This window comes from Phodopus roborovskii, unplaced genomic scaffold, assembly GCF_943737965.1.
Source record: "Phodopus roborovskii unplaced genomic scaffold, PHOROB, whole genome shotgun sequence".
Taxonomy (NCBI): Eukaryota; Metazoa; Chordata; class Mammalia; order Rodentia; family Cricetidae; genus Phodopus; species Phodopus roborovskii.
In genome coordinates, this window is record NW_026126409.1 from 37,646,954 (window position 1) to 37,791,132 (window position 144,179).

General features: G+C 39.6%; 5 protein-coding genes across 6 annotated transcripts; all 5 read right to left on the minus strand.

Annotated features, from left to right (window-relative positions):
* Positions 1-12,615: 12,615 nt before the first annotated feature.
* Positions 12,616-31,497, minus strand: F11 (coagulation factor XI). The gene is made up of 15 exons (XM_051182347.1): positions 31,428-31,497; positions 30,437-30,492; positions 23,796-23,958; positions 22,338-22,444; positions 21,517-21,676; positions 19,761-19,870; positions 19,275-19,434; positions 18,749-18,858; positions 18,497-18,656; positions 18,304-18,419; positions 16,480-16,648; positions 15,360-15,535; positions 14,176-14,271; positions 13,640-13,779; positions 12,616-13,005 (listed from the first exon to the last, which is right to left on the minus strand). The coding sequence occupies exons 2-15, from the start codon at positions 30,489-30,491 to the stop codon at positions 12,844-12,846; spliced, it is 1,884 nt and encodes a 627-aa protein (XP_051038304.1). The 5' UTR covers position 30,492; positions 31,428-31,497; the 3' UTR covers positions 12,616-12,843.
* A 4,908-nt stretch (positions 31,498-36,405) lies between these two features.
* On the minus strand, positions 36,406-60,671 carry Klkb1 (kallikrein B1). Its single transcript, XM_051182348.1, has 14 exons — positions 60,614-60,671; positions 55,143-55,305; positions 53,236-53,342; positions 49,661-49,820; positions 49,159-49,268; positions 43,887-44,046; positions 43,103-43,212; positions 42,439-42,601; positions 42,238-42,350; positions 41,912-42,080; positions 40,360-40,535; positions 39,213-39,308; positions 37,193-37,332; positions 36,406-36,635 (listed from the first exon to the last, which is right to left on the minus strand). Exons 1-14 carry the CDS (start codon positions 60,669-60,671, stop codon positions 36,444-36,446), a joined length of 1,917 nt encoding a protein of 638 aa, XP_051038305.1. The 3' UTR covers positions 36,406-36,443.
* Positions 60,672-70,607: 9,936 nt separating this feature from the next.
* On the minus strand, positions 70,608-94,700 carry LOC127220460 (cytochrome P450 4V2). Its single transcript, XM_051182318.1, has 11 exons — positions 94,316-94,700; positions 89,096-89,208; positions 83,743-83,828; positions 82,898-83,088; positions 82,473-82,542; positions 80,637-80,763; positions 78,594-78,779; positions 75,243-75,345; positions 74,297-74,431; positions 74,030-74,209; positions 70,608-71,944 (listed from the first exon to the last, which is right to left on the minus strand). Exons 1-11 carry the CDS (start codon positions 94,530-94,532, stop codon positions 71,775-71,777), a joined length of 1,578 nt encoding a protein of 525 aa, XP_051038275.1. The 5' UTR covers positions 94,533-94,700; the 3' UTR covers positions 70,608-71,774.
* A 6,759-nt stretch (positions 94,701-101,459) lies between these two features.
* On the minus strand, positions 101,460-120,359 carry Fam149a (family with sequence similarity 149 member A). Of its 2 annotated transcripts, none has more exons than XM_051182321.1 (14): positions 119,947-120,359; positions 117,194-117,301; positions 116,780-116,918; positions 115,492-115,634; positions 113,978-114,103; positions 112,634-112,804; positions 111,289-111,479; positions 110,601-110,755; positions 108,367-108,479; positions 107,878-108,081; positions 105,946-106,063; positions 104,481-104,609; positions 104,318-104,396; positions 101,460-101,710 (listed from the first exon to the last, which is right to left on the minus strand). In XM_051182321.1, the coding sequence occupies exons 4-14, from the start codon at positions 115,575-115,577 to the stop codon at positions 101,652-101,654; spliced, it is 1,431 nt and encodes a 476-aa protein (XP_051038278.1). In that variant the 5' UTR covers positions 115,578-115,634; positions 116,780-116,918; positions 117,194-117,301; positions 119,947-120,359; the 3' UTR covers positions 101,460-101,651. The 2 variants fall into 2 exon arrangements, with proteins under 2 accessions (XP_051038278.1, XP_051038277.1); XM_051182320.1 differs by having other exon boundaries at positions 101,461-101,693.
* Positions 120,360-139,626: 19,267 nt separating this feature from the next.
* LOC127220462 (protein FAM149A-like) lies at positions 139,627-140,226 on the minus strand. The gene has a single exon (XM_051182322.1). It carries the CDS (start codon positions 140,212-140,214, stop codon positions 139,642-139,644), a length of 573 nt encoding a protein of 190 aa, XP_051038279.1. The 5' UTR covers positions 140,215-140,226; the 3' UTR covers positions 139,627-139,641.
* Positions 140,227-144,179: the final 3,953 nt, after the last annotated feature.

The window sequence follows — 144,179 nt, forward strand, 5'->3', positions numbered from 1 at the left end:
TACCGCACTGAAATTATAATAAAGGTTTAGTAAAATATGTTTTTTTAAACATCCTAATATAGTCATTTGGGGAATGTTTTTCATGTAAGTCATACTGGTCTTAAATTCACTGTGTAGCCAAGGCTGGTCTTGGATTCCTGATCCTCCTGCTTCCCACTTCCAAGTACTGGGAATTATGGATGTGTGTAAATTACCGGACATACTACAACTCTGACAAGTATGGTAACCTTACCAGTAGGGTAATCCTGAATACTCATAAAATAAAACCACATTGAAGAAAGTAAATGGGGGGGGCAGAGGGAAAGGAGATAGAAAGAAAAGAAGTTGGAGGGGGAAGGAGGGAAGAAAGAAAGGATGGAAGAAAGGGAAGACAGAGAAAGGCTTCTGTCCATAAGGAAACAATGAAGAAAGCATCTGTGTCTGAAGTTTGAGAGTTGAGGCTGCTTTATTTGTCCTTCTATTTCTAAAGGTACAAAGGTACAAAAGGCAGGCCACGAGAAATGCTGTGGTCACAAATATGAATTTATCAATCATGAGGGCATGCATGGACACCTCTGAACACTCTGGTTCTTATTATTAAAAAGTAGAGTCCTTTTCCTCATATAGAAGTGGCTCCTTGAGAAGCCCTAGTCCCTACTTCATAGGACCTGTCAGATCTACATGACCCCAACTGGATGGCATTCCCCTACATATGGTATTGGGGTGGGGGGTTGGGAGGGGAGGGTGTTTAGAGTGCATGGGAGAGGGCAGAGAGGGCAAAAGGGAAGGAAGGAAGGAGGGAGGGCTGGAGGGGAGGGAGGGAGGGAGAGGGAACTGGGATCGACATGTAAAATAATAAATTTAAAAAAAAAACAAACAAACGCTTTGACTCCAAAATTTAAGTTGAAGAACAAGTTACTGGGGAAAAGTATTTCTATTTTTGTTTCCACAGAAAATGAAAAGATGTGGATTCCTTCCAGACTAATGTGGTTTGATCACGCCAGACCGCCTGAAACAGAGTACAAGCTGACCCTACATTCAAAACAGCTGGACAAAACAGCCCTACAGACTACAGCCAGGATATCTGAATCTTCTTCGAATCCCCCAATACAGCGCCCCTTACCAGCAGGAAGTAGTTTGGAAAGAACGACGCCCAAATTCCCAAATATTGTGTATAAATGTTTGTTTTCATTTAATTGGACTTCGTTATATAAAATTAAATAAAAATAAATAAATAATAAATAAATAAATATTTTATGATATAAGGCATAAATTTACATCAGAAGTATTCTGTTGTGACATGCTATCTAGTTGTTTATCAAATGTTACTTCCCAGTCCTCTGGCTTTATGGTATCTAATTTACCATGTATTAAATGTCTGTAATTAGATATTTCCTGGATTTTAGTTTTCATAACCATCTGTTTGTCCAATTTTGAGTAGTATACAGTTGCTTTTGTGATTGTAACTTCATAATAAATGAAGGTAAGGTTCAAGTTGTTTTCTTCCCTGTTTGTTATTCAGGGTATTTAACAACACATTTGTTTTTTCAAGTAAAAAATATGTTTTGCTGTCCCAGTGAGTTTTCTTTGAGAATTAGAGGGACTACAAAGAATGTAAGAATTAACTGGAGAGAATTGATGTATTTGTCATATTTTTTTTATTGAGGAACATGTATTCTTTCCATTAACGTTTATCATAGCACTGCTACATAAGTGTGTTCTGAGTATACATTAAAAAAAAAAAAAGAAGAAGAAGTGGCTCCTTCTCAGCTGTATTTTTCAGTTCTATTTCTTTCATCCAACTTCTCTCCACAGGTTCCAAATCCTCATCCTGCCTTCCAGTTCTTCAGGGCCTTGGCCATGTTAGTTATTTTTGTCATTGCTATGATAATTGCCTGTCAGATGCAACTTAAGGAAGGGTTTGTTGTGGCTGTGCTTTGAGGGGATACAGTCCATCATCACTGAGAAGTCATGGTGACAGGAGTGTGAGATGACAGGTCACATTGTATTAGCAGTCACAAAGCAAGGACAGAGGAATGCAGGTTGAGGTTCAGCGAAAGAGAGACCTTGTATCAATACATATTATAGAGAGTGATTGAGCAAGACATCTGATGCCAACATTTGGCTTTTACATGCATGTTCACATGCACACATGCATTCTGCATAGATATGTACATGAACACACATATGCATGCACATACACCACACACATATGCACAGGCAATAATAATAAATTAAACATAAAACTTGTAATAATTCACATGCAGATTTGAAACAATAGGAAATCTTATTCTTAATTATTCAGGATGGAAAATGGCATAGCAACTATAGAAAATGGTTTGGCAGTTTCTTTTCTTTTTTCTTTCATTTTTTTTTTTTACAAAGCTAAATATGATTATACTATGCAATCCAGCTATTGCAGTACAAGGGAATTATCCAACTGACTTGAGAACTCAATTATATAGCTTCAATGTGGATGTGTAATGCTGTTTTACAAAACGAAGAAAAAGAAAAAGAAAGAAAGAAAAGGGAAGGAAAAAATCACTAGAAACTTGGGTTTGTAATTCAGTAGATGAATGGGTAAATAAACTGGATTATGTAATATGAGAGTACTATTCAATGGCAAACATGACCTATTAAGCCACATAAAGACAAATGCAACTATTGTTAACTGAAAGAAGACATTCTGTGAAAGCTGACCTCAAACTCACAGGGCTCCAAGTGTCTCTGCTTCATGAGTGTGGGATTAAAGGTGTGCACCACCATGCCCTGATAAAATTCACTTTAATATGTAACAGAGACCCAGGGGCTGGGATTGACAACAGTTGACAGGATTTGACTAACATACGCTGGAGTCAGACTCATCTTCTGTAACTATATAAATAAATATGTTTAAAACAGGCCTGCATATTTAATGGATGTCTCAGATATTTGCATGGAGGATATTTAATTTATGAGAAGAATTTAGTTTTCTACTGTATTCTCTGCCTCTCCCTTACCCCTTCAAAGCCCACTAGCAACACCCTTTAATTATTGGAGCATTAAACCCTCATCCCTCACACATCCAGAAGTGGGTTTTGTTGGGCAGTGATCACTAATGTTTTTTCCTATCAACCTTTCAGCTGCTGTTTGTGGGTATCAGAAATACTGCTAATTGTTGGGAATCAGGGCACGTGATCTCTTGTCTTCAGTGAGGTCAGTTTTAGCAGGGCTCTCGAAAGTAAACCTCTTTCTTTTGATTAAAGGCACACCCCATGCAGAAGTGTAGCTCAAGAGATGCAATTCCACCCAGTTTTAAAAAAAAAAAAAGCAGGAAATATTGCAGGAAAAAGATACGGTGGTGATCCGAATGAAAATGTCCCTCACAGACTCAGAGGGAGTCACTATTAGTAGGTGTGGCCTTATTGGAGGAAGTGTGTTACTGTGGAGACAGGTTTTGGGGTTTCAGAAGCTCAAGCCAAACCTAGTGGGTGAAAAGTCTTTTCCTGATGCCTACAAAGTCAGACACATGACTCAGTAAGCATGGGAGTCAGACAGTATGAGATTTATTTTCTAGTCTACCTCTTATGCATTTCTCAAACTCATTATTTTTACTTAACTCAATCTTCTTATTTAAAGAATAAAAATAAGCATAGTTTCTTCCCATGGGATATAAAATGGGTTCACTAAGATTCAAAGTCATTGATAGAAAACTATAGTATAATCTTTTATAATTTATAATGAGGATACTATCATTCTGACAGTTCAACCAGAGCCATCCCCATTAAATAAAAACACTCACTGGCATCCTTTATAGGCTAAAATACCTTCAACAAAATATTGATGAAATGGATCCAATGATATATAGGAATGTTAGATGCCATGGCCAAGTGGGTTTTATTGTAATAATGCAGAGTTTTTTCAACATCCCAAAATCAATCAGTGTAACACATAGCTTTAGAATAAAGGATAAACACCATGATTGTCTTAATAACTGCAACAAAAGCGATCAACAAAATCCAATACCTTTTCATAATAAATATACTTAACCTGCAATAAGTTGAAACCTTTCCCAGTGATAAAAAAACATCTATGAAAGACATGGCTAACATCACTCTTAATGGAGCAAATCTACATGTTTTCCCCTTCAGATCAAGAGCAAACAAAAGATGCTAACTATAGCTGCTTTACTCAGTTTATGTTGGGTGTCACTGCTGGAGCAATTGTGAAAGGATTTCTACAAAGCATCCAGCTTGTACAGGAAGATTTCAAACTGTCTCCAGACAGAGATAACATGGGTATGTGCTATACTTTAATGAAATGTTCCTGACAGGCTTGTGCACATTTTGAATACATCTTCCCTAGATGAGGACAGTATTTTAAGAGGCTATAGAAAACTCAGGAGGTGGAGCTTTTTAGGAAAAGCAGGTTATCAGAAGCAAGCTTTTGAGTGTTGTTTCTGGCCCCCAGTTACTGGTATGCCATAATGTGAACAGGGTTTACCATATACCCCTGCCAGCAAGAATTAGGCTGCTTCACTTGCCATGAAGGACTACATAATAGAGTAAACCTCTCTAAAACTGAGTCAAATAAACCTTTACTCCCATAAATAGTTCCTTCCAAGTGTTGTGGTCACAGAAACATAGATGTAACTAACCCAGAAATGGGCACCTTAAAAATAAGGTTGTCTCCGTGATTAAACTTGGCTGGATGGTTATCAAGTCTTTAAGCTGGTTTTCAGGAAATGTAGAAGACTTCTTGAGCTCATGGGTCACAGAAGCCCTAGAGAATCCAACACTCAAGAGGTGAAGGCCAAAAGGTCCAGGAGTTCAGGGTCCTCTGCAGCTACACAGCAAATTTGAAGCCAGCCAGCCTGGACTTTGAGATATTATCTCAAAGAAGGATGAAGAGGGGGGTGGGGTTGGAAGAAAGAAAAGAGGGAGGAAAAGAAAAGCCAGTCACCCTAGCATATATGAGCAGAACTTAATGGTTGATTCTGATGGGGGGGCTAATACTAATAGAGTACTAATAGAAGTGTGGACAGCACACATCATGAATTTTCAGATGGAAATAAAGATTTTATGGGGAACTGGACTGGAAGCTTTTGGCGTTAATTCTAGGGAGAAACTGTACATTTTGTCTAGGTCCTAGAATTCAGAGTGAAGGTGAATTTACCAGTGGTTTAGCCAGCTTGGGGGAGGAGGCTTCAAAGCAGCTAAGCATTCACATGGTGGCATGCTGGCTGCTGGCTGCTTCTGCCAGGTGACTGTGTGGATGAGGACAAAGAGCAGAGCTGAACGAAATGCATGAAAAATAAGCAATTTCTCAAGAAAAAGTCTTGTGTGCTCATTTGAAAGTGTGGGCAAATAAATCAAAATTGGGAAAGATAGTATTATCATTTTATAAAATCTCTGTGCTCTCCATTGATACAGTAGGAAAGGTGTCTTAGGGCATTTTTATCGGTGAGACTCCGTCCATCATAGGTGCCAGTACATTAAGTAAAAATTATCTTTAAAGACTTTCCTTAGAAAAGAAAGAACCCTAGAAAAGAAAGATTGCCCTGATTGGGACAATAGAAGTTACTGAGTGAAGAGTTTTCCCAGTTTCAGTTGTCAAAAGACTCAGAAGCCAAAGCAGCCATGGACCAACAAGAAGAGACAGAAATTTCTCATGCAAGTTATTGAATCACAAACATTGTTAGTCTTGTTTTACACTTGTCTGTGGACAATTGCAAGTGAATGTGAAACCTATTTGAGAGCCTCAGCTCAACTTTGTACTTCAATACCAAGACTGTCATCCAGATGTAAGGCTCCTAAAGATGACCTAAAGAGACACTTGTGGCCCTCCTTTGGTGATCAGAGAACTGCAACAACGAACTCTAAGAAATTGGAATTTCCCTAGAATCTGATGCTGATAGAAAGAAAACTCTGAGGCTCTGGGGCTAGCCAGAGCAGGAACTTATGTCCACGTAAGGATCACAACTTGCAGTATACTTTGCAGAAGGCTAGTACTATAACCATGTGATGGGTGATCTTCATCAAGGTTACTAAGTTATGCATATCCCTGACTCTCTACTTAAAACTTACCCTCATTTTAACACCAACTTCCATGAGGTCATCATTCATGATGGAGTGAAACTTTTTGATGATATTGTGGTGTTGGACTCACTCACACCCCTGGGAATAGCCCCTCACCTACATTCTGCGTGTAAGCCAAAATGAATTCATATTTGCCTACTTGAGACTTTGGTGAAGTCTTTACTCTGTATGTTGTCTTTGATTCTGGGATGAGTACATGCTTCTTCAGAGTTCCCTAGTAAAAGTCAATGCCACATGTGGTCACATGCAGATATCAAAGTTGGAAGCAAAGGCCTCGATGACAATCCAATGGGAAGAATGAACTATATTACTAGGGACGGGTCACTCAAATGTGTAGTTGGTGTAGCATGTCTATTCATACCTGGCTTTTCTTGACCTCTGAGAGATACATCTCTGGACAAGGTTTGTGCTTGCTGTATGTTTGCCATGTTGCTCTCTCTGGAAGGAATGATGCTTTATTTGAAAGGAGACTATGTCCCCCAAATTTAGAGACATCAAAGCCAAATAATGTATGCAGCATTATATTATATTCCTACTCTTATTTTCCCACAATTTACACCAGCTGTCCACTCATCTGTACTCACTAACATGTAAAGGAGATACTGTATGGAAAGGGAAGTGGGTGTGTTAGACAGGGGATTTGAGCTGACTTTTGTTTGATACTACAGGTAATTGTGGGCTTTTATCCCTCTAGAACTGTGAGCCCAGATAAACTCTTCCTTCTATAAGTTGCTTTTGGTGAAGTGTTCTTTCACAACAACAACAAAAAAATCAACTAATATATAATATATAACAAATAAATGAAACTGTACTGGGGTTCAGTTAGCAACATTAACAAGCAGCCAAACTGTGGTGCTAAAATGGGAGGTGACCATTAGAGATAGGGGTATCTGTGTGAGAACATAAGCTACCTGAAAAGGGCTGTAAGATCCATGACTAAGACCCAAGGCCCCCACTGTGTCTGCAGATCTTCCTGACAGAACAAGATGCTAGCTCTCAGCACACTTCTTATTCCAGGCATGCAACAGGACACGTAAGAACCAAGGGCTGTGAACAGGGGAAAAGGTGACTGTCTTCAGGGATCGTTATTCTTTGCCAGGACGATGTTCTGTTAACAAGAGAAAAACAAAAGAGTCTTTTACACCTGCAGGGCTCATCACACCAGAGAAAAGCTCTCACTTCTCTCAGGGGCTTAGGATCCTCACAGAAATCCTGTTTTAACCACAACAAACAGTGAATCCCAGTATGAGGAGACAAAGGAGCAAGGGGTTTCAGACAGGAGAGTAAAGCCAGCCGGATCCCACTGACAACTGCTGGGCTCACATCTGGACAGATGAGCCACTGTCTCCAGCAAGGGAAGCTCTGCATCTCTGTCTGAAGGGGTGGGATAGAAAGACCTCTGTCTATGCGGAGATCACCCACTTTCCTCTCTGCTTGCTTGGCAGGCCCTTCTGAGCGCGCTTGCCCCAGGCAGGCAGGGCATGGTGACATCCTTTACTAAACGGGCCTGGGAGCCAGACACAGATGTTCTCAGTATCATGTCAGGGGACTCCACACAGCTTGCTCTCCCACACTCAGAACAAGATCTAAGGAAAATGCTGAGTTATAGCTTTGTTATAGGGTGCCCCAGCTGAGGCTGGCAACCTGAGTGAGGGCTCCCTGCTGAAGACAGCAGCGCAAATGAGACTGAGCGGGGAGTGAGTCTCCAACTGTTTTTCGACTTTTAACCAGCTGGAGTCTGGACTGAGAGTTTCTCCGTTCACAGAGCCACTATGCCCTCTGGTGGGCATAAGCTCTGAATAGTCATTCTGCCCTTCCTTGGGAATCCCTGACCCCAGACATTCTTGTTTGGAGGTTCCCTCTTTACAGCACCTGAACCAGGTGATTCATTTAGAAACACTGCCCACGTGACAGAGCTTTCACTACCTCGGGCATGTAGCACGAATTCTAATAGGTCTTAATAATAAAAACCTGGAGTCAGATATTTGGGACTGAATTTGGAAAGGACAGAGAAGTCAAGGGGCCAGCCATAAGAGAGACCTCTCTACTGAATTCTCAGACCAAAGGGGCAACTCTGTCCCTAAGAATCCTCAGACTGAATGCAATTTGCTCCTGTCTCCTCCTGTCTGACATTCCTCTCTCTGCCCTGCCATATCATTCCTGTCTCTACCTCCCTAGTGCTGAGATTAAAGGCTTGTGACTCCCAAGTACCAGGATTAAAGATGTGAGCCACTGCCTGGCTGTTTCTCTTTTAGACTCAATCTTGTGTAGCCCAGGACCTTGAACTCACAGAGATCGGTCTGCCTCTGCCCCCCCCCCCAGGTGCTGGGATTAAAGGTGTGCATCATCTCTGCCCTGGCATCTATGACTAACTAGTGTGGCTACCTCCACAATCTGATCTTTAGGCAAGCTTTATTTGTTAGATCACAAACAAAATATTACCACACAGGCATTCTCTCTTTTATGTGAGATGAACAACTTCATTTCAATGGGGGGCGGGGGAGTCATAGCTGCAGGTGGCTTTTCTGTGCCATTGTCACAAAATACCCAATTCTCCAATGTCACAGAAACTGGTTCTTGTGTGCTTCATGGTTGGTTTGTGACTAAATCAGGCTGGGCAAGGAGGAGCCAAGGAAACATGGCTGGAAGGAAACCTTTACAGAGAGAGAGAAAGAGAGAGAGAGAGAGAGGGAGGGAGAGAGATCTGACCCATGGAATGTTGGAGTGACTGAATCTGTAAACTTCCAATGAATATGATTATGCTGTGTGTATGGCTCTCTGTGTATATGTGTGAATGCATCTGTGTATTGCTGTACGTGTGTATGTGCTCTGTGTGTATGTGCTCTGTGGGTCTGTGTGTATTTGTGTATATATATTGTATGTGGTGTGTGTTGTGCTGTGTGTGCATTTATGCATGTGTGTATTAGTGTGTGTAGATGTATGTATGCATGTGCACCTTTGTATGTATGTCTGTTCCATGTATATGTGTTTTGGGGTTTGCTAGTCAGATTTGTGTTATTGTGCAAATTGCAAGAGACAGACCACTTAATTAGAAAAGAGCTTTATTTAGCCCTCAGTTTGGGATGTTCAAAGGCCGAGTGCCAACTTGATGGGGATGATGGATGGTGGCATATCATGGTTGGAGTGTGTGGTGGGGGCTAAGAGCAAACCCTCTAGCGAAGTGGAGAGATACTAGAGATTGGGATTCCATAATAGTTGTGAGTGGCAAGTATCTATAGACTTCCCACTGTACCTGGCTTCTCAAAAGACCCCAGGGCCACCTCATCAGTCACACTGCAGGCCAAACCTGTAACAGTCGCCCTTTGCAGGCTACTCAGCTAAAGTCACACTGAATGTAGCTCCTTCTTCTGAAATCCTTAGCCTGTTTCCAAGAAGTATGACATAATTTGAGCAGTACTTTAAGTGATTAGGGGGGTAGTAGATTCTGCAGATTGGATATGGAGGATGCTGACGCGAAGAGAGATTTAAGAAGGCAGCTGGAAAACTGTTACAGGACCTCGACAGAAGCAAGATGACAAAGACAACGTGGACAGGGTGATGGAGGAGCATCCTCTGCTGTCCTAGGGGCAGCCTGGTACACACTGACTGCTGTGGGCACTGGTCCTGGCTACTTAGTAAGGGGAACTGGAAGCCAGATCTGGAGATTCAGGGAAGTCCTATGGGGAGGAGGAACTGCTTGATAAGAACTAGAGATTTAAAATTAATATTTGAAAAGTTGGCTATCTTGGAATTGCAGTTTGATTTCTGTCCTCCTGCTCTGATTCTGAGGGCAACAGAGAAGTATAAAGGTGCCATCTAGTGGACAAATAACAAACTTAAGCTATTTTCAAACTGAGCAGTCCATGTCACCTTGAAGATGAAGTGTCCCTCCCCTCTTCCCCACCCTTCAAAAAAGGCTCTCTAATTGAAAGGCTGTTCCTTGGATGGTGGCTTCATGGTGGGATATTCTGGGAATTTTAGGAGGTGGGGACCACCTGGAGGAAGTAGGTTATATCTTCCTGCCCTGTCATCTGGTTCGGGTCCACCAGGCCTCAGTGTTGGGGCCAAGTAACCGTAGATTGGACTCAAGCCTTGGGCCAAAATAAATTTTCCTTTCCTGAAGTTGTTGATGTTGAACAAGATGTCTCAGGGACCAGAAAAGAAGCAATGCATAATTTCAAACAACAACATTCTACAGGTCATGGCATAAAAATACTGCACTACAACCCAAGTTCTGTAACAGAGGGAAGAAGCTCATCACTGGCAATGAGGGATGGCTCCAGGAGAGAAGGTGAAGTGAGAAAGTACTGGGTACCGCAGTATCTTGGTGTGGAGAAGGAAATCTCCTCATTGTATATTTTATAGCCCTGAGTATTTTTATGTATGAATCATGGGTGGGTACTAAATATTCAGCATTAAGGGATTGCACATACTAAAAATTTTAAATGTACACTTTTCTTAAATACTTCTCAGAGAAGACTGAAGTACCTCTTTAGTGATTGCCACCTGACATTTTTCTATGTGAAATGTAATAAACAGTTAATGAAGGACACTGGCATTTGTTTGTTGATTGTGAAGTTGGGACAATGTTAGATCTGCTTTACTCTACAGGCATTTTGGGGTCTGTTACTTTGATCTGCCAGGCTTATTGCCTTTGCTTTGTCTTTCTCAGAACAATGTCCTATTTATCCCACTCTCTTCGTTTATGCTCTTTACCCCACTCCCTTAGCTTATGCTAACCATTCTGCCTTCATCATCTCTTAGGACCCTTAGTATCCTACTTATTTCAGTTTGAAAGTATAGATTTTGCACAACTATTTCTATTGGGTCATACTAAATAGAGTATGAACTCCATGAAGTGAGAGATAATTTATTGATTGATGCCTAAATTGCCAAAGCTCACTCCCAAAGGCACTATCACACAATTGTGCTGAATGGATGTTTTTCATTTTGGATAGCTTGTATAGTTATTAACACACTGATTGAAATACTACATTATTCCTCCATGTCAGAGTAAAAACCAGGTATTTAGAAACAGGGAACTGTTTGAGGATGCTGAAGACCATGTTTGCTCCTAAATTACCTTTCTCTGTACTGTGGATCTTTTCAACACTCTTTTCTATTGAGTACATTCATTACTTAGTTCTTTGTAGAGGCAAACTGATTGGCAAATCTTAGGGGTGCTTGGCTTGCCTACCTTATCTCCATCAATCTGTTCTTTACCTAAAACACTGCAGATGAGAGCAAGGCTATGCAAGGATACTTTCCTAGGTAAGTCCATCAAGATGCATTTTCCAAGTACCACTTCTTGGTTTAAAAAAAAAAAAACACCTCCTAAACACAGCCCTGTGGAAATTATGGAGTCTGCATTCATACCTTCAATTGTGCTTGTCCAAACCAATTTGAGAAAATACATAGAGAAAATTGAAAAGGCCACTGGAGGGCTTAGTCGGTAAAAACACTTGAATTTGGTGCCCAGCATCCACGGGAAACCTAGATGGCTGGCTTGTCACATGGCTTAGTAGGTACAGACCTAACACCCATCTCTGGATCTCAGGTGGTGGAAAGGGAGAAGTGGCTTCTGAAGATTGTCAATTAACCTCTGCATACACTTTATAATGTGTGTGTGCATGCACATGTGCATAAACACATGCAAGCGCGCGCGCGTGTGTGTGTGTGTGTGTGTGTGTGTGTGCGCACACACACACACACACACACACACACACACACAAAGAGGGGGTGGGGGAAAATTTAAACTGGGCCTGATGGCATGAGTTCCCACTCTCAGCTTTGGGAGATGGAAACAGAAAGGACTCTGGACTTACTGGATAGCTAGCTTAGCCTAATTAGGAAGCTCTAAGACAGGGTGAATGGCTCATGAAGAACAACACAAACGCTGATGTTTATCTTGCCCCCTCCACACGCCTGCATACACATGAACACAGAGACATACACACACATCTGACAGACAAGGATTCTGATTTTTCCCTTCAAAACCCATCACTGAACTCTGCCAGTCTTCTTGTATTCCTATAGGCAGAGAAGAACAGGCCCCTAAAGATGGACACTGTGTATTCTTGTCTGCATTTCTTCTGGTTTTGCTGTTCCATTTCACAACTCTTTATATGGTTTCCTTGGAGTTTCTGCCTGATCCGCTGGTGCCTGTTAGGATTCAACTGTGAACTGCCTCTAGCTGGTGGTGCTATCTGGGAGGAAGTGGGAACTTTGGGGAGTGGGGTATCACTGAAAGAAGTAGGTGACTGGCTATATGTCTTTGAAGGACCAGTCTTGTCTCCAATGCTTTGTTTGCATTTGCTTTCTGGCTGCCATGAGGCAAGCAACTCCTCCCCACCACATATGCCATATTGTTCTGCCTCAGCTAAGCTAACACAATGGTGCAAGTCAACTAGGTCATAAGCTGAAACCTCTGGAAGAGTGGGTAAGGAAAGTCTTTCCTCCCATGAACTGCTTCAGTTATTTGTCCCAGAGACCGAAAGGCAAACAGCACCACTACTTGATACTTTCTTGGTATATCTGTTATATTTTTATCCTTTAAAAAAAAATCCTCTTGCTTCATTGAGTAGAAGCTGGATGTTGAAAGCGATCTATGATTCTCACAGATCAGGAGTTAGGAAAATATGTTTTCTTTCTGTATCCTCTTACATCCTTCAAGCCCCTTCAGTTTGTTAGAGGAGGATGTAGCATCCCATTGTCTTCACCGGTGGCACCAAGCCCCCTCTTGTGGACTAATCTTCCAGGGCCACCAAATGATACCTATTGAATTCTTTCATACTGTTTGAGTTTTCTCCAAAATCCAGTCCACAAACTTGGCCACATTGGTATAGACACCTGGCCTTTCCTTTTGACCACAGCCTTCACCCCAGCTCGTGATGCCCACCAAGTGCCAGACACCATTGTGTTTACAGGACAGTGGCCCACCAGAGTCACCCTGAGAAAGGGGGAGGAAAGGAGACATGCATGGATCATTCAGATACTTCCTTGTATTAAATAAGTATTATTCACAGCTACTTTACCTAAAATTCTGGCCCTTTCACAAGCATCTAAACATCCAATTGCTTACCTTCCTCCAGCTTTTCTATCTTAGGTTTTAGTTTACATAAAACCCACCACATATGTGTCCTGCTTGTGATACTGGCTAATCTGAGTCATCAGGCTCACACAACCTGAGAAGAGGGGCCTCCAGCTGAGGGACTGCCATCATCAGATTGATATGTGGGCATGCCCCTGGGACATTTTCCTGATTGCTAATTGATAAACAAATTTTTACAAATGAAAAGTCCCTGATCATGAGCCTAGGATAAACCAGTAAGCATTATTCCTCTACTGCCTCTGCTATAGCTCCCAACTCAAGGTTCCAGTCTCAGATTCCTTGACTTCCCTCTGTGGTGGGCTGTAGCCTGATAGCACAATTAACCCTTTCCTTCCCTGGGCTATGTTTGGCTGGTGTTTCACCACAGCGACAGGAAGCAAACTAGGACAGTGCTCGATGATGGAACTGTTTTTAAATATTCTTGAAGCACTCACTCCAATCTGACAGAGCTGATGGGCTGTGACACTCTTACCTTGCATGCATCCTTGCCCCCCTCTTTATATCCTGCACAGATCATCTTGTTGGTTATTTTATGATCTCTGTATCCTGTCTGGCATTCTGTATTTGACACCAATGGTATCTTGGCTTTCTGGAGAGTACTTTGTATTTCGCCTGAAAAAGGTCATTTTAGTGGTTTAGCGTGTACAATTATATTTAAAAGTCAAAATTTTACATGAAAATATAGAAGGAAAAGTTACTAAGCTTAATTAACTTGTATAATTTCAGAGTATGAAGAAGACATCATTTCCACTAGTGTGTATATATTTTTATTAATGTTATAAAGTTTAAAATTAATTATGACACTAAGTAGAATTTCTTTTCAGGCAAAATAATTAGAAACTCAGCTCGAACTTTTACATAGAGTGTTAGGTCTCATACTAAAAGTCTTCAGTTAAAATAGTTTTTGGAGAGGGTTAATCATATTTAATATTTTTAGTCAGATATATTGGTTAAGTTATATTGCTTTTCAATTTTAGGATAGAGCAGAGATACTGACTCCTTTGTTACCTCGTGACCTGGTGTATCCCCATCCAGTCACCCAGCACTCTGTGTACACTACGTTCCTATCTCCTTTAGATGGTAGGCATATCGGCCGCTGAGAATCTAATTGTGAAATCATACTTTAGTCATCAGTTTGAATCTGAAGTGTTCCCCAAAGGCCCATATTTGGCAGACTTCACTCCAGTCTGTGACACTACTTGGAGATGGTAGAAGGTGGGTCCTCTGGAAGGACATTAGGTCACAGAGGGTGTGCCCTTCATATTAGGACTCCAGCCCTTCTTTTCTCTCTATCTTCTTTCCAGCATCCATGATGTAAATAGTTGACTCCTCTGCACATTCCTCACCAAGGACTCCAGCAGAGGCCCCCAACCCCAGGTGGGAGCCCAGATTAACTTTCTTCCTGACAAGGTAGTTACATCAGGTAATTTGTTACTGATGAAAAGCTGGTTAACACAGAAAGAAGCCAAACCAATCACTTCCCCAGAAAGGATTATTATTTCACTTGACTTTATTTGTGCTTTCTCTGTCTATGATATTCATGTTATCCTTTTCTCATATATTTTCATGTCTTGTGCTCAGTGTTGTATATAAAACATCCCAAGTGGGGGCTAGAGAGATGGCATGATGGTTAAGAGCACTGATTGCCATTCCAGAGGACTTGGGTTCAATGGCCAGCACCCACATACCTGTCTGTAACTCAAGTTCCAGAGGACCTGACACCCTCACCTAGACACATGCAACGAAAACACCAATGCACATATAAATAAATAAATAAATAAATAAATAAATAAATAAATAAATGCTTCCAAAGTGGAAGGGACAAGAGAAGGATAAGACATACTTCACACAAACTTTCATTTTAAAGAAGTCTAATATTCTGTATTTGCTTAATCCTACTGTCAAGACTTTTGTCCCTGAAGCAGAATGCCAATCTACATTATTTTTATTATTTCTGTATTTTATAAAATGATGTCTTTCTATATGCCTGAAGCACGAAGACAAGTATCTTCACCTGCGCTTTCAGAGTATGATCCAGTATTCTAAGGCAAGACCACAAGCTTCAACAGAGTGAGGCAATCTTTTCAGACCTTTCCTTGTCTTGGTGTAGCATGGGCCTGGCAGATGACACTGTGGTTCCTCTAAGGTTGAAAGTTTTATCTAGGTCACTTTCCATCTAAAATTCTATATACCTGTGTAATTCATGGCTGATTCCAGTTTCAACAGGGCAATATCATACCCATTTTCTGCCATCTTATATTGATCATGAATTATTATTTCTTGAACTCTAAAGAAAGCAGTATCTTCGTTTACTTCTGATTGGTTTACAATGTCACCATAGACACGCAGGTTTTTATACATCTCTACCCTAAGAAATAAACAACAGAGTGAAAAACAAAATCGGTCACTAGGAAATTCCCAGATATTTGTGTTTTGTGATTATTTGTACTCTGTAATCAATACCCCTTTAAGTGAAAAAAAAGTGATTTTATTCTAAAAATTTTATTTTTAGAATATTTCCCCTACAAAGAAAGCACTGGATAATATTTATATTGAACACATTAATGGTCTCTCTATTCTCTTGCACACCCACAAGGCCAGGAAGAGCTGGATTTTATTCTCAACTTTGTCACTGACAGGAAAAAAAAAATCACATGCACTTTCTGCATTTCCTCATGTGAGATCTAAAGCAGACTACTGACCTGAAGTGTAGCATTAGGTTATGAGTACATGCATGCATGGTGCAAAAACAAACAAACAAACAAACAAATAAATAAATAAAGAGAAAAGAAAAAGGGAAGAAAACCAAATAAACTTGTAAACTCTGTCTGAAAACAACTGAGAAGAGATTGAAAGTAGCAAAGAGGGATTTTCTCAGCCACATTTCCTTGGGAAACACACTTGCCCTGTTAAAACATCTACGTTTGGTGATACTGAAAATAATGAAAGTAAGGGATCCAGTTTTGTGTGTGCTGAACTCTTTGTGTTTGGAGGCAGAGAAAGAGAGAACATGACTCAAAGAGCAGGAAATTGTGAGCTTCATTCTGGCCCTCTTCACAGGAAAGGAAAGGAAAGAAAGCCTTTGGAAATCATTTGCATGGAATGAAAATGGTCTGTGCCAGCACCTGTTCTAATGCTGCCTGATGACGAGTGACTGACTCTTCCGTGTAGTTGGCTCTCTTCACAGAGAGAGAATTCATTTCGTAAACAGGATCATCTATATTTCCAAAGTGTGTGTCTGCTACGATGAGAGTCCCAGATTTTATCTCCATGTGATGATGATGACCCAAGGAGAATAGCGATAGTACTAACCCAGAGAAGCAATGGGCAGCTGTCAATATCCACTGGTTTCCAATGATGGAGCCTCCACACAGGTGTCCCTGGGCAGGTGAGGTAATATGCAGGCTCACCTGCCACGGCCACTCACCATGAACAGATGCAGTTCCTCCAACAACCCTAGGCTTGATTTTGGTTGTACACACTACAACAGAAGGGGTGTGGTGAGTGGTTGCCTAGGGATCAATGGCCATGGATTCTTCTGTTACTTGAGAACTCTCTAGGCAACCTTTCATCCTATAAGCAGGAAAGTAATCTTTACAAGGTTAGTGAATGGGCAACAACTAGGACACACCATCAGCAACTTAATGAAGACCTTGAGTAGAAGTTGCATCTTGATGTCTGGTCCATTAGTTTATGCAGAATTCAGAAAACACACAGTGCTCTACACTGCATTTGGGATAAGGAAATACTTCTTTTAGTGGCATTGCTAGGTGTCTTTAGAAAGTCAAATTACATTGGAGACCAACGGCAGTATATCTATGACAAACACCTCCATTGGATGTGCCCTCTCCATGTAGTCTAATACCGTACAGTGCAAACCGTTTCTCTAATTTACACATCAGAAGGCAGACTGAAAGGACATACAGTTTTATTGTCCTCCATATTTTCTCCTCTAGCTATCAACCTGATATATTCTCTCACCACCACAGGCCAGAGTCCATAAATTCAAAAGAGAAGAACACAATGAGGGCAGAAAGGATGGGAAAAGGAATCTTCAATTTCTCAAGGTGTCAATTCTCAATCTCAGTTTTTTAAAGCATGCCCATACCACTTAAAAGTATTTTCTGATTGTCCTCTCTACCACTAAGAAATAGAATGAAGACTATATTTGCTTTGGATGTTCCTTTTTATTAGGTAAATTTATAACAAGGAAAACGGAGAATGTATGAGCTACAACTTAATTCACTTTCTAAAGAGGTGTGTGCCACCCAGAGATTGTCATCAAGCCTCTGAATTCTAGGAAGACTTGTTTTCTGTTTAGGGCATCAGAAATGCTGAGACAGAACATCTGAATGTGCTATATAAATCAGCTTTTCAGAAGTTGAGGACTAAGTTACCTTCTAGCATAGCAAATGATCTGACACAAAAGAATTTGTATTTCTAAAACTGTCACAAGAAGTGATTAATTAGTCACAATTAGTGATTAATTAAATCTCAGATCACATTTTACAGGGCATCATAACATGGGAATGACACAATATATAGAATCATTGTTTATGTTTCACTGAAAAAAACTAGTGGTAAGAAAAATGAATTATTTAATTAGTGCACTGGTTGATAGTTTAATCACTGAGAAAACAAAACAAAAGCAATTTGGTGGGGATGGGGATCTTGAAAACAAAAATCAGCCATCTAGGTCTATCTCTCCAGGAAATGCTTCCTGAAATGGCTAAATAAATATTCTATATATCTGTTTATCTATAAAAAGGTAGATAGATCAATGGATAATAAGTATAGATTAAGACATATTCAATTTATGTAGAATTTAATGAAGAATTGGTTCATATGCTTAAACTCTAGGAAACTTGGGCAAACAAATAAAGGAAAACTTCCGAACTTGTTAACTTTCAAATTATCTCTCTTTTGTGTCTATTTTAGTTGTTGGTTTTGATACAGGATCTTGCTATTTAATCTAACTTGCCCTCAAACTTCTGATTCTTCTGCCTCAGCCTCCAGAGTTCAGGGATTATAGGCTTGTGCCACTGTTTCCACCCGTTAGTGGTTGTTGTTTGCTTGCTTTTTGTCAATACATTCAGTTGAATATTTTCCGTAGGTTGCATCTTTTCAAATACTCACCATTATCCATTTTGCACAGCCTCAATGTATATCCAGAGATGCCTCCTCTTCCATGAAGTATCCTAGTTGGAGATCCATTTGAAGAAAGTTTTAAGTAACATCTGCCCCTATGGTTGAAAACAAAACAGTTTAAGCATAATGCAATCTACAGAGAGGTGCTCCAAACACTTCCACCTGACTCTTGTCTTACTTCCCTTTATTGCAAGAGCCTGGCGATGGGGAATAAGTAAAAAATTGGCAGCGGACAGCATTGGTGCACATTTTTTGGCAGGTTTCGTGGTCTTTTACTTCAACAATGTCCAGTTCTTCTCCCAAGAAATCAGTGTCATTGTGAAAGGAGGGATGGCAGAATACTAGACAACCAAGTACATGGCAGGTTTGAAACGTGTAGCCTTCACACTCACCCATCTCCTCAGGATTGTCAGGATTGTCCTTCACTGTTTACCTGGGGTGCTATGCCTGCAGTGCTGGAGACTGAAGCCAGAAACGGCGTTGCTCTTTGTAATTCGTGAGCTTGGGAATCCACTTTTAGAGGTTTTTAGGAGGCAAAGATGTCTACGGGACAAATGGGGGATGTACAAATAAATCATGTATTAAGACAGAAAGAACACTGCTACCATGTACATAGAAAGTTAGCTCACATTGGCAGTTAATAGCAACCCTGTCCCTACTACCTCTCTTGAAACATCAAGTCACATCCCATAAACTGTATGTCTCTTTTCAAAGCATCTTGGAACTTGCCCTATTGTCAGCATTTCCAGAGCATCCCCTTGATGTTGTTTCTTTCAACAGGCCTTGCCTGTCTCAAAGAGTCTGGAATTTGCTTGCTACTTAGGTATCTCCTATCTTAATTATGCAGCACATTTTTATCGGCTGTTTTTTTTTTTTTTTTTTTTTTTTTTTTGTTTTTTGTTTTTTGTTTTTTGTTTTTTGTTTTGGAGAACAAATCACTCTTAATGGCAACTTCTTACCTTTGAGATTCTTTTGGCCAGTCTTGGGAAAAGAATGTGAAAAACAAACAATTGGGGTGATGAGTACAAATGCGGCGACAGACAAAGGCATCTGGAGCCAACATGCTGTCAATGTTAGTGTCTGCAAGCACCGTATTAGGGAAAATGTCCCTAATGCAAGCTGCACAACAGAAGAAACTGTTAGGAAGTCAGGGCACCAGCAACATCATAGACATCCCAGACAATGTTTGTTCATTATATTAAAATAGAAAGTTCATCCAAAGATCTTTATTTTTTATTTATAAAACAATTTAACTGATTATTATTTGAAATTTAAGAAGTTCTTTCCAGAACATAATGACCCATTTCACATGAAGACAATGGAAGGTCACAAGTTCTGCTTCATTAGTGGGCATCAACTGTTTTCAAAGTTTGACCTGTTGCTCACATCCTCAGCTTTCTAAAGACTTAATGGTGCAAATACCTCATTGAGAAAACAATAGTTACCCAAGTTAGAGAGTCCACAGGACTTCAGTGAAAATCCAGATACCACATTACCGACCTTTGTTATTCTGCTTGGTGTCCCCATTTGGGTATACTTCAAAAGACAAGTGTTACTGAATAAAACAAAAATGGAAAATATTATTCTTTCCGAGTATACAAAAGCACAAAAGGATAAGAAATTACCATCTGCAGGGAGGAAATAGCTGTAATAATAAAGGAATTACTCTGAGGAGTGTTCACCTGCAGGGCTAGTTGGCAGGTTGAGTGCTGGCAGCAGCTGCTCTACCCACATGGTGGCCCTGACTCAGGAACAATGTTATCTCGTCAGTGAATAGACAACCAGAGAGACCTGATGTGGTGTGAGGGTGAAGTGTGTAAATGGGTCATTTCTCCAGTTCTTTGTAACTTTAGCCCTCTAAGTATGCCTTTTTATAAATCCGAGGAACATTTTCCTGGCTGGTGGTTCACATTCTAAGATTCTTAGATTTCTAAGACATAAAAATTGTCCTCTGAGGGGAAGTAAAGAGAACCATAGAAGGCTATTTTCCATTTTTTATTACTGGTTTTTAAATACACCTTTAATGCCTTGCTTCCTATCCATTTCTTTTTCAAAATTGTGGAGAACAGAATATGAATAGTAATGTTAAAATCCAACTATAAAAATGTAGTTTATTGTGCAAATCTGGATTGTATCAAAGATTCCTAAATCTAAAAATGAATCTTGGGAGCTGGAGAGATAGCTCTTCTGGCCTCTCCAGTTGCCTGAAACATATGTGCATCTATGCACACAGCACTCCCCCCAGACCCCCACACACAATAATTTAAAAAGAACAAATCATACAATTTTCTAATAAAAATTTAAAGCTCAAATGCAGATCTAGTCATTAGTAAACAGTTCACTTTTATATTATTATGCAATAGATTTCTTCCTAGAAGGTTTCAAAATCCCATAAGAAACTATAAAATTTTGTGCATGGGCTTCAATTACTGCATCCTAGGAAAGGAATAGAACTGTAAAGTTAGCTAGATACATATGTGGATTTTGTTTTCGATTCTTTAGGTCAGGACTACTACGATATTTGTTAGACTGGGAAGAACACTGACAGCCAAACCAGTTGCAGCTCTCTTAAAATTACAGTGTAAATCTATAGTGCTTTTGAAGTGAGTTCAGATATAGCAGAAGAATATGGGTGCTTTTTAGCAGTGTCATTGAAATACAGAATCTGTGAGGCTGCACTATATGTGTTGTACGTGGTGTGTGTGTGTGTGGTATGTGAGTATGCAAATGTAAACAGGAAGTCCAAGGAGGACTTTAATGAGAGACAGAATCTTTTATTAAACCTTGAGCTGACCAGTGAGCCCCCCCCCCAAATCCTCTTATCTCTGTCCCCTTACCCTGTCCCTAGGCCCCAAGCACATGTGACTTTTATATGGGCACTGGGATCCAAACTCAGGTTCTCATGCTTGCAAAGCCAGTGCGTTTACACATTGAACCCCCTTCCAGCCCTGAATAAAATCTTAAAACGATTGCCAATTAGACACTTGATGAACTTTTTATGACAAAGCAGTGATTGCTGTTATGCAAATGTCTTTGGTGGGGTTAAGAAAATGTAGGCTTCAAGCTTCAAGTTGATGAAAATAACTAAGGGAACTGTGTGTCTCCTCTCTTCCCCGCATCCTGTCTCCTCTCTTCCCCCGCATCCATCCCCCCCTCCCCCTGCCCTCTTGTACCCTGGAGCTCCTGCCCCAGCTCACTCACCGATGCTCCACACTGTGAAAACGCCCTGTTGCATATGTGAAAAATTGGCAATGAGCATCATTCGTGCATCTCCCTTGGCATTCCCGAGCATTCTTCACAACAGAACTGTTATAATTCATGCCCTTCATGTCTAGGTCCACATACACACCTTTGCTGCACGCTGGAAATAAAAGCAGAAAATTCAAGCACCGCCAGAATCCAGGGGCAGCTACTGCAGTGTTGCCTCAGCAACTGGTCCTCTTGACTTAGGCTTTTCATTTCTCTCCTGCTTTCCCATGAAGTTCTGTCTCACTGCAGGTAAGTTTTGTTTCACTCTACATAATTCCCACTTCCATTGAAAGGTATTTTGGCGAGGCCAATGTCCTTCTTATACCAGAACAACATTAAACTTGTAAATTTGTATTTTGTCTTTCTGACCTAGTGCCTAAACTGCATTGACTAATTGATTCACTAATTAATTTATTGAAAAACACTCATTCACTATTAAGCCACGTGCCATTTCAGTCTTGAGTTATTTACCTTTGGTTTGAATTAGTATCTATAATAAGGGCTTTTATTTACAATTTTAGACTGGGGAGGGAGAAGTAAACGAGAACTGAGTGGCTGACATGCCTCCATGAGATTTAATGGATGGCAGAGAGCTTATGGGGAGGAGAAAGAGACAGCCTCATGCTCTACTCCATGTGAGAAGATCGTTCCTTAGTCAGGAAGCTTAATTCTAGACAGCAGTGTTTTATTTTATGGCACAAAACTGTATCTGAAACAATTGCATGTATCAATTATAATGGCTAGTGTTTATTACATTCGATAAGAAATCTTACCACTTAATTGTTGAGGGCATTGCTTGAAGGAATATCCAGAAACTGCACCTGTCATATTCACCATTGGCAGCGATTCTGTGACACTGTCCTTCAGTATGCAAGCAAACCTGTTGTTTTGAAAAATAAAATAACATTACTCAGTGGGAATTCATGTTTTCATGATCCTAAGGTCAAAGAGAAGGAAGCAAACCCCTGGGTCTCATGCCAAAGCAAATGTTTACTTAACAAGATTCTGACCTTGATTTTTATTTCAACATCCCTACATTTAAAAGAACACATATGACCCTCCTCTCCAACAGGACAGGAACAGGAATGGGTGGACTCTGAACTGTTTCAAAAATTTGTTAAAAATCTACCAGTTCTGTGTTGTCAATGTGCTATTTGGTTTTTAGAGACAGAATTTATCTGTGTAGCTCTATAGACCAGGCTGGCCTTGAACTCACAGAGATCCACCTGCCTCTGCCTCCCAAGTGCTGGGGGCTGGAGAGATGGATCAGCCATTAAAGGCTAGGCTCACAACCAAAAATATAAGATTCATTTTTTTAAATGTTGTTCAAACCAGATTGTTCTTCTATTTACATTTGGTCCAACAAAAAGCTAAAGCTTTATTCCTGGCTTTGTTCATAATAATAGGCTTGCCAATCTGCTCTAGAATTCAGAAGAATGATTTGTGTTTATAGCACTATGTAAATATCTGTGAATCCTGCAACAACAAATAGATAGTGGCAAAATTTAATTTGTTCATAAAACTTTATATATTAAATTTCAAGTTAAGCTTAAAGACAGAAATGGATGGAATGCCTAATATTTAAAAAACAAATGAGTAGAGAGACAAAGCCATAGGAAACCTGTGAAATTCAATGAAAACTTAATTAGGTGCTATAAATAATATTTGAAGTATGTAATAGTGGGGGGTAACTTTGTTAAGCTTCTTACACTTTGTTGTGCAATGCATGTTGATGTATTTAGAGGTACACGGCTATATTTTAAAGACATTTTCAGTATTTAGCTGTGAATACATATAGATAGGCAAAGCAAATATGATAGGGTATTAGAGAGAGCAGGAGATTGTTGTAATATTTTCACTGTATTTTTATAAACATTTTTTCTAATTGAATGGTTAGAGGTTCTAGATGATATCATTAACAAATAGCAGCAAAAAAACAAATATAAGACAAAATGTAAAAGAGAGAGAATGTGACCTTAACATTGAGATCTCAAGAGGTAGAGGCATTACAGTTGGTTTTTTGTTTGTTTGTTTGTTTTTGTTTTGTCTTTCTAATGTACCTAGGCATCCTTTATGTGATATTTAGTATTTCAATGGAAAGAAAATTCATTTTTCCAGCTAGTAACATCACATTTCATAAAATGACAAAGGGGATTTGTGAGGAGGTAATTGGCATTTGTAAGTAACTCCCTCTGATATTAATTCCTCTTCAGAGAAACATAAACAGTTACCATTTGGTAGGATCATCTGAAGATGACTCAGCCATGAATGTGAACAGCAAGCACCGTGGGTGGTGGGTACAGACCAGTTGGCAGTACTCCGCACTGGGCGTGAAAACTGTACTTATGTCACCTCCTTGAAAGCAGGTGTCTCTGAAGAGCTTAGTGATGCACTCTGTGATGAAGCCAGTGGGTACACATTAGTGTGGATTTTGGTAGGCACCTACCCCATTAGATGATCTGATAAAGTCAACGCTAGCACACCTACTTCCTGTAAAATGTGCCCGAACTTGGGTATCAGATCAATACATGCTCTTAGGTTAGCCTCTTTAGTGAACAGCCCCAGATGGAAATAAAGCCACAAACCACATATTGGCCTCAGTTACATCACATCTGTGAGTGATAGTCTTAGGAAGGCTATGGAAGAAATTCTGTTTTTTTTCAGCTGTTGGCTGGCAAAACATGATCTTCAGGAAACCACTCCATGTTAGCAAGGGCTTGCCATGTTTTCCTTAATTCATTGCTTCAACACTGAAGCATAGTAAAAGCCAAGACTGATGATGGCCTCTCATATAATGTCATGTTAACTAACATTAAAAATGGACTCATTTACCAGCAAGAAGTATAGAGTCCAGGAAAAAATCTTGAATAATATTTAGTTAAAACCTCAGAAAAGTTTTACTTATAAAAAGCCAAAGTGCATGAAATATAAAAGTTCTTTGTTGCTGGAAAAAATAATAATCCATATGGTATGTGACCTATTGAACTATTCCCTAGTGACTGAATAGAAGGTTATAGTTCTTCATGAAGTCATATGTCCTCATGGAGATATACTTCTAATACATTTTTCTTTATAACATTAAAAATAATTATCAAACTCTTGTGGAAATATTTCAGAAAGAATAAATTCTAACTCAAATATGTACTGTTGTAACAACCATCAGTAAATGTCTTGAGAGGACATGTCAAAGCTGCCATGTGAGCCTCATAAGGCTTAGGTAGTCAACCAGCTCACAAAACCTCACCTGGTTTTTCACTGACCCCTATGTAGATGTGGTAATTACCTATATTATTAATGCAAGCACCTAACTAGATTGATAATTGTAGTATGATGTATCTATCACCATGACAGCCAGTCATATCATTATGACTCATCATCAGTTTGTTGGTAATTTCTGTTCAGTTTTAGGCTCACCACTAAATCTTTTCACATAGCATGTTACTCAAAACCACAAGTAAATCTTATTGAATATTTTCCATTCTGATCATACTTCAATGTAATTAATTTCCTCCACAATCGTATGTATTTTAAGTTCATGCATCTAGAAACAGCATTCATAGCATAAACTCCACAGCACTTATATAGCTGCTGAAGGAATCCATGAAGGGAAGAAATAGCCACTATTTTAATCAATTACTTTATAATATTGATTTCCATAATCTCAGTATATTCCTATATTAGTACTGGTGAACATTGGCTGCTATTTGTACATTGAAGGATTTGAATGAAAGAGCTTGGGATAAGGCCTCAAATGTGGTCCCTACCTCCCGAATCCTAAGATTATAAGCATGTGCCACCATTTCTAAAGGTACATTGAATCAATACTTAGACTCCTTGCTGATCTGCCTAAATTAATCAGTGTCTTCATTACTTTGAATCTTTCTATGTGCATAATAATATTTTATGGGAACAATGAGTTAATCTCCATCTTTCTCTGACTTTTAGCTCCTTTTACATTCATTTCTGTGGCAAGTAGAATCACTCATATAATGTTGAAGAGAAGTGGTAATAGACATTCTCTCAAAACATTTATTGGCATAAATTCCTTGCACTTAGTGGTAGATTTCACAGGACATTTCATACATATGTATAATGTATTTTGACTATGTTCATTGTCCATTTGTTCCCATTTTTATCCTTCCTTCTATTCTCTTTCGTTTCCCTAGACTCCAAGACCCAGAGAGTCTCACTTCAACTTTTATGGCATAAACACATAATTTTATGTATTTATATAAAGTCTAAAATCCTCAAGTTTGAAAAAAATGTGACATCCAGTCTGACATATTTCACTTAATATGATGATCTCAGTTGTACACACTTTCTTACAAATGGTATGATTTCATTATTCATTGTGGCCAAATTTAAAAAAAAAAAATAGAACACAAAGTTGGGTGAGTATGGAATGGGGGATGGATATGTGAGGAGTTTGGGGTGAATGTGAGCAAAACATACTATATGGAATCCTCAAAGAATTAATAAAAACGAAATAAACTTTCTGAGCTAAAAGCAGAACATCCCTCTGCCAGTGTTTGGATGTTCAGCATTTTCCATACACATTCATCTACTGAGGGACACCTAGGCATACTTTGTAGTTGGAAGTTTTTCTCTGCCCTGGCCAGTTCCACTGGACTGAAGCCACTTATGAGATACTCACTCAGAGGCTAATACTAAATTATTATTGTTTGGTCAATGGCTCAGACATATTACTGGCTAGTTCTCTCTTATAAATTAACCAATTTTCTATTGATCTGTGAATTGCCACAAGGCTGTTTACTAGTAATGATCCAGGATGTTACTTCTTTGGCAGATACACAGCATCTCCTGATTCCATCTTCTCTCTCCTGCCTAGCTATATTCTGCCATGGGATAGGCCAAAACAGCTTTATTCATCAACCAATAAAAGCAACACATATTTGCAGCATACACAAGGACATCCCATATCAGTACTCCCTAATGTGGTTGTTGTGAATAATACCGTTGGTGATGAGGCTGTGAGAAAAATAGAAATATATAATGAGACTTCACAGAAAACTAAAAGTCGATTATACATGAAGGACTCTAAGTCAACATACTAAAGATAATTGCATTATCTCTTTTTGTTGTTTGTTGTTGTAAGGATGTCTTGCCTTACCCTCAATTCCTTAGATCTTAATATTTTAGTCACCATTATGTATGAGATTTCTCGAAAATTTTGGTTTGAACGTTTCTATTTTTTTTTGTTTGTTTGTTTTAAGCTACCATGTAGTCATTGGAAAAGTTCTCTTCCAAGTTTGCTAAACTATTTTGTTATGAGTAAAGTTTAATTAAAAATAAAAATATCAAATATTAGATAAATATTTATGAAATAAAATTTTGCTGTATGTATTGATGTCTTAAAGTATTTTAGTTTTGTTTTCCTGTAGAAAAATATATATGACAAAATTTGCTACCTTAGCATTTTTCAAGTATATAGTGCCGTGGAGTTAAGTATATTTACATTATGTACAATTACTACCATTCTAGAAGTCCTTCAGCTTTTCCAGCTGAAATGCTGTATTCATTAAATGACCATTAGCACTAACTGCTGGTCACATCTCTTCTGTCTCCTGTTTCTCTGAAACTGGCTTCCCTGGGGACCTTATATAAGCAGAATCACACATATGCTCACTTGTAAATAACTTATTTCATTTAGTATAACGCAGTGAATATTCAGCCACATCATAGTATGTGCTAGAATTTCCTTCCTTTAATGCTGAATAATATTCCATTGTATGTGCATACTGTAATACTATATTTTGCTTAATCAATTATTGATGAATACTCAGGTTGTGGTATGGAATAGATGAGTGTGCTTCAAATGCCCACATGCTTTTTACCCTGCACCTGCCATTCCTAAGAGTGTTATACACACATGAAAACAAATCTCTGTTGGAGTCCCTGCTTCCACGTCTTTGGTGTCTACCCACAAATGTAGTTTATCTATTGATATTTTTTTTATTAATGTAACTTCTCATTCTTTGAATTAACCAAACTTTGCCACATTATGTAATGTCCTTCAGTTTTCTTTCTTTACAAATAAAGATTTTAAAAACTTTTTATTGTGGTTGTATGTGTGTCACAGGTGTGTGTGTGTGCCCACAGACACCAGGAGAGGGTGTTAGATTCTTGGAAGCTAGAGTCATAGGAGGTTGCAAACCACCTAGCATGGGTGCTATGGATTGAACAGGGGTCCTATGTGAGATCAGTAGATGCTCTTATCTGCTGAGCAGTTTCTCCAGCCTCCTGTTTATTTTTCTCTAATGTATGAGTTGGATTGTTTGGTACAGCAAATTTTGAAATGATTTTTGAGATAGAGTCTTGCTATATAGCCCCACCTAGGGGACTCACAACCCTCGAGTTTTCAGTTCTTTGATTTCAAGCATGTTGTGCTTACAATGGATAGCATTTTGTCAATTTGTATATATTCATAAACAAAAATTCTTGTAAATCTCAGAATGTCCCTGTGAACTTGGTATCGCTGACACTTTGTAATAGGATGCAGAGCATTTACACACTTTCTATAACCTATGTTTCCATCTGTTTAATTCATTTCTGCTAGTTTCTTTTCATTTCTTCTAGCTCTGGTGAATTGGTTTTCTTCTACCTTCTTGAGTTGTATTGTCATTGTTTTTACCCTTTCTCTAGTCTAATATATATGCATATATTTTTATAGGTCATCTCAGCCCCAATTTGATCACATCCCAAAGTTTCATGTACCATATATTAATTATGTCAGATTTAATTAAAAATGTTATTGTAATCTCTTTTATGAATAAAATTTCAGAATATGCATACTTAGCTCAACATGTGAGATTTTTTTATTTACAATTTTGTTATTTTTTAGCATAGTACTTTTATAACTGAATAACATGCTCTGTATAATTTTTATCCTTAAAATTTTATGAAGACTTGTGGGAAGCTGAGAAATTCTTGAATGAATGTGTAAAGTGCAGGTGAAATCCTTAGTGAATGTGTATTGTTTGACTTGGCTACCATCATACAGTCATGCCAAGGACTCCAATGCTTCATACTCATGGTAGTACCAAAGCCTTTCCCCAGGGTGAGGCTCAGGTGGATGACAAAACCTTCTTCTGGTGAGAGTGCCAAAGTTGGTGGTATTGTAACAAAAATAAGCCCAGCTTCCTCCTCATGTGTGACTGTAGTCTGAGACTTCTTGATTACCTCCTACCCAGACTAGCTAACACTTCCCTTGTGCAGTATGTAATGAAAGTACTGAGGTTCCAAGTGGTTGTGTTGTAGTTGAGGTTGTACCATCAGAGTGAACACACCCACCTGATCCCAGATTGGTTGTGTGTCTGTGTGTCTGTCTTTCATGCCCTAGTCACCCCAGTCAGGTTTTCAGGACCAAGCCATGCAGGACCAGACAAAGTAGTGTTTACAGGGGTCAGTATTTATTAGTGTTTTCTACATGCATAAATGACATGTATATATCAACATAGTTGTTTAATTTAGTGTTTAAGATGTCAAGAAAGGTGGGGTTGTGGAAGCACATGCCTTTAATCCAAGCACTTGGGAGGCAGAGCAGGTAGCTCTCTGAATTCAAGGCCAGCCTGGTCTACAGAGTGAGTTCCAGGACAACAAGGGCTACCCAGAGAAACCATGTCTGGAAAGACAAAACAAAACAACAACAAAAACCCAAATATTTCAAGATATTACTGACAATTTACCAAGGAAATAACAGTGTAATTTCAAACAATGAAAATGAAGGAATATCCTAAATAGAAATCTTATCACAAAGAAAATAAAATTATAAGCTGTATAGTTTAATATATTGCATAGTTTATTTTAAATTCCTACCTATATTTGCCACTTTTCACAAGTGCAATACCGAAAAGAATTTACTATGGTTAAAGGCCAGTGACAGTCTCAGAGATTCAATGTAACGTAAATAATTGTAAAAGAGTTTTTTAAAACTTCATTTTAAATAAAGAATAAGCATAGAGTACTTATACTAAGTTGTTATGATCAATATTAACTGGGTCACTTACAATTGTACTAGTTAATTCTACTAAACATTAAGTAATTAATAAAAAATTCAATAGTTAAATTAACCAAATGTGTAAGCTGTTCACTAATATTTTGGTAACATTTTCAGCCCAGAATTGGTGTGTGTGTTTGTGTGTGTGTGTTTCCCATAACGGATTGAAAATGTTATGGGAAACATATCAGTGAGATGCCTTGTCTTCAGCTTTCTGAGATTGCTCTTAGGGACCATTGCAATGTGTTATGTAGGTAGATATAGATAGTCTATAGATAGATATAACTATCACACAGATGATATTGGTGTAGTCTCTTTGTAATCCTGTATTTAAATATCTTTCTTTCTTTGAACCCCTTAAGTGGGAGCCTTGACTGAAAAATAATGATTTTTTTTTTTTTTTTGCTTCCTTTCCTGGACTTAGCAGCAGGGTCTTATTTCACAATATGTGGGGACTCCCCTGTAATTTCTTTTCATGGAGATAGGCTGTCTCCTCATGCTACAGGCCAGGAAATGAACTATTTCTAGGTCATATGTAAATATTGAAGAAAGTCCTCAAAAACTGTGATAAAGGTGCTGACATGTAGCTCTTCACAGTTGATGGATTCTGGTGGAGGCATGGGGGAAGACTCAGTGTTCTTTAAGGGGCTGGCCACTGGGAGTTTGACCATGCTCCAGTAAGTATACTGGCAACACAAATTGGACTCGGTGGAGCTTTTCGGGGGGGCAGTGCAAGGGTGGGAGAGTGACCTGTGAAGAAGGAGAACTGAGTATGATCAGGGTCCACTGTATGAAATCCCCAAATAATTAATAAAAGTCTTAACATTGCTACAAAATAAAGAAAGCAACACTTACCACCAGAAACTGAGGCAAAAAGGATAAAATATACCACCTGTTGTAACAAAGCCATCCTACAAAGAGAAGAGTGTCGATGTTTTTAGAACATAAAGTGTAAATATATTAATAGTTTACTGACACCAGAATTTACACAGAATGAGAGGAGCCGCTCACCGGATTCGTCCTTAATGTTAAGGCAGCACTGAGCAGGGTGTGTACTGTTCAATACTGTCGGAGTTCTGCAGAAGCCACAAGTGACACTTCGTTCTACCTGCCTTCTCTCTCTCAGCTTTGGTGTCACACAGCTAAGAAATCCTCCAGTCACCACCATCTGACACCCTCCCTACTCCAATTTTCCATCTTTATTTTCTCTTCCAACTCATTCCTTTTTTCCCCAAGTTTTGAGTTCTCATCTCCATCTGCCTGCTTATGTGTCTATGTATCTATTTATCTATGAATCTATCTGATTATATACATGAATATATATATATATGTACATATATATGTACATATATATGTACATATATACACACAAATACACACAAATACACACACACACACACACACACACACACACACACACACATATATATATATATATATATTTGTCCTCCTTACAATTTCTGGTTCTAAAAATATACTTCAAATTTATTAAAATATTGCCTTGGTCTTGTAAATGTATGTGCTCTACTAAATAATGAAAAGGCTATTAATACACACACACACACACACACACACACACACACACACACTCATATCCAGGACCTGTATTGCTCTTTAATCTCTTTTTCTTGAAAAACAGTTCTTATTGACTGCAAAGTACTAGTGTTCCATTTGCCTCCACTCTCAAGTTGACTGTGGAGAGTGGCTAATTATATGCACAATGTAAAATCTGGTACCTTCTAAAAATCAATCTTTCTGTACTGAAAAAACTCAAGCCCTAATTGCAGATGTGGGAACACTATTAGACATACATGGTTAAGAGAAATGTTCAGTTTTGAAGCCATACCTGCAGATTCTGCCTCTGTCTTTCCTGCACTCCTCGGGTGGGGAGTTTTCTTTCTTCGATATAGTCTTGTTTCTCTCTAAATGATCTCGTGTAGGACACTGTTACTCAAATGGTTACTTGTGCTGGTTTCCTTTGTTGTGTGACATCCTGTCTTTGCACAGCATGCTCAGCAGGTCTGGTGTTTCTGAGAATGTCCTTTCAGTCCCTGCTAATGAAACCTACCTCAGGAGAGCTGTACACTCTTTCAACACACCAAATGTGTGTGTTTTCTTTTGGCTGTGTATTTAAATAAGCAACACACAGCGAGATGGCCAGAGAATCTGAACTTGCCTTGGCAGATTGAGCGTGCCTGCCTGCCAAAGGTATACATATCATGCTTTCAAATGCCAGCAGTGCACCATTAATTCTAGCTCAACTGCAGTCTGAGTGGACAAAGTAAATATAGAAATCTGATCGAATTGGTCACTTACAGTAGAGTGAAGGGAGGAGACATAGGAAGCTAGGGTCTTGATGCTGGAGCCTAGAAGCTGGATGCTGGGGATTGGAGGCACTGGGGACTGAGGGAGGCTAAGGGCCAGAGGCTGAGCACACAGCTCACCACTGAGTGTCCTGTTCTTACATTCCTGGTTTTCTTTTTTTCATAATGTCAACTTTTCAGATGGTGATGGAGATATGATTAGCTCTGAGGATCAAAGCTCATGTATTACCTATTTGTGGATACTGACAATGGAAAAGAAATCTATAGTAATAGACCAATCTTGCAGGGTTTCTTTTAGGGCTCAGTGATACTCAAATGCAGAGCTACTGAGTGGTATGTGCTGTTATCCCACCAATAATAACAAAGCAGAGAGGTTCCCTGAAAGATGAGGTGCCTTGTACACACAGGAGCCTCCCAGGGGTAGGACTTGTTGCAGTTTGTAAAGAGGAAAGCCATTTATACACAGCTATATTTCTGTCAAGCTATTCCCTTGAGCCAGAGGAGAAATCAAGGGTTCCTTGGAAAACATGATGCTTAACAGACTTATTCAGTTACAGGTCATGTTACTGTAAGTAACTGTAACTATAAGTAAGTAAGTTATTAGAGCTATCGTCTAAAGTGGTGGCCGATGGGTACTTGGCCATTTACTTTGTTTCCCTACCTTCCATGTCTCTCATTTTTAATATTAAACACTAACTAGCCAGGTGTGGTGGCACAAGCCCTGGGTGTGGTGGCACAGCACCCAGAGACATCAAGGCCAGCCTGGTCTACACAGATAGAGAGACCCTGTCCCTCAAACAAAACAAAACAAAAACACAAGATTTGTAAAGATCGCTTCATGTTCTCTTGATATATTATCAACACACACACACACACACACACACACACACACACACACGATCAATTAAGGTAAAAATAAACTGATTAAGAGTCTGATTTAGGACTGACAGGATGGCCTAGCAGACTAATGCCCTTGGTTTGATCCCAGGGGTCCACATGGTGGAAGGAGAGAACTGAACCCTGCAGGTTGTCCTTTGAGTTCTGAGGGCACTCTGTGACAGATACTCATAAATAAACATTTTGTTAAGTCTGGTTTAAGTAACTTCCAGAGAGAGAGATAACTGAAGGTTCTGGAAATGCTTCTTTTCTTCTATATAAAATCCAGTACACGCTCATATTTACAAGTGCAACTATAATAAAAAAAAAACAAACAAAAAAGCTTTCTGAAGACCAGAACAGAAATGTCATCTGCTGAAGTCATGTGTATGAAAGGAAACATGCCCTTAGCTCAGGGACAGGATGCCAACATCAGCTTCTGAATCAGCGTACTTTCAGAATTTCAACATTTAGGGACACAGTCCCATAGTCCCATTTTCTGTGTATCAGAGCCCTGTTACTAGTGACTTTCTGAATAAATTTTGAACTTGTCAAATATTTATGTCTTTGTGGAGAAATGAATCAGGAAGAGAAATATTAGGCAGCCTTTTAATACTCTCCTACAGGGGCTAGATAGAAGGCTCAGCAGTTAAGAGCACTGGCTGATCTTCCAGAGGTCATGTGTTCAATTCCCAGTACCCACATGCTGGCTCACAACCATCTATAATGGGATCTGATGCCTTCTCCTGACATAAAGTTGATAGAGCACTCATATACATAAAAATCAATCAATCTTTTTGTTGTTGTTGTTTTTAATCACTCCTACAGAAAGAACAAAACAGAGAGAGAAAGGAAAAGCTTACTGGGAAAATAAGTCAGCAATCTGATAGTAAATTTGAAACATCCTCCTTAAAGATATGGAAACATTTCTGCTGGGGAAGAAAGTTAAGGTGAACAACTTCATGAGAGTGTATGGTGTGTGTGTGTGTGTGTGTGTGTGTGTGTGTGTGTGTGTGTTATGTATGCATGAGTGTATGTCCTTGAGTGTGTGCATATGTGTGTGTGTGACTTAGAAGAGATCATGGCATGAAGTGCTACTCCACTTGTTTCCCTATGTTAGAAGCAGTTGCAGCTACTCAGAGTTTATGTTTTGATCTGTTGTTGCCTGGCACTAGTCACACATACACATAAACAAAAATAACACAAGTAAATCTAAAAGGAGATTTCTGCTACGTTCCTACCCATATGCTGTGTTAATGAGAGAGAGTAACAGAGACAGAGAGAGCCTTCTCCAGTTGTCAGCAGTTTAGAAGGGCAGATAGGCATAAAGAAGAACTACAAGGAAAAAGATAAATATTAGAGGCAGCCCTCAGATCTCTGGGCTGAGTTCTAGAAAAGAGTAAGTGCTATATGGAGAGATGAATCAGATTCCCATTAGAGTCCTTGCCCCATGGGAGTACTGCATGATCAGTCTATTGCAGGAGCTGCACACAAGAAAAACACAGCCTTACAGGTCTTACATGCATATGGAACCTGTAGCATAAATAATAAAAACATGGAGACAGATAGTAAGGTTAAAGTGGAAGATCAGAGAAGCAAAACAGCCACTAGAAAGTTCTCACCTCTATCAGTGCTCATCCGTATGTGACATAGGAAGAGGAAGGCTCCTTTCCAGAGAGTGGATATGCCAAAGATCTAGGGTCTCATGCCCTCACTCTGCTCTGTGAAAGTGACATTATTCCGTCCTCTCATTCTCTTAGCCTCTTAAGCACCTGTGATGCCCATGAGGCCCCGGGGTGTAAGATGAGTTCCTTTGTTTATTTTGTGTGTGAACATATGATGAAAAATAAACAGAACATTCCAGTCCAACTGGCAGCTTTATAATGATACTTTATGCCATAGGAAAACACATTTCAAAACTCTGCTTTGCCCAAATGAGACCGTTCCTTGAGAAATTAAAGGCTACAGCACTCCAAAGCCCTTCCCAAACACCCGTTCGACTTATCAATACCAAAACCCCAGATACAAGATTTTCATTGTGAACTACTTCTTTCCTTTTAAATATAAAACAACTTCTACATGGAGTAAGACAAAACTTTTTTATTGTATACAACAGTGAAAGTTGAAGCCATGTGCTTTAAAAGGAAATTATTTCACAAGAATCCAGACAGATTTTACAAAAGCCATTTGCTCCTGGGGTAATTCCTACCTCTTCACTTCCTGTCGCAAATCCTGTGGGTAGCCCATTAGCTCTTCCATATCTCATCCTCTGAATTACTCAACATGCCTTTGAATTTGCAAGGAAAATTTTAATCTTCCACAAAAAATTTCACTTTTCCTTTGTCTATTTAACTTGTACAATCATTTGTAAATATCAGTCAATGTAACTAAATAGAGTTAGGCACATACAGTCCATGCTATGAACTACTGGCAAGTTGGGAATTTGTGTTGCATGAGGATTAATGCCATCCACTTACAACTCAGTTGTAAGTCTGGATTTTATATAATACTGTGTATCCAATGATACTTCACGAATTAGTATTGCAGAGAGCGGTATCAGCTAAACTCCCAGGGTTCCCTGAGACATACCCGTTAGATCCCCTGCCCTGTACAAGTACTGTGTGATCAGCCTATTGCAGGAGCTACACACAAGAAAAACACAGCCTTACAGGTCTTATATGCATATGTAGCCTGTAGCACAAATAATAAAAACCCAGAGACAGATATTGGCGTTAAAGCTGAAGAGGAGAGTAGCAGTGACCAGCCACTAGAGCGCTCACCTCTACCGATGCTCAGGCCTTAGGGGTGATCCGCTGAACCTCAGACTGCACTACTCTCCACCAATCCTCAAAATGCCCTGAGCTCTGTATCCTCCCACCGTATATATTCCTCTTTAGTGCTGATTAAAGGCCTGGGATCCCAAGTGCTGAGATCACTTTTGTATGAGCTCTGTTTCTCTTTTAGCCTCTATCAATTTTGTGTGTGCCATCACTCTACGGCTAGCTAGTGTGGCTTGCTTTGCACTCTGATCTTCAGGCCAGCTTAATTTGTTATATCATAAACAAAATATCACCACATAGCCAAGGTCATTGGCGATGTCCAAGAAGGTGGTTTATATGAAAAGGAGCCTTGTCTGCTCAGATTCAAGGAGGCCATCCTTTTATTGTAAAGAAAATGTCACAAAGGTCTCCTTTCATTAGACAGAGCCAGGTTTCTCAGTTCTTTGAGCCAAATTGAACAACAACATCAGGTTCTAATGAACAAACTAATGAGGTGGACAGAAGGTAACTCTGGGCTCCAGAGTCAGAAGAAGTTAGATGAGAATGGTCCCAGTCACTGTGCTAGGATCTTGTTTTTATCTGCTTCAGATCAGCCATTTCACTATCTAATAAAACCCTTTGGCCATTTTATTTCCAAACAAGCACAATGCTCTTTGGATAGTTCCCATTGGGGATCCGGTTACTGAAGGCAAGAAACACACACACTTTGGCAAGACGCTGTCTTTAGCACTGCATCTACACTGTTTTTAATCCTATGACAAGGCTGTGAGGTAGACACCATTATCTACATTTTGCAGAAGAGACTTCTGGGGCTCCTTGTTTGATTTGAGAGCAGGAGGTAAAACTGGTTCCAGCTGGGTTCTTCCTTACCGCCCAGACTTCTCATGCTGGAGACATCTCCTGAGTGTTTCCACCACTGCTCTGTATCTTCTCCAATATCCAGTCCATGTACTCAGAAACTTTGGTGTAAACTCCAGGTTGATCCCTGCGGGCACAGCCTTCACCCCAACTGGTGATGCCCACCAACTGCCATATTCCATTGTGTTTACAAACTAAGGGGCCACCGGAATCTCCCTGGGTCAGAGTGGGTGAAAAAAAAAATACAATGGTGGAGAGTTATAACAGTGACAGTTCAAATAAGGGGGCCCTTGTTCAAAGACAGATGCTGCCACTAATATTTTCAGTCACACTTTGCACACCACACATGTGGCCTCTCAATTTCCTCGCATCCTATTAGCCATGAACAAAATAAGCGTATTGTCACAAGGCCAATTTATTCCTCTTTCCATTCTCAGATGAACCCAACAATTTTAGCACGGTTACCCAGATTTCAAATAAATCTACTTTTCTTGTATTTTAGCATAACGATAGCACATGAAATTGTCCTTAAATAAGGCATGTAGCTGTACTGATTATGACATGCCTGTCATAGTCAACACAGAGTATTGTATGATATGCATTATTCTGTTTAATTTCTTAAAAGTTATTTTAAGTTATTTAACTAAAACCAGCAAAAGGTAATGTTGGAAGTTTGCTTTTGAATAAACTGTCTTCCGTGAACTCGTGTGTGTGTGTGTGTGTGTGTGTGTGTGTGTGTGTGTGTGTTGTGTTTCTACAGTTTAATACATTACCTTACAAGCATCTGTCCCGCCTTCTTTGTAACCAGCACAGATCATCTGCTTGGTTATAACGTAGTCTCTGTATTTTTTTTGGCATTCTTCATTTGGAACCAAAGGAATACTTGCCTTTTGTAGAATTTTTTGGATCTCACCTATGAAGTAAATAGACATTTAAAAGGAGAAAATACAATAAATGGGGAAATAAAACTAGAATTTCAAAGGAAGTCAAAATAGTCCACTTTCCACTGGGGTCATATTTTGTTCAAAAACTGTTAGTGAATGTCAAAGAGGTAGAATTATACACATGGAAATAATAAGAAGGAAAGGGAGAAAGGGAAAGAAAGGGATGGAAGGAAAGAGCAGAGGAGGAGACAGAGAGGGACAGAGAGAGAGGGGGTGATCTGTGTTGGCTTCCTTTTAACGAGGCATTTCAGCATCCCTATCCCCCAAGCTACCACAGACTTAGTCTACAATTTCTCCCATCCTCCTGTTGCATGTAATACCCTAAATTAATCTGTAAGTCCCACATGCCCAAGCATCAGGTAACTTTCCTGGGATGCTGGGAGTTGTAGTTCTTGAAAAATAACAACAAAGCCTCATGGGAAAGTATGGTGGCCAAATGGGTTTGTTTTTATAAGCCCAACAACACACATCTTGAAGCCACTCATCTGGAAAATTCCAGGAGTGGTCCTAACCAAAGTCCACCCTGGTCAGTATTTAATATTTAAATTCAGCTCAAAATGGTGAAACTTGTTTTTATCTGGCTAATCTCAACAGATGCTCCTCAGAAAAAAACTTCATTCATTCATACTTTTATACAAATGCCTGGGTGTTTTTGACTTTCATTATTTTACAGATTTAAAGTACAAGAAATATATAAAATTTATAAAAACAAGCACAAACATTTGACAGCAGAAAGTATTGTGTTCTTTACATAAACAAAGTTCCATAACAAATGATGCACTCACAGATAATTTCTTTCAATGTCTATACATATCTATGTATGGGTGTATGGTATCCATATACATGTAGCCAGGTCAGCATAGTGAAAAAAATGTGGATTAATTGAATACAAGACTGACTAGTTCAGGAAACATGGAGAAGACAGAGCCAATCAGTTCTTTTTGTAAACATGACAAAAACACATCTGAGAGTGTTTATCTGACAGTTGCTCTAGAAAGGAAGTATGCTTATTTCTAGAAAAATGGTTCAAGTCTCAATACGCAGGAGCTCTTGACTTCAAATCCACACAAACAATTCATCCATCCATGAACTCAGAAAAGGAGACAGAAAAACCCACCTCCATTTTGGCCACCTTCCAAATAAAGCTGAACATCCCCTTCAGTCTTAAATGCTGACAATAAGTGCAGGAATATGGGAATATTACCAGCATTGTTGCGCAAGGGTCATAGAAACTTTGATTTATATTGTAGTTATGACATAAATGAAAATATCATTTGTGCCAGTCACTATTTCAACGTTATGGTAAATATTAAAACAAATTGGGATGTGGGTACATTAATAAAGATATATGCTTATCATTATGTCAAATTCTGTTAAGAAATACCAGTAATTGTACTGCAATCTAGTTATCCTTCATAACAAATCTATATATTTTATATAAGCAGTTAGCAGTACAATTAGAGAAAAAGTTAGATTTACCATATTGCAAGAATGCATTAAAACAATACTAAGAACTGTCCTTAAAGAGTGATGCTGGCACTTTGGCTATTGATTCCAAAGGAGAGCATCCGTAAATAGGAACCCTATGAGTACAGAGGACCAGATGGGGTACACTGGTCTTGATAGCACCATAGGGCTACAGTTGACTATGAAGAGCCATTAACTAATCTGTATTATGAGTAAGATGCTTAAAGCATGAGCTCATCAGGTTTAAATAAAAAAATCATGTTCTTGGAAATTAGAGGACCAATATTTTGGAATAAACGTAAAGATTGTGAGCAAGGATGGTTGAAGAGCTGATCCACTCTGTGTACTCTAACATTTATGATGGGAACATTCCACAATGTACCTTTTTCCTTGGCGTAGCCCCATCCAGTCACCCAACAGTTGGTATAAATTGTATTTGTGTCATCTTTGGAAGGCAGGCATATTGGTTTTTGGAATTCTGAAAGGAAATTTTATGAATAGAATTGGATTAATTAAAACCTTAGATATCGGCTTTAAAAGTTCATCTTTATCTTATCCCTTATTCTTTTTCTGCAAAGCAACACAGTAAGGATGAGCCTTCTGGGACCAACTGGGATGGAGAATGGGAGAGGGCAAGACAGGGTGATGGGAAGTGAATGCAATTAAAATGTCCCTGTATGAAATTAATGAAACTACAGGGTAAAAAGAATGGCCTTCCAGCTTTCTGATAAACTTCTAAAGCTTATGATCCAAGGAAATTTTCACATTTTGTGTAGTTTTTCTGGCATGAAACTTCCCAGAGGAGGGGAACTCCTCCACCAAAATTTATTGACAAACATATATCTACTTTCTTTCGTTTTGTTTGATTATATACTGTAGTGTAACTCAGAGTCAGACTAAAAATAGCCAAACTGTTCCAGCTACTTAACTGAATACCTTACTAATTATTACAACAAAGCAATGAGGGGACCAGCACAACTACAGTGGATGTTAGAGGGGGAAGGAGGAAGGTGAGCAGTGTGAGGTTAAGATTATGGAGTTGTTAACAGACACTCGCAGGTGTTGATATGCATTCAGTTTTGTTGGAGTGATGTGCCTTCAGAGTCTGTTACATGCTCCATCCACCCCCATTGTCTACTCAGCATATTTTTAGCAATCAACATCTAGCCCCCCTTGATTTTGTATAGTTCTATATTCCTAAGCCCAAGCAATGGTAATTCTGCCAATCCTTTCTAAAGATGCCCAATATCCCCAGATGGCAAAAACCTCTCCTATACCTACTGTTCATTGCCATACACGAAGTTCTGTACCACTCTGAGAAAGTCATTAAGATCTCTTGTCCCTTAAGGAGCAGTGATTGCATGGCAGGTCACATGTCTTCACCTCCCAGGCAGCCTCCTCTCTCCCTCATCCCCACCAACCAGAACACAGAGACAATTGCTGCAGATGTGTTCTCTTACTCAAACACAAGTGGAAATTGACACCAATATAATTTGGTTGTGCAGTTCTTCCTTAAGTGTGCTGCCTACCAGTATAATTCAAGGGTGTTTGAAGCTTTATTAGAGCAATATCGTAGTTGCTTTCTGAGACTTTGTATTTCTGATGAATAATAAGTTCTTTTATTCTTGACGCAGGCGTTTCTTTTGTAATCTCTGAGAGATTAAGAATCCCACCATAGATACGCCACACATCTGGGTAGGGGATCCTAGGAGAGAGACAGGAAAACCAAAGTAACATTGGCATTGTTCCTTGTTCATTTTTCTTAGCACTTCTTCTTGTGGAGGTAAAAAAGAAGAAAGAAAATATTTCACATGACCTATTCTTCCTTCTGGCAATTTAGCATCATCTAGTATTGGATATCTGAAGATGTAGTTTGTAATAAAACTTATTTAACTTTTATTTAAGACTCCCTTTTGACTGAAAATGTGTGTGTGTGTGTGACTAGATGAGGCAGATACACACATTAAACATTTACTGATAGTATATCATAAAGAAATTTACTTCAAAACAATTCTTTGGTATATGTATCATATTAACATTTATTAGTATTATTAATACCATTAGTATTAATAATTAGTATTATTAATACTAAAAGACAACATTCTCGATGATTTTGAGTTCCTTAATATTTTATAAATTTTGTAATTGAAAATGCTAAAAATGTCACCTCACACACACACAAAAATGTAGTACCAAGTGGCAGATGTAGGTGTAAGACCATTAAGAAATTTTTGGAATTTTTATCCAATGCCTAAGCCAAAGTTCATTCAATGAGTCTTGTATAAAACCCAAGTAATCTGTTCAAACAATCTTTAACTCACTACACAATCCAAAGCACTCAATGACAAGAAATATTTTTAAGTTTTCATTCTTTGAAATTAAACTGTTATGTTTCTGTGAGAGCAGAAAACCCTGTGCACACAGTACCCACACTATGATTTACAATGTTAAGTAATCTTCAGTTGGAGTTGTGTCTAAGGTACCATCTGTTGGTACTGCATGGCATGACAATATGCCACAGTGCAAAATAAGCATGTTATGGTTTGGGAAGAAGGCTGCAGTGTAGTTGTGTGACACAGCATGGGATAAGACTGCCAGAAGGTCTTGGGTTTATCATGCTTTTGATTTGAATTAATTTTTGAGACGCCCACATTCAGTTGCACTGAGTCCATTTGGGTTACAGTTTACAGGACATTCTTCTCCCAAACCTAGATTTCTCCTCCTATTTATTCTCTATGCACCCTAGCTCTCTGCCTATCTTTCTCCTGTCTAGCTATGCTGTTGAGCTTTTTAACAGACCAATCAGGTGCCTTAGTCAGACAAGGTGAAACAATGAAACACATCTTTGCATAATTAAAGAAATGCAGCATAAACAAAAGCAACACACCATTACACAGAATAAACAAATGTAGCACATCTTTGCCTAGTTAAAATAATATTCCACAACAGACAGCAATATAGGAAAGATACCTGATGTTGATGTCCACATGTGTATGCACAGGTAAAGGTGTACACACACACACACACACACACACACACACACACACACACACACACACACATGATGGGTCTAAAACTTACCCATCAAAGCAATGGGCAGCTGTCACAACCCACTGGTGTCCAATGATGGTTCCTCCACACAGATGATTTTGAGATACCAGCTTCACTTGCAGGCTGACCTGCCATGGCCACTCCCCTAAAGAAGAGTTTGTTCCTCCCACAATTCTTGTATTTGTTTTTGTTGAGCAGACTGAAAAGTATTGAGATGTGTGGTCATAATTAAACACAAATCCTCATTCCCCTCTATCTAAGGAAATGATATAAATGGTCCCATCACATAAGACCAAGCCATAAATCACCAGCACCCAGACTTCTATAGAGTTCCTTAACAAATGAGCTACACCCACCAGAGCTGTCCACAGCTTTGCACAATCTCAAAGAATAACCAGAGCTCCTGTGGGCACCGTAGGTGATCCTAGTTGGAGAGCCATCCATGGATAACCTTAAGGAACATTTGCACCTGGACAGAGTAAACAGAATAAAGTCAGACCTGCAGATAGAACTATAAAATAACTACCTTGTTGATTATCAAAGAAATGGCTCCTTACCCCTCCACCTTGCAGTCTTGTGGGAGTAATGAGTAAGTGAAGAACTGACAGCGAACTGTCTTTGTACAAGTCTCTTGGCACACTTCTGCTCCCTGCACGAAGGTCACATTCAGTTCTTCCCCTCCAAAGTCAAGTCCAGGGTAAATTTTGAAATGGCAGGGTTCTGCACCATGTACAAACATCAAAGGATATATAACAAGACAAGAAATAAGTCATTGTAACAAAGTTTCTAGTGTCTTGAGAATAGTTTCATCAACTCCTACAAGATCCCAAGATCTCTTGGGATTAGTATTTGTCAGCTTGACACAAAGAAGTCACCTGAGAAGTGGGAACATCAATTGAGGGATTGTCTCCCTCAGACTGGCTTGTGGGCATGTGTGTGGGACATTCTCTGGATTAAGGATTGATGGATAAGGACCCAGCCCACTAGAGGCAATGTTACCTCTGGGAAGATGGTCCTGGATTATATTTAAAAAAAAAAAAAAAAAAGGTAGCTGAGCACATCACAGGTGCAAGCCCAAAAGCAGCAACTCTTCATGGCCTCTGCTTCAATTCCTGTCTGTGTTTCTGCAACACAAACTCCCTTCTTCTCCAACTTGCTTTTGGTCATGCTATTTATCAGAGCAACCAAGAGTCATGTACCATCACTGTCCAGTAACATTACCAGGTCGAGATCTTCTGCAGGTGAAGAGACTATAACCAGACATAGCATTTTCTTGAGGAACAGAGGGACTTGGAGTACCACTTTTAGATGTCTTAAGAAAGCAAACATTCCTATTAAAGAATAAGGGAGAAAGAGAAGGATGACAGCCTTATAGGCATTTGACAGATACAAAAGCAGCTCCCATTTCTTTTCATTAAAATGTAACTCCAAAAATTGTATTCTGAGAACCTTTCGGGCAGTCAGATGGCAAGACTCCAAAATACCACAGGGATTAAATGTAAATGGAGTCACTTCTCCCTCTGGCAAAAACTAGTAGGTACAGACAACCTGAAAAGAAGAGCAAGGGTAAAATTTCACCTTCTAATTAGAAAAAGAGAAAAAAGAAAAGGCACCAGAGAACAGATTGTTTGGATTTAATCTGCCTGAGGTATTATATCCACACACAACCTTCTGCAGGCCCCATGTTGTACATAAAAGAAATGGGAAGTTTGTCTATGAGTGAAAAGGGTAGACTAGACCCTAGATCAAGATAAGCAGGGCTCTGATTTCTCATAATATTAAAGGGTAGACTGAATGAGCCATCCAAAACCTTAATGCCAGTTAAAAAAGCTGTTTGATCCCTTTTCCCTGCTGCTGTTGTTTGTTTTACGGGAGAGAAGGTATGCAGCTGAATCTGCTAATCTCTGAAGTAACCTGCACCTGGCAGGAAAGCAACCACGTAAACTACAGGCTCCAGTGCTATTAGAGAAACCAGCAAGGCATCTCAGAGCCTGCTCACACTCACCTCTGGGATTCTATCTTCCATTTGCTCGTATAGAATGTGAAGAAAAGGCAGGTGGGGTGGAAGGTGCAGATGGTGCGACACACAAAAACATCAGGGGTGATGGCCTGGCCCACATCTAGGTCTGCAAAGGCAAAGTTCTGGAACATATCCATGGGGCAACCTATGATTTCATCAATGAAAAGCATTCCTCAGTGACACAATGCCAAATCTGCTTGTGTTTTAGCATAGTAACTAAGGGAATGACAGTTGGGTATTTGCAGGGCCTGCAGGGGTCCAGGCTGCAAGCTTTCAGTTTACTGTTTTATATGGCATTCCTGAGTGTGAACTGTGGCTTTGTGTCTTCTCTTGGGCTCTTTTCCTTTTGTTTATTTGATTTGTTCAATTCTGAAGTGTTAGTTTTTGTTTCCTTATTTTATTTGATTGTCATTATCCCTTAGAAGTCTGTTTGTTTCCTAATGACAGAAAGGGAGATGAATGGGAGGGAAGATGAAAAGCAACTTGGAGGAGTAAAGGAAGGGGAAACCGTAATCATGATATATGATGTGAGAGAAGAAAAAAAAATCAATTTTCAAAATAAATTGCCTATTCAATTATCTGAAAACTTGGAGTTTGTCCTTTGGAGACAAACAAAACTAGTTCTCACTCTAGAGACACATTCCTACACTGGAGTAGTAGGATAAGCCACTGATGCTGGCATCACTGTGGTAGAGAGACATCCCTACACTGGAGTAGTAGGATAAGCTAAAGATGCTGGCAGCACTTCCATCATTTCTAATAAGACATTTAGGTGATTTAATGCATTCCTTATACTAAACCTTCAGAGCATGCTCTTTTATGTTTCATCTCTGCTGAGTATTATGAGAAGAAGTATTTTAATAAGATTAACACAAATTCTGAGAAGCTAATGACAATGCCATTTGATAGTAAAACAGGAGAACTTCATTTCATTCCCTTTACAGATTTCCTCACATCTATTTTTATTAGTGCAGTTTACATGACTTACTCAATTTCATAGCATGTAAGAATCAATTTGATTCCATACTAGTAGTATGAAGATTAAAAATGAGGAGACAGTCAAACAATATAGTTGGATCAAGGAAGTGCACTTCCATTTGAGCAGTCTAGGATGCTAGATTCAACTACTTGAATTAATAATAATAATAACAATAATAATAATAATAACCAAATATATGAAGGCCCGGCTACTGGAAGAGAATGTAGGTATCCATGCCAACCTACAACTGCATTCCCCCAAGATATCCCTGGCAGATCATTCCTCGACTTTTCTGAGACATTTGTAGTTGAAAAGGAATTTGTCACCTCATGACAAAGTCAGTTTATTTTCTGGACTATTGGAGATGATAGCGACTTTTAAAACTTATTTTCTACAAAGTCCTGTTTATCTAAACCAACCCTGTGGAATCATGTACTAATGTATTCCTTTAAGACTGCCTTTCAAGAATGAAGAACAGACTTTACCAAAAGCTAAGGTAGTCAACTCCTTCATGTTGAATATATTTACCATCTTTCTTTACTCATTTCTAAATTTTACATTTTTTCCTAGGTGTTCCATCATCCTGGTGGCCCTCTTTGGCTGTACTCCAGCTTTCTATTGCTCCACACAAAATTTGGGATCAGAACCAGGCAAGATGGGTGTCTCATATTCCAAAGAATATTTTCATTCTAAAGGTAGGTTGTTAATTATATGTGCTAGATAGTTTTCTGTCAATTTGAAACAAGTTAGAGTCATCAGAGAGGAAGGAGCCTCACTTGAGAAAACACCTCCAGAAGATCAAGCTGTTGGCAAGCCTGTAGGGTATTTTCTTCATTAGTGATTGATGGGGAAGGCCCAGGCCACTGTGGGTGGTGCCATCCCTGGGCTGGTAGTCCTGGGTTCTATAAGAAAGCAGGCTGAGCAAACCATGAGAAGCAAGCCAGTAAGCAGCACCCTTCCATGGCCTCTGAATCAGCTCCTCTCTATGGGTTCCTCTCCTGTTTGAGTTTCTGCTCTTACTTCCCTAAGCAATGCACCATTACCTGGAAGTGTGAGCTGAAATAAACCCTTTCTTCCCCACAAGTTGCTATGGTCATGGTGTTTATCATAGCAACAACAACCCTAACTAGGACACTATATTTATTAAAAGTGTTATAGAATGTCAGTGAGGTTGGGAGCTTAAAAATGGACAGAACCCATCTTTTCTGTAACTATGATGAACACTGGCAAAATGAACCAAAACACCATTTTTGGATCTCCGGAAATTAGATAAAGGACACACAATCTAGGGGCAGAAAAATAGCCAACCCTCAGCAAGTACTGTGTGGGGTGCAACTCAACCTATATTCTTGCCCCCTCCCCAGCTCCATAGAGACCTAGAAAACTAACTGTCAGAATGGTTGGAGACCCTAAAAAGCCACAGTCCCCCATTACCAAACAAAGGCCATTACTTGATTTGTCTGGAAGCTCCCTGGAAAATCCCCCTCATGGGGCTTGAGTTTATTTTACCTGGCCCATGTTTTGCCTAGTGTTAGGAGCCTTCCCCTTAGAGAAAAGCAGAAAGGGAGAGAGGGAGGAAAGGAGGAGGACAGAGGAAAGAAGGAGGAAGAAGGAGGGAAAGGGAAAGTAGGAGGAGGATGATTAGGAGAGGGGGGAGGAGGAAAAAGCAAAGAGTCCTGGTGATTAGATAACAAGAAGACATTTGCCTGTGTAGTGGAAATGACTGACAGGGAAGGCATCAAGCCATTAGTATGGAAAGATTCTCTCAATTAGAATTGCAAATAGTATTGACTCATTAATGTTGGAGGTGTGGTTATCATCAAATCTTTCAAAATCCATTCAGGAAACTGCTGAATACTAGTTTTCAAATACAATTCATTTTGAGTTGTGAAGTAAAAGGCTAGACTTTTCAAAGAAGAGAGGACATAGGATATTTGTGTGACTCTAAGTGGTAGGTCTGTGGTTTCACCTTAGCATATGGTTTTACCCCAGAACTAGTTTTTTCCTCCCTAAAGCTAAAGGCATTGTTGATAAAATTGAGGAAAAGGGTGTGGTAATGACTTAAAATCAGCCATGAATTATGAATTTAATTTAGGCCTTTAGGCCCAGAGACAACCTTCCTGTGGCTTTGGTTGGAATGCGAGGGATGTAAAAAGCCCTGCTTCTTAAAAACATGGCCATTTCCTAAAGCATTCAGGATTTTTATCACTCTGTGAAGGACACTTAATCAGACCGAAGCAATGTGAGAATTCACAGCACTCAAGAAAGCAAGTCCAGGGTAGTCTGAGACTGGGCATGCCAGGTACTCTTTGAGGCTGTGGACAGGACCCAGAGGCAGTACAAAAGAATCAAGTCAGATCTTCCCTGAACATAAAAAGTACTTGCAACAACATGCTGTTAAGTGTGTGATTTGCTCCCAGCAAAAACTGGTGTAGCTTGTTGTCTGGTGGCAATGTTAGGAGGTATGGCTTGGTGGGAAGTCATGAAGGCATAGCCCACATGAATTGACTAACACCTTTCTTGCATGAGTGAGTTCCTGCTCTCCTTGAAATAGATCAGTTATCCTAAGGACAGGTTGTTCCAAACCAAGGCTTCCTCTTGTGTTCTGTATCTTCCACACATACTCACTTGACCTGTCTTTTGCTACCATGATGTAATGCAGTATGAAGTCCTGTGGTGGCAACCATTGTGTTCAGAGGATAAATTTACCATGATAGCCTTGTAAAACCAAAATTATTTTTAATTTGTACAAGCCATGTGGAAGTTACTCCTGTCTTGAATGTACCCTGTCTGCTGGCTTGAGACGGACCACTTCCTGGAGAGGTTGGAGTATTCTAAAAAAAAAATGCTAATTGTTACAAAATATTTTACTGTCTTGGCTAGTCCTACAAGGTAATAGGTCATAAGATTAAACAAGCTAACTGCTATGTTCTGCTTTTGTATGAAATGCTTGCTTGGATGGCTGAGGCACCTGCTGGACATCTGTTACAAAATCGAGCCTTGCCCTCACCCAGAGTATTAGTTAATTTGGCTTCCTTGAATTATAACTCTGTGGGTTTTGCCTTTGTCATCCTTTGCCAATCAATAGCTGGACCTTATCTAGAGAACTCTCTCTAGTTTGATCCTGGCCACTCTTTTTAATAGAAAGCCTCTATTTTACTAAAACCAAACTTGAGTGAGACTGGTAGTGAATTTCTGAATGACCCCAGACTCACAACAGTCCTTGCCAGATATAGCCACCCCATCTTTAGTTTCTTGACCTGCAGAATCATGAGCTAGACAAGGCTTTGTTTTGTTCTTGTTGTTATTGTTGTTAGATATTCCCCAGTCATCTGGCATTTGGATACAGACAAGCAGTCTAAGAAAAGCATGATATATACAAAAGAATACATTTGAATAAAGAGCCCTATCTCCTGTAGTCAACCTTGCAAAACCTAGGAAAAATGGATATTAAACTAAATAGTTAATACATTTGAGCCAACAGAATGTTGCACCATAGAGAGGATGTATTGAAGGGGAAAAAGGCAACTAGGAAAAGAGGTTGTTTTGGCTTCTCTATCATAGAGAGATCTTATCCCAGAATTTGACACCAATACAGGGTGTGGTGTAGAGCTAACATTCAGTGTTGGCACTATTTACTATAAGTGATAAGGTTTCAGTAAATCATACCACAGGCACCTTGATTTGCTATATATTATGGCACTAGTCTGGATAATTCAACTGGAACTACATCTGTGTCTGGAATTATAAGCCTTTGTTGATTCATGGTAATATGCTTTTCTCATTAGATATGGACACCGATGAGTGACCTCACAGCTTTCTCTATGATGTCACAGTACTTTCCTAATGTTGTTGTTGTAGGAATGTTACAATAAAACTAGAGGTTTATGCAATATACATTTATTATCTTTAGTCCTAGAGATCAGAAGGACAAAGCAAGTCTTACTTGGCCCTGCTCTTCTGAAAGAGCATGTAGGGAGAACTTCCACAGGCCATGGCATCCATTTGCTTTAGGATTGTTCCACCTTTATAGGCAGCAATGTAACCCTTTCAAGTCTTTTTACCTCAGACTTGGACCCCTCTGTTTCCCTCTTTGTCAAATTTAGACCCTTGAGACTGGATAGAGCGCATCCTGGTAATCTAGAATAATTCTTATTTCAAAGATATATTTACCATATAATTGCTTCTGCATAAACCCTTACAAACACAGCACATCCCCAGGTCCCTGGATGTTTCTGGGCACTCTCATTTAACACATCACAATCATGGGGGAATTACCAATCACTGAAAGGGCACAGGGCTTCAGCGAGAATCCAGATACCAGGTTATCCAGTGTCTTTATACTGGTGGGTGTTCCACTTGAACTATGTTTCAGCAGGCAATTGTTCCTGAATGTCAACAAAAGAAGTTATTATGTTTCTTAAGGTGCATAAAATTGTGTGGGTAATAATTGAAATGATAACTACAATAGTGCCTGGTTGGGCCATTATTAATCAATAGATACTCTTCCCTACAGCAAAAGGCAGTTTAGGGTGTGAAAGGGATGGCAGACATCATTGTCTGACACTACACCTTCCTTCCATGCACAGCCTATGGGTACCTTTGAAGTTTACTATCTTTTGGGGGAAGTGCCATTGAAATTAAGTCTGTAAATATGGGAAATGCTCAGGACTACACTCCCTTTGTACTTTAATTGGAGGAAAAGCAGATTTTTATTTTTCATGGAGGATGCTGTTGAATCCTGGAATATTCTCTCAGGGAACCATTCAGCCTCACTCACCGGTACTTAGGGCTGTGAAATGCATTTGTAGCATACGTGAAAAATTGGCAGTGAATATTGTTGGTGCACAGTTTCTGGCACTCTTCAATACTGTTGGTCTTAGATATATTGAAGTTGGAGCCTCTCATATCAAGTCCTTCATATATATCTTGGTGGCAAGCTGAAACGTAACACATAGAGACATTCAGGCAAATTTCTTTCTAGACAGATTGAACTGCTTTTTGGTGGGAGCTATTTTGAAGGCCAGTACCCCATATTTTTTGACTTCCCTAGTAAGTGCAGGATTTAAAAATTATTATTGCGTATCTAAATTATCAAACCCTGCTGGGCATTAGCATACTCCAGTGTATTTATTTGACCCCTATTGTACCAGCATTAAAAGCAAGCTATTTTGCTTCTTAACTTGCAAGGTGTATGCAACAACACAGTTTCACATTGAAGCTACCAGTGGCACTGATAAACCAACAAGGCAGTAATAACTGTCCTGCTAGTGTGTGCCAGAGATTAGAAATATTTGACAGACTGGTGCACCTTTGCCTTCCGGGAAAAAACAAAACAAAACAAAAATGAACAAACAGTCAAAAAACAAGAAAAAAGTATGATCTATGTCTATTTCTCTTTCTTCACCTACTGGGGTCTGATTGTGATTTGGGACTGCAAGTCTTATGGCTGATATCTGTGTTAAGTCTTTTACAGACTGTAGGAATTCATTTGGATGCATGATAAAAACCATTTCCCTTCTTGCTTTAAAATTTCCTTAAATTGCACCCCTACTGCTATTATTACCACTACCACCATACCCTCTAGCCCCTTCTTGCCTTGTAGACCTGGCTGGTTGGAACTCCTGTGACAACCAGAGGAAGCCCCGAGCCAACATGTAAGGAGCACCTGAAGTCTATTGACAGGGACACAGTGAAGGACAAATGCCTCAGACCCATGGGAAATTGGCAAAGCCTTCCCTGGATGTAAGCCCTGGTGTTCAGCATCAACTGACTAGTGTTTGCAAAGATGAGCAACTTACTGTCCTCCTCTGGGATGTTTATTGCCCAAGAGGAGGGACTGCCTTCCTTTGGGGACCTCCTTCTGAGATGAGTTAACCCCTCTCCTTAGCTGTACATAATAAACACTCTGGGGTTTCAGGGTTCAATGTTCACAATACATGGCACTCCCTCTCTACGTGTTGGTCTATGTCTGCCCATTCTTACTGCCTCGAAACCACTAGTCTAGGACCCAAGCCATGCTGGATGTGGCCAACTCCCGTTTCAGACCAGGATGACTTTGAACTTGAAATGATTTTTGCCTCTGCTTCCCTAGTGCTAGGATTATAGCCACCTGCTAGCACACCAGTTTTTAAAATTTTCTTCAATCCACTTAAACATTCCTTTCATTTAAGTTCTGAAGGGACTTTAGCCAGCCCAACCTGTCCTTTCAAGTTTATCTCATATCAAAAGTATAATTATTTTAACAGAGAGTAAACCAAATTAGGCTCCTGTAGGTTTTGTGATCAAGACAATTTAATTAGATTAACTGTGTGTGTGTGTGTGTGTGTGTATTAACACGAATGATATTCTATTGTGTATAACTTTTTAAGAATCATAAAATTAATTTATACTTGGAGACAGTGTGTGCATGTGTGTGTGCATGCATGTGTGTATGAATTAATAAAGAAGTATTATGTTAGGGTTAGGGTGTAGAGGTGCTGAACACTCCCAGAAGTCCATACAGGACAAGAATCTGTAACTCATAGAATGTGGTTTCTGCTGATAAGAAGGGAAATGGGCTGTGGGTTGGGATGAAGTAGTCACAAATAAAAACATTTTCTTAATGATTATCTATGCATTTTAACTCTGCCTCTCAATAATTTTGAGTAAGATCGCTTTCTGAGACCAGTTTTAAAACTTTTTCCCTGAGAAAGGGTCTCTGTGTAAAGCCCTGGCTGTCCTGGAACTCACTCTGTAGATCAGGCTGGTTTCAAACTTACAGAGATCTGCCTGCCTCGGCCTCCTGAGTGTTCAGGATCAACTGACTAGTGTTTGCAAAGACTAGTAACTTACTGTCCTCCTCTGGGATGTTTACTGCCCACTGCCTGGCCTGAGACAACTTGTAACTTAATATTTGAGAGGAAGTTAGAAAGGAACTTCAGAACCAAACTCAGTGAGGAAGATTGAGCTTGGCAAAAATGATAACTAAGCAGCTATGGAAAAGGTACAATGTTTCTTTAAATTGTGTTGTCAGTTACAATCATAACATAAAATTTAATCAACTAATGTACATTATAGTAGTATATGGGTTTGATCTTATCAGATAGGAAACGTGTTTTGATTCAGCCATTACACTGATGAAGTAGTATTTATAGCTCAGTTGTTGTCACCCTTCATTATTTTACCTAAAATTCAAATTGCAGACTCAGACTGTATGTTATTGGAGTACAATGAGAACACTGGAAATTTGAGCCTATAGAAAGAGCTATGAAATACAAAACAGCAGAATCCAGAATGGTTTTCAAGATGCTCCCGACACTCCACCTCACTCTTAACACTTACGCTCTCTCCTTAGTGCTTGCCATGTTAGAGACATGTCTTCCTTATATAAACCCTTTCAGATGGCATAGAAATTGTTTCTTAGGACAGCAGTTGCAAAGGGGGTCAGAAATAAAGCTTTCTGATATCTCAGATTCCACAGTCTTTGTAAGAAATGTTATGCTTAGCATGATTGATAGAACTCACTCCTTCAGTCTGAGCCCAATGGCAAACAATATGATTTCATAAACCTGCCGTTTTCACAGTCCCTTTGGATGTCAAATGATCCTTTCACAGGGGCAGATCAGAAAACACAGATATTTACATTACAATTCACAGTAGCACAGTTACAGTTATGAAGTAGCAGCAAAAATAATTTTTTTGAAAAGGGGTGTCACTACAATGTGAGGAATTGTATTAAAGGATTTCAGCATTAGAAAGGTTGAGAACCACTGCCTTAAGCCCTTATCTATGGCCTAGTGGTGGCCAGAAAGTCCTATGTTGTGGCTTACTGCTCTGTGCCTGGTAGAATGTGTTGCACCAACTCCATCCATACCATAGAGTCCATCTCCTCTAGTTGTGACAACCTAAAATGTCTCTAGACATTGCCAAATGTCCCTTGAGCTGGAAAAGGCCCCATCAATTCTATGGGAGCCACAAGTCACCACAAAGAGGACTTGGGGATTAGAGGTCCCCGAGTGTTATCTGAAAAGTCTTTTCTGGAAACAGGGAAGTTCTGTTGTTTGGAGTGAGCATTCATTTTCTCCCAGTCTTACATTGTACCATGAGAACAAAGCCCAGTAAGGCTGTGCGTTATAACTAATAAAGGCAAGAGCATCATCAGGATATATGTAACCACTTCTTATGACCAAGGTGCTGCCCAGCTCCATTATCTTTCTTAGTGTTCTCTTCTGTATTTTGGTTATGATCCCAGCCATCTATCTCTCCAGCCTGTGTTCTCTTCTAAACATCCATGATAGTACAGACTTTGAGCAAAAGCTACTCTGAGTTAGAATGTTACTAACTCAAATTTTGTTGGAAAAATTCACACCTTACCACTTATTTGGTGGCCACACTGCTTTAAAGAATGACCAGAAATGGCACCCATCCGATGCAATCTTGGCAAGGTTCCTGTAATACTGTCTTTCAAGAAGCAACCAAACCTGTTACTTAAAAAAAAAAAAAAAAGATTCATTAAAAAAAGGGGGGGTGGACTGTAATGATAAACACACATTAAGATGTCACCAGGCATTTTCTGTGTGTTGATAAATAAAGCCTGGGGTCAGGAAACAGATAGCATTTCCTTGATACTTGATGAAAAACATTCTTAAGATAATTCCACTCTCCCTACAGCACTGTTTTTTCTTCATGCTCGTGATTTTAGTGCAGAGAGCATGCCATATTCAAGGGTTGATGATCATGCCTGCATTTTGAGTTTCCATAGATCCTCTTTCCAAAAGAAAATTGTTTTTGTTTTTTGTGGTACCATGGAAGAAACCCTGGGCTTCCAGCATGCTAATCAAGTATTCTATCTTGACAGTTTCTTTCCTCCCATTCTACTCCTCCCCAGCTTTTATTTAGTTTATTTTGAGGCAAGACCATGTTAAAGTAAGCAAGCTGACCTTAAACTTATTACCCTACTGTCTGAATCTTCTACATTTTCTAAAGTGATGATTATTTTAATAAGTATTTTTAAATGTCTTTAGAAAGTTTTATCACCTATGTGATATTCATCCTGTTTATTGATTCCTGACAATTCCTCTATAATGGAAGTATTTTTCTATCTTCCATATAAACTTTATGTTAACTTTACTATGAACTAGAACCTAGTTTAATTTTTAATACAGTGAATCTTACATACAGTCTGTGTTTGGCTTAGCATGTTTGGGTTAGAGAATGAGTGTCAAATTCCTAATTCTTAAATTTGGATAGAGTGAAAATGAAAGTTATGCATATGGAAATAAGCAAAAATTTACATTCTGGCTATTGATCAAATGAAAGAAAGTCAAGGTGAAATTTCCAACTATATTTCTAATACTTGTAGTTGTCAAAATTACAAGTTAATAATACACACACACACACATACACACACACACACATATATACACTGTACATTCTAAATGTCTAAATGTGCAAACTGTCTCCTTACAGGTACCATGGAGATGTGTCTACTGGTTCTTAAGTCTATTATCTACAAAATTCCTGCTTTTAATATTCTGAGTTTTGCTTACTCATAAATAGAGTAGCACATCAAACATATATTTCTTTACACAAGTAAAATTTTCACCTTTTACCAGACAAGTAATATGTAAGTGAATAAAATACATATTCGGTAGTGAAATAATAAAGTCCACTATGAAATTCTATAACTCCCGTTTAAAGTGACTACTGTAACTGGGTACAGTTTCACTGACTTGTATAGTCCCTGGGTTGGGTTAATCTGGATGAGTGCTTGTTTTGTTTGTGACATTTACAATAAAATTCAATTAACTCATGGTAAATAATGAATAAGACAGAAAAATATATAATGGAATACCACTTAATGGTGAAGAAAAAATGAGAAAATGGGTAGGCTTAGAATTTCTAATATTATTTGGATCATATAATCTCAGAAAGAAACAAAACCCTCATGTTTTCCCTCATATACAGAACCTAGCCAATAGCATATTTATATCTATAAACAAATGTACATGTGGGGACAATATGACATTTTGAAATGCTAATATTACAGTATGAGGACAGACCCTTTCTTGTAACATGCTCTGTCTTCAGGCCTTGGCTAGAACATCACTACTTCCCACTGCTATGAACAAGTGCTGGGGTTGTTTAGCATGTCTGTCTCTGTGTTCAGTAGTCCAGCAATCTGCTTTGGAAAGAAAAAAATCTAGGAGTTTTTGATGAAAAAGACACCATTTTTGCATTGAGAAATGTCTAACCAGATACGATAAAATATCACCTCTTACCTTCTATCTGGCTCCTTGGTCTGACTTACTGAGAGAAAGCTGAAGAGCAAGCACCTGGGGTGAAATGTGCACATCTTCTGACAGTAGTTGACATCTGGGGTGTATATGGCAGCTATGTCCCCACCTCTGAAGAAGCTATTTTTATACAGTTGATTCAGACATCCTGTGATATAACCATTAAAAGTAGATTTGGGGAAAAGTATAATAGTTCTAATAGAAATGGCATCTGTTTTGTTATTTTTTTTTTATTCACCCCAGTGACTACACAAATATCTTTACAACTACAATGGTAGAATGAAACATTATGACAATGATTTAAATGATACAGCATATTATTTAAAGTCATCTTGTAGACACACATATAAATTGATTCTTTTTCATTGCCTATAGAATAATTTGTACATAAATGATCCCTGTTAAAATAAAGCATGAATTTTTTTCTGCCTGATGTCTAGCATGGTGTGAAAACATCTCACCTTAAAAACTGACATACAGCATTTTTTCAAAACCCTTTCAGGACAAATATCTCCCTGGATTCCTCAAGACTTTAAGGGAGATTGAGGTTAGGACCATTATCTGCATTTTTTTTCATGAAAGAAGTCAATAACTGTGTCTGAGTTCAGATATGGTTAATATCACACAGTGAATAAACATCCTGGGACATAAACTCATTCTGACTCTCAATCCTGGCTGTCTCTCTTTTCCTTTTTGAATATGCAAGGTTATGCATTGCTGTCTTCCTCGGCCTTATTCAAGCAAATTAATTATTGAGTACTGGTTTTTTACCAGTTCTTTTCTTGGACAATGAAAATGCATTTGCAGAGACCCACACCAAGACATTATTCACACACACACACACACACACACACACACACACACACACACAGTCCTAGGAACACAGAGCTCTGAATGGGATGTCTCCATTAAATCCCCCCTTCAGGGCTCAGAGAACCCCACAGAAGAGGAAGCAGAAACAGTTAAGAGTCAGAGGGGACAGTGAACACCAGAATAGGCCCTTTGAGTCAATTGAGCAAGACTTTAATGAATTCACAGAGACTGAGGCAGTATGCAGAGTGCCTATAAGGGTCTGCACCAGGTCCCCTACATATGTATTATAGCTTTTAGTTTAGTATTTTTATGGGACTCTTGAGTGTGTAAACAAGTGGGTATCTAATTCTTATGCTTTCTCCTGGGGCTCTTTTCCTTCTGTTGGTTTGCCTTATCCAACTTGAATGTGATGGTTTTTATTTTATCTTCTAGTTTATTTTGCATATCCTTGGTTGTTATCTCTAAGAAGCCTTTTTTAATGAGAGGCAGAAACAGAGTGGATCTGGAGAACATAGGAGGAGTAGAAAGAAGGGAAACTATAACCAGTATATATTATATGAGAAAACCTATTTCCATTAAAAGGGAAGAAAAGTCTAAATAAATAGTATTCAAATAAAAAAATACAGGGCACTTGTAAGAGAATTTGAAAATATGCTGAAGCATATGCTGTTTGTTAGTGGTGACTCACAACTGTTGTGGGCAATATTCTGCACCCCACATACCATTAGAGAATTGTCTCTAATTGATTTAATGTATGAATTTTTAGTTACCTGAGAAGATTCAACTTAAATCTTTTACTGAGTTTTCCACCCTAGGTAGCCTGTCCATTTTAATCAGTCAGGTTTTCATTAGTTATGCAGTACTCTAGTGGCAACTTGTCCATCTCTCTTTGAGTATCTATGTTGCCATTGCTTTTCAAAGAATGGTTATCTAGACAACATGTGTTTCATTAAGCACTGAAGATTTAAGATTTTCAATGTTCTACCTGTTTGGGGATCCTGCTGCTATGTCCCATTTGGATGAGTCAAACTAGTGATAATGTTTTTCTTCTTATCAGAAAGGTGTTGCCATGCCTACCTCTTGGGTCAGGTTTATATTTGGAAAGAGAATATTTTCCTGGGTAGATGCTCTTGGGAATATGTGTTCCCAGTGGGCATCTGGAAGTGTCTCATTTGCACAACACTGAATAGTAGGCTCACTGGTAATGATAGCTATAAAGAGACTTGTTTTTTTTTTTTAATGTGGCTAGCATTCCATGATTATAGAATAAACACTCCCCTGTCACCCCATTGCACAGACACATACAAAAACACAATCTGTGAGCAGTGATAGCCTGAAAGTTCCTATCTTGCAGTTGAGTCTTGGTAAAGTGACATATTACTCAGCCAATGACAGAGAGTGGCTAGAAATGCTCTAGTGGTAGAATTGTTTATCTTCCTCAGTTGGTAATGGAACAATGATAATGATGATGATGATAATGACAGTGTTATTTGTTCAGAGTCTACCTAATTTAAGTGATCTATAATGATCATGACTTTCAGTTTTCAGGTTGACTCCATGTTCATGGATGTTGGGCATGTAATTTAGTCATATTAAAAATTTACACAATCAAAAAGAGAGAGAGAGAGGAGAAATAATACCATCAATTAGGAAAGAAAAGCATCTTACCTTTAAAAATTCTGGGTGAGCAACAGAGAGAAAACTTAGGAGTTAATGCTTGCACTCAGTCCTAATAACCTGAGTCTGATCCCCACAGAACCCTATCGCATGAGAAATAGTATTCACTGAGACACAGTATAGGTTGAAATGATGTTTATTCAGGGATAAATCACTTATACCTGAAACAGATGACTACTGTGGGTTCCTGTACCAAGGACACCACCAGGATGCTCTCCACCACCCAATCAGGAAGCAAGAGAGCGAGCTGGGGTCTGAGACCCCAAACCTAGCCTCTCCACTGGTCATGTCCACACCTGTGCCCCAGTGGGTGTGGTCAGCACAAAGGTTCAGGTGGGGTGGATATGGCACTACTTTAGTCTAAAGGAACGATTTAGGCTTGATACAAAACTATATACAAAAACAGTAAATATCAAGTATACTCTAGGAGAAGGAAAAGTAAAAATATAGATATGAGATAAATGAATGTTAAAACATTTTAATAATTACATGTCAGATATAAAAAGATAATTTCCCAAAGGAATAAAAGTGACTATAAGCATATGAAAACTGCTAATAGTGCAGGAGCCACCTTTCCTGGATAAGGGTAGCTTGCTACCATCCTCATCACAGAAGCCTGTCTTCACAGCAAATGGAGACCACCACAGAAAACCACAACATATTGTGGGGAACCAAGCCCAATGCATACATTTATATCACATATCCTGTCTCTATGACTAGGGAGGAGAGAAGGCAGATATCATGGAAGAGGGCATGGGAAGATTATGATAGCTAAGATATCAGAAAATCTGCAGTGAAACAAGAAATGAGTGCATAAAGCAAGACAAAAACAATGGTAATATCAAAGGACATAGTAATGTAGAAGAGGGGAAATTTCATGGGGTCCCACTCTAAAACAAAAACTACAGGCAACTAATGACTTCTGGGAGTAGGAGAATTAGCCTCTCCCAGAGATGAGCCCACTTATTGGTTGTCCAACGTATACATATACACACAAACCATATACACACAAACAAAATGAACCCAGCAAGTTGTACTTATATACTTTTGTGTACTTATATAATTATATATGTAGCATGAATAATAAAAGAAAGAAGAGGCAATCAGCTTAAGAGTGAGAGGAACATGGAGGAAGTGTGCTGGTCTCAAGATGCTTGATGGCTCCCCCATGACAGTGCCCCTTACCAGCAGGAAGTAGTTTGGAAAGAACAAAGCCCAAATTCCCAAATATTGTCTATAAATGTTTGTTTTCATTTAAATGGATTTTGTTATATAAAATAAATTTAAAATTTTTAAAAATTTAATTAAAAAATTATATAAAAATGTAAAAAAAAAAAAAAGATGCTTGATGGCATCAAGGCCCAGAAGCTCAAGTCAAGTTGGAAATGCAAATAAACCTGGGTCTTTTCCTAGAAGTCTAGGAAGAAGCCTATTACAAGACTATCTCTGGTTAGGTCATTAGGCCAGCACTGTCTGCAGCTCCTGGCTCTGGTCTTACACAAGCTGCAGCCTGAGCATCAACAGCAGAAAAAGCATCTCCAGGACCAACATGTAGAGATGGTTTCTCAGGAAGAAATCAGGAGACAGTTTGCAAGAAGCTGACTCTATCCCAGACTACAAAACAACATGTGCCTATTAGCACCATCCTATTGTGACAGTGGAGTACTTTCATAGGCTTTTGGGGGGAACTGAACAGGGAATGCCTTTTGGGAAGATAATCCCATAATGTGTGTCATAAATCCTCCAAAAGTATTTATACTTTCGTATCAACTTTTTTTATTTCCCAAAATTTAATTTATAAGATGACTGGATATGTGCATAGAATGAACACACAATACCGTAAAGAGAAATAGGTAACAAAAATGTTTGTTTGGATTAATACTAGATATAAATAGCAAAGGTAAGTTAAAGTTATTCTTAAGTCATTAATTACAGCTTAAAAACAGATAGATGGATAGATAGATAGATAGATATTTAGCAATAATTATTTCACACTTTGGGACTACATAAAATACTCAGTTTTAAGTATTATATGTATTTGCATCTTTAATTTTCCTATCATGATCATAAATTTTAAGTTACTTTCTCTTAGCCATGGTCCATAGCATCTTTGGCTATCACTCCTCCATGTTATTTCGGACATGGCAATAATTGTGACATAGATGAGCAGGTAGGGTTGACGGGACAGATGGAGGGAGGTGCAATTAACAGATTGGGATATTTTTCTTAAAGAAATGACTTCTATTTCCAAGGATAAGCCTTCTTCAAAGCTGTTTATCTTTGCCAAATACATGAGAGTCAAGTAAACAATCCTTGTGGTATGGCCATATCATAAGTCATTCTGGACTCAGAATTTACTCCTCATTGTATGCAGGGGAAACCTCATTCTATAATGACTATTGAGAGGGGATGTTCAGGACCATTCTTACTCTCTAGATTCTACTGGAACACACAAGAAAGAAAGAACAATAACACCTAGGGCTGAAAGCTCTCCATACAGACTACCAAGGGGATAACACACTAGTTAAATCTGAAGCTGGTACCCTCAGTCAGAAACAGCTGCCTATGCCTTATATTAAAAATATCATGCACTAGTCAGATACTTTTATTGTATTCAATCACTGTACAGTGTCTAATATTCTTTCTATCTTTCAGGTAGAGTTTATTTTTTGAAGGTTGATAATAAAAACAAGGAACTCTCCAGGGTCAGAGGGATTCTACCAATAAATAATCTCTAAACAGAAATGTCTGCTAACAAAAGCACCACAAGCCCGTTGTCTCTGAGCCACCTCCGCCCCAGTCCATGTGTGTTTGAGGCAAAGTAACTCAGAAGTTCTTGCCTTGAAGCATCAGGAGCTGCCTCCTCCTCCAAAACTATGTGGTTAAAGGCTTTCTCCAGGAGTGGCATATTTTGCATAACTTTTCCTCTCTCACACACTATTTTAACTGCTATAGCTACTACTTACCACAGGAAACTGTAGCAAACAAGGAAATGAAATAACCCATGTGGTTGAATAAAATCATCCTTTGAAAGAAAAAAGAATATGTAACTGATAGGTTTAGATTATATTTACCATGTATTTAACAGGCAATTTAATTTAATATAGACTTTCCCTTTTGGTAAATGTCTAAATTGAAAAGCAAAGCACACGATCATCAGGAGAATAAGGATTTGAGGGGAACATTTTGTATGTAGAAAATTAAGGGCTGGAGAGATGACTCAGTGGTTAAGAGCACTGGCTGCTCTTCCAGAAGTCCTGAGTTCAATTCCCAGCAACCACATGATGGCTCTCAACCATCTATAATGAGATCTGATGTTCTCTTCTGGTGTGCAGTCATACATATAAATGGAGCATTTATACATTAAAAAAATAAAATTAAAATATTTATCATGCTTCCCCAGATACACATTGAGACCTCAGAACTGCTATTAGTATATATTAGTATATTTATTGTTAATTTTAAAAGTTTGTTTTTATTAATTTTGTAAATTTTAAGTTATTAATTTTTTAAGTTATGCCAATTATTATAAACAAGGACAATAATATCACCCGCAATCTCTACATAAAGGAAATGTTTGAAAATATTCAAGACAACTTAAAACTTTCAAACCAATCAAAAACTCATTCTTGATTTTAAAATATTATACAATAATATTTGTATGAAGAAAAACAATTCATTCTAGATTTTCCAAACTCTCAGGAAATTAGTGCATTATTCCAATAGATATTTTCCACACAGAATAGCTATTCTAAGAACCATGACACAGGAGACGATTGGAATAATAGAAAGTGGCTACCTGGAAGGGCAGTCGTTTCTGTGGTTCTAGAAAGGGAGTCTCCTCTTGAAAAACGAAGTTTCCAAGCTCTCCGAGTATGGCACGGCAAGCGGTCTTTGCTTGGCCCCAGTGTTGACACTAGGCTTCTGGCATCATTTGCAACTGTTTAACCTGTCAATACGGTCCATGACCATCTCAGTCCAGGTCCAGAACTTAATATGTTAGCGATTCCAGGAAGCTGTATAAACACGATGATAGAGTTGGGGTTTTGAACGTGCTTCCCTTTGCAGAAGATTACGTGTGAACAATTCTCGATGAACCAAAATTCTTTCCCAAGTACTAAGGAATCCAAGTGATGGGTTGCAGTATCTGGTGAGAATGTAGACATAAGCAAGGATTCATTGAAGAATGTTAGAAGATTCACGTAGACCATGAAACCTTGCCTCCAAGCCTGGGCAGCACAGCATGGAGATGTGTTCTGCATGGATAAAGGACAGTGACAGAAACATCACTTTTCACAGGTCTTAGCACCAAGACCATCCCAGGAAACTCCAGTATCAGGTCAGCCCCTGCAGACCCTGGCTCCAGGAAGTGTAGGCCCAGCCAGTGGTCCCTTTTCTAGGACAGCTATTGAAGATTCAGGAACAAATCCATGCAATTGGATTGAGTATATGGATATGGGTACTGAAGGCTTTTTCCAGGCTCTTTTCAATGTCAGCACTTTAAGGCAGTCCTCAAACATAAGAATTCTGGCTCCACTGAACCAAGGATCCAGGCATGAACCCCATGGACTCAATCATCAATGTAATCCCAATGGATCCTGATGCCAGGCTATTTTCTGTGGACCCAAGATTCAAACTTTACCTAACACAATCAACTCTAACTCCAAAGTTGGCTAACCCAGAATCTATTGATTAGGTAACTACAGCACAAATAATAAAAACTCAGAGATGGATATTAGGGTTCAAGCTAAGTATCAGAGAAGCAAAGCAGCCAGCCAGTAGCTCTTACCTCAACCAAGGTTCAAATGGAGATCCTGTCTTCCCTGTGACTAGAAACTAAATCTCACATGAGTCCCTTTGCTTCTTCCTCTCATAGCTCTCTAGTGCTGGGATTAAAGGAGTGAGATCTGTTTCTCTTTCAGACTGATTGAGTATCATGTGGTATAGAACTCACAGAGATACATTTGCCTCTATCTCTTGAGTCTTGGGATTAATGGTGTGTGCCACCCACTACTGTCTAACTTCTATGGCTCAATAGTGTGACTGACTTTGCATTTTGATCCCCAGGCAAGCTTTATTAAATCATAAACAATATATCAACATAGCTAGCTAACTAATAGGTTTGCCTGGTGAAACAAGCTTAAAAAGCCTAAAATAATTATGGGTCTTGCAAGGTATCTCAGTGGGAAAAGGTATTTGCCATTAAGCCCGAAAACCTGAATTCAATTCTCAGAACCTACACAGAGGAGGGAGAGAGCCCACTTCCCAAAAGTGTCCTTTAACCTCCACACCCAGACACGTCTGCACACACATATTCACTCAATAGTTGAATAAATAAATTTAAAAATTGTATTTAAAATGGCTTCTCGTTTAAAGGTGCAGACACCAGCACACAGCCAGAAGATTACAAATAGAAAAATAAAAACATCACCAAAAGGAGAAAGTAAAAAACCCATCTATGACCCTAAATAAATGAGAGCCAGCTGATTGCCTGGTGACAAATTTGACACGGGCTGGAGACATAGTTTGATGTTGGAGAACACACTGAACTCAAGTTCAGTTGCTAGCACACTCATCATGTAGCTAACAATCCAGCTGAAGCAGATCTGATGCTTCTAGCCTTGTGGGGGGGGCACACCTACACTCATGGACATGTACACCTACACAAATAATCACATATACAAATGACTAAAACTAAAACCTTTCAAAAAGAATTCAAAACAACCATCTCAAAGAGGTCCAGGGAACTAGAAGTGAATACAGTCAATGACTAGACACACAAATGAAATGGGCACTGCCACAGGCCAGGGACTACAGGTGCAGAGACAGGCTGTTGATATTATTCACACAAGCATACAATGGAAAAAGAACTTTAGAAACTGAAGAGAAACCTAAAATGCATACACAACATCATCATGAAATTTTCCATTCTTAGAAACCCAGGAGTCTTTGAAGAAACACTAACAAAAAAAAAAAATTCCTCAAATATGACAAAAATTTATCCAGATATACAGATAAGTATAACGAATGTCTCATCAGTGCACATTATATTCAGTCTCTTGAGTCAACAATGAAGAGACAGTATCAGAAACAGCAAGAGAAGTGCAGCTTTTTTTACACCCAAAGGAAGTTCATAGGACAATTAGTGGAGCTCTTAGTGAAAACCTGGATGGCTCTCCAAAACCGTACACAGATTGAAAATATGGATGGTTTCTAAGTTATAACAGGTCAGACCTTTTAAAGATTGTATGCTTTTATCTATGAAACAAAATCAGGTCTTGAAGGGCCTAGGGCATGACTCCTTTGGTAGATACCATCAATTATATGGGAGGGAGAGGGAAGTAAGTTCAGAAGCCAGAAAAGCCTTAGGTTTGGATCCCTTCTCAAAACTTCCTTGCCAGCCTCAAGAGTTATTCCTAGTATTAAATGAGGTAACATGTGTCAAGTGCTTGGGACAGAGAGGCCAATCAAGTGGAAATTATCACTAGCTTCCTAAGTGCCCACATCTTTTATTTTACTTATTGTTTGCATGTTTTAGGTACTGAACATGATTTGAATGATGTTGTCTGTACCTTCTCACCTTTCCCTGTTTGTGATGTATGTATATGTGCATGTGACTGTGCAGGAACTTTCTAAATGCTGAGATTAAAGATGTATGCTACAAAAAAATTATATGCCTTATGATAGCCATAAAAAACCAAAATGCACATAAAATATGAAGAAAAAAACCATCCAGAAAACAACAAATACAGTAAAATCCTAGAGCCTTGGTTATTATAAAATGTAAATAGATAAATAAATTTCCAATCAAAAGCCATAGAATGGCTGGCTGGATGAAATCCTGTACCAACTTTTCTTCACTACATCTGTCAGCCTTCTGAACAGAGTATCCTTGCTGTACACATCACTCACATTCAGTCAGTGGCTTTCTCAGTTGCCAAAGCAGTGGTCATGGCTGGGAAGTAACCTTGGTGAAAAGGGGACTCTTGTACATAATAACAAAACAGGCAGTTCATCAAAAGGATTCATCAGCTGTAAATATGGATGCAGTCAACATAAGAACATCTAAATACATGAAGAAAATATTAGCATAACTGAAGAGAGAAATAGATATCAGTAAATGATCAACATGGACAGGTCATCCAGACACAGCATAAATAAACAAAGAATTTGCCAGCACTGCCCTCTAGTACACACGCATGCTCACTGTACCCGTTACAGCAACAGAAAATATCTGTTGCCGCAAACATGGGATGTCCACCAGGACAGATCACATATCAAACCAAAGTCAAGTCTCAGTAAATGCAGGAAGGCTGAAACCATATCAAGCATCTCTCTTAACACAGCAATAGGAAAGCAGTTACAGAAGGAAATGTAAATAAGTCACAGATGTATGAAAATTAGCAGATTCTGTAAAAAACCAGGGAGCCAATGGAAAAAAATGAGAATGAACAAAACAATATTTTGAGACAAATAAAAGTGGAATCATAGCATGCCCAAAATGTATGTAATGTAGCAAAAATAGATCTAATAAAGAAGGTATTTGAAGCAAAGACATTTTCATTAAGGAAACAAAGAATTAAATTAATTTACCTCTATATTTAAAGGAACATGGAGAAAAAATAAACTAAGCCCAGGATCAATAGAAAAGAAGCAAGTGGAACAGATATCAGAAAAGCAATAAGAAAAACCAATATACTGAACTGTTTTTTGAAAAGATAAAATTGAGAAACTGTTGGCTTGGTGAACTCTGAAACAAGAGTCAAGTAAAGAAAAACATAAATGAAAGAGGAGACACTACAATTGATACAAAACAAATACAAAATATCATGAGACTACTGTGAAAAATTATCTCAACTTAATAAGTTAACAAATTTCTTGGAATCTATAACTTACAAGGCAAAAATTATGAAAACCTGGAGGTCAATAATTTATAAGATGATTGACTAAATAATAATAAGGATGTGAGCCCAGCAGTGGTGGCACATGCCTTTAATCCCAGCACTTGGAAGGCAGAGGCAGGCAGATCTCTGTGAGTTCAAGGCCAGCCTGGTCTACAGAGTGAGTTCTAAGATAGAACCTGTCTTGAAAAACAAAAACAAAAACAAACAAACAAAGAATATGAATAATACTTCCCCCAAAGAAAAGCTCAGAACATAATGTCTTTATTGATGAATTCTACCATATAGTTAAAGAAGGATTAACATTAGTTTTACCCAGGTTCTTTTGTATTTTGTTATGTGATGCATCCAGAAGTCCCAGGCAGGAGACTGTCACCATGCTTTCTTGACTCTTCTCCAGTCATCAGACTTGTGAATCAGAGAAACCTCTATTTTGTATGCATTACCCAACATTGGGTATTTTATTACAGTAACACAAAAACATATGACCACCTGCAGAGCTTCACTTATGCCTGGTAGTTTAAAAAAAAAAGGCAGGGTCTGAAAATTGATGGAATGAATGATGTTTGTCAAAAGATACAAAGTTTCAGTTTGGGGGACTAATAGACTGCAAGACCTCATGTCCAGAAATTGCAACTGTGGTTAAATATATGCTCATTTATGAGAGAATGAATTTTAGAGATTCATTGCATTTCAAATTTTGTATCTTGTCTGTGAAAATGCATGCAAGTGCGCCTATAGACCAGCAGAGGGCGCAGATCTCCTGGAGCTGAGACTACAGGCTCTTGTGAGCCACCTGATGTGGTTGCTGGGAACTGAATTGGGTCCTCTTTGAGCACATATTCAGAGTGCTGGATTATTATAGGTGAACACAACGGTACCCTGGCACTCGTGCATTCTTAACATACTTCATAGCCATCTGGATTGGTGGCTGTGTTCAGTAATTTCATGGTGGTAATAATTTCACAGTGTACATACACACCAAGATGTTACAATATTACAAACATATTAGAACCTTTATTATGTGTGTGTGTGGGGGGGGGGAATGCATTTAAATGCTTATCCTGAAGAGAAAAATGTGATTTTTGTCAGGGACACACAGTTCAGGTATAAGTTTTGAAAATAATCATATCATCCCTTTATTTGGGGATATGCAGCATGAGTCATACCTATTTGTATTTGTAGGAGTGTGTGTATGTGTGTGTGTGTGTTTCCCATTCAAATTGCCTGGAGGCACACCTGAATGTGGGGGATGGGGTGGACAGCACCCCCTAGAGGTGAATTGAAGCAAATGCTGTTATTACCTTTCTACCTTTTTTTTTTTTTTTTTTTTTTTTTCCCCCTCCAGACAGGGTTCCTCTCTGTGTAGCTTTGTAGACCAGGCTGGCCTCGAACTCACAGATATCTGCTTGCCTCTGCTTCCTGAGTGCTGGGTAAAGGCATGTGCCACCACCATCTTTCTATCTTTTTATAACACTGAAAATTTATGTTCAGATCCATGCATTTCCAAATTGATAAGCCAAAGTTTCCAGGACAAATCTAGTCCAGTGTTTGCTGTTATAAATAAAGTTTTAATGGAACACTGCCATGTCCATTCACTGATGCACAGTCTAGGCCCACTTCCATCCTACAATGGCAGAATGCTCTCCAATAACAACCAAACCAAAAATCAAATAAGCAAAGATTTTAATATCTGGTCCCACATAGGGAAGGTTACTGAAACCTGCTGCATAGCATTTCTGTAGAGGAGTTTAGATTTTCCTGTCACTATTCCTATATTAGAGAAGCACTCACTGATTTACAGGCCGCCTAGTCCCACTCGGGGAAACTTTAGTTTTTAGAAAAGTGATTCCAGATATAATACAGTAAACACACTTCCCTGAAACTTCTAGCTTTTAGCCCTGGATGTGCTAACAAATATTTTATTCCCTATCTCTGCTTTTTTACAAAATCATTAAAGGCCATAATCACTCAACACTAAATCCCCTCTGTCTACTATTCTGCAAGATTATAATATGTCATTTTAACCAGTAAACTAGATTTGGAAAGAGTAGACTTGTAAATACTTCGTATGTGTTGCTGGATGCAGAGCTGTCTTTATTAGAAACAATGGATCTCGCTGCCAATAAATGTTTTTGGACCTCCATCCAGCAGCATATTTAAACAGTATGCTGTACTGCTTTCTAGAGACAGGATATTAACTGCTATGTCAGTCATCAATGTAAAAAAAGTGGAACTCATGATCTCATCTGCCACCAAGCTCAACAGTGGTGAAAAAAATAAAAAAGTTGTCAGTGTCAGTGCACAACAGACATGATCAGAGGTTGCTTGCCTACAAGGTCATATTCCAGACTTACACTATTATAAATCTCCTTCTGTGCTTAGTCTGAAATTTTCTGACAATGAAACAGAAGTTCTATTCCCATAATAGAATAAAAGCTAAAATTTCTTATGGATTTGGTAGAACAAAATCAACTACATCCAAGAGAGCCAGCTAAGTGTTGCCTCCTAAATTTTCCTGTCTGATCCTGGGGAGTGTGGAGACATTGTGAGCCAGTACCTCTGCAGTGACCAGGTTTCAGTGACTGTGGTTGATGAGAAATGCAATTTTACAGATGTTATAAAGATGATCATTCAGCTAACACTAAGCTCACAAGGTAGGGACCATCTGAGTGGGCCAGATCTCATCACCAGAACCCTTTAAAAAAGGGCTCCTGCTGCCCTTTTAAAAACTACAGGTGCGCTCACAATCACTTTTGTGGTAAGAGCATGTAATCAACTCTTATCAGTTTTCAAGGGTGTAGGTAATACATTGTTGATAATACTGTAAGTATGATAGGCCCCAAAACATTGGTCTTGCCTGAGGTCTTGTACCTTTTGACCAGCATCTATCCATTTCATTCATTTGATCTTTTAGAGTCATGGACCCTTGTTGCATGGTACAGTGGAGCTTTGAAATGGCCATCCACTGACTCCATGGAAACAGATGTGGCTTCTGATCCTTTGGCTGCCATTCTGGGACTTTGGCCCTCTGGGACTGCCATGAGGAACTGGCCTATTTCCAAGCATGGCAGGCAGGCCTGGACTGTAGGTTTATTAGATCCCAGAGATGCAGGGATCAGCCTGGAGCTTGGGTGTTGCCTGATAAAGCTTCAGACGTACAATCTGACTTGAAATGTGGGCGTGGCTAGAGGTGGACCCATGGAGTATTAGAGATGGAATTTGGCTCTAAAGTCTAAAGTTCCCGGGCAAGTGACTGGGGAAGGTAGTGCAACTAGTCCATTGTTAATAATTACAAGAGACAGGATTGATTCAGAAATTTGTAATACAGCTACCCATAAGGAATGCCAGAGTGAGCCCACCTTTGCTAGAAAATGGGAGAGATGATTGGGTAGTCTGGAGATCATAACCAGATTGTTCTATTTGGCCAAGTTAGCTGTACTCTAAAACAGATCTTAAAAAATGGTAGAATTTTAAACAAGAAACTGTACATGTCATCAAATGTTATAACATGGAAACAGCTAGCCTATATCTGTATAAATGATACATAAGAATTATGATTTTCATCAGAAAGAAAATGATATAAAAACCAAGATGATGTCTCAAGAATCAGACTTGATTATTCACCCTGATGCTGAGTTGACAAATTTGAAATTGCTTTGAGTGATGAAAAAAAAAAATCTACTGAAGCAAGCTTGAGGTACACTGCCCTTGGTTTCCAAAGTATAGTTGAAATGAGTGGCAGGAACCCAGCATCATTCAGTATTCATCATTTCTCCTCCCTGTTTCTTCTCCACTCATCCCTTTCATTCTGTACCCTAGAAGATGCTCTAGAGGGTCAATCAGTGACTAGGAGATTCTTCTGAAGATTAGCTCTCTCTCTTTCCTTCAACTCCAGCTGAATAAATCCAGGGAAGAACTCTGGCTTGATACTACATGAGTCAATAAGTTTAAACAGAGAGAGGAGGTCATGCTGTGACATATGTGTGCCTGCACATATACATATCTACATGTGTGTGTGTGTGCACCCGTGCTCACGCAAACACACACACATACACACACACACACACACACACACACACACAAACACACACGTAGTAAAAGAACAAATAAATTGTTTAAAATGTTAAAACTTGTAAGGCAAGGGTTAAATACATGGTATAAATTGAGAGAAAGCCCATCTATACAAGTGAAGCCAATTAAACCACCCCAAATAACTTGGGATGAGACGTTCTACTTAGTCCCAATTTCTAGATAGTGAGGTTAGTCATTTCAGGGACTCTTTTCCAGTGTATATTGTTTGATGTTGGGTCATAAGTGCCTCAGTAGAGGGAAGCTCACCAAGATGCTCAGCCTTCATTTTCCAAAGGAGGAGAGAGGGGCAGCCTTCTTGGAAAAGACTGACACCTGGCTGGCTCACTCCAGTTACAAGGTTAATTGGGGCTGGGAAAGGTTCCAACTACCAAAGTCATCTTGCTCTTGCTGCTCACAGGAGCAGGCAACCCAGACAAATCCAGGTCCCTTTTGATTACTGCTGCCATAATCAAAAGAACTCCAGGTCTCTCAGGATTTCTTCAGATCAAGGTCTGTGTAGCTGCAAGCTCTCACATAGCACCAAATACAGTCTCTCCAGAGAAACATTTTTTTTTCAAGGCTTAAACAGTCTCTCAACAATCTCTCCGAATACAGCTTTGCTCAAACATTTCTTTCAAAGTCAGATACCAAGGCATTTCACTTAAAGCCAGACATAAAGACATTACATTTTACTACAAGTGTAGATCTCCCTCCTTGTTCTGGTGTTGTTTTGTTTTGTTTGTTTTCCCCTCTCATAAGCTTGCAGCTTGAGTCCTGTGCACTGGGGCTCTCTGGAGAGTCTAACAGATCTATTTGGTAATATTTCCCCAAGTGAATCTTGTTGTGGCACTTGCCAAACTCTGATTGTTACACCATTCCCCTTTGATTCTGATTCATGGGTACATATTCTATCCCTTCTGTTTCTTGCTTCTATTTGTGAGACCATGGAAAACTGAAAACAAAGCAAGGCACACAACTGTTTCTGTAAAACAATTATTTATTATAAAGAAATTCTTAAAAGTCATTGCATGAGAAGTAGTAGTATTATATACCAAATTAACATCGAAGGAATGAAATTCAGTTATCAGCTTGGCAGGGATGTTCCACCAGGCTGAGTTAATTAGGTGTATAGTCCTGAACCAAGTGTTATTACAGTGTAACTAAATATGAAAGGACAGAGTCTTCCTCTAAAAGTAGAGGAATTACAAAAAAGACATGCACACCCTGAGGGCCAGCATCCTGAGTTCTAATCCATCCAATTACAGTCCTGAGTTCCATAAAGTCAAAGTATGTTGTAGGAGAAAGTGTTATCAGGGAATGGAGAGCTCCAGTGTAGACATTGTATTCATGGCTAGCCATAGCACAACTAGTAGCAGATCTTGGACAGAAATTTACTGTCCCCTTTACTCCATCCCCCTAATCTTGCTCTGTAGACCAGAGTGGCCTTGAACTCATAGAGATCTGCCTCCCTCTGCCTCTCAAGTGCTGGGATTAAAGGTGTGGGCCACCTATGCCTGGCTGCCCTTACTCTTGATTGATTGGTGCATAAGCAGAGAGTTTCTGTGGCTACTTAAACTTCAAAGGCCACTAATGGAGATTCTGTGACAGATTGGGAGTTGTGGAAAGGAATCTTTTCCAATAATATGATGTGAAAAGTGATTGGAACTCCACCAAAAACAGAAGATCCTTGCTCACAGTCAACAAGGTGAAAGAGATGTGACAACTACTTATAACTAATGAGAGAAAACCTAAGGCCGTTATACTGAAGAGCTTAATTACCCACCGTTTTCAGATGCTATCATATGAATTTCAGAGTCAACAATAACATTTTCTTGATTCTGAAATTTCATTTAAATGACATCTTTTGAATATAACAAATAAAATTGAATAGGTTGATGGTCCCTCCTGTTATAATTTTTATTGGTGTGATTCAGCTAACCATACCAAGAGACCAAGAATGGGTGTGATATGGCATCTATGTTGGTAATACACATACAAAAACTCTCTGTGATGGACTAGGAATCAAGATCAGTGGGAACAAGAGAAAACATTATGTCCAAGGATTTGGAGTTTTCAGCTCACAATCTAAAAATTGCAAATACCATGTTTCGTATGGAACAATCTTCTTCATGATAAGGTCTCAAGGACAAAGTTAGGGTTCCTCATGTCTCCTCTTCAGCTTGATCCAGATGCCATTATTTGGCCTAAGAATCAGATCTCCAGACAGGCCAAGTTCTTCTCTCTTCTGGTTGGATTCTACCCAAAACCGCCTCAGGATACAGGCAAGAATTGTCTTCTCCTCCATCACAGCAAACTTTTGACCTTTAAGTAAATGAGTATCATCACTTGGATTGTGCACACAGCTCAAATGTGAGACACAAGAAGACACTTCACATTCATTTGGCCAGAGAACAAAGCCCCCGAGATGATTGGAAAACTGAAAAACTTTGACTATCCTTTTTGCTCCCACATTTAGCTGTGGCAGCCAGGCAATCTCTACTTTAGCTGTACCATGGACTCTCCAATCTGTAGATTCTATATCTATGGATTCAACTGACCATGGGTTAAAGTATTTCTTTAAATTTCATCTTTACTGAACATGTATAGATTGTTGCCTCATCATTCACCCTCTAAGCAATAAGAACAATTGTTTTTCATAGCATATGTATTGTTACTAGTATTACAGGAATCTGGAGGTGATTTAAGTACTGGAGGATATAAATATGCATTCAAATGCAAATCCATGCCAGTTTATAAACAGAATTGCACATCAGCAATTGGGTATCTCTGAGCAGTCCTAGACCAACTCTAGAATTAGAATGGGTGCCAAAGGATACCTAGTGATGACTGGCAGCTAGATGAATCCAGGCTCATTTAAATTGGGAATTTCTAGATTGGATTTTTTTAAAGAGCAATTTAAAGTCTGTATGATGTATATGTGTGATGGGAAATAGTGGTGTGCATGTAAATACAAGATCCTGGTCCCCTGGATCTGGAATTACTAGAGTCTGTTAGTCACCCAATGTGGGTGGGTAGGTGGTGCTGGCAACTGAACTCAAATCCCCATTATAAGCAATACGGGCTCCTAATGGCTGCCAGCCCTCCCAGACTGTTTTTTGTTGTCTCCTTCATGTATCCACTCTATAGTAATCAGATATGGTTCAGACCCAAATCTTTATATCTAGCCTCATTTCACGAATGTTTGCATTCATATATGTCATAAAGAGCTACAAATGCTAAAGCCAAATTATTTATAAGGCATGTGATGTGCATTTGCAAGGCAGTCAGGCAATGCCTTTTGTGTGGGTCTGCGATTCTTTCAAACAAAATAAGTCTTATCACAAACATTTTTTTCTACCACAATAACAAAGCTAAAGCTCCAGTATTTTAGAACTCTAGAGGTATCAAGACAGCTCATTGGGTAAGGTAAAGGTGCTTGCTGGCAAACCCAGTCACCTGAGTTTGGTCCCTGAGCCCCACAAAGTGGAAGATGAAAACCAACTTCTAAAGTCATCCTCTGACATCCACACTCATGCAGTGGCACACCCTCATACACCACACACCCTAAACAATTAAATATTTACCATGACATTGATTATACTTTATGTTATAGGCAGAATTATGTTTAAATCCAAAATTATAAGTGGGAATCTTCTCTCCCTCTCTCCTCTCCCTCCCTCCTTTTCTCTCTCACCCTTTCCTTTCCTCCCTCTCTCATTTGTTTATTTGAGAAAGGGTGTCACTATGTAGCCCTGGCTGGCCTTGAACTCACGGAGATTCTCACCTGCCACTGCCTCCTGATTCTATGTCATCACACCAGGCAACTCCCAATATTTTATACTATGAATGTCCTTAGTGTGGGTCTTTAAATGAACTAAATGAGATCATTAAGGTGGGTCTCATACAAGCTGAGGCTTGTATTTAACATACAAACACACAGAGGAAAAACAAACAAACAAACAAACAAAACAAAAAACAAACAAACAAAACATCAACCGAAGACACACAAAGAGAGGGCTGGCACATATAAACAAAAAGAGAGAAAGTTTGGAAGACCCACTGACACCTACCCTGATGAATGGTGAAAGGTTTAGTTTTCATTATTTCAAACAATCTATGCTGTATTCTGTCTCAGAGTGCCACCCTTTCTGCATTCCCACCACTGGGATCACATGTGCATACCACACCCAACTTGACTTGCATTTAGAGACACACTTGGGTTCTCATGCTTGCACAGTACCAACTGAGATGCTTTCCCAAACCCTAACAATGGCATTTTAAAACTATAGTGTAAAGTGGAGGAAATCAGAACCTCTCTTAGTCTACTGACTACGAGTAATGTCCCATTGTGCTTCAGAGTTCCTGTATGAATCTATCACACGGGCCTGAAAGGTCATGGATACAAACCAATACAGTTTCGAGGTCCAGCAGAAAAGGGCACATAGGCATAGGGATGTCGTCCTTGGGAGTTCTCAGGAAAGAACCGCTCTGGCTGAAATTCCTCAGGATCTGGGAAGTATCTGGGGTCTCGGTGTAATGCATACGGAATGAGGACTGCTTCTGTGCCTTTTGAGACTTTGTAACCAGCTGTCAAAAGAGAGAGTGATGTATCAGGACACTCTATCAGATAGACAGGAAGGATATAACCCTGCTCCCTCATGCTGTAATACCCACCGACTTCACAGTCTTCACTAAGACTCCGGGCAAATAAAGGGACAGAGGGGAAAATTCTTAGAGTCTCCTTAATGACACAATCCAGATATTTAAGCTTCTTCAGGTCTTCCAAGGTGACAGGGCGAAGGGACTGTCCTGGTTAAAATAAATGTACAAAATGAAAACAAAGCCTAGGCTTTGGGGACATAGGCTTAAGGAGGTGAGACATCAAACAGCAATACAGAGCCACACACAGAAAGTCAAATGTCCACAAACAAAGCAGAATTTCTAATGCCATGAGGAATAAAATAAAATGAAGCATTGGGCTAAGTAACAGAAACCAGATAAGACCAACTCCCATTTTGATATTTCAATATAGTAACATTACAAAGACAATGTATGATTCCATTTCTAGAAATGGGAAGTAAAATAGTGACTTCTGGTGGTGGGGCTAGAAGAAGAAAGATGAGTGACTGTTCAGCAGTACAGGTTTCCTGTAGGGTGCTGAAATTATTGTAGAGATGACAGGGCTTGCTGTATAGTAGAAACAAATCCTCTAGCTGCATCCTGAATCACTGCTCTCACAATGTTAGATGCAGTCCATGAAAGGACTCTCTCTTTAATCTAATAACTATTTTCACCTATGTCCTGTGAGCCCATACAGCATCATCTTGGTGTTGCTCAAGGGCACAGCCCATGACTTTAAGCTGTAGGCACATGTGTTTTGTTGCCTATGAAGCAGTAGGACTATTGTGAACAGTGTTATTGATCTGTGCATCCTTAGCTTCTACACTTGTTACATGCCTGCCAGGAAACTCACTGGACCTTGTCAAGGAGACAGCTGCAGGCAGGGGTCCTACACCATGGTCTTCTGTTGATGACTGTGGCATCTTTATGGGTCAAGAATGACCACTGTTTCTGTGGACTTGGGGCCCCCCAACAGAGCTAACAAAGGGTCCCAACGTACCAAATATGTCATCCAGTTCCTTGTCCACTTTTTTCTGGACTTCTGGATAAGAACCCAACAGGTATAAAGACCAGTTTATTGCAGCTGCAGTTGTATCATGACCCTGTAAATACAAGGGGGATACTTAAAGGTACAGTTCTGTTGGTGTATGTGTGAAGAAGAAGAAGAGTTCACAATCTCAATAGGTTAATGACTGAAACCTGGGGCATGAAAGCCTCAAGAAAACAGCCTACATCGCGTGCATAAAGGAAGCCTCAGTATCGTAACAGGGTAGGCTTCCTACTCAGTGCAACAAAGAACATCAAGGCTTCAGAACATGTTTGAGCTACAGGAATGAAATTACCCTGGCTATGGTTATTGGTGGGAATTAGATGTGTAGGGTTCACATATACTCATATACATATGTATTGTGCATATGGGTTGCTGTGTAAGAATGTGGGAAAAATAGAAATGTAAGATCTCAATGCTCAATGTGAAATGTTGATAACCTATATTTGCTGCATTGCTCATATATGGCTTCTATGATTTCCAATGTACTTTTGGTGGGGTATTTCCCTTTTCTTTTCTTTTTTCTTTTTTTGTTTTTGTTTGTTTGTTTTTTGAGACAGTGTTTCTTTGTGAAGACTTGGCTGTCCTGAAACTCACTCTTTAGACCAGGCTGCCCAAGCCTTCCTCACCATAATGGACTCTAACCCTCTGGAATCATAACATACGCACACACACACACACACACACGCACGCACACCAACCTTCACACATTGCTCTTGATCATGGTATTTTATCACAGCAACAAACTATGGCAAGGTAGTTAAGACAGCTGTTTTATTGGGCATTGAAGCATAGCCTCACGTATACTAGGCAAGTAATCGACCACTGACCTTCCTTGTCTTTGACCCTCCCCAAAAAAGGGAGGGGACAGATTTAAAACCACTGATTGAGTCTAGGTCTCTATTTACAACACAGGCAAAACAGTTAGAGCTGGATGGACTGGAACCATTTTATTTAGTTCACTGGCACAAAATAAGAGCCCAGGTCTTCAGACCCTTAGTACAGCTAGAGATGAATGGATGACAAAATCCCATCTGCATAGTTTCTCTTTTGTTGTTTATGGTTTCTGGAAGTCATCTTAAAGGAATAGGTTCCTAGACTAGGCTTTAGGGAGCTCCCCCATATTTTTCTTACTAGTTTTACAGTTTCATGTCTCACAGTACCTCTTCAATTCATTTTGAGTTAATTCTTGTTTAAAGGGTGGGATAAGGATCAGTTTTTATCCTCTTGCATGTGGCTATTTAGTTTTCCAGACTCCATCCCATGTAGATCCTTCCCACTGTGTATTCTCATCCCCTGTCAAATACCAGATGATTATAAATGCATAATTATTTCTTGACTCATCCACCCCACTGGTCTATATGTATTTTTTTATGCCATAACCATGCTGTTTTGATTACTATAGCTTTGTACAGTATTTTAAAAGTAATCAATATGACTCTTTTATTCCCTTTTGCTGGAGATTGTTTTGGCTTTTCGGTATCTTCTGTGGCTTCATATGAATTTTAGATTGGTTTGCCTTTTCTCTGAGAAATGTCTTTGGAATCTCGATAAAAACTGCACTTAATAGAAAGATTGCATATCAGAGATGCTCATGAGCAGGTGATTGGATTTCAAAACTGTAGGACATGCATAAAATAATAGTATGCATTCTCTTTTTAAACATTAGGAAATCCTGTTACTGTGATAGCATGGGCGAATCTAAGGGCATTGTGGGAAGTAAAATACTCCAGGACAGAAAGAAAAATAACACCAACATGTAGGAACTAAGAATAGTTTGACTCAAAGGCATTCAGAGTGGAATGACAGTTACCAGAGGTTTTGTCTGGTGGCTGGGGAGGAAGGGAGGAGAGATCCTCAAAAGGCACAGGATCTCGGGTGTAAGCAATGAGTTGTCATGATCATCTATGGAACATCTTGGTGGGCTATAATTAGTCATGATGTATTTATCATGTAGCCCTAAAGAGTGAATAAAGAGTGAATTTTGAATGTTCTCACTCCAGAATCAGGTAAATATGTGAAGGTGATGGCTTCATTAATTAACATGGTGTGCACATTCCCTAGTGCACACCTGTATCAAAGTATCACATTGGACTCCAGAACCATAAACAATGGCTATTTACCAGTTAAAAATGAAATAAACACTTAAGCAAAATCAGTAGTAGGGGCAGTACATCCAGAGGACTGGAGGCAGAGCAGCCAACGCAGTTCCATGCTCAGCACTGAGTGCCCTCTGGAAGCCCATGTATGGTTCCCTTCCCTTCACGCCGAGGCTGTAGCTAGGACTTTCTGAAACCTTCATTTTTGCAACACACCTGTAGAAAGCTCCACTCTTTGTAATGTGATTATTCAAAGTATATTTTTTAAGAAGTGCCTTTTAAGAAATACTAAAATGCCAGAAATCCCATTAGAATCACAAACTGGTTAGATTCTCTTTGTTTAAAGCAACCCACAGCAGTAGCTAAGTGCCGGACTTTAAGAGGAGGGAAATGGACCTGTTTGGGGAGGTTAAGAGAAGCGTGAAGCAACATAGGGAACTGAGAACATTGTGGAGGCTCTTGGGAAAAGTCTGGGGGAACCTTAATTTTCTTAGTAAAAAAAATAATGTTTCTATCATCACCCTGTTCTTAAATTTTATAATTTCAGAAGATGATATTAAATTTTTCCTGTTACACTAAGTTGCTTTAGTATTTTATTTTTAAAATCTGTGTTTGTGATTCTAGCACCTGTTGAAACTGGGGGTATTTTAAATTACATTTATTAATTAGTGTGTGTATGTGTGGTTTATGGCAGGGCACATGTGGAGATCAAAGAATAACTGTAGGAGTTAGAGCTCTTCTCCTGCAATGTTGGTTGCAGGTGGTCAAACTCCATAGCAAACACTTTCACTAGCTGAGTCATCTCAATGGTCCCATTTCTGTGGAGTTGCTGTTTTGGTGTTGTTGTTCTGTTTTTGGTTTTGCTTTAAAATGTTTATTGTTATGTGCATTGGTGTTTTGCCTGCATGTATGTCTGTGTAAGGGTACCATATCCTCTGAAACTGGAGTTATAGACAGTGGTGAGCTTTCATATGAGTGCTGGGACTTGAACCCAGGTCCTCTGGAAGAGCAGCCAGTGCTCTTAACTACTAAGCCATCTCTCTAGTCTGCCCCAACTCCGCCATTTTGTTTGTTTGTTTGTTTGTTGCTGTGGTGCCAGGGATGGAAGCTAGTTCTTGAATGTGTTAAGTGTGTGTCTCCACAACAGTAAAACCTGAGATGTGAAATGCTTCAACAATGAAAATTCCCTGGCAACAAAAATTACCTCAAACATGAAGGTGTCAACTTCCTCTCGGATGTCTTCATGGCTTAACCTGTTTCCGTCCTCATCAGTCACACTCAAAAGCAAGTCAAGAAAGGCCTTACGCTTACTTTTGGAGGGTTCACAACCCCTACCAGCATTGGTACCATCTTCCTCTGCCTTCATGTCATTGACCCGTTCAATGATGACCTGTAGGATTTAAATAATGTCAAACACAAAATTTGCACTTTTGGTAAAGCTTACTGGTACATTTTTCTATGAAACTTTTCCTGTTTTATTCTATTTCAGTGCAAACTTAGGCTCTCGAGAAAAAAGCAATAAAGCCTCTGGTTAACACTATGTCATGTGTTATTAAATATGAATTTAATGTTAGGACAAACCTGTAATTTGCAAGTACTATTTTTGCAGTCTTTCTAACATGGGAATAGAGTTGCTGTCTACTAAGCAGTCCCCTAGAGATGTAAGGGAACTCATGAGGGCAAGTGTAACTAGTAGAGAGGACACAATTACAAAATACACTAATTCTAGATCTCTCTTGATGATTGCATCTAGTTATGGAGAAAGGAAATAGCAAGTTAATGAGCCAATAGCTGATGAGCCAGTTCACCCTGCATGCTCGTCAATGAATGCAGAATGCTCTGCCCATGAGTGCTCATGTGACTGGATCCTGTGCCACTTTCAGGTCTCAGGCAATAGCCACACAAGACATCTTCCCTGCAAATGACCCCTAACTCTCTCTGTGTCTGACCTTCCTACATTTGCCCCCACTTCACTTACCACCTGACATGCTTTGTATTTGCATTTTAGTATGCTCTCCCACAATTTCAAGTACCACCATCCACTTAGGGGAGTCTGCCTTTGTGTAATGATTGCCCCACCCAGATTAAGAACACTGTTGTGAATGATAGCAACAAAAGCAGTCCATACACCTGCTGTGTTCATGAATATTTTCTTTTCCTGTTGTGTAATTGGGTGACTCTCCTATGAAGAGGCTTAAATGAGTATTCTCAGAAATGTGGGAGCAAAATACTATGTTTTCTTTTATTGTCAATATATAGTTTTCAATGTTTGCAAAATAAACCGCATTGTCTATGCAGTCTGGAATTCATTGCTTATTTATACTTATGTTGATATTGTTACATTTAGATGGAAAATGTAATTACAAGATGTGACTGCTTCTCCTCCTCCTCCTGCTACCTGGTGATTATACTGGGGTCAATTCAAGGCAGCATTTCGTTCATGTAACATCCACTGACTTAATCACGTGACTCCTTGATGGCTTGTCCTTATCACAAAGATGCAGGCCCAATGTATTTTAAACAAAAATTACAGCAAAGAAAAGATATATTTCAATGGGAAATTTTCACCACATTGCAATGTGTTCTGTATTTTCAATCAAACCTTGCTTTTTGATAAATATGTATTCAACTGAAAGATAAATATCCCATGTTTGAAACAAACCCCTCCACCTGCTTATTTTTCATTTTTGTAAGAAAATAGCACTATCAAATTAGTTTTTACTGAATTATGCTATATTTATGAGAACTACTGACTTCCCCAAAACATTTCCCAAGAGATGTATGTGCAGATCTCTGTCCCTTTCCTCCTCCACCTAGAATAGTAAGTGTTCTGAATCCATAGAAAATTCTGTAATTTTGACTATGGGTAACCTTTTCTCCTGGACTACTCTCCAATATGGTAGGGAACATGCATGCCTAGTTAATTTCTCTATTTCCAACACTGTGCAAAGTGCATGACACTCAGCAAACATTTCATTAATGCCAGCTGAATATGTAATTTAAATGTAATCACTATTTTTTGGCATTTCTATTCTATTTAACTTTTATGGAACAAATATTCTTCTCCATGGCCCTAATTTTGGTATAATGAAAAAAAAAAACATAAAAATCCTAGACTTAAGAATATTCTAGTATTTTGTAATAACTAAAACATTGTGAAGTCATTTAGTTCCACTTGATTCTATGCTTTGTATATTTTAACACATGTACATAGTGACACACATGCAAATGCACTCACACAACTTACATTGTTGGTGAAAGTATGTAGCCTCTTGAGTCCTTTTCTGTGTTCTCGTCCTTCTTTAAACATAAGGTACCAAAGGTCAAACCAAAACCAGGGCATCTTCATTCTACGATGTATCATATCGCTCATCCTATAAACAAGATAACAGTACCTTGTGTCAGAAATGTTATCTCCTGACCTTTGGAACCTGGTCTTGATAACAGTAATAAGTGAAATGATAGTGATTAGCATTCAAGGGTAATAGAGAACCATGTTTAATGCTGAATGGGAAAATAATAGATTACTACACATATCATGGGTCTTAGGCAAATATTGTTTAAACTAGAGAAATGAAAAATCCAGTATGAAACCTGCAGATGGCCTCTGGCCAGTGCTTCTATTTCCACAGTGCAAGCTCACAACTTCCCAGGAAATGTCAGAGCACTTGTAGCAAAGGTTTCGATAAAATTTGATTCTAAGCTCTATGCAGCACTTACTTGGTCACTCTTTTAAGGATATTAAAATCTCTGAGGCCAGTGAGATGGCTCAGCAAGTAAATGAACCTGCTACCAGGCCTGGGCACCTGAGTTCTAACCTCTGGACACACATGGCAGAAGGGAAGAACCAGCTTCTACAAATTGTTTTTAACTTCCACATGTGCTCCGGGGTGTGTGTCTACATACACACAATAAATATGATTTAGAAAAATAAGCAATCTTTACAGGAAATTGCACATTAAGTAGCAATCTGTCACAGAGCTGTTTCTAGCACCTGATTCTCATTGCAAGTGACAGTGCAGGCAGTCTCCTTTAGGATAGTCTAAGTGACAGCTCTTTGAAGGGGCCTTTACAGGACACTATTCTAGGACATATCCAAGTTTTGCAAACTGATAACAATTTGATCTTTTCTTTGTCAACGACTGTTAAAATTCCTAAATTTATATTTCCTGTTTCAACAGCCATCTCCCATACTATTCTGTTGTCTGTGTCAATTTAAAGCCAGCTAGTAACTATGATATCTGACTGATCATAGATGTTCAGTAAATATTTGTTAGGATGAGATTAACTGAGCAATAAACTAAGATAGTAAAAGTCAAATCCTAGCCCCATCTCTTAATAGGTGAATAACTCCAAGTACTTTTAAAGTTAAAAAAGATTGCCTCAATTGCATAATCAGCACCCACTCAATGCAGAAGACATGGAAGAAAACAAATGGCATTTAAATTTTCCTAATATAAAAAAAGCATACACAGAACATAGGTAACCACTGTGGTATAGAGCTAGAGCAGTAGTTCTTAACCTTCCTAACCCTGCGACCAATTAATACAGTTCTTCATGCTGTGGTGACCCCCAAACCATAAATTATTTTCATTGCTAGTTCATAACTGTAACTTTGCTACTGATATGAATCATAATGTAAATTGCTGGCACACAAGCTATCTGATATGTGACTCTTGTGAAAGGGTCATTTGACCCCCAAAGAGATCACAACCCACAGGTTGAGAACTGCTATAGAGTGTTTTTATGAATATCTGATATACACTAATAGTTGACATGCTATTCGGATTGCTTATAACTCTCTTTTGTCAACTGGTAGCAGGGTGCAATTAGAGATTTTAAATTTCTGAAGCACTCAGATATACCATAATTTAAATTTATAACAATCCCCTGTTGCTAAAGTTGATGCCTATATTATAAAGCAAATCTCACTTCAAACACAATCAAATCACCACACAAATAGGTGAGATTAGTGATTAGCAATGGTTTTAAAACCCAAAATCAATAGCAATTTTAAGGCAAAATAAAAGACCCATCACACACACACACACACACACACACACACACACACACACACACTTACCGATACACTGTACGGACATACTCAGAATCATCATTACTTTGAGCTCCAATGTTCTTCCCCATAGCTGTTTCTGCAACATACAGGTACAAGCAATGGTTTACTACATGGCCAGCTGTGTTCGCCATGTGGCAGGGGACACCAGGAGACAGATGGGTCCTATTATGTTCTCTTCTATGTCTTCTTCTTTTCCCATCTATCCCTCCTGTCACCCCTTTCCTTTGACCTTCCAGGCAAGGTGACACAGTGTCTGCTTTGGTCACTCCTGCCTCAGGAATGGCTGCAGCTTCTTGGGGAGAGTCTTCCAATAATGTTACCCTGAAGGATCCTGGGTCCGTTCCAACCAATCCCCTCATTTGTCCTCCCCACAGAATCTTATTTTCTACTCAGGCCATTTCATTCTTGCAGCATAAACCCATCAGACTTACCACAGATTATATCCAAAGCACAAAGAGTGATGTGAACAAAGCAGTTAAATGCTCCTTGATTGACATGGTGTTCAAGCTTATCGACCAATATATTTGCCTGCTCATTCATGACATCTAAGAAATCCTCCAGAATTGTAAAATGGAATGTGGGTGTTAACAATTTCCTCCTGGAGCGCCACTTGTTCCCAGTACTGCAAATACAACACATCATAATAAACTGAAGAGGAGGAAGCCACCATGCAGCAGCCATGAGCCCAGCCCCGTCAACATGATTCTAAAACAGTCTCATCCACAGCATTGCAATGATCTCATTCCAACAAGAAAGGTAGCCACATATGTATGATAGTATCACTTATCCCCACAGTGTTGATATCTGGACCTTGCTCTATGATATTAATAGTTAAAATTACTTTCAAAGGGTAGGAAATATTGAGAATATTTTGTCCATTTCTAAGAAGAACTTCTTAAGTCAGTCTGTCCCCTAAGCCTCAAAGTCTTCAGATACCCATATGCTCTGAGACTCAACCTTAATGTCTACTGTTTGGATCTTGAAAAACAGTTTACAAAATGTGTGTTCCTGGTGAGCTCTCTCTTGGGGAAGAGACTTATTTCAGGTGCCAGACCAAGGCTGATTTATGTGCTTATCTGTACCTGCCTGGCTGTCTCATTGACTTTTCAAGACTTCCCACCACCACCCATTTTCACTCTGCTGCAGACCTCCTAATTCTTATAGCTCATAACTCCTGGCTATAGGCATGTCTGGCTAGGAACTCCCTATTACTATAACTGGAGGATACTGGACATCATCTGAACTATAGTCTATGAAAAAAATATCAGTGCCTTACCTTGTGAGAAGTCCTAGTCCCAACCATGGCTGTAGGAACTTGTACAACAGTGATTTATCAATTTGCTTCGAACTGGTCAAAATTACCTTAAGAAGAGATTAAATAATTGAGGGATTTAGACATGACCACTATAAGAACTTTGGACTAGGTATGTTCTTCAGATCAACATTTTATCAATATTTACTATTCTCTGTGACTCATTTAATTCTCATGCCTAAAAGAAATCTGCTCAGAGTTTCAAATATACAAACAAATTGTCATCCAAGCTTGGAGACTAAATGGAGCTGGGGAAAATGAGTGGGTGAATCCCTTCATGGCCTTTGGCTTTTGTTTTTCTCTATTGTGAGTTCTTCGTCTCCCGAATTTAAACTTAGGCACAGCACTTAATCACTTTATTTAAAGAAACTGGAGCTAAGACATTAAGGCTTTTAAACATTAGTCAGAAATACTGTCCCTGGTACCCTGACTATTGGTCACTTGGGGGGAAACTTGGGGGGAAAACATTTCACTTTTTGGAACCAAGTTAAACTAGGTACAGGACCTTATCTAGAGAAAAGGGGAGAACTTACAAAACACAACAAAACCCCACCCGCTCTGAACCACACACACTTCCTGGCCCAGTCCTCCATCCTAGACTCTGCCTTGCCCTGCTGCTTCATCCAGAGTTAAAGACTTGTCTTCACCTGAAAACAGTGGCTTTGCCACCACCTTGAATGTGAAGGGTGGGCACATGATGTTTCTCTGTGGTTGTAAATTTAAAAGCTTTTTAAAGTCTGTTTAATGGTCTTCTTGAAAAAAAAAAGGTAACTGTTAAAGAAGAAACTTGGAAACTGAGCTCAACAATTTGCCAGCCCCCTAATTAATAAATAAACCAGCCAAACTGCACAAGGGCTTAAAATAAAATAATGTCCCCAATATTAATCAAATTCTGGTATTAGCCTTGTGGTTGCCTGCTCCCCCAAACTCCACCTCCTGCTATGATCTTTCAGAACAACCATGTTATGTTATTTACAGGTTTGTTTGTTTGTTTTACACATTGGTGATATAGAAAAAAAAATGCCTTTTCAAATCAATGTTTCAGCTTCACTGGAAAGTTCTCCTTCAATAACTCAGTACCCCTCCCTCTGCCAATGGTGGGAAAATAAGGCAGTAAACCCTATTTGATGTGAATATCCTAAGACCTATTCATATTTAATTATATGGAGGACATCTTATTAGATTCTTCTACTAAAAAACACAAATCTAGTTCTTTTAAGGGATTTATAAGTGTCATGATAGAATTTTCATTTACTGCTTGCCCCAAACAAAATTCAGCTAACTGTTCCATACAGTTATCTTGGATACATTGCCACTAATTCTTTCATTATACCTCATCAATTAAAAGCATCTGGTCCCCCACACCAAAAGATAATGTTAAATTCTCTTTAATAACTCTTAGGCAATGTCAGTAGTCTCCAACCCCCCTTGGAAGCTCTCAAAGCAGCTCTGCCATACCCTTTTATGTCTTTTAAAGAGGACACTGACTTAAATTAACCTTGGATGACAACATCACCTTGGATGACAACAGTTATTAGCCCAAGCCTTGGAACAATAGTCCACTTTCTTGTCAATGATTAGATCTACCCCGTCTGTTTATTTATCACTGACACTCCTCTTCCCCTCACAGCAGCCATTGGACAGTTAAGCCCCACTGCAATCATTTTAGAATCGTTATATCTTCCCATTACACCTAAAAACAAACAAAAAAGCAAAAAACAAAAGAAAGAAAGAAAGAAAGAAAGAAAGAAAGAAAGAAAGAAAGAAGCAAACAAAGAATAACTTTTACTCAACAGAGCCGAACCAAAACCATCCATCCTTTTATATCTCAAGGCAACTTTCACTTTTTTCCGTAGACCTCAGTAGAATGAAAAATAACATTTACAGGGTTCGAGGGACAAATTTTTATTCACCTACTTCCTAAAAAAGATTACAGGAACAATTGAATCCCTTCCGATACAGGCCTTTTCTCCCAAAAATACTCATTCTATTTCTTTTGAACTGACCATTTTATCAGATGGAGCCAACAAATCAGGCAAAAGAGGCCATTGCCTAACATTATGGTGCTGGAATATGGCATTCTCTTGTAAACCCTTTAGGAACCACCCAACAGGGAAATCTATGGGCTGCCCTTTCTGCCTCCTGTCAACTCCTTGATTAACCTGTCAATCTACTAACAGATTCTCACTGTGCAGCTCAAGCCATTCCACTCTTATTTTAAGCCACCTTGGCTCATACCTCAGACTCCTTGTCATCACTATCTGAAGCCCCTTTCTTGAAAAACTCAACATGTTCTTATTCCATCCATGCAGGAGTAACCCACCCTGCACAGAAGGAAAGCATCTTTCTGACACCTATTTGTGCCTTTTCTTCAACAGGCTCCCTCTTTCCATTCCTTCGTTTACTTAGAAGCTAAAGCTTTACAAAAAATAACTTCAGTTATCACAGACACAGTTTCAGCAAATCATCCTGTGTCAACTATTATTGGGCACCATAGCCCCAAAGGGGTTAACTCTCATGGTTTTCATCCTAATGATCGTTGGCACATAAATATAACTCACATATATTTCTTTGGTTCTTTTAAATTTGTTCATGTTTGCATTGATACTTCTTCAGGATTTATCTTTACTAGTCCACAAATCAACGAGTCTGTTAGAACTATTTCTAGATACTTACTACCTGCTTTCTCTGTAATGGGTGTCTAAACAAATTAAAACGGTTAACACCCTACTGGTGGTCCTAAAACTTGTCTCTTATTTTGCCAACTTTGGAATTTATGTCTGTCATGGCATTTCATGTAATTGCCAAGGACAAGCCATAATTAAAGGATCCTATTTAGTATTCAAAAGTCAAGTACAAAAAAAATCAGGGAACTAAATAATTTCTTTATTTCTCAGTTACTCTTCCTAACACCTGTGGGACAATATCACTAAGAAGCAAGAAGTTTTATTTAAAAAACAAAACAAGTCAGGCAGAGGTAGCACATGCCTTTAATCCCGGAACTTTGAAGGCAGAGGCAGGAGGATTCTTTGTGAGTTCGGGACTGCCTTGTCTACTTCCAGGACAGCCAAGATTATTACACAGGGAAACCTGTCTCAGACAAAAAAACAAAAGAAAAGAAGGAAAAACAGCAACAAAAGCCACATGGTTTTATATAAACTCCCTTAGGAGCTCATCACATAGTTACATCCTGTTCCACCCATTAATTGAAGCTTTGGCTCTATGTCTTTGTTCTTTCCTAATAGACTGTCTCGGTCCTCAGAGTGGCAGGGACATATCGTAGACTGGCACCAGAAGACAACCTAACTGCTGAAGAGGGTCCCTCTTCTGAGTTTCCAATAATAACTAAGACTACAGTAATGCTAATTCATGCTACTCCTCCAACAAACTCTACTCTTACCAACCACTACATCAATGGCAGCTTTGACTGATGTGAACCCTAATTACTACAACAAAGGGAGTGGGATTGTGGGAATAATTTTTCTGAGAATGCTTCCTGTAGCTTACCATTACAAAGCAAACTTTCACGCCGTCTGCAACAAGTTAATAATGTGACTTGAGATCATTTAGGACTATGTTTTCATTCTGCTTATATGCTATATATTCAGCCTGATTAGAATGACTATGCCTTTAAGAAAGAAAACACAATAGAATCAATCTTATTCTACTTTGGATCCCCAATGTAATTAACACCTATAAGCTCACTGAATGCATTACTTGAATGTACCACATTCCCTGTTTTATGTTTTGGTTTGTTTCTGTAGCCCACTCATGCCTCTGACTCAGAACAATTTATGTGTGCCTAAGATATAGAAACTAGAATGGTTTTACCATTCCCTGAAAGCAACAATACATTGAAAGCAGCACATAACACACAGATACCCCATACACACACACACACACACCCCTCACACACACACACACACACACACAACCCTCACACATACAAATACAACACAAACCCTTACACACGCCTTTATATATACACAAAGTTGAAAGAGGCATGTGGGCATACGTGGATACTAGCTGGTTGTGGCTTTATGTGCTATTCTGAGTCAAAAGGTTAGACAATTTTTTACTTTATGACAATCCTATAAAACATGATTAAAACAAAAGTTCCTCATTCCTTCTCAATACCATATTCACTTTACTGTTTAATAAATGGAGAGAATAGTCTCTATGGTGGTTTAATAAGAATGACCCATAGATATAGGTGTGTGTGTGTCTGTGTGTGTGTGTGTGTGTGTGTGTGTGTGTGTGTGTGTGCGCGCGCATGCGCGCACTTGCACTCATGATGTTTAAATAGTGATCCCTGTTGGTGGAACTGTTTGATAAGGATTAGAAGGTGTGTCCTTGTTGAATGAGATGTGTCACTGAAGTTCAGCTTTGAGGTTTCAAAAGTCCATACCATTTCTGATTAGTTCTCTGCCTAATTTTTGCGAAGTGAGACATGAGCTCTCAGCTACTGCCCTTCACACCATGCCTACCTGCTGCTTCCCTGACATGATAGTCATAGACTCTAACCCTCTGGAACCGTAAGTCCCAAATTAAACTTGGTTATGGTGTTTCATTATAAGCAGTAGAACTAAATAACTAAGACAACCCCTGTTCCAGACATCAGGTCAGAACACTTCAGAACATTCCGGGCTTGCTGTTGGGCAAACAACTCGAAGGCTTAGTTTCTTTTCCTTATGCTCCACATCCTCAGTATGGTAACAAATTTATCACTGATATGAGAAGAGACTCTAAAACCCATGATGAAAACTCTCCTGTTTTATTAGTCATGAATTCTGAATTCTTAAAATTGTCTGGTACACCAGGTTTGGTGCAGAGCCACTACACTAGCTGTTCAGGAGGCTGAGGCAGGAGAATTACAGATAAGTTCAAGAGTAGCCTGGAAATACAGGATGAGTTCATAGCCACCCTGGGCAACTAAGTGCCTCAAAATTAGAAAAAGAAAAAGGCATTGATGTTAATGGGAGAGCATTTGAATGACATGGAGTGGCCTTAGATTTAGTCTCCAATACAAAACAGAACACTAAATTCCCAAAACAACAATGACAACAACAGAAATCTCCCATGGAAGACCTCTTTCAAAAGGAGAACCGGTGTCTTGAGACCTAATGAGAAATATGTACAGCTGTGGGGAGTTAGCCTTCCAGGATTGTAATTGCAAGAAATCTCTGAATAGCCTGCACAGGGAAGTAATCTTGGATGGAGTGTAATGAAACTTGAAGCTGTATTTGTTCCTTGTGTCCTGATGCACTTACATCATAGCCTATATAGCGCACTGTCCACTATAATAGCAAGTACCCACCTCCACATTCTCTGCTTTGTAAAGGGCCACCAGGGGCACTGGTCCGATCCAAAGTTTTATGAGTGGCAGGTGTCGGAATTCTTCTGTGTACTGAATTAACTGTTGAAAAAAGTCTGGAAGAAAAAAATTTTGTCCTAAATTCCATGGACACAAGAATTTGTTGAGTGTACAAATGTCCATTATCTCCTTTCAACAAATACGCAAGGTATGTGACATATCATCATTATAGGAGCTGGGGAGTGGATGGGAGGTCCCATGAGTTTCGCAACATTTCTGTAGCTGCAAGGTTATTTTTAAAAGTATTATCTGTCCTTCAAATAAGAGCTAACAATGTTAGGAGTAAGGTTTTTCCTGCTGGCCTGGACCCACCGCGGTGCCGGCCCCAATTAACACACAGAGACTCTGTATTTGATATAACGCTGTTGGCCAGTTATTTGTTTCTTATCGGCTAGCTCTGTCTTAAGTATTAACCCATTTCTATTAATCTAAGTATTTCCACGTGGTCTCATCTTACCGGAGAGTGGGGCTGGCGTCTGCTCTCTCCAGTCTCTCCATCTTGATTCCTCCCTACTACTTCCTCAAATCCTCCTTGTCTCCTAGTCCCATCTATCTTGCTTTCCTATTGGCCAACAGTGCTTTATTCATTAACCAGTATGAGAAACATATTTACAGAATGACATCTCCCATCATAACAATGATGTAAGTTATCATAAGATAACTATTAGGATTTGATGTGACAAGATGTACATTCCTAATAAATCAATGCTTGATGCCAGGGAACTGGAAAATGGTAGAACCTGGCTTTGACCCAAGACCCCAGAACCTGCCATCTAAACCATTGTACCACACTTGGAAAAGAAACTCCAAGAATATCTTAGATAAAAAAAAAAATTACTGAGCCGGGTGGTGGTGGCTCATGCCTTTAATCCCAGCACTCAGAAGTCAGAGGCAGGCAGATCTCTGTGAGTTCGAGGCCAGCCTGGCCTACAGAGTGAGTTCCAGGACAGGCTCCAAAGCAATACAGAGAAACACTGTCTCAAAAACAAAAAAATGAAACAAAAATACAAATACTGTCAGTATTGTTGAAATGGCAGGGAATGAGCAGGAAAGATGGTCCAGTCAGGAAAGTTATCAACTGCCAACTTGAGTTGATCCTGGGGTCCACATGGTGGAAGGAAAGAGCTGAATCTAGGTAGATGTCCTTTGACTCCACACATGCACTGACACACACACACTCTCTCTCTCTCTCTCTCTCTCACACACACACACACACACACACACACACACCTCTAAATAAATAAATGAATGTTAATTAAGAAATTGTTTTAAAATTTTAAAGACTAGAACTAGAGAGATAGCTCAGTGGGTAAAGGCACTGACTGCTCTTCCTGAGGACCTAAGTTCAATTCCCACCACTCATAGCAGATCATCTTAAATTCAACATCAGGGGTTCTAACATCCTTTCCTGGCCTCCACAGGCACCCACATATATGTGTCATACATTCACACAGACACACACACACATATGTACACAGACACACACGTGTGTGTGTGTATGTATGTATGTATTGAAATATTTTTAAAATTGTGGGCTGTATCATCTCATTGGTTTCAGAGCATTCTGTTCCACATTGGCCTTCTGACCACCTTGCTCTGGTGTGGTGGGAAGATGAGGGCATTTGAATCTGTGGTTGGAGGGAGTCAGATCCAAAGTTTGGGCCCTTTGGTTATTTAACAGGAAACACTGGTAAACTTGAGACTATAGATGCCAACTGGAATCTGCATGCAATACACACAGTAAGGTCACCAAGGCCTGAATCTGAACCTTAGCCATAACATGAATAATAAAAAAACAGACTGATATTGAGGTTCAAGCTTCAAGCTGAAGATCACAGAAGCAATGCAGCGAAGTCTTATCTCTACCCAAGCTGTCACCTCTACCCAGGCTGAAGAAATCCTGTCCTCAACGTGGCTGGAGACCAAAAAATGCCCCAGACTGAATATCTGCTCCTGTCTTATATACCTCAAGAGCTAGTATTAAAGGCACATGATCCCAAGTGCTGAGATTACCTTTGTGTGAGATGTTTATCTCTTAGACTGAATCAATTTTGTGTAGCTCAGTGTGGCCTTGAACTAATAGGGATCCATCTACCTCTGAGTCTTGAGTCCTGGGATTAAAGGTGTGTCACCATCACCTGGCTTCTATGGCTAACTAGTATGCCTGCTAGAATTAAAAGCATATATCATCACTGCCTGGTTCTATTGCTTGTGGCCAGCTTTGCATTTTGAACCCTCAGGCAAGGTTTATTAAATAAAAAGTAATACATCACCACACTTAACCATAAAATAAAAGGCACAGCCTCTTATATAATGGACAGTGTGGCTCAGAGCAGAGATCCCATCTTAGGGTGTTTTGACAGGCCCACTTTTGCTGAGCTTGATGCTGAGTACAAAGGGTCTCCATAAATGCTTGATTGGCACTTAAAGGACTTACTGCAGACAAGTGCAGCTTAGATAGTGACCTAGAAATTTGACTCAAATTGCATTTTAATCCTAAGATAACTACAAAAGTGACTGCCATAAATGAAATAAGTTAAGAACAGCAGAAAAACTCTTAACTCAGAGAGTTCTCAACAACTTCCTTATTAAGTCAGTTTCATAACAGAAAGTTGAGCAATGATTTTGTCATCCCCAAGTGTAGTCCTTATTGCCTGAGTAAGCCGTCCTTTCTAAGCGGCCACACTCCTCTCTCGGAGTCACTCCAATGAGAATGAATTTAAGGACTCCCACCAGCTCAAAGTTATTTCTCATCTGGTCTTAGTCACTGAAGATTTTAGTGCATTTCCCCAAAATATAAGACTTACCAAGGGTAAAGTAGAACCAAGGCTTCTATGACTATATCCCCTTCAAGGAGGATTTTAATCCCAAACATTTATAATTTTAAATGAGGAAATACAGAAAAGACCAAAATGTCTAAAATCTAAAACCCTAAAGGACTAACATCCTCAAAATAAAATTACAGAAAAATATTTTTTAAAAAAGTTATATAAGAGATATTTCCTTAAAATTTCAGAGAATACAATACAATAACACTGAGATGCCTCGGAGAACACTTTATGTAATCAAATAAGTACTTGCATATGTTTTTACAATCAAAACACGCAGACATGTTAATAACAATCATAAGCAGATTAACTGTGTTAATAAAGAAATGGGTCAAAAATTAAAATATATAAACATGTACCACCATCATTGTAATTGCTTGCACCTCAGTGCATAGTTGCTGGCATTTGAAATGTGATGATAGGCAATACAAGTGTGACAATGACATGGATGAAAGCCCACAATGGGGAAATGCAGATCGAAAGAGCTGAGGCCCCAAGATTTTTCTTTCATGGATGCCAATATCTTCATTTCTTGAGGGTCCCCCATGTTCTTACATACACACCCAGTACTTCCTCGAAAGTCAACCTGGTGATAACGCACTTGTGTTGAGACAGACATGCAAAAACTATGCCTACGATGAATTAGGACTCTGAGTGTGAGCAGTTTGTACCTTCAGAAGTAGCAGCCGTGAGAGATGCACATGAAATGCAGGAATAGAAAACAGAAAGAGGCATGGGGGAAGCCAGAGGCTCGCCTAAGTAGCACAATCTGGAGACTGGCAAGCCTGGCTTTCTGATGACCAAGGCAACTGGAGAAAAACTCAGGGAGATACTGATTTGCTTCCTGTATTGTTTCTCTGTACTCAGGGTGAGTTGGGTGCTGGGATTCTGCCCATGTTAAAGATGAGTTTTTCTTAGCTGGGCCACTCAGTTCTACCCACTGATCTCCTGTGAAAACTCCCTACAAAGACGCTCAAAATAATGCTTTGCCAATTTTCATTTTACTAAACACAGTGGGACTCCTCAGTATATAGCCAGAAACACTGAACGGTTTCCTGAGAACCTGGCTTTCTATACTAAGAAATCTTTATTCTCCAATGGGCATTTAGGGTTTTGGATCTTGTCTGCCATAGTTTTTACAGTGGAATTATCAGCATATACTTTCAAGTCTTGGAGTGGAAGGGGAGGTTAACTTTCTTTTGAGTAGAGGCAACTAGACAGCCTGAGTGTAATCACTGTGATTATACTGGTGTGTAGCTTCTAACATAAGTCATATTGATTGTTAGGTGACAAATTTACTGGGATTTCTGCTAGGAAATATTTTGATGCATACTTTCCTATGATTTTCCAGTTTATTCATGTCAAATTGTAGTGAGCATGCAGTTTTTGTCTGGAGTCACAGAAATGATAATAAAGTATCTTTAAAAGATTAAAAGTTGATGGTCAGCCTGGAAAGCAACTATTAATAATTAATCTGAAGAAAGCATAGTTCCTGATGCAGGTTCTTTTCAAATGTGCCATGCTGGTTGTATCTGTAGTTCTGGCCATCCCAACTTACACAGTCATAGAAATTAAGTGTTAAGATCAAATGCAACATTCCAACCCGGAACCACAAATACCATTGCCTTTAAGGACTTTCTGATTTAAGGTATTTTTTTACATCAATAAAACAAGCAGAAAAATGCATAAGACATTTTAAAAAGATTATTTCAATTTTTTTTAAAAAGCACTCCTTAATAAATAAGATTTTTAGAACTGGCTATATATATAATTTACCTCATTACCCAGGCAGTAGGGGTAGCTGAGAAACTTCTCCAACAGGAAATACAAAGGCCAAGAGGATTTTAACTGCCCTTGATCAAGCAATAGGATGTCTGAGACAGGAGGCAACAAGCCACAAACCAACCTCTGCTCTCCTGTTTTCTTAACTAAGAGACAAAGAGGACTGGCCTGCAGTTTGAGGATATTTGCAGCTTTCCAAGGGCGGTTTCCTCCTTAACTCTTTGCTAACCAAGACAAGGAAAAAGAACTTCTGCAACAGAGAAAGGTCTAAGGAACCACAGGTGCTTGGAAGTATTGCAATCTGTTACATATACTTACGTTTGTTTACTAAGCTCTTTATAGGATGGAAGAGACACTTTGGCAGGCACCAGAGGGGAAACTGGAATCGGGAGAGCTGGGAATCTATTCTTTAGGGGTGAATGATTGTTTTCTTCTAGCAGCTAATGAGAAAGTGGGTCTGAGCGATGTGAGGACCCCAAGTTTGGGAAGGAGTCCTTTGAATAGGCTTCCCAGTCTTCTGGTCAGAATACAGACTCCTTGTACAAACTCTTACCTGTGCTGTTGGGTTTCATCAACAACGCATGTCCCACCAAGGGATAGGCCGGTGGTCCCACGGATGGGATAGGCCGCATCTGCTGCCATTTGCGAGCGTAGCTGGCCAACATCTGCAGGATGTTGAGCAAGACAGTAGCACCGGCCACTGAGACTGCACTCGCTGCTCCCCAGAGCAACAGCTTCTGCCCGATGAGCCCTAACCACAGCCACATCATCTCTCCGATGCTCCTCTTTCCTTGCTGGCAAGGGGCGGGTGGTGATCAGCCGCTGTGGGGCTCAGCAAAGTGAGGGAAATTTTGTTCCAAGTTCAAAGCAACAGGGACTGGACCAGTTCCGAGACTCTGGAATGCAGGAGCTGGTTCCCAGGACACGTCCGGTATGCTCGGGGTCTTCCTGCTCTGGAGTCGGGGAGTTCTGTAGCCACTGCCACCACCGCCACCTGACCTTGGGGACAACGTTTCTGAGGCTGAGAGAAAGCGTCCCTGGCTTGTTAATGATGCGGCCGCTGGAGCCTACGTAATTCAGCTAGTCTCTGGGGTGCTAGACGAAAGTGAAAGACCCGGAACAGCTTCTGAGCTCTGAGGTTCAGAATGCACTTGAAGACTCTGGTGCGGAAAGAAGACGGAGAGGTCGAATTTAGGGCAGTTTCTGGATGGAGAAGAAATTAGAAATTCACACCATCATCTCTGGACGCCCTGAGTCCGGCTAAGGTTTGCTGTTTAGGATTTTGCAACACCCCCTAAGTGTGGAGTTTACGGATCTCATGAGCAGTCTGTTTTAAAAGAATCAAATGAAGAGTCGCGGGTGTTGAAACGCAGTCTTTGGAATTCTGAATTAGCTGGTCCTTGTGCAACCTGCATCAGTTGCTGTCCTAGGGCAGGGCTGGCTGCCCAGAGAGATGGCTTCTGCTCAGGGTCAGGCACCACAACCACTTTGCTGTGACCTAGACCTTTCGGGGAGTCACATGTTCAGTGAGTGTCAGCTGACTGATTGAGACACTGGACCTAAAGGAGACTGCAATCTAGGCACTTCCTCCCAAAACCCTCTAATGAAAAAAAGCCAGACCTTGAGAGACCAGGAAGTGGGGAATAAAGTGGGGAATAAAGGTAGGGTGTCAAGGGATGCAGAGGGTTTGGAAGGAAACAATAGCTATGGTGCACAGGCAAAACGCAGCTAAAATCACCGAGCCTGCAGAAGGAAAAGCCCAGCTAGAGTCCCCACCCTCTTCATGGACTGTGTTTTGACTACCCGTGGAGGTGCCCAGGCCTAACACCACTCCTCCCTCTACATCAGATTCTCCTCACCAAAGGGCAGGAGTAGTAGTGCCCTTTCCTAGTAGACGGTACCTCCTTCCACACTAACTAGGTAGAGTGACCAGAAAGGTTGAAATGCAAAGATATGTCTTGGATTGCCATTTTTTCTCAGTTATTTTCTTACAGAGATTTCATGGATTGCCCACAGACGCCTGGGTGGCCAGTGGAATGTGGTGAAAACACACGCAGGGCATTCCTCAGTTCAATTAAAATTTATTTTTATTATATTTTATAAATGTATGAGAGCGTGGAGGTCAAAGGACAACAGTCTCTCTTTCCACTATGTGGGTTTGGAGGATCAAACTCAGGGGGTCAAGCTTGGTGGCAAGCTCTTTGCCCAGCTGAGCCATCTTGTCCTCCCCTCCAGTTAGGTTGTTAGAGAGCCATCAGTATGCACTGACATGAGAAGTTCATAAGCTAGTAGTGAAAGAGTAAAAAAAAAAAAAAAAAAAAGGAAGAAATAAAGAAAAACAAAGAAATGACAAAGTTTACATTATCATTATGTTATTATTTAAAATCATATATTAGTATATGTATTCATATATTAAAGCAGAACATTTATAATTTCATAAAACATAGTAATATAAGTATGGGTGTTTCTGTTGTTTGAAAGTTTCCTATGCTGTAAATAATCATGAATGTTCCTTCTCTTATCTTTTAACTCAATTTAGGACTAGAAGTGCTAGATGATACATACATACATACATATATATATATATACACATATATATATATAATTAACACACACACATATATGTATATACATATATATATATATAATTAATGGCCTTTTTCAAGAATTATGGCATCCTATGGTATGTAATGCACATACATCAATATATCATTAATATATAAAGATAATGGGAGAAAACTTCTTTGCAACTACAATGGAAAGAGAGTGGTATGGAGGAGAGGAACTTAGAAGACTTCTCCTTTTTTTTTTTATTTCTGCATTATTGAATCACTTCCAGACTTCCGTAAGAAATAATATGTTTACTTAGTCTTGTTAAGTATGCCTCATAGGTTTTAGTTTCTTCCCTTTAACGACTGAGGCTGAGTTGTGAGGTCAATTACAGCTATAAGAGTGGAAGATACACCTCTATGTGACTTGCTGCTAATCTCTGTGGACAAACAAGAATTGTAACATAAACCGGTCTCCTCAAAAAAATCAGTGGGGGTGTGCCTCGGTAATGGACAAATGAGGATATGGGAGAAGGAAAGTTCCCAAACAAGGAAAGCATGGGTGCTAGTAGACCTTCAGGGTTACTCCTTAGAGCCCTAGCTGTTTTCAGGGAGGTAGTTCATGTTAATGTGCATAGTCAGGGTGCAACAGACAAAGCTGGGACAGCAGACTTAGGAGCTTTGTCAGTGTTTCATTAATGAGGAGAGTGGGTATTGAAAATTTGGCCTGAGGGTGGGGAGGGTGAGCCAATTTGTAGATAGATGAGCATGAGAGATATTAAAGATGGGGGGTTGATAATATAATAAAAGCTTTGTTTCCTTCATCAGTTCTCTGGTTTTTTGTTTGTTTTGGTTTTTTTCTTCTTCTTCATCTGAAGTAACAATTCTTCTCACAATGCCTTGTAATACTGACGTTGAAGACTAAGTCAGATGGCTGGGAGTGTAAGAAATGTGCAGCAATACCCTTCCAAGGACAACAAAGCATACAATATTATTGCCCTTTAGGATACCCACCAGGAAGTGTAGTAGTGTTCTTTGGGGCACATGGTTGCATTGCCAATGCTAAGGTAGTGAATCTGTGACGTGTGTGACCACTATTGCCAGTTTCTCAGCCTCACAAAGCTAATCTAACCAAACAGGGAGGTGTGTTGTCACTTCCCTTCCTGAAGAGCACTGATGTGAAAGGGGGCTTTGCCCACTTGAAAGACCCTTCAGTGGTACATTATATGCTCTACCACTTAACTCAGTGCATTGAATATTAAAGACAGTTCCCAAGTAATCCCACCCATTTACACAGCAACACCATCTTTGTAGAGCTCTGGATTGCCAGCACATTTTTATCACAGGTATTCAGTACTTGGTAGGACATCCTGAATAAGACTTTGCGCTAGATGACTTTTGTCCAACAATAGGCTAAATGTCAGTGTCCTAAGGAAGTTTGGGGTAAGCTAACTAACAATTATGGTAGACATTAATTCATGATTTTTTTATGAGACTTTCAGTTCACAATGGGATCTAGGAACAGGAGTACATTGGAACAGTACTCAATTTATTACTCTTGTTTCTGCTTCTCCGGATACCCAAATACTTTCTACTCAGCCTTCTAATGAGCATCAGAAGCACAGTGTTGTCACATGCTCCAATACTTACTTTCTGTCTCTCTTTCCAGTTTCACTGTATTTCCAAGAGATGAGGCAAAATCTCTAGAGTCACTCTTGGCCCTTTTTGCAATCACACTTCAAATAGTGTCAGCTCAGTTTCAGAATAGACCTAAAAGCCTGCGAATTCTCATCTGCCCGGCTACTGCCAAGTAACCTGAAACAGGAGGATTTCTTGCCAAAATTACCAAAGTAATTTCACATTTATGACGATCACTCATCTTACTCAGACCCTGCTACCCCCCTGGTATCATCTTGTGAGCCATCCTCTACCATTACCCCTGCATTTACTCCTCCCTTCTCTGCTGTCGGTGTTGTTCCTGTCAATTCTCACTCTGGACTTCTACATATTTCCATGGCTGATTTTTCTCATCTTTGTGCCCTCGGTTGTATGGGCTCAGAAATACAGCCTTGGTCGATTGTTCCCCATGAAGTTGTGTGCTCCGTCACTTCCTCTTGTCAGTTTCTTTCTACGGCTAATCTCTGGCTGGGCCTACTTTTCTACATTTTTAATTTGTCTACTGTTTATCATTTCCCCTAGAATCTACACTCTCTGAGAGCAAAACCTTTGTCTTATTCCATCCATTTTTTTTAAAAGAAACATTTAACACAAAATGCTTATATTTATAAGACATATTTCTGATGAGCACAACGTAGAAGTGTTGCCTTCTAAAACAAAGTTTTCTTTGGAGTACTTACAAATTAAAGAAACTTCCACCAATCAAGCTCTTGCTTTCACATTCTCTCCCATGCCCAGGCTCCTGCTCTTGCTTGATCTCTCACTATCTACCTATCTGTCTGTTTTGAAATTTCTGGGGAAAGTTGACTGTCTACTTAGAAATAATTGAACAGTCTGGGTGTAGTGACATACCCCCATAATTCCAGCACTTGAGCCATGGAGATATGTGGATCGGGGGTTCAGAGCCATGGTCATCTACACAGGAAATTTGAAGCCAGCCTGGGATTACAAAAGACCCTAACTCATCAAAGAGAGAGAGAGAGGAGGAGAGAGAGAGAGAGAGGAACAAATGTCTGTATGTTAGAAACTGCAAAGTGATAGTTACAGAATTCATAAAAACTGGGAATGTAAGGATATTTTTATGAAGCCAATGAAATTCTGAGAACTCTTTGAACATCTTGTGTTTTATTAAAAATTAAATGATTAAAATTACTGAACAATCATCATCATAAGAAAACAATGATAATAAAAATATATTGAAATGATTTATGGCCTTCAAAGCAAAGCTCTTAATTAGTAAAGAAACTCCATCCTAGTCAGAGTAACACAAACATAAAGATTTGTGCTTCCTTTTTATATTCTTTAGAAATCTAGCCATTTTCACCAAATATCATACTTTCTTGAATTATTTTAAAATTCCTTCACTCTTTCTTTGGTTTGGGATGAATTAAAGATACTTTAATTTATGGAGTCACTAACCAGCAATTGAAATGTTTTCTCTGAAATGACTTCCAGTTTTCAATCTTTACCAGAGAGAGCCTAAGTTCAGGCTCACTTATGAAAGTCAAATATTGTAAAAAGCATTCCCCTGATTTTTCTCTTTACAGTCTGAACAGCATCATCCTCACATAAGCATCATTTTCTAACTTACAAATCTTATTCCACCTATAAATAAAATATCTTTAACACAGGCAAGAAAATAAGTTCCAGGAGGAGGTCGCTTCAGAATTGGTAAGACCTCTGAGTCTAGCTACCCTCTAACAGTATTTTGCTTTCCATTCAAAGTGGCTGGAAGATAAAAACTGTGCCAGATTCTATTTTAACTGCATTATTTTGCTGATATAAATAATACATATCCAACACCAAACCTCTGAAGGCAAACATGGGGAGGTCACTATTAAATCATTTCCATGGCTCCAAGATAATAACTTATCTTGGAGTCACCATCTTATTGGATGCCCTATTAGCTGCCTCCCTTTTCAAATCTCGGGTTGAGGGAAAAACAGTTGGACGACACCTAGGAAGTAATATGAATTGGGATGAATGGCTATGAGAGAACAGAGTGAATGACTCTCTTAGCAGTAATATTGGACCTCAAAGCAGCCAGCCAGGCACCTGGTGGGCAGGACTCTAGCCACTCACTAATCCAGAAACCCCTCTATGTGGAGAGCAATTGCTTTAAGACTGATATTTTCTCCAAAGAACTTCCAGAGCTTATGATGAGAAATGGTTCAGATAATTCTCAGGGAGAAACTGAGCGCTTGACATACACCTAGGTAGAGAAAGTGACATTCAGAGTGGCTGTCTGAAAGGAAGGGTCAATATAGCAATTTAAGTAGTGTCTGTTCTCTATCCTGTCCTGGGGTTGCAATAAATAAGTGGAGAGAGTGAAGGTAGAACAAAGCTCCAAAGTCACTTCTGGTTGATCGTTCTGTAGTTCTATGTAAACAGCAGATCCAATTATATTCTCCACACATCTCTAAGTAGACAGCCAATGATACCCACTCCTTACAGCAAGAAATGTGCTAAAAACAATTTCTCGCATGTTTAAATGGTATATGCATACATGTGTATGTATGTAAAGTTTACCTTAAAGGGCTTTATGTTGATGTAGTATAAGTATGTATTCATAAAGAGAGTAATTATGCTGATTTGAGATGTATGTATATGAAACGAACCAGGATTAAGCATTAGGGATGGGCCTTGCCTTTGACAGGCGTTTCTTCCCTGTCCTCCACTCCCCTGACTGTAATAGTCAGGTGGGACACATGATCTGAAGAATACAGAGTAGGAAAAGGGCAAAGGGAAAGGGGGACTGCTACTTTCAGCAAGGGCTCAGGAGACTCCCGTTGACATCAGAGCAAAGAATGGGTTGGAATGATATAAGGATGCTGGTGCTACAACTCTGAGACCAGTTGTCAAACATGCCAACTGAAACGTTAATATGCAAATGATTTTAATTGTGCTTATATTCAGCTTTAAATGTGGGATACTTTTAGATGAACTGTTTAAATTTGACAATGAAAACTAGTTTACCATGGTTTTCTTTTCCTTTTTTTTTTAAGCACAATTGGCTTGCAAGACATTTCTCGGATATTCATGACTAATCACACAGTAATAAGGGGATGAGAAATCTTGTCATCATGAAACCCATCACTTTATACATTGCATATGCAGTAATTATTTTAAAGTCAGTACAATGAACAGAAGAAACAGAATCTTTTTCAAATGGACAAATTGTCTCAAATGTTACTGCTATTTAATTTGGATAGCATCATTTAGAGAATGAGACCAAAATATATGTGATGGTCTAGAGTTACAAAATTGTGTGTTATTATGGAATACACCCATGTTTTCAGCATGTGAACACTAGTTGTAAGTATATATGATGAAAAGAGGGAATTTAAGGACATACTAGGGTCTTTGGGCAAAGAATTAGAGCCCAAGAAGCTTCAGACATGCTTCCCATAGGGATCAGTGAGGTCAATTTTTATTCTCCTTATAAAACCAAGTGTTCAAAAGTAAGTTACTTATTTGCTTGTTTCTCGAGTATCCTGCCATCTTCTGCTGTCAGACAGAGAGGTGAGTATATATACACCAGGTAATACTTGTTCCTACACTTGAAAAGTGACAAATGGTATGGCCAAGGCTTCACAAGTTCCAGCAAGTCCATAATTACATATCAGTGATATCAAGATGCCACTTGGAACCTCTTTCTTGCAGTCAAAGTTGCCCTTTGATAAGATTTAGGTAGATACTGAGAACCTGAAATACAAAAGACACTGCATTTGCTGTAAAATATTAAAATTGGACCTCCAAAGATTGCTCCATCTATTGCATGCAGACCATATTTTGAACACTAAAAATATTTTATTTAATTTATGTTTTCATAAACTACAAAGTAGTCATATGCAAACACTGTCATGTAGAATCCTGAGTAAGGAGAAAGAATGCCCCACCCAACCCTGTTGGGTTGCCTTCTCCCACAGCTGAGGGGTTTACATGAACTTTTCCTGCAGAGATCTGTCTAGGGCCCAGGATGATGAGAAGGTGGTCCTGCTCATCTCTCTCATGGCCTTTTCCATCTTTCCCATTAGACTAAATGCTTTGTAAAGCATGGCTCCATCATCATCATCATCATTATTATTATTATTATTATTATTATTATTTGTTAAATGTTGTTTATTCTAGCACTTGGGGATCAGAGAGATGTGGATCTCTGTGAGTTCCAGTCCAGCCAGGACTAGATAATGAGACCATGTTTCAAAAAAGGAATTATTTTAATAAGTGTGTGTGTGTGTGTGTGTGTGTGTGTGTGTGTGTGTGTGTGTGCATGCTTGCATGTACCACAGTGCACTTCAAGAGGTCAGGAGTTAACTTGGGAATTGCTTTTCCCCTTCTACCATGCATTTCCTGGAATTATACTCAAGTCATCTGGCTTGCCTAGCAAGAAGCACTTTTACCCACTTGTCTTGTCTACCTTGATGTTGTTGTTGTTGTTCAGTGCTAGTGTTGGAACCAAGGGTATACCGCAAGCCAGGCAAGCACTCTGTCATTGAGCCATATCCCCAGACCTGTGCTCTATGCTGCATCCCGCTTTCATTATTGTCAAAGAATAAATACTTCCTTGGAACATCATTATTTAATCATAAACAAACGTGGAGACCTACTTTCATCATCTAATTATGTTCAAAGCAGTAACCATGGGACTGGAGAGATGGTTCAGTCAGTCAAGGGCTCATCATGCTAGCACTGGGATCTGAGTTCTGATCCCAAGCACATACAGAAAAATTCAGGCATGGTAACATGTCTGTAATCCCAGATCTGGGAAAGCCGAGAAAGGTGAACACTTTGGGGCTTGCTGGCCATCCAGTCTTGCCAATTGGTGAGCTCCAAGTTTAGCAAGATGGAACTGGGTGTGATGCCTTTAATCCCAGAGGCAGAGGTAGATGGACATCTGCAAGCCTCAGACCAGCCTGGTCTATATAGTGAGGCCAGCCTAGGCTTAAAGAAGGAGGGAGGAGTTATTAAGGAGAATAACTGACGGCATGCACATGTACCACACCACACACACACACACACACACACACACACACACACACACACACACCACATACACACTATGAAACATGTCTGCCTTTAGAGAACGTACTACTATCACTAGCAGGTAAATTAATACTGCCAGGGAGGATAAAAATCCAAAAGCTATTAAACAACAGGACAACAAAAAGCTTTAAGTGCCTAAAGCCTCCATGAGCACAGCATACCTGTGTTCTTAGCAGCAGGAAGAATGAGACAGGAGGTTATTATAAGTTCAAGGCTAGCCTGCATTATATAGCATGAATTGCTCTGAAAAAAGGCTGGTTAAAAAAATGTGTTATACAATGCTAACTTAATTCAGTTTTAGAATTATAACATATTAAAAGATCTTTTTTCTTCAAACAATACATTTCCTTAACATTTCAGCTGTCGCTAACACAAACAACTTATAATTCTGAGCAAATGGTACATGTCTAGCAAATAGCTATTATTCCCTTTTTATGGAATTTTCAGTGATTATTTTAGCCATGTGGCTTGATATAAAACAGAAGACCTTGTCCTGAGAGGTTGTGACATGCCCAAGCTTACATGAAATGATTCCTCCATGGGCAGAAATATGGTGACACTTCAAAAATCAAAACATTGATGGTCCCTCTCCCTACTAGAACTTTCTTCAGCTACTAGCACATTAGGCCCAGAATAAGTTCTTTTACGTAAAACCCTACTCTGCCAAACTCTTAACAAGTCTCTATTAGTTTTCTCAAGCACTGTCACATGAGATTTTCATGGACAATCCAGAATAAGGGTTCATTTAGAAGAAATGAAAACACAATGAGAGAAAGAGACAGCAGCCTCTCCAAGGGCAGCCTTTCCTTTGTTTTAGAAGACTAGAAGACTGAGGTCCCAGTTAATTAAGACCATGTTTCCCATTGCCACTTGCCACTCAAAAGCTGGCACATAATGGTCTGTCATGGTGTCTGAGGTCAGGCCAACCATGAACCATATACACCTACTCTTCCTTCCTACAAGGTCAACGCAGGGGCATTGAGATAGGTAATCTTCATTTTTATTTTCTGAAAAGTTTCCATCTCACAAATAGCATCGTTGTCCTCTCTCTCTCTCTCTCTCTCTCTCTCTCTCTCTCTGTGTGTGTGTGTCCTCCTACTCCTCCCCTCCTCCCTCTTTCTCTTTCCTACTCCCTCCCTCTTTTCCTTTAACACCCTCACTGTGTAGCCCAGAATGGCCTCCATCTTTCCAACCTCCTGCCTCAGCCACTTGAACTCTTTGATGACAGAAATATGTTGCCACCCCCACAGATCCCATTGTCTTTACACGAGGAAGATGCTAACCTGTCAAAATACTTTGACCTGTCCATGTGTGAGCAACAAATTCCATGGGTGTCAGGGAACCTTTTCTTGGTGTATCTGACTGGTAGGAGAAAAAGAAAAATATGAGTGAGCTGTATTTTCCATTTTTATTTAAAACTGAAACTAGAGACAACCCTGAACCTACCTGGAATGTATGTGTTGTGCTGGGCCTTGAAAGCTGTTCCAGGACAATGGTTCTTTCTCGAAGGGGTGACCGTTCGATGCTGTCAGGGATTGCACTGAACACACGGTTTTGTGGATGCCTTCCCCTGTACTAAATGGGAGATAATATGTTCTCTTAAAGAATGAATACAATCTTTATACCAACAGGAAAAACCTACAAACGTTTATATTATTCACTAGTGTATTCAATCACCCGCTTATTCTAACATTTTGATTTACACATTGCTAAGTGTAAGATTTGACATGGAAACATCTAGACTTGAGTCTGTGTGTGGAGTATGTGTTCACATAACTAAATTCAATAAAGCTGTAGTATAATATGATGTAGAGCAGGTCCAGAGACTGTAACCACAAAAAATTATACACATTAAATTATACTAAATATGTAGTAGTGCATTTTGAAACATAGCTTTTTTGGGGGGTAGGGGAGTGATTCCAGACAGGGTTTCTCTGGGCTGTAACAAGCCCTGGCTGTCCTGGAACTCACAGCTTTTTTCCTGCCTCCTGAGTGCTGGTATTAAAGGTGTGAGTCATCATCACTTGGCTTAACAGACTTGTTCTTGAAACATTGACTTGTTTATGTGACATCTGCCTTCACTGATTACTTCATCCCAGTATTAAACAGTCTAACCCCATAGCTCTTGCTTTCTGGGAATGGGTCCTACTGCTGCTTAAGGTGAATGTGAGTCGACTTAGCTTTTGTTTTCTTCCTCTTTGCTTTATGTTCCTACAACTGGGACCTCTGTGTCCTGCAAATACAATTGCTCATAACAGAATAAAGTGTGTGGGGGGGGGTCACTGTTAGCCTGGGAGAGGACTGGTTATACACACTGCATGGAGCATTCCTTCCCCAGCCCCAAAATTACATGGCAGAGCAGGGCTTGGGCTACTGACCTCTGTCAAATATGGAAAATGTTAGCTATAAAAAAGGGGAGCAGATAAAAAGGGCATTGGTTATAATTTTCTGAGCTCTTACTTAGTGCAAGGCATTTAAAGTTTATGAATTCATCTAATGCTTGCAAGGACTCCTTGATGCAGGAATGGCCATTGCTAACTAAAGATGTGAGAACTGAGAGCCATCAAAGCAACTTGTGTCAGATCACAGGATTCATGTGGCCACAGTGAAGGACAGAGCTGTCTGCCTCTTGCCCCTTATGCTCTTATCTTCACTACACCAGCCAGAGTTTCAAGGTCTTTCCTTGATGCCTGGACTTTCTAATTTAGTTCAAGCTGAGGTTTATGTTAGAATAGTGAGTAAATCTTCTCACTCTTTCTCTAGACTCACACAAGCCATTCAATTTCTAGAAGCAGATGATGAAGACATGTCGAGCACAGCTAACTAGATAGCTGTTTGGTGCAACTGACTTTTCTGATTGTTTCCCCACAGACTATCTAAATGGTTGCAATTATAGTGGAATTCATCTTACAGAAACAGGGCGGGATCCAGAAGCTGTATTTGGCTCCGCAGCCTCAGAGCCTATTGGGGGTAACCGGCTCCTCGAGGTTGGAATTGCTGAGTAAGGCAGGTAGTCAATGCCAGTTTGCCTGTAAACACAACATACAACTAAACACTGGGGTATACAGAAGAGAAGGAGATCATCTGAACTATTTATTGCAACTGCTTCTAGAAACAGCACTCATGGCAGAAGCTGCATTTCAGGAAGATAAATATGAAGCCAGGTCAAGCAGCACTGCTCACATTAGCCATGTTTAGCAATGAATATCATCCTGCATCTATTGAGTGTGCAGCCATGCTAGGAAGTGTACAGAATCATAGTGTTCAGGACAGATCCTCCCTGGAGCATCTGATGAGTTAATAACAACACACGTGAAAGCCTGTTCAACCCTACAGTATGACCCAGCATATAATAAGGTGCGGTGGTATCGGTTCTGAATATTAATCTATTAATTAATATTAATCCTGAATAGTAATGATAGAGGTTTGCAGAGTGTAACAATCAATGAAGAATGTAATTAATTATAAAAACACAGAGCTTAAATGAGGACAACTGCAAAGCTTTATTTAAAATGCTAAACAGCAAAGTAGAGTTAGTGAGAAAAGGTTGCTCGTCGGGAGAACAAAAGCCACCAGGAGTAACCAAGACCAGTTTTCTACCTGTTTCATAGATTCGATACTGTGATGTCAATGTGATGCTTTTGTTCTGAATTTCACACACTGACTCCAAAGCTCATTTTTGTCATTTAGAGAGAAAATCCAAATTAAAATATAGTAAAGACAGAAGAGTATTCCTATCAGACATTAGTATTAAAAATCCTGCCATTATTTTCTGTATAAAAAATAGATATTTTAGAAACAACTTGAATTAATTTATTCACTAGTAATGAAATTATGACCCTGGCAATATAGTAAAGTTTTTACCAGCAGAGGTTACAGAGAAAGTGATACCTATCTTGCCAGTGGAGCTGTAAACAGGCACAGTCATTCTGAAAACCATCCTGGCAAAATCTGAATATTAAAAATATTCATAACCTTTGACCTGACAGTTTTGTTTCTAGACAGTTCCAGCAAGAAACAACTTAAGGATGTTCTTACAAAGAGTGCTACAAAATGATGTTCACTATACCTCACAGTGGTAATATAAACAACAACAAATGGGAAATTTCACTAACAGCAAATACTTACTGAATAGGATATAACTATATGATTCGTTTGTGGCCATTAAAACCATGTGGAACTGGAGCCGTAGAGTGTGACCTCATAAATAAGTAGGTGCTAGGAATTGAACCTGTGTCCTCTGGAAGAACAACCAGTGCTCTGAACCACTGGGACATTTCTCCAGACCCTGGCCCTTTACTTATTTATTTTGAAGCATTTTATATAACCCAGGTATAGCTTAATGCTGGGAATACTTGGAGCAATGCATTCTCAGGTTAGTCTGTTATTGTGTAAGTGTCATACAGTGGGTCTACACAAACAGCTGTGATGCCAGAACCAATGCAATCTTAAGTGACCACCGCCATATACTTGGTCTGTAATTGGCTGGAACATTAGTATCTAAAGCATTACCATGCATTATTTTACTTAAACCTTTCCATAAAATATGCTTTGTAATTTAGAAGCATTAATTATCAATTCTACAAATGGGGCCACTAAATTAATCCAAGCTCAGCCACCATCAGTAGTGGCCTGACCTTTAGGCATTTGCATGGGCTTTTATTCTAGTAGACAGCTACCTGTGCTGTTGGAACAAAATCAGACAGATGAACTCATTTAGAAAAATCTAATGTAAAATCTCGTGGAGGACCCTATCATCACACCCACTAGTTCATCAATGCTAAGTGACAAGGTCCCCTGGCCCTTGAAGTCTTCAGTCTACCATGAAAGAAACAAGACTCACAGTCTGGTTCCCCTCAGAATTTCATCACTATAGATTGTGGGAGTTTTCAGCCTCTGTGCGTCTGAAGCAATCGAAGGCAGTCTCCTGTGCACTGGTGTTTTCTTGGAAGAAGTCGGTGGACCCCGAGGGTCTGGGATCCGGCCAAGTCGGTGACGTGAGGATGCACTGATCCCTCCCCCAGACAGTTTGTCATCTTGTTCATTCCTGGGGAATGGAAATCTTGTTAAGTATTCATACCTAGTTTCCTAAGGACAGGAGACACAAAGGAACAGAACACACTCTCTGGAAAATATGTTGAAGGAATGGACATTTCTATTGGTACATGAATGAAGAACAGGAGAAGAAATGTTGTTAACCCAATAGTGAAGCTGGAGAGGTGAAGAGTTCTCAGCTATGCTCCCTTTTCCTCATCTCTTCTAACCTAGTGGCTGATACTAGAAGAATCTGTTTCTGTCCTTGCATGCTAGGTAATTATTTCTTAATACTCACTGTGTTTTATCTGCAAAGTAGGTGGGTCTCTGCTGAAGGGGTTTGGCTTGAATCGTCATTACTCCACTCAAGTCACTATAGAAGTTGCTGGAAAAGCGGTGGAGCTGATTAAACTAAAAACAGAATAGTAACATTAATCAATAGCCAGGCTATTTAGTCGATGGATGCCTGCTTGGTAGCAGCAGGCAGCCAATAGCACCAATTAGCTAATAAGAGGAATAATGTACCAGAGGGAACATTTTATAAATAAATAAAACTATAGGTGTCATCTTTATAGAATTCATATTCATATGAAACAAAGCAAGGGATATCATATTGAATGTATCAAAGACCAAAAGCAATAGCAAGAAAGTAGCAACTTCAAAAGTTACTTCCAAACTGCAAAAGCAAAGAAGGGTTATCCATAAGGCCTTATGCCAGACAGCAAAGCCAGACTGGCAGACAAGCTTTACCCCCAACTACAAAACCCATCTGTGCCTAGTTCAGTCTTACAAAGGTTTTGTGTTCAAGTATACCAAGCTAGATTCATGATTTTGCCTCTTGATTGATATTTTTGTTGTTTTGGTTCCTTTCTTTCTTCCTTCCTTCCTTTCTTTCTTTCATTCTCTCTCAGTTTAACAAATCTTAACTCATTGTTTAGGCTTACACAGCTTTGTAAAAGATATGGATTTTTTTCTCTGAACCCCACAAAACTTATGATCTAAAGCAATTAATTAAGGGGAATATTTGAATAGCATGTGATTATAACAGAAGTTAATACCAAGTGTCTACTTGATACTCTAGTAAATGGCTTAAATACATTAAGAACTTCCAGCTGCACAAACGGGACAGAGAATGACAATGAGGTTTTGCCGGAAAAGGACTCACATTATGTCAGACTCCAGACTTGCACCCTAGATATAAAGAACAAACCCTTAGTCACTCTGCTAGCAACTGTGCTGCTGTTTCTTGTTTGTGTGGGCGGGGGGGGGGGGGGGGGAGTACAGTAAGGGACTGTAGCTCTAGAACAAAACTTGCAAATGACCCATTTCCTCTGTTTCTAAACACAAATAGGCTGAGATAAGCATCATGTTCAGACTCCCTGATACCTGGAAAATATCCCATGAGCAAGCTAGTCTTCTCTAGTCTCACCTACCACTCCATCTTTAAATAAAGATAAATTATGGAAGACTGAACTAAGGGCTTATATAGATTGTGTGCTGTGAGGCTCTCATATTTCTAGAACATGAGACTGAGAACAATTCTTAGACCTCAAAACATACCAAGACTAAGGTATAAGGAGCGAAAACATTGAAACGATACCTCACACATGTCTCTGAACTCCAACCCCCACCTTCCTGAGTTTGCTTCAGTGTCCTCTGGTTTCTGGTTCTGTCGTTTAAGCTCTCAGTCCAAATGCTCGTCTCAGATATTTCTATTTTCACTGACACACAACTAAACTAGGTCTGAAAAGGCCTAACCCCAAACCTCACCCCTGCTATTCATTTCTTCACATTCCTGCTCAGATATCACCTCTAAAACCTCAACCCTCCATCTCTAATCAAGACACACAATTCTCTCCTCAATTCTTCAATTTCCCTCCCTCCTTCAATTTCTTCTTTCCTTTCCCACCCCTCACAGAATGGGTGGTATATGACCCTGTGTTATAGTTTTGTCTCACTATGTTAGTGACAGTTTCATCCAACCATGTATCTTCCTCAAAACATCTAATAGGGTACATGTAATATAAATAATATAAACTAAATAGTAGGGTACCTGTGATATCAACAATGAGTGTTCCATGAACTCTTTGAATACTCATTAATATGTTTGTCACTTTAGTGTAAGGGGTGGGGATCATTTATGATGGCTAAATATTTAGGAAAAATGGTTCGGCTCTTTTTTTTTCCTCTCCTAAAATGTAGAAGATGGTTATATAGCTCAAAGCAATGCCAAGTTCACTAAAGAATGTTGTCATTCTCTTAGACACCATGAAAAAACCATATTAACCATATTACATTTTGACAAATACCCAAGAACTTTTTTTTTAAAGTTATTTGTGCTACCCATTGGGGTCAACCTTTGCTGTCTTAAGTGACAGACATCCTCAAGCCCTGTACTACAAGCTATCCACTGTCCTCCAGCACAGGAGGGTGTGAGGTTCAGTAGGAAGAACAAAATGATACTCTTCTTCACAACAGATGCAGAAGGCGTAAAAATAAAGGGACAGGGAGACCGGGTGTCTATGCATGTACCTGGGGAGGATTAAAGTGGGAAGCCAAGGATGTATGGAGAGTCTCAGAGCTTCGGGATGGAGGGACAGTGGGACCATCGGTGCTGAGACGAGACACGAGCAAGTGTGGAGGTCTACTTTCAGCTACTTTCAATTTCTCTTTATGTACTTTTTCATCTGTCAACAGAAAAATCAACAAGAAATGTATGTTCCGAGTTACCATGAGTTTACACCATAGACATTGACTAAACAACCTTACAGCAGAGGGCAGAGACTCCAGTGGACAACTGGCTACTGTGGTGATCTTCTCAGTGGTAGGAGAACAGATTATACAGTGGAATAGGGAAGAGCCTTCAGAACAATGATGTCCCTCTTGTGAGATTAATGATTGCCTGTGTAGAAGGCAGAATGGTTACTTTTTTTTTTAATTTAACTTTATTTTATGTGCATTGGTATGAAGGTGTCAGATCTCCTGGAACTGGAGTTACAGACCTTTGTGAGCTGCCACGTGGTTGCTGAGAGTTGGACCTAGGTCCTCTGGAAGAGCAACCAGTGCTCTTAACCTCTAAGCCATCTCTCCAGCCCCCAAATGGTTACTTCATTTTTAAGTCATGCTTTGGGTCCAGCCCACACATGAGGTGTGGATTGAGAGCTGTGGTGGTGTGGTCTTTTCTACTCTTTCCAGGAAGCCAAACTCTGTAAATAAGTACCTGTGAGTGCAGATTCCCAGGTCTTTCTTATGAGATCTTCCAGTATTTCTACCACATTGGTCCAAACATGATCAAACACTTCTGCTGCCACAGCATCTCTGATACAGTCATGAGGGGAGATGGGAGGAAGCCCATGTCGATGCCACTTCCTGCCCCGGAGTGCTGGGTTTAGTTCCAGATGCTCATCTCCTCTAAGGATGAAACCCACTCGAATTACCAGAATAGCCAAGATTAAGGTTGAAATAGTCGCCTATGTGTTTTTTTTTTTTTTAATCTATCTAGCTAGCTATATGTGTGTCTGTCTATTACTATCTATCTTTATATGTGACATAGTCCTTGTAAAGACTCCATTGTTATTTTTAAAGTATACAATTTTAATTAGTCAAATATATGTCAACAGAACTGGTAAAAAATAAAACACAGAAAGAAAAATGACAACTTCATCAGTCTGCTTAACTACTTTTTTTGGAATCTCTTATTTCTACTCTCATCTTTGTTATTATTAAATCTGGGGTTTAGTTTCTTCTATTTTTCATGTGTAAAATTAGCTTTGCTATGCCTTCTTACCTCCTGTCTATATGATGTGTATTGCATGGGCGTGTATGCCACAGCATGTAAGCAAAAATCAGAAGACATCTGATTGGGAGGGGGCTCTGTCCTCCCACTAGAGAATCAAACTCAGTTCATTAGACTTGCAGGACAAAAATCTTACCCAATGAGGCCTTTATTTCTAAACATGGCATTTAGTGTCACAATCCCCTTTTCCAGCTGCTGTTACTGGGGGCCATCAACTTTGCTGTGCTGTGTTCCCGTCTCCATTTGTCTTGAGATAGACTGACAATTCGGAAGTATCTATCTAATTTCTCTCTTGATGAATTTTCTGGCTTTCCTATAGGTTCCTATTTTAAAACCATGGTGGTCAGAGAGGATGCTCAATGTGCTTCTTATATTTGCTAGGACTTGCTTCAGTAGCCAGTTCCTTTTTAATGTATGGATTTCAACCATGAGGCAAATTTTTATGATATGTCATAGTTGTTTAAAAGAAAAATAGGCATTTAGCACCAGTATTGGAACTTCCTCTCTATCCTCCAGGAAGGTAAGTGTAAGGAACCTGAAGCCCCAAGACATAAGATACCAATGTTCTTGTCTACTGTCATTATTATGCTAGAAAAATTCTTGCTTTCCATCCACCACAGTGGCATTTACACTCCCTGCCAAGATCTAAAACATTTGGGGTATATTTCTCTCAAAAAAAGTGAATCTTTCATAAGCATAAACACAAAAATATTAAAAGCATTTGGTAAATTGATTATACTATGAAGTATTCCAAATAAAACTAATTTACTCCTGTTTTCTGTCAAAAGCAAAATATTCTTCAATGTTTCCATCCATGTGGTACACCTCTTCTTCCAAGGATGAGGATGATGTGGGGCCAGTCAACTCTGTTCCATCAGGGTCTGTCAGGGTAGAGGCTGAGGGTGCTTCTGGAACTATCTGAGAGCCAGAGACACACAACCTAGAAGCAAAAGCATTCTACATGGGAGTTTGTAGAACAAAAGAATACAGTGCTTACATGACAGTGATAGGCTTGGAAGTTATCTACAAGGTACACAATCTCTGTAACATCACCAAATACTACTTAGATAAAATTCCCATTCTCTGAACGTGTGTGTGCATCTATGTTTCCATGTCTATGCAAATAGGTGTGTGTGTGTGTGTGTGTACGCACGCACACGTGCACGCACACGTGCTCTTGCTTGAGCATGTGTTTGAATGTGAAAGCCAGAGGACAACCTTGGATCCCTGTTTTTTGAGATGGGTTTTCTCATTAGCCTGGAGCTTGCCTAGGAGAATAGGTCCCCTGGCCAGTGAGCACCAGGAATTTGCCTGCCTCCACTTCCTCAGCACTGGAATTACAGGTACCTGCTGCCACACCCCACTTTTTTCTAAAACATTTAACCCCAGAAATCATAAAAAATGTAAAGGCTTCTTAAAATCATAAGCCAGTATATATAGTAACCACATCGTCTTTGCAGTTATAAAGGGATGTAATAGAACAACCTCCCATACACGTAAAGGGCATCAAAAGGATTCATCAGAATATATTAGTGACAGGATGGGATTTTATTTCTTCCGCTTGTGCCTTCAAGCCTAGAACCCATCACAACAAGGTGTTTGATTCTGCACAAGGTTACTTTTCAGCATCTTTGAAACATACACTGACAACTCTCCTGTGCTTATGTGTGTTTGTTCCATGTGTTTTGCATGTATGTACACACAAACACGTCTAAAGGCAAAGCATCAACCAGAAGCATCTCGTGAAAAACATTGTCCCCCACTATTCTGACTCTGCATGCAAATTAGTTGAAGCCAAGGCTCAGCTCACAGAAGAGTTAAACATGGAAGGAGAGCTACAATAAAGTTAACAAGTATTTTTCGGTTAAGTTTTTTGAGACAGAGTCTCATATAGTCCAGGTTTCCCTCAAATTTGCAAAGTAGCTGAAAATTCTCCCATCCTTCTGCTTATATCTCTTAAGTGCTCAAAATACATGTGTGTACTACCATGATGGATACTGTATATGTATATGTATATGTGTATGTGTGGTACATACATATATTTGTGTGTGTGTGTGTGTGTGTGTGTGTGTGTGTGTATGTATATTTGTGCAACCTACATATATAAACTTACTCTCTGATGCTGCTTATGTGGCCAGGAACAGGAGGTAAGGGTCTGTAGGTAGCAGAAGTAGGCAGGCTCCCCTGGAAGTGTTGGAAACCTTCATCACTTGGCGGGATGAGCTGTCTTCCTAACAGCCTGCAAGGGAAGAAAAGATAAGAAGCTGAGAATTTTCTTTGACCAGACAGAGGGAAAACATTTCATGATTTTAAACTGCATGCAACGCTGATTCTGAAGAACATATGGGATGTGCTGTAGCATGCACTGGGTCAAGAGAGTCACCATGGTGACGGAGGAAAAGCTCAGGCTTGGAGAGGGCAGAGTCTGGGCAGAGAGTGTGAGCAGAGGTGATCCAGCTTCTTTGCCACTTATTCTATTTATTGGTTGGTCAGGAGCACACTTATTCTATTTATTGGTTGGTCAGGAGCACGTCAGAGTCATGGTTAACCTTGCAGGAGTGATGAGTGGTTTAGAGAGAATGTGTGTCTGACCTGAGTGTCTTGGGCAAAGAAAGGCACAGAGAAACTTGCCACACGTGGGCATAGGCCCAGAGAATAAAAGTACATAAATATACACACATGGCTTATGCTCCTTTTCTTTTTCTATCCTCCCTTCTCAGTTTTCATAGTCAAATGTAAGATGATAGTGAGAGAAAGAAGCCTGGGCACATGATATTTTGGGAAGTGCACCATGCCCGGGAAAGTGCACACCTGCAGTCACTTACCCCCTGCACATAGCATATTCTTAAGACAGGGGGGCTTATGAAGAATTGCTTAAAACTGCTTAGGCAAGACTTCTTGGTTGTTGTTTTTGTTGCTGTTGTTGCTATTTTTTTCTTAAAAACATGACCTCACTATGTGTCCCAGGCTGGCTTTCAATTCACAACGCCCATCAGCCTCCTAAATACCAGAATTACAGGCATGCATCACCACACTTAGAGCTAAGACTTTTTTTTTTTTTTAAAGTTCCCTTGACAAGCTAATCAGATCAGTCATGCATATTTATGTCAGTGTTTCAATTCATTCTTCTCAACTCAGAACTGAAGAACACTAAAACAGATTTCTCCCTCAGTAGCAAGCCTGGGTGAAGAAAGCAACATTTCCTTTCACCAAATGATGTGAAGAAAGATAGAGATAGAATTGGGTTGTCTAGCTAGTTTTTCAGCAAATGATCACTTAGTCTCCCCTGCAGTCAAGCTCTCAGAGATGACAGATGCTTGCCACTCACACAGAGTGAACTTGCAAATACAGGGTCACTCCTCAGATTCTTGCATCTGCTGTGGATATGAAATCTTTCTGAGAATGACCTGGATTTGTTAATGACAAGTTAAAGGCATACGCCACTGCTATGTGTCAAGGTTTCCTTGGGACCTATTATAAAGGGTGGGACTGTCAAGAAAGGACTGAGTTCTGGATAAGACTGTGAGCAGTAAACACTCTCAGTCACAATGGCTGGATAAACAGAAATCAATTGTGCGCAGATCAAAACCCCATGCAGGAAATGTTTATGGCCGGCCATTTCTGTACCTGAGATGGAGGGATCTTCTTGCCCACTCACTGCATTCGGCCAGGAGATTCTGGGTTTGGGGACTCACTTTGCCTTCAAATAGCATTTCCTCAACCTCCCAGAACAGCTGCTGGACCTTCTGAGCATTGACTTTGTCAAATTCCTGAAACGGAAGCACATATTCAAACACCCCACTAGTTTATGGCCATATTACCCTGAAACACCTGATCTCATCACATAGATACCACACTACCAGTTATGGTACATGGGCTTCACAATCAATATTTATAAGGTGGAGACCACTAAATAAGAAGGAGTGAAACAAGGTAAAATTGTGGGCTCTGTAGCCACAGAGAGACTAATGTACCAATGTTTACTTTTCTGATCAATGGCATCCTATATTACATCTCCCATTCATTAACTGTTAAATAAAGATAAGGTTTACAGCATCAGTTATGAGACTCCTTTAAGATTCCTCATAGATACAGATGTGCATCTGTACATAGCCATCATCTTTGCAAAACCAGAACTGTAGCTGAATAATATCTGAGAATCCCACAGTCACAAAATATCCTAGCAGAATTAAAGTTGATCGTTTGTCTCAGGTTAGAAAGCAAAAGTGAAAGATTTGGCTTGATGGAGGGTATGTGTGGGGTGCCAGTGACCTCTAATCATGGAGATGCTTTATAGTTTTTGCTTTACCAAAACTTCCTCTTACTTTCATTAACCATTAAGGTTTTATCTCAAGTTTCTAACCACAGAATACTATTTAAAGTAAAGTGCAATAGCAGGCAGGGTTGTGGGGTGTGAAAAACAAAATAACAGCTATGACTCTGGGCTAAGAGTTAATCATAAAATTTATTTTCTTCCTATATTTTGACATTTTGATACTTTCACATGTAACAGTATAAATGCACAGACACATATTGTGGTATACTTAATAATCCTTACATAAATGTAAACAGACTCTTTCTGAACATAAGAGAGGAATTCATAGGTCTGGGGAGACAGCTCATTATGTAAAGTGAGAGCCTGGTATGGATCCTTAGCACCAAGTGAAAGCTGGATGTGGGAACATACACCTGTAGTCCAGGGTGATACCTGAACTAATTCCAGGTTCAGCGAGGGACTTTATCCAAAACAAAAAGCTATAGATTAATAGAGGAAGATATACAAAACTGACCTCTGATCTCTGAGTGGGCACCACAGTTCGGTGTAAATCCACCCACACATACACAAACAAGTAAAACACTAGGTCATTCCCCATATACCAAACCCACAGGTTACTGAAATTATGAAAGGACATACATCATCCCTCCAAGAAGAAATTGAGCTCCTCTCTGTAGACAGTCCAGTGGTAGAACTCTGTGTGGAAGAGCCAGGCCATGAATTGTGGGCCTCCGTGGGCGTGCGGCTGCCACTGGATGAAAAGGATGAAGGGGACTCACTGTAGGAAGTAACACAGGTGACAGACATAAGAGCTATGAAGAGCAGACATTCTGCGTGGGCTTGAAATCTCTATTCTGCATGGGCTTGAAATCTCTATTCTGCATGGGTTTGAAATCTCTAGGCTCGCTTCCTCTTTGCTCCCTTAAAAGTATTTGCCGAGTTCACGGCAAACTGGTTTAACAATCACTTGGTAATATAGCCAATCCTCTCCCCCAAGTTTACTACACACTTTTTGTTTGGGACACCAGCAACATTAGTACGATTACTTCTTACCTGTCGTACTTGTCAATGGCTTTCTGCACATTTCTTGTAAAATTTGTAGGTAGAGGATCTTTGCCCCTTGCAGAGCTGTGCTTGCCGAGTCCTTCTGAAAGCCCCCTTCTGAAAAGAGGAAACCAAGGAAGTCAGACACTTGATGACACATGTCCTTCACTGACTTAAGAATCCCCTACGCGGTCCAGGGTCCCCCCCTTGTCACCGAGGCCTAGGAACTCTTTATTTTCATTTCTCTTACAATCATGGTTGCCAATAACCTACATGAATATATATGTGACCTGAAAATATAATTAAGAATTATTTGTGACAAAGTCAGAAAGTGTGAAATATTAGGAATAGTTAGCAGGACTTCTGACATAGTTCTTTTCCAAGGCCTGGGACTTGGCAAGTAGAGCTCGAGCTGGGTTCATGGTGTCTCTTAGCCAGGCCCCTTTGTACTTATAAAATCCAGTGAGCATGCCAGCCAGTGATTATTGATCCCATATCAATTCTGAAATACAGCCAACTATTTTGAATTGCCCAGAGGCCATCCAAACAGCTAATTTCACTATTACTGTCTGGTGTGCATTCTGACTTCTAAAGGGCTCTGCAACATTAAAATTGGATGGAAAATTAGGCTATCTGAAATCTAAGTAAACTATTAAACCAGCGGGCACAGGTCATGTTAATCATTGAAATGCCTTTTCAATGAACCTTCTAAAACATTTACTTCCCCCTCATCAAAATACCTTCTGCATGTGTAGCAGTAAACCACTTCTGTTTGTTAGTAGCAACCATAAATTCCCATACAAATAAAACACATATTAACTTAAGACTGGGGAAAAGTATCCAGCTTTCAGTATTTAAGATACAGACACCACTCAGTGTGCTTTAGGAAGAAAAAGGGGGAGGGGCTGGTTTTGCTTTTAATTAAAGCAGTACCTAATGTTTAACATTTGTATTTTTAATATAAATGGAAAATACCCTGCCTTTCTCACATACTTATAGTCCTCTATCACAATGGGGGTCTTTTTAAAAGTTAACACTATCTGCACCGGTTACCCAAGAACATCTGCCTTCCACTGATATTGTTTGTACAATGAACAGAATTGTGTTATTTTCCATTCCTACTACCTGGATCTCATAGGTACAGTTATATAATTGCGAGGCAAAAAATGTTAAAGGGAGACAGAGAAAAGGACAGTGCAAGGCTTTACATTCTTTTTTATTCTGGTATTGTTGGGCTTGAACCCAGAGACTCTGTATGAGGCATGTGTTCCACCACTGAGCCACACTCTCTGCCCAGCTTTTATGTTCATCAGCAACTTTCTATCAGCTCTGTTCAGTTGTTTCTAAACCATCTTTAAAATCACTTGCATTGTAATTCAATATTTAGGTAATCATAGAAATTCTTACAAATCAGATTTCCCAAGAGCAACCAACATAATAGCAAGTAGATTTTTTTTTTTTTTTTTAGCAATAAGGAGTGTAATTTAGATGTGAGCTAACATGCCCTCTAGTAACTATAAAAGTATGGTGTAATGAATGACTTTAAAGTCATTCTTTCTGACACCATCTTCATGGTGGACCTGTCACTGACACTTGAGCTCAGTACCCACTTCTGTAAACTGACAACACAGCAGCCATCCTCCCAGTATCCTAGAAGCTCCAAGGCCATGGAGAAAATAGGAGTGACCTCACTGCAGGATGGCTAACATGAGCACTTTCCAGGAAGCACCAGGTACTAACATGGTGAATTCAAAACACAGTCTAAAGGGTCTTTGTTTCTTATGTTATTATTATGTCTTAGCTTCTCTGTTCTCCAGCCAAACACTGATCTGTCATCCCATGCATAACTTTGAACATCTTACTCCTCTAAACTATCAACTCCTCTATAGTCTACTCAGCCTAAAAAATAAAGTGTAGAAACTCACAGGACATATTCTATGTTACATTTTTAAAATTTACACCCAGCGCAATGTCTGGTAAAGTTATGATATCTATTATATAGACATCTGATAATTTTCTGTTAGTTCTTCCCTGATGCTTAAATGTTGTAGATAGTAACAGTTTTGTTGTATGCACATTTGAAACCAAGAGGTGGTTTCCTTGGGGTGGACCAAACTGAACCACAGCGAACTAATTTGCAGGCATCAAAATTGGGGCTGAGTAATGATCCCCAATAGTTCTTCCAGACAACACTTGATGCACTAGACTTACTCTAGTTTTACTTCTTTTTTTTTTTTTTTTTTTTTTTTTTGATAACCTGCAAACTTGAGTCTAACTGCCCTGTGGAGATTCTGTTTGAAAGGAGTATTTGAAATGGGTGCACTGGGTATAATCTCTAGATTAAAATGCAGAATACTGAAGTTTGGGGGTTTTGTTTTATTTCTGTTTTTATTTTGCAAGGCTGCGTGTTGAGCACAGGGCCTCATGCATCTCATGCATGCTAAGCAAGCACTCTACCTCCGAATTAAAGCCAACAAGGATCTGATTTTAGATTCAGTAACCAACACACACAAGAGTGGTCCTCAAAAGCCCAAGAGGCAAACATAATTGCTTGAGAAGCAAAAAAGTAACGTCATTTGGGAAGGCCTGCTGATGTCAGCACGCCACGATTTCATGAATGAATACAGGAAGGGACACACAGCACAGACGGGATGGATTTCTCCTTTGCAGGCCTGGGGGTTGGGGGGAGGGAGGGCACGCACTTCTCACACAAACAAGCCATGATCTAGAACTCATTGCACCAGGCCCGGGGGTGAACTTACCCAATCACAATCAGCCCCAGACTCTGGCCGGTATCCCACAGGCCGGGCCCGGAGCCTCGCGGCCTGGGCACCACCGTGCGGTGGCTGCCCGCGCTAGCCCCACGCGGGGCGAGGGCTGCCACATGTCCCCGTGTCCCAGGGGCTTCAGCTCCGCGTCTGCCCAGCCCTGCGCCCCGAGCCCGGCTAGAGCAGCTCCTGCCACCACGGGGCGCCCGGGACCCAGGAGTCCGCAGAGTCGCAGCCGGCGGCGCTCTCTGCCCGATCAACGGGGCCCATGAGCGCAGCGGCTCGCGGGGCTCGGGGCACGGCTTACCGCTCCGGACCCTCAGGTCCGGTGGAGGCTGGATACCACAGGGAGGTCTCCCGACCCTCTGATCTCTCCTGCCTCCGGCCTCGGCCGGGACCAGAGTAGGCAGAATCTTGGCCCGCACTCCCCGCCCCTTCCCGCCCTCTCCAGCCAGGACCTCAGGAAAAGCTGGTCCCTGCTTTGGCTGATCACCGATTTCTTTATACAGGGGCGATAGTTTTGGTGGCCTCCCCTGGCCAACCCCATAGTCCTCTTTGAAATCTGGATTTCCCAAACCCTGGTGCTTGCAGTCTAGCTTCTCCGAAATAGCATATAGATTCCTGAGAGAAAGGCAAGGAACTGGAAGAAATTTTCTTGGCACACACACCCCACCCCCCACCCCCGCATTAATGAAATGCAAGGTTTCAAGCGAGAATGCAAGAGAGGTTTAAAATAATCAAGCCTCGGATCTAGTAAATGCAAGATCAATTATTGAATTAATTGGAGCTTTGGGTCTGATGACACACACAAGATTAGTATCTTTTCCTGTGCTGTCTCTCCTTCTGCAAACAGATGCTTAAACTCATGCAAACCAGTTGTATTACTGTAAACCAGAGAGCATCATTGCTGTATGACTCATTGATTTATTAACTCACAGTTTTCTTGCATGTCTTGAGATAAGATTTCACTCAAGTTGGTCAGGAATTCACTATGTCGCCAGAGCTAGCCTCCAACTGTAGCAGTCCTGTTGCTTCAGTCTCCTGAGTGACCAATGAGATCACAAATGTGTGCTATCGTGTTCATTTATTATATATGTGTATTCATGTGTATGTCTGTGCTTCCATATCCATATGTGTTTTATCCTTGTATTCGCGTGCGAGTGTGTGTGTGTGTGTTTGCATGTGTGTCCCAGATATCTACTTTTGAATATTGATACACAACAAACTTACTGGAATGAAACAATGGTTCTAGATGTGCAACTCGGTGGTAAACTCTTTATCTGACACGTATAAGACCCTGAGTGTAATCTCCAGCTGCAAAACAATCAAACTAAAAACTCTAAGGTTGAGGCCCCATGAGAATCTACCCTTTCACGTTAGTACATCCATTGTCATCATCCGCAAAGAAACAGGCAACCTAAAAAATGCAGTGAGTGGGAGAAGTAGCCTTCTCCAGGGAAGAGCACAAAATTCATTATCCAGTACCAAATGCTGAGCCCTGAAACCACATACAATATAAGTATCATATGGACTGAACAGGTTTTACTTATATAATTAGGGGTATTTATAATTAGGAATATGTATGTATATGTAGCAACAATTAAAAAAACAGAAGCCACAGACTTGAGAGCAAGTGAAGGGGAGGTGCATGGAAGGAAGAGTTGGACAAGAAAATGGATGGAGGTAAACAATGTAATTGTATTTTAATTTTAAAAAATGTTTTTAAAAATATAGAAACCCATTTTCCCATGTTCCTAATCCACAGAGTCCAGATGCTGTCAAGATTGTTTGCTGCTCAATGTGGGGTCACTCACACTTCCACCTGTGACAGGTCTGGTCTGGGGGATCCATGCTGGCTTCATAGAGGTGTCCATCCAATGGGTAAAGAAATGGCTAATGAGTGGCTAACAGCTTGGTTGCAGTTGGAACTTCCTTTTGTGGAAGTCCTAAGACTTCTTCCAATAATTCCTGCCATAGCATGGCCACCCTCTAACACGTTAGCATAGGACTCCGAAACACTAGAGTAGACACTGTGAACTGCATCAAAGCCTAGCCTGCAATTGTTTGGTGACACTTCTGCTACAAACTATAATTAAAGCAGTCATGAGGTCAAAGGCATAGACATTAAACCCCAGTTCTCACTGGGAAGAATAGCTAAGGATCTGCAGTCATTTTGGATCCCCAGCAGTCCTTCTACTAGTCACAAGCCATTTTACCACTCCCACAATCTAAACACCCCCAGCCCTCTCAAGAGTCTGAAAAGTCTTAGTACATCTAAATGTGAATGACGCAGCTGTTTACAGGCCATTTCCTTCACAGCCAAAGGTCTGGATAAAACAGCTCAAACAAACTGCTGAAGAGTTATCCACTCCTCACTTGGGCTCAAGGGATGATTAAAAGCGGTACGAAAACTGACATCTCTGTTTTCATGTTGTGTCTGTCACCTTTGCTTTAGCTGAAGGCACAAATAAGCAAAATTTGGATCCCTGGAAGACTTAGCAGAGGATACCACACTCAGGGAAAGGCAATTAATTATTCATGAGGACAATGCCGCACCCTGAAGCATCTTGTCCCTTTCAGAAACAAGGACTTCTATGAACTACCTGGGAAGACCAAAGAGCAGGTTCTGGCCTGAAACAATGATCATTTAGTCTACATCTAGACTAAGATTGCTTAATTCTCCAGTCTTGGCCCGCGCTCAACTTCTGTTTAAAATAAGAAACTCGTGTCGCGATCCAGAAGATGAATGTGGGCTCCTTGGACCCCTTTATTGGTTCCTTCTCCCAATATGGTCACACTGAATAAAATCCCTTTCCAATTTTTTTTTCCTGCCATTACTCCTTTCTATTACATTTAGTGGATGTAGTGATTCTAGAGTCTAAATTCTAGACTGTCCACCACTGCCCAGAAGAGAACAAATGAACACATGAATACACATTTACAAATGAATACTCATTTATATGCACAACATACTCACACACACACACACACACACACACACACACACACGTATACACGCATACTTCCAATTGGTTCTGTTTTTCTGGAGAACACTGACTAATGCCTAATGATCTAGTGAAATCAGCAAAAAGTGAGTTCAGTTAATAGTGACATCAATGGTGATTGGTTCTTTGTGACAAATGTACCCTACTGATAGATGTTAAAACGATCTTTTTAAATATGAAAAAATTAACATTTTTATACTTTTTAAAATTTTAATATGTAAAATTTGAAAAAATATACTTAAAAGCACATTAACATTCCTTTTTCTTTTCCTTCTATTTCTATATCCAAGGCTCTGGTATGAAAACATTGTCATCAAACACAGGAAGAAAGCCAATAGATGGCGCCATGTCCCTTTTTTGTCATTATGATCCTTGCACTGAACATAATACCACGTGGTTTTGTTATAGTCTTTTCTTTTGGGTTTTTGTTTGTTTTATTTCTTCAAGTCTTAGGATTTACTAGATTTTCATTCCAGAAGATATGGAGAATCCTGTTTAGATGCGGAAACCACCCTTTCTGGGGCAATTATCTGGCAAACACAACATGCAGGGTGTGTCCTAGTATTAACATCTACAGTGGATTCAGTAAGGATCTTCCCTCTAAGCTTCAAAACTATCCTGAGTGATGTTTCTTTCCTATACAGAAGGCAAAAACAAGGTCATCAACATTTTGCAAATTGCAAGGGCAAGCAGTTTTATCCAAACTGGCCCATTCTGACCCCATTTACTTTATAAAGATTGTGTCTATCCATTCTTTTGTGGAGGGGCATCTAGGTTGTATCCAGGTTCTGGCTGTTATGAATAAAGCTGCTATAAACAACATAGTTAAGCAAATGTCCTTGTGGTATGATGAGTATCTTTTGGGTATATGCCCAGGAGTGGTCTTGAGGTAGATTGATTTGAAATTTTCTGAAAAACCACCATATTGATTTCCAATGTGTACAAGTGGCTGTACAAGTTTGCATTCCCACCATCAATGGAGGGGTGTTCCCGTTGCTCTATATCCTGTCCAGCATAAGCTGTCATTTGTGGGGTTTTGTTTGTTTGTTTTGCCTTTCTGACAGGTGTAGCATATAATCTCAGAGTTGAAAAAAATGTGGAGTATTACTCAACTAACTTTTAAAAACAATGGCATTAGGAAATTTAAAGGCAAATGGATGGTACTAGAAAAAAAAAATCATCCTGAGGGAGATAACTCAGACCCAGTAGAAAAACATGGTATGTACTCACTCATTAGTGGATATTAGTTGTAAAGTAAAGGATAGCCATCCTACAATCCACAGGCCCAGAGAAGATAGGTAACAAGGATACCTAGCTTGAAAGGTGAAATAGAAGAGATATCCTGTGTGGACTGGGGGATGGGTGGGGATGGGGACTTGAGGGATCAGATTGTGAGGGTGGAGAGGGAGAGTACTTCAAAAGATGACTGGAAGGGGAGGCATTTCAAGGTCAGATAGAAAGCTAATGCAAAGGAAATTCCTACAAATCTACAAGGATGACATGAGCTGAAACTCCTAGCAATAGTGGACACATAGCCTGAGCCATCTATTTCCTGTTACCAGATTGGTGACTATCCCAATTTTCATCAAAGAGCCTTCATCTAGTAACAGATGCAGAGACCCAGAGCCAAACATTAGGCTGAGCTCAGGGAATCCTGCTGAAGAGAGGGGGAAGGATTGTAGAAACCTGAGGGGTCAAGGACATCACAAGAAAATCCACAGAACTAACTTGGCTCATAGGGGCTCACAAACTCTGAACCAACAATCAAGGAGCCTTTGAGGAAACGACCTAGGCCCTCTACATATATGTGACAGCTGTGTAGCCTGTGGAACTCCTAACAATGGAAACAGGGACTGTCCCTAACACTTTGGCAGGCTCTTGGGAACCAGTTCCTCATACTGGTTTGCCTTGCCTAGCTTCAATACAATTCTGTGGAGCATCTCTATAAGGCATAAGGAGATTCACTCTATACTTTCAATCATGCTTATAACCATTACCCCATAATCTCTTCAAAATCTTTGTTTAGCTTCAAAACCCCCTTAAAGTATGACAAGCACAAATGACTTGAAAAACCTATAAATGGAGATAACGTAAGTATTATAGTCAGTTCTAAGTCTAGAGAATCTAAGTACAGAATCTGATGTGCCTACTAACTTCTGTTCCCGTAGATCACAACTGAGTTCAGTAGGTCTCGGTTTGTTACCTGCACCTGTATTCCCAGAGTATTTGTCAGAAAACAAGTCATTAGACCTTGTCTTATTCTTTCCACTTCAGCAATTATGAGGTGAGAAATTGGGTTTCTCACAAAAACTCAGAGGTTCTGCTCTCTGGACCCAAACCGAGACTCTGAGAACCATGGATCCTATTCATCTGTTTGATGATTCTATTCTCCTGTCTCCTTTACATCCACACTTTACTCTTCTAACCATGTCATTGTTGAACTTGTACTCATCCCTCAACATATACTAGTTATTTAATTATTATAGTTTGTTAATTTGCTTATTGATTGTGTGTGTGTGTGTGTGTACACACAAGCACTTCAGGGCACACATATGAGGAGGAGAAAGGACAACTTACAGGAGTTGGTTCTCTTCTTCAACCATGCAAAACCTGATCTAACTCAGGTTTTCAGGGGTGGTAGCAAGCAGCCTTATCTACTGAGCTATCTTTCCAGCCCTAGCATTCTGATTAAGGATGATGAAGAAAGTACCTGACTAAAGTTTTCCTATTACAGAAGGAATCAAGGTCCACAACCTGTCACTCCAAACCAGGCACATGAACCCTAGCTCTAGCATATGAACTAGTCAGCAGGCTTCCTCTCATGATGTGCTGCCATCTCCCTAAGTAAAGCCGGCTCTGTTTTGGGGTGAGAACATGAACTAAAGAAGGCCCTTTCCAGCCATGAAACACCACCGTTGGATTCTGCATCAGGACAGGACAATGGGAGAATACTTAGGGCTCAGGAAAAGAACACTTGAGAGAACACAGAAGTTTCTCTTCTTGCTGTGGGGCCCTTAGCTGAGCAAAGATGAAAGGGGAACTTAAGTTTACAAGACTCTAGGGGTGACTGTGCTCTTGTATTTGCTTCCTGCCTTATGGGAAGTGAGACCCGACTCTTCCTCCACTGTACACAGATAGCACTTAGCACAAAGTAAGGCCTGAAAAGACTTCACATGCAGCTTTATTTCTAGTTGACCACCAGCAAAATGCTTAAAGGTTAGAACTAGAAAATAAAGACTGCAATGTTTCTTGTTTTAACTCAGAGGTTGGGATAACATCTCAGGATACCAAACACCTGAGTGAGAATTGTGAAGTGTGTGTCATGAAACCTGAGAAAGTTCATCCCCCATGCCCCTGCTTCACATTCATTAAACTGTTACATTTTTTTTTGAGCACACACAGTGAATACAAAAGAAATGTAAACTAAAATTTACAAAGCATGAAGCTGAATAAACTCAGTAAGATGTAAGAAAGAAAACAAAAATGATACCTGGTTCTACCTGTGTGAGACAGAGCAAGAAAGCAGAAAGGTGTTTTCTGGGAAAGGGGAGGGAGAGGGGAAGGGATGAGGAGGGAAGGGGATGTGGAGATGGATGGTAACAATGCTGGTTGCACAACATTAAAATGTACCCAACTCCCCAATTACCCTTAAAAATGGTTAAAATGATATTATTGATATGTGCATGCATTAGAATTTAAAATTACATCACACCCCCCCCCCCAGCTTTCAGAGTGTCCCCGGCTTCAGAGAGGTGGATGAGAATGGCTTCCATAGGCTCCTGTTAGAATATTTGGTTCCCCAGTTGGTGGGATTATTTGAGAATGATGTGAGGGTGGCCTTGTAGAAGGAGGTGTGTTACTGGAGACAGAGTTTAAGGTTTCAAAAGGCTTGTGCCATTCCACACCATCTGCCTCCTACTTGCCCATCAAGATGTGAGCCCCCAGTGATTCCTGCTATCATCATGGACCCTAACCTCAAACCATAAGCCTCAAATTAAATGATTTCTTTTATGAATTTCCTTGGCTGTGCTGTTTTATCAGAGCAATACAATAGGGAAAGTAACGAAGACACTTGTTTAATCTTTACTAATATTCACACTAGAAACAAGTGAACAAGTGGGAAAGCAGATAACATTATCCAAACCCTCAGCAGCAGCAGCTGCTGTACCCTGATTTCACACATTCTTATGGTACTGCCTTACTGTATCTTTCCATCACAGAACATACTGAGTGAGAAACAAAGACCTCAAATGCCAAGTAGAGAAAGGCTCAATAGAATCACTTATTAATAACATTGAGGAGCTCATTTTTCCATATATATATATATATATATATATATATATATATATATATAAAGCACATGAATATTCACGACTCCTAAAAGTTTGAGAAAAATCTACAAGATCTATTACAACAAGGAAACATTTGAATTCTAAGTGACAAACGTATTGTAAAATAATTTGGAGGGTATTTTTCTTCATAATAGAATGCAAAACTAAAGGAAAATCTTCAAAATGCAGAGGTTTGTATACATACCTCCAATCCTAGCACTTGGGAGGATGGGGCTTGAGGCCAGTTTGGGAGACACCCTGAAATCCTGTTTCAAAAGAAGCTCTTCCCCAAAAAACATCAGCCACTACTAAACTTCACTGATTTATGTTTTCTAGGTTGGCCTCAAACCATGATACCCTAACCTCACTTCCCAGAGCTAGTGTCAGAGGCATGTGCCACCACACCTCGTAATTCCTGGGTTTGAAAAAGCCTTTTCCCCCTACCATTGATGATTTAATTTTCAAACATATGTAGTATGCCTTTAAAGAATTTCCTTTAATTAAAGTGTCTCACAACAGAAAGAGTGGAGAGATGGCTTAGCAGTTAAATGCACTGGGTGCCCTTTCAGAGACCAGAGTTTGATTCCCAGCACCAACACAGCCTCTTAAAATGGGCCATAGCTCTAGTTCCAGGGCATCTAACACCTTGTTCTGGCCTCCTTAGGCATAGCATGCATATATCAAGTGGATGTGATGGCTAATTTTATGTCAACTTGATAAAAATTATCTGAAAGGAGGGAACCTAAGTTGAGAAAAAGCCTCCATAAGATCCAGCTGTAGAGTATTTTCTTAATTTGTGATTGATAGGGAAGGGTGCAGTCCATTGTGGGTGCTGCTATTCTTGGGCTGGTGGTCCTGAGTTCTATAAGACAGAAGGTTGAGCAAGCCATGAGAAAGTCAGTAAGCAGTTCCCCTCCATAGCTTCTGAATCAGCTCCTGCCTTCAGTTCCTACTCTCCTTGAGTTCCTGCCCTCATTGCTTTGATATGGAACTGGGAGTAAAATAAACCCTTTACTCCTCATGTTGCTTTGGTCATGGTGTTTTATCACAGCAATAGTAATCCCGATTAAGACAAGTTGGTACCAGGATAGTGAGGTCTGACCATGTTTTGGAGAAGATTTTGGAAGGACTTTGGAGCTTTGGGCTAGAAACACCATGAAGTGTTGAAAGCTGTTATGTAGGAGCTTGGAAGAAAAACTGTTGAGAACATTGCAAACTATGGGGGCCTGGGTTGCAAAGTTTCAGAGAGAAGCACTCAGCAGCTTTGTCCCATAGGTGGCCAAGACTGTGCCTCATGCTGACCGTGGAATTCGGTAGTGTGAGTCACGCAGGTTTTGAAGGCATGAAAGGAACATGGTGAGCAGCTGAGGCTTGCTGCTGTGGGGCTGGGATAGAATCCCTGAAGCTGAGGAGAGGCTGCTGGTGAAAGTGTGGTCCAGTTGCAGCAAGGGACCCCAACATTTTTGCCAGTACCATTGGAAGACCAGCAAGAAGAGCAGCTCTGGTGGAGTCGAGCCTGCCCAAACCTAGGAGACAAGCTGTTTGTGCTAGGGAGGGTGGAGCTGAAGAAGTGGCCAGACCCATTTGGAGGAGCCCAGAAGATTGTAAGTGAGTCCCACATACTTGAACACTGAGTTATTTACACTTTAGGAGTTTGGTTTTGCTTTGATTTTATTGTGCTTGTGCACTGATTCTTCCCTCTTGAAGTAAAAAAGTTATTTTTTATTTGGCAGGGAGCCTACAGTTGAAAGACAAGATTTTAAAAGACCTTGGATTTTTTTTTTAAAGACTATTTTTGAGAGATTGACTTTTTAAGTGTTTGAATTGTTAAAGACTGTGGGACTTTTATTAAAATTCAGAAAGTTTACATTCTAATGTTTGTATCAGAGAGTGATCTTGGGAAAGAACGAGAAAGCAAAGGTTTATGTCAGGTTAACAAAGGGTCAATTATGCTGGCTACTTTTATGTCAGTTCCACATAAGCTGGAGTCATCTGAAAGGAGGGAACCTCAGTTGAGAAAATGCCTCCATAAGATTGAGCTATAGGGCATTTTCTTAATTTGTGATTGATGGGGAATGGCCCAGTCCACGGCAGGTGGTGCCATCCTTGGGCTGGTGATTGTAGGTTGTATAAGACAGCAGGTTCTATGAGCAAACTATGGAGAGCGTGTCAGTAAGCAGCATTCTTCATGGCCTCTGGATCAGCGCCTGACTCCAGATTCCTGCCCTCACTGTTTTTGATGAAGAACTGTTGCATAGAACTGTGACTGAAGCAACCCCTTCCTCTCCTAGTTGATTTGATCTTTTTTTTTTTTTTTTTTTTTGAATCACAGCAATACTAACCCTAACTAAGACAGTGAACAAAACACCTGGACATATTAGACAATATATTTATAACTAGGCCAAACTGGAATATAATACTGTACTGAAATAAAAGTCCAAGGAAAGTGTTAATAAGCTCCAGCTGTGAGGGGGTGCCTTGATCTAACCCTTACCCAGTAAACAGTTAGCTTTTATGATAGATAAAACTGAAACACACATTAATTCAACCTCAAAAGAAATGCTGGCTGACTCTTTCTGGCAATTCATCACAATTACAGGGCTAGCTGTCAGTAACATGCTGTTGTGCTCGCTGTTACCATAACTCTTCATATATTTTCTACCTGTCAATATAACTATTATAGTATTAAGATTTTCCCAAGAAATTGGGAAGTGCATGTCCACAACTACCTACTAATATTTGTATTTATTTCCCCTTTTAGTTCTGTTGACGTTAGCCTTTTGTATAGTCAAATTTTAGATTTGCATTTTGAACTAAAACATGGTTTTGACTTTTGGACAAATTCACTTCGTGGTTATGAGAGTTATCTCGCCCTGTGTTTTAGCATCTCTGTACTCTTCCATCTGATTTTGATTGCTGGGGTCTGGTGGACAGAAAGCACAAACATACTGTTTTTTTTGTTGTTGTTGTTTCTTGGTTTGTTTTTTTGTTTGTTTGTTTGTTTGTTTGTTTTTCTTGCATCTGTAGAGGAAACCTTAAGAGTGGACATTGGTTTCCTTAGATTTGTTAGATAATGCATCTTCATGGTTTTGGTGTATGTTATTGGTGTTTATAAATTAAGAGTTTTCACATCTTCTCATAGATTGGTCCTTTTATCTTTATGCAATAACCATGTAACTTTCACTCTTGCTTCCTGTTTGAAAGCCTAACCTGCTCTGATATTCTAAAATCTGTACTGGCTCTCTTGTATTTAGAATGGGTGGATGTTCCAACATCTCACCCACAAGCAAACATTTCCTTGTGAGTGATGTCCTTAGTAAACAGTACTCAATTGTTGCTTGCAGCTCACACTCTGGGAGGATTATTATACTGACTTCTCAAAGCATACTGGGCTGTGAGCCCTGGCTACTCCAGGTGGCCTTAATCTAATCAGGATCTGAGATCTGAACCTGGGTTTCAGAGCCAGGCAAGCTGGCTGATTTCCAGTTCCCTAAACTCTTGAGTGGGCTTTGAAGTTTCTGAGTTCAGTAATTGCTCACAGCTGGTAGCTGGTCTGAAACACCTAGTCTGTGGTGAGGTGGCTGGAAGTGGAACAGAGGTAGGTTACCTTTCTAGTGCCCTTTTTTACTTACAGGTCCCTTATTTTCCTGTGGAGACTAAAGATTTAAGTGAAACAAGTATGCTAACAATTGCTCAGGAATCTTTGGATGAGTATTGAAAGAGAAAAAAAAAGTTAAAAACTGCTAGAAACTTGGCCCTTGTCCTCAACTGTGTCACTTCTGAGTGGCTTATCTTGTCTCCATCCCATGTTAGTTTGGCTGTTGCTTTTAAGTGTTTGGTAACGTTTTGTGTTGAAAATATTTTCAGTAATCTTAAGTTTTTAACAGTCCTTTGTTTCAATGATGCTATGGTAACTAGGATAGTTTTAAAATTAAACATTTTAGTACAGTCATGGCATACAAAAGCAACCATCTCACCCCTAGGTTGTAGATGAGCTGATGCTGTGAATTCATTCATTCATTCATTCATTCATTCATTCATTCATCTCTCTCTCTCTCTCCTCTCTCTCTCTCTCTCTCATCAATCTATCTGTCCATCTAGTAAGAAGGATAGAGCTGAGAAGATAGGAAGAAGGGAGGTGGATCAAGTTATCCTAATTGGGTGTAAGGACTGAGATTTCCTCAGTCACCCGGAATTCATATTAATGATTAATATGAACTGGGAAAGTAAGGAAACAATGGCGAATGACTTTTGCTTTGAATAGGACAAAAGTCCAGATCCCAAAGGGCAATAACACCCAAAGTAGACAGGAAGAACAGACATGTCATGGTTGGAATTTTCATAACATCAACATTATTCAGCCTTCCAGGGAACAGAGGAGTAGGCCATCATCTTGTCCTATGGAAAATATGATATTTATAGAACATGATGAATTAATCCTTTAAATGTAAAGGAAACTATTCCCATTTATTTATGTGTTTTTGTATTTATTTGTTGGGATGAGGTGTGGAAGTCAGAGGACAGCTTGCTATTCTGGGGACCAACTCAAGTTGTCAGGCTTGGCAGTAACTAAGCGCCTAGATGGACTGAACCATTTCAATGACCCAGGAACCCTTTACATATAATAATATAGCACACCTTCCATGTTGCTTCTTCATTGTCTCTTTCTCCATTCTGATTTACTTCTTGGTCTTTGCTCCCAAGCATTTGGTTACTTGTGTCCCATAAATTTGCTATGGTTTGAATGTGACTTGTCCCCACAGGCCCCTATGTTTGAATTTTAGTCTCTGGTTCATGGGTACTGTCTGGGGGAGCCTAGGGAGCCTTTGAACCTGAGGACATAGCCAGCAGATATAGGTTACTCTGTATATCACTGAGTGTGTTGGTCTAATCTTAGTCTGGGCTTGCCTCTGCAAAGGAACATAAATTCTTCTCTTGTAAGTTGGTTCTGTAAGAAACTCTGTCAAGGCAGTAAGAAAAATGGCTAATGCACCTTTTCTCTCAAAATTTCCTCCAACTATTAACAACATTAATGACTATGACAATAATTCTAGGTATGATTATGTATTCACACACACACACACACACACACACACACATATATATATATATATACATACACTTAGATATTTGTATATATGCGTCTATATGCATACATATTTTGTTTAGCTCTAGTTATCCTCAACAAATACCAATAGGGAAATCCTTTGTGACTTTTTTTGTCACTTCCAAAGGCCTTCCTTTCTAAGGTCACTATACACAATTATCACAACAGCTTTATTTAGTTCTTTTTAAAAATCGAAATACAGGGTCTTCATTAGCTTCTTTTGCTTCTCCAGGATAAGTGGGAAGAGTCTGATTTTTCAATGTTATTAATTAATGGTGTTAATTTGCTTATTTAATAAAGTATATACAGTATTTGATAAATCATATCCTCATAATTATGTCTATGTGGTACTATTTATTCACCATAAAATTTTTAGAGATTACATACGTTATAAAATTCTGTATATCCAAATACATATAGGTGATTTGGTTATTATCAAATGAAATGAGCAGTTATTTGCACTGTTCCCAGAAGACAAGAGTATTCTCTGTATGGTGGTTAAAAGACAACTTAACTGTTGTCTTTTTCTCTAGTGTTTTCATTTTTCTTCATTCTTTCCCACATTTTGAGAAGTCAAAAAGTGTGTATGTGTCCATGTCCATGTGTTTGAATATGTGTGATTTTGTGTGTTCATGTGTTTGTATGTATATGCTTGCATGTGTGTTGTGTGTGTGTTTGCATGTGCATGTGTTTGCATGTATATTTACATGTATGTTACTGTGTGTGTATGAGTGTCTGCATATGCTTTTCTGTATGTTGTTTTTCTGATATTGTTGCTGCTGCTGTTCTGAATAGTTTCATAAAATAGACAAAGCTCAAGACTATCTCCAGCAGCCCCCAGGAATGCTGCAGAGGCAAGGGGAATATACCTCTAACATGATGGGCTTTTGTGAGCTCATACGGGTGAAGGATGTGCCCCTGAATCCAATGATGACTTTGGACATCAGATGACAAGTGGGTTTTCTCCTCTTCATAAATCTCCTGGTCCCATGTAACATAGCAGAACATGGCTCCAGTTTAGACAAAGGCAAGGATGATCCCAGACACCAGCATTTAGTTCCCACACTTTGGCAGCACCTTAATTTCAACTACAAATTAAATTTAAGCCATGGGAAAATCCCCTCATATGGCCCAAAGCCAATGATCTCCTCCTTGTGACATAGTTGTTTCCTAGGAGACTCAAGATAAGAATTATCCACTAGTTTTAGGTAAGAGACTCTCCCCAGAGACAGACTGCACATTTGTAACAGCACAAGAAATCACCTGTGTATAAGTTTTCAGTCAAATATTTTCTTTGGTTGAAATTATTTGGGTAGGCTCTGACCTATAAGAGAAACTGCCATTGAGGGCTGAGAATGAGTAATGGTAACTGATAGGAAAAGGCTGTTAATTTACAGTATCAGCTCCAAGCAAAGCATAGAGTATCAGTAATTCCTTCCTCTGTGTTCTTGGCTGACATCTGTATTCCCATGGCTGAGCATCCTCAATATCAGGTTATCTGAACAATTTAGAAAACCTCATCTTTAAGTGTAGGGTATACTTTGACTACTCATTCTCCTGCGTTCCAAGAAAGCAAAGTATAAATCACTTAGCTGCATTTTTCTTGATATCTTGAAATTTTTGTTGGCACAGTAAAATATGTATCTAGCAAAGGCTACCTTAAACTCGCCTCAAATTATCTCTAGTACTTGGCCATTTAAAAAAATGTTTCCAATTAATTGCAGATACCTTAAGAATGTAGCAAATGAATGTGTGAAAATAAGGTGGTAAAAGATGTAAAACATGATCTTAAATATTTCATTTTTAGGATCAATAAAAATTACTTTGTTAGTTGCTGTGAAGTTTATAATTGCCTTTCTTTGTGTGTTTTTGCGGACAAAAGTAACTAGAGAAATATTGGTCAAGCAAGATGGGGAAACACATATATTTCTCAATTTAAAAGATCTTAAAATGTCCAGAGATAAAAATAAAGTATATTGAGTAATCTGTGTAATATGATGTAACTGTTATATAATTTATAATCTCTGTGTGTTCATCATCAGCTACTTGGAAGGCTATCTATATACCTAGACCTACCTCTCTTCCAAATTTCTCTTAAATTCCCAGCTTGTCTAGATATTTACCTAATACTTTAAGATCTATCACAAAATGAATCCCCCCTCTTCTTGATAGACTCACTTCTGTGTTCACCACCTTATTGTTAATGACATTCTCCTCCAGAACAGGAAGGTATCATCAGTTTTTACCCTAGCTTCCCTTGTTTTTTCTTCTGTCACAGGTCATGTAATATTTGTCATACTGAAGTCTTTATATCTCTGCCCAGATTCCTATCCCTTTCAGTGTTGGCAATGGCTTCTTCCTTCTTCTCCATGTGTCTGTGTGTTGTGGGTATGGTGTGCACAAATGTGTGACTAGTATCCTATCGTCTGTCTTCTTGTCTTGGGATGGAGTCTTTCACTGTCTCAAACTAGCAGCCAGCAAGTCCCTGCCATCCTTCTGTATCTGCCCTGGTCCTGGCTTTTCTTCATAGGTCCTAGGATGAGAACTCTGCTCCTCAGGCTTGGGTGCTGAGTGTGCTTACCCAATGAGCTATCTCTCTGGTCTGCCTTGTGGTCTTTTGAAAGTTCTTCCCTCCCATATCTCTGGACACTGTGGGTCTGCAGGTGCCACTTTTCTGCGTGAACATATTCAGTCACTCTTCCCATGTTAACTGAACACAAGCTTGTAGCCAAGGGTCTCCCTAGTTTCTCTCTATACTCCTTACTCCTTACAAAAGCTGGCTCTTAGTAATGCTATCTCTTCCCATGATATGTTATTTTTCATCTCGATACTTTGTCTCACAGCTCTAGTCTTCTAGAGTGTTCTCCCAAATCCTAAGTAAATATATAAATATATACCCCAATTTTGATTTTTTTTTTTTAAGAATTCAGCCCCTAACAATTTCCTTGCCCTGCAGGTTGATTTATGAGCACCTCTCTTGCCTTGGCTCTGTGCTCTTGGAGGTTCAGTCAAAGCCTCTTCTGAATTATTTATCTGTTTTGTATTCTGACAATTCAAGTCTATCTCCCTGCAGATCTAATATAGAACAGGTATTTGTTGACAGTTCATATTTGGAAAACAACACATTAACTTTAACTGAAGATCATAGCAAAAACAAAAAAAATCACCTCTACTCTGTACAAAGGATGCTGTGTGCGATAAATACTGTATGCAGAATCAGAATACTAAACATTCTAGAATAATAGTAATTGCTGTTTATAGAGTGTGTCTGTGTCAGGGGTGTCAAGAAGTGAGACAGGTCCGAGACAACCAAAAGAGGCCAGAGACAGGGATGAGCAAATGAGAAAATGAGAATAATGTCCCGAAGTGCCAGCAGTATTCATGTGCATGCTTGAGGGGCCCAAGCTCCATAGACAGGGAAGCCTTCACCTGTAAATGCTGACACCGGACTAGGGACTCTTATATGTTGTCTCTTTTAACCCCTACAATATCTTTGACTGGAGGTTATTATTTCCAGTTTAATGGAAGAAAAAGTGAGTTGAGTGGAGTGAACAGCTGTCAGCATTGTTGGGCTGCCATTAAAAAATACACTATAGAATTGGATTTGAATCAATTTCAGTCTGACTTCAATATTTACACTGAAACTTACTCTAATATAGGTGAATCATTACTATTCAACTTGAAAGGACCTCAGTCCTGTATCACATGGGTGTTTACATACCATGCCATGTATGCAGACTGTTAACATAGTAAAAAACCTAAACTTGCTCTTTCAAGGTAATAGCAGACTAACCACTCAGAGTTTTAAGCTTTAAAATAAAATAACAAGGAAAACAATTTAAAGTTAATACCAGCTACTGCTTAAGCAGTAAGAAGAAAACTGTTTTGCATTTTAAAGTTATATGTTGAAAATCATGTAAGTTTGTGTTTGTATATGTGTGTGCATACATGTATGTATGTATGTATATGCATGCATGTGTGTGCATACAAGGGTGTGTGCAGGTTTGTGCATGCAAGTGTGTATGTGTGTGTGCACATGTGTATTTGTACGTGTATGTGTATGTGTGTGCTTGTAGAGGCCAAAGGACTCTGTCCATATTGTTTATGGAGACAGGGCCTTTCATTGGCCTGCAGCTCACTGATACAGCTGGGCTGGCTATCAGTAAAGACCAGTTGTTTTTTAGTGTTCACTTCCACAGTGTTGGGATTACAAACACATGCACCACCCCAACTTATTTTATGTGCATAACATGTTTTATGGGGATGGAGGTCCTTGAATTTGTGTGGCAAATACTTTACCAGATTATTTCTCTAGCCCAAGATTATGAATTTTAATGAAAAGTTTTAATGAAAGTCATGGTCATATGACTCTAACAGAATGTAATAGCCACTCAACACATGTTGACTGAGTTCAGGAGTCATGCCTGAGGAAATAACAAGTTTCAGGAGAAAGCATTACTCTGAGAAAATACCAAGACAACAAAACAAAAAGTCCCAAGAACAATCATTGCTACAGAAGGACAATTAAATTGCTTTTGGTTCTTTGGGATTAAGAACTCATGAAAGTGAACCATAAGAGGAAGAAGATATTTTTATTAATTCATTTAATGTGTTTTATATTTAATGTGTTTTACTAAATGCCTTCATGATCATGAGTTGCTATAAGCATCATGGTACTATCAGTAAAATATTACTGAGTCACAGTACGGGTTGAGAATAGACAATTTCTGTATAAAAGGTGGGTAATGACTAGCATTCTGTATTTTTCCTAAAAATTCAGAGATTGATCCAAGGATAGGAGATACACTTCTTTCATGGTATTAAATAGTAATATAACTATTATATAAATTGCTAGAAATTCTTTCATTTTCAGAAGAAATCAATAAGGCCTTTACAGGGAACCAGAAGTACAAAATGAAGCAGTGAAGGGCTAGTAGAAAATGGGCAAATAGGATGCAGTATAGAGGGAAATGTACAGGGAGGTGAAGGAGAACATCAAAAGTTTTGCAGTTTGTATCCAGGGATATGAGACAACAAGACAAAGAAAACTTAGTTTCTTCCACCTTGATTCAAATGTAGCACTATCTACTTACCTGCCAATTATCTATCTAATCTATCTATCTATCTGTCATCTCTATCTATATGTGTATATATCACCTATCTATATATCTACTGCCTATCTACCTATTGTCTGTTATTCATCTATCATCTACCTACCTGTCTTCTGTGTTGCTCTGCTCTCTGACCTTTTCACTTTATTTCTCTGTGTGAGATTTTCTCTCCTTACCTATCTAAACTGTTATTTCAGATTTTCTTCTATAACCGAGTGCTATGGTTTTAAAATTGAATTTTTGTCCCTCAGGGATGTGTTCACAATTCTCTCTAGTCACACTTTCCCCCTCATAATTCCACATTAACCATGTCTCTCTTCCCATGTCCATTGGCTTTTGAAAATTAAGCATTAACATTTAACATTAACCAAGCAGACCAATAGCAGTGACTATCTACTGACAGGTGAGCTGGCAAGGAGATAATCTAAATTCATTTTCTGATAGTGTGTACTTATTCCATATTACAAATAGTTTAAAGGAAAATATATAATGCATCACCCTGCTCCTCTTTGTTTCTGCCTTTTACTGAGAAAAGAACTGTTTGTGATGAAAAGAAGCAATTTTATACCTACAGAGGAAATTATACACTTAGGCTGGCCTGCCTCCATTGACCTTTGGCTTCAGCTCTAAAGTATAGGTCATCATTAGGGAATTTGAAAAAACACCCCTCCAAACCATTTTATTCCTGGAAGCAACTAAAACTCAACTTCTTCTCTATCAATAAAACTGAATGTATTTGCTAATGCAGACTAACTTCTGCAAGTAACATGAAATGCAGTTATTTTAAAGAAATAATTATTGTAAAGGTTTTGGAAAATGCAAACATGTACTGGTAGGTGCACGAATCAAGGTTAATGGCATTTCCTTTCCTGTTTATTCTGCCTGTTCCAGGGTGTGTTTGCTAAAAGCATAGAGCCTAGAGTTTAAGGTCATTGAGTAGATCTGTTTGCTCATAAAACATTAATTGTATAACTGTTAAGGACCAGTTGCTAATAACAAAGGCTTACTTCCTTAGGTAATTGGAGCAGCTTTCCAAATGCAATTGATTTTCCCTTTTTTGGGGGTGGGGGCAGGAAGTAACTGGTTGATAAGCAAATTTTGTAACATACTATTTCAAACAAATGGCTTAATTTAACTTACTACTACCCAATTCCCAGCTTGAGCACTGATGAGGATATCAGGCACTTTTTGTAAAACTATACCTATTTACACTGTGAATGAATTAGAATCAGTCTTCAAACAAGTCTCTTTCAGTCGGGATTTGTTGGGTGATGGTGCAAATGGCTGAGCTATGTCACCCAACTGTTCATGCTGAAACCTGTCTGAAGTCTGAAAGTGGGCTGCCCGGATCTGCCTTTGACCATTTCATCTTTCTTCTGTAAGCATTCAAAAAGAAAAAAAAATGTATACACTTAATGATAGAGAATATGCGCTTCTTACTAAAAACTAGAACCCACTGTCATTCTACAGTCTAGGAACTTTTTTTTGTAAGGATGATGTGTTTATTGCCCTTTTTGTTTTAAAATGTGTGGGAAGGAGAGAAGGACTGGGGGGGGGGGGGAGAGCACATTCACTAATGAAAGTAGTCTCCAATCCCCATTCAGGTGAAGTCAGCCCATGTTTGTGATGTAACACAGGGCCCCAAGAGGGAATTCAAGACCTCTGGGAGACATAATCCTAAGCATCAGGGATCTCCTTTGTATCTGATGATTCGATGCATATGTAAATTAACTAGATGTCACTGAAAAGAAAGCCATTTCACTTGGGATCAGAAAGACTTTGGCTGTTTAGCCATTTCTTAAAACCAAACCATTGCTGCTATGTTGCATATTCAGTCACCCTTGTACTTCAAGTATTCTGTCACAAAGACTGTTGCTGGAAAGAAAGCCCCAGGAAAACCCGGCTCACTATCTAGATTTCAATGCTTAGGGTAGCAGAGACCTAGCATGCTGTCCTGTCCCTCCTCTCTTCTCCCCAGATTAACAGAAGTTTACTCTTGAGAATGTTACAGAAAAGTTTCTCATAGTCTGTGTTGTAAAAGTCGGCCTAAGAGTGGGCAGAGATGAACTTGGCAGGCAGAGGGTAGGAATCGAGATCGACAGACTGGGACTCACCCTTCTGGGTCATCCTGGGAGTCACTGCCAGAGGCCCACTCCTCCCCCGATGTCAGGCAGGGTGAAGAATAGTGTTTTGGGGACAGGCCCTGGAGCCATCCACGAACTGGGTTCTCGCTCTCCAGGACCTGGCGACTGGTGAGGGTTCCTTGGACTAGAGGTTGCACTGCCATTGCTGCCCACGGGTTTGGTGACAGAGGGCAGGGTCGCCCAGACAGTACTTGGGGTGGGCAAAGCCACTGATGTCAAGGAGCCGGAGCCTGCAGAGCTGCTACAGGAGGCCAGGGGTGGTACTCTGGATGCTCCAGAGCTGTTGGGCAGAGACCCCGGGCACCCTGCTGCTTCCACCCTGCGGGTGGCTGAGGAGCTTCTGAGGTGCAAGGCAGGGTGCAGAGGAGTGGAGGGCTCCCGTGAAGCTGTAGTGTCTGGAGGCAGCGATGGGAGCAAAGTTGGGGTCTCAGCCCTGCTATGCGATGTGGAGGACACTGATCCTGGAGCCATCGAGCCTCCAGGGTGGCTGGGGACCGCAGGGGATGCTGAGGTCTTGAAGATCTTGGCAAAGAGAGATCCCAGGTCCAACACAGCGACCTTCATGCCTCGGTCCTGGAGAGACTACCGTCGCTGCCACCACCTGGAGGTCAAGGACGCCAGAAGCTGGGCTGCAGGGCTCCATCCACCACCACCTGCAGCGATCTGGACCAGGCGGCCCCTGGAGCTGGATCCTGGGGTCCTAGCACACAGAGTCCTTGAGGCTTTTTTCTCCACTACAGAAACCTGTTTAGCTCCTCACAGGTCTGACAGACTCCCCAGTGGATCCACAGATTGCTGAAATTATGACCAAGGAGACACGGGCCACCCTTTGCAAGGAACAATCCTTCCTGTCCCACAGTATAGTGAGACCCCCTAAGGGACCAGGGTCATGGAGATAAAAAAAAAGGTCTAGTGTTTGGTGCACAGATTATGGCCTGAGCTCACTGGAGATTCCCTCCCTGACTGGCCCCTGGGGCAGCACGGTTGCTAAGCTAAACAAAACCCCTGTTAAGCTCTCTGCTAATTGGACTCCAGACTGTAGCCTGGGCTGCATCCACAATAGAAACACCAGCTCCCCTCCTTGACTCCAGCCTTAAAGAAACAGTTTCAAATTTCTCCACCATCCTTACAGCTTCAGAATGCCCCAGAGCTAGGACATCGGGCATAATCAATCCCTGCAAGCATAAGCATCAATTCTAGAATGTCCTGGAACTCATTCAGTCTGACAAGGTTAAATGTATTGTGCTCATAACTGGTTTTTCACTGTAGGGAGAGTGAGCAAGAAGATGAATTAAAGAATATGCTTGAAACAGGGTCTACCCCCTTACTCCAAGATTATTTTCTGTTCCTCTTTGGAGACATCAGGAAAACAATATGTGGTACACCTGCAGCAGGGTGAGGTCTGTGTTAAGTAAATGTTTTGCAAAAGCAATGGACAGGCTTTATTCACTGATAATGAGTGTTCAGCTTTGACCTCTATATACTTTAGTCTTTAGCAAGATAACAAATGGGATTCTGAGCCATGTTTTTTATACTTGGTAGTCTGCTTTGCTTCTTTGCTTGTCACTATGACAATTTTAAGTACTTTAAAGGAGGGGAATACTATTTTGGCCCACAATGTCAGAGGTGGTTATCATTGCTCTAGTCTTATCACTTTGGCCTAAGATGAGGCATCTATAGAAGCATTTGGAAGAATGGCACTGCTTCTTCGTAGCAAGATACAGAAATTCAAAGGGGTCCTAGCAAGGTACAACTTCTAAAGGCATGCTAGCAGAAACCCACTTCATTCAGGTAGGCTCCACCTCCTAAATTTCAAATAGCTGCCAAAGCAGCACTCTCTACTGAGGGCCAAACCTTCAGCACATGGACCTGTCAGGGTATTTCTTCTCAAAGAGTGTCAGGCTTTACGTTTCTCCACAGGTAAGTCATTTTGTGCTTATCATATTGAAAACCAGTTATGGTCTTTTTACTGCCTCCAACCCCACAAATAAACATGTCAGATGCACTTTTATCAAATTTCAAGATTCATTAAGCACTGAGAGACAAGTTCTTCTTGAAGTACAGAAAAACAAACAAAAACCAGTTTCTTGTCTATGATATGTTGTGGGTGACGGTATAAGCCCCTCTCTCTGTCTCTCTGTGTCTCCTCTCTCTCTCTCTCTCTCTCTCTCTCTCTATATATATATATATATATATATATATATATATATATATATCCTATCTATACTACAGTAATGTTTTTACTTATTTATTTATTTTGATCACAGTTGATCTCAGCTGAAGCCATAAGACAAAAGACTGGGTGACTGGATTGTAGTACAATCAAGTTCAGATGAGGTCATTTGCATGGTCCCTAATCAAATAGGGTGATGTGTTCTAAGAAAAGGTCTTGAGAACACTGACATGGAAGAACTCCCCAGTCCTGTGGTGACAGAGGTGTGGAACCCCACAGCTGAAAATTACTGTCCAGAGTGGAAGAAGGAGAGAAAAAGTCTGACTTGTAGGTTTCCTAGGGATTGCAGCTTTGCACATGTTCAGTATAGGATGTGTAGCCTGCTGAAGTGTGCTAATTTTAAGCCATCCAGTTGTGGCAATTTATTTTGATAGCCATAGGAAATGGTTAAGGTATGAATTAATTGAAAAGGAGCCCCACACAACCACATTATTTTACTTGCAATTCTAGAATAGTATTTCAGTGGCCATACAGGCTCTAAACATGTGTCTATCAATTCAAGTGATGGTAACTATTGTCTCTGATCCATAGAGAAAGTGACTGAAAGGGGAGGTGGCATTGTAGGAAGTACCATTATCAGTTAACTAATTTTCTGAAGAGCTAGGCTCGTAAAAAAGGGACAATGAAGGAATGATTGATCCTTTTGTTTGCAGATACTGCTTTCGGAAAATGATCTATAATTGCCAGCATTGCAAACCCTTCTCAGCAAGATGCTGGGTCTTTTACACCCATTGTTCATCCATCAACAGCTTTTCAGACAGATGTGAGATGCTACCAGGCTAATCCTTAATTACCAGCAGCATGCAGTTTTCATGATGTGAGCCTTAGGTGATGGACCATGATGCTCCTCCTGAAGCCATTATTTCAAGAATAATGCAATGAAAGTAAATCATTCATGTACTGGGACTATACTCATTTTAGACAGGCTATTAGGAATGTCCAAAGTGTTGGTTTTATTTTTCTTCTGATGCTCAGCTATGGCACTGAGAAAGTATTAGGAAACTACAACAATATTTTTAGGAAGAAATTTAATGTTCTGGAAGTTTGACATTTAATTAAAACAAATGAGAGTAATTATTTTGTTAAGTACCCATCTCAAATAGGGGCATCTTGTTACATTTCTTTATGGAGTAGAGATCATTAGATGGAGATTAGTGGGTAGCAAGCTCACTGCTTTTAATCAGTTAATTTTTCTTTGTGACACCAGGTTACATTGAATAATCCTCCAAAACAAAGAACTGTTAGGATATATAGCTATATTGACTTCTAAGTTGATTCATTTTTGTTCAACTTGGTTGCTTTCAGTGGATGTGTCTATTTGTTTTCCATGATTAATATAACAAATGTAAACTTTTTCAATGCCATGGGATAATTTTCTTAATATTCAATTAAAGGTTATGTGTTCTACTAAGAGAAAAATATTAGAATAACAAGAAAAGAACGCATGTAGGGTCATCAACAACAGCATTAAGATAGAGGTTATTTGTGGATCACAATAATATATGCAGAATGCCACAGTAGATATAGTGTAGTAGAAAAGATGAAGGACAAGACCAGTGAGCAATCAGGTGCACTAAGTCCCACATCATAGAGAAAATCTTTATTGGCACAGCTCTGAGCACCGTGATACTCAATTTTCTCACAGGACAGGAAACTTTTCATTTGTTGTTCTTGGGATTGTTGAAGTAAGTTATCTTTAGCACGAATAATAACCCAGAGACAGATATTGGGGTTCAAGCTGAAGATCAGAAAAGCAAAGCAGCCAACCACTAGAGAGTTCTTACCTCTACCAAGACTCATACCAAAATGAGTGTCCTGTAGTCATCGCAACGGTAGACTGAATACACTGTACTTCTGTCTCTACCAGGCTTATATTCCTCTCTAGTGCTGAGATTTGAGGTGTTCACCACCATGGCCCAGTTTCTATGGCTAACTAGCATGGCTGCTGGGATTAAAGGTGTGTGCCACCACTGCCTGGCCTCTAAGGCTGACTAGTGTGGCTAGCTTTGCACTCTGATCTTCAGGCAAGCTTTATTTGTTAAGTCATAAACAAAAAATCACCACAGTTATCCATGTCATCAGAGACTCCAGGTCTTTCTCTCCTTTTCATTCCCACACTGTCAAGTTGTTATGACACCAGCCACCTTTTTCTAAATAGCTACATTGAAGGTATGGGGAAGTTTTAGTTCACACTGTCTTTTGAGGAACAGAATAGTTTCCAGAAGTTTCTTAAATTAACTTCCATTCAGGCCCCTTTGGCTAGAACTAGATCAGAGGCTGTCCTGAACTAATGATC

Excerpts from the sequence above, each read along its gene's own strand:
- Fam149a (XM_051182320.1), bottom strand. The coding sequence starts at position 115,577 with ATGCTATTTGAAGGCAAAGTGAGTCCCCAAACCCAGAATCTCCTGGCC. Across the intron at positions 108,082-108,366 it reads TACTTTGCAGATAAAACACA|GAATGAACAAGATGACAAAC; the intron begins GTGAGTATTAAG and ends TCCATTCCCCAG. Across the intron at positions 104,397-104,480 it reads GCACAACACATACATTCCAG|TCAGATACACCAAGAAAAGG; the intron begins GTAGGTTCAGGG and ends TTCTCCTACCAG.
- LOC127220460 (XM_051182318.1), bottom strand. The coding sequence starts at position 94,532 with ATGATGTGGCTGTGGTTAGGGCTCATCGGGCAGAAGCTGTTGCTCTGG. Across the intron at positions 83,829-89,095 it reads ACAAAGCAGAGAATGTGGAG|GTAATTTTGACCAGTTCGAA; the intron begins GTGGGTACTTGC and ends TCTCTTCTTAAG. Across the intron at positions 78,780-80,636 it reads TACATACTTTCACCAACAAT|GTCATCATTGAACGGGTCAA; the intron begins GTAAGTTGTGTG and ends TAAATCCTACAG.
- LOC127220462 (XM_051182322.1), bottom strand. The coding sequence starts at position 140,214 with ATGAAGGTCGCTGTGTTGGACCTGGGATCTCTCTTTGCCAAGATCTTC.
- Klkb1 (XM_051182348.1), bottom strand. The coding sequence starts at position 60,671 with ATGATTTTATTCAACCACATGGGTTATTTCATTTCCTTGTTTGCTACA. Across the intron at positions 55,306-60,613 it reads GTTTGCTACAGTTTCCTGTG|GATGTCTGAATCAACTGTAT; the intron begins GTAAGTAGTAGC and ends GTTATATCACAG. Across the intron at positions 44,047-49,158 it reads CTGTGCCCTTTCAGTGATTG|GTTGCCCCATGGATATGTTC; the intron begins GTAATTCCCCCA and ends ATGAAATCATAG.
- F11 (XM_051182347.1), bottom strand. The coding sequence starts at position 30,491 with ATGGCTTTGTTACAACAGGTGGTATATTTTATCCTTTTTGCCTCAGTT. Across the intron at positions 19,871-21,516 it reads TTTCACAGTGTGGAGCATCG|TAACACTTGTCTTTTGAAGT; the intron begins GTGAGTGAGCTG and ends TGTTTTATTCAG. Across the intron at positions 18,657-18,748 it reads CTGCAGGCATAGCACCCCAG|TATTCTGCCATCCCTCCTTT; the intron begins GTAAACAGTGAA and ends TTGGTTGTCTAG.